The 126,471-nt window shown below is 41.0% G+C and overlaps 1 protein-coding gene across 2 annotated transcripts; it reads right to left on the minus strand.

Moving 5' to 3' along the window:
• Positions 1-2,546: 2,546 nt before the first annotated feature.
• srcin1a (SRC kinase signaling inhibitor 1a) lies at positions 2,547-109,278 on the minus strand. 2 transcript variants are annotated; one of them, XM_085157958.1, is made up of 21 exons: positions 88,913-109,278; positions 45,013-45,042; positions 43,761-44,116; positions 37,404-37,430; positions 29,987-30,182; positions 28,509-28,804; positions 26,081-26,901; positions 25,663-25,764; positions 25,115-25,242; positions 23,513-23,533; positions 22,690-22,850; positions 20,382-20,557; positions 19,324-19,454; positions 18,906-19,053; positions 17,689-17,995; positions 17,287-17,548; positions 16,250-16,389; positions 15,940-16,092; positions 12,759-13,652; positions 9,854-9,991; positions 2,547-3,314 (listed from the first exon to the last, which is right to left on the minus strand). In XM_085157958.1, the coding sequence occupies exons 1-21, from the start codon at positions 89,040-89,042 to the stop codon at positions 2,796-2,798; spliced, it is 5,136 nt and encodes a 1,711-aa protein (XP_085014084.1). In that variant the 5' UTR covers positions 89,043-109,278; the 3' UTR covers positions 2,547-2,795. The 2 variants fall into 2 exon arrangements, with proteins under 2 accessions (XP_085014084.1, XP_085014085.1); XM_085157959.1 differs by lacking the exon at positions 12,759-13,652 and adding an exon at positions 29,227-29,238 and having other exon boundaries at positions 88,913-109,269.
• Between the last annotated feature and the right edge of the window lie 17,193 nt (positions 109,279-126,471).

The following is a 126,471-nucleotide window of genomic DNA, read 5'->3' on the forward strand; positions in this document are numbered from 1 at the left end:
CATTTCAGACTTTACTTGGGGGGAAAGCAGCCAAGCGTGCATGCTTCCTCCCCATTGCTCACCAGACGCAAATGCAGCAAATTTAACTTGGAGAGTTATGGATTTGAGTGTGGAACAGCATGAGTAAGTGAATTTCTTTCATTTGACTTCACTCAATATGAAACCCGGGGCTTGAACCTGCCTGGCAGAGCTACAGAGCACCCAGGGGTGAGACTTAATTCGCTGTGCTGCGAGCTTGCAGTTGTGCACGCTGTTAGAGCTGGGGAGTGTTTAGTCAAATGCCACTGCTGCAACCTGACACACTGCATTTCAAGTGCCGTTTTCTTTTATCTGCGAAAAATGGGAACATACCAGTTCTCGCAGCTTCTTCTTTGGGTAAAAGGGTTATTCTGTCATTGCTGCTGATCTACTACTGTAATACAAGATCATTTGGGGGATTCTGGCAGGAGCAACGTCTTAGAGGCACTGGGAAAAACATGGTTACAGGTCCTTGTAGATAAGCAGGCAGGAGTATGTCAAAGGCAAAGAGCACTGCCTTGGTAAAATTGCAAGAGCGCTAATTTTATATTGCACACATTGTTCATAATTGAGGCTTGTCAAACTTTGTTCTTGGATAACCTCAGCTGAGCACTTTCAGAGCTCCTTCACACCAAAGAATGCAAAGTGAAGAGGGCAGGGAAAGAAGTGCCCTCTGGCTGTCAGACCCTTCCTCTCATCTCTTTGGGTCTTTTATTTCACAAGAGCTCTCAATGGATACAGGACGAGTCAAAGCCGGCCTTATTAAAGTATCCTTCAAACACATGTCCCCAAACTAATCCCCTCTCCTAAAGCTGCCTACTCTTTGACATGAGCCCCTTTTCGCATGTTTTAAACCTCAATGCCACAAAGCATCGATTTCACACAGTCGTGCTGGAGAACCACTGAGAAGAATCACTTTGTCGGTTACGGTCCATTCAGCTACTTCACCTCCCCAGCAGGCTGCCTCGAGGCAAACACGCAGGACAGGCAGCTTCCAAAGAGGTTCCTCGTGCAGGGTTCACACTGACACACCTTTGATGTGCTTGAAAATAATCCCAACTTGAGTTTCTATCATTGAGAAACACTGAAGGCCTTCATTCATAAAAATTTCATGATTCAAAATGCAGGTAATATAACCAAAGCGATACTTGGAATCTAATGTGTAGCATATCAAATGTATATGGGAATGCTTCGACCTTTGTGCTTGTCATAATTAAAAAGAATTACAAAGTTAATTCTTGTTAATTGGGGATTTTGTGTTTGAGAGTCAACTGTGCTTGCTTTAAATTTCAATACTTTCCTCTCGTGTTGCTCTTGGTTTGTAAGACTCACTTTTAGGCTTTTTGTGTCATCTGCTCGTTTACAGAATGTGTTATATTTTACAATAAGGCCTAAACTTTGATGTGAGTAGTTTTGAACTCAAGTATCCCAAAAGAAAGAATCTATCAGTCTGTAGATCTGGTGAGATCAGATTAATATGGCATAATTTACCAGAGTGCTCTTTATAAGTGGTGAAACAGATGTGACCTACGATGATTATTCACATGAGGTTGGCTGAAAGAAAAAAATAAGTGAGTCTGTGCTGTACAGGTTGCTTTTTCAAGTGTGTGTGTGTGTGTGAGAGAGACTGTGTGTTTGTGTGTTGTTCTTCAGTGTGTGTGCTTAAGTCTTTGGGATGGGTTGTGATGTCAGGCTCTGTAATGCCAGAGCATCCTAGAAGATGCTACTGTGGAAACATCCTGATTGTCATAATTAACTAGTTAATACACACATATGAAAACCAACATTTGAATACAATTCATCGTTTGCACTTTTCCCTTCTGTTTGCGTAACCGTGCCTCTTTGTCGTTTCTTTAAAAAGACTTGTGCTATTTCAGGACTGCTGCCTTCTCTGCATTCTTGTGAATGCGCTGCAGTTGCCAGTTTTCCAATTAGACATCTACTTTAAATGTCCCTAATTGCCGATGCAAGTATTTCGCTTGTAGGGTTGTAAATATAGATTAAAATGCAAAATTAAATTAAAGCCGACTCCGAGACAGAAGGGGGAGAACAACTGTGTAAGCTCAGTTTGCACAAACAGAGGGGAAAACATAGCACCGGTTTAGAGTTTAAAACAGGCGATTTAAAAAAAAGCCACAAATGCCCTTTTAACACTAAACAGCTTGAAACCTCGTTCATCACCTTGGCCACCTTCTGATTTTTTGAATTTTTTTGTTTTGTTTTCCGAGTGGAATCACATTCTGTCTGGTGATGCAGGTAAGTCAAAACATTACTATCCTGAACACACACAACTACTGAACTCACTTGGTGATTATTGCAGCTCTTTTTTCTATATGATCAAAGTCACCGTCTAGATATTTCAACTATGCCACTAACAACCCACTGAGAGTATGTATGTGAGAATGGTGCTGTCAGCAAATACAGCCAGACCACATCAGCTTATAGCAGATAGCTGGTGGGAGGGGAGGCCTGTTTGTGCACTCTCTATCTGGGAAGGTGACAGAATGACTTTGTGGGAGAACTGCAGTAGATCTAAGGTACTGGATCAGAGTAGGAAACTTGTCCGTGAAGAAAACTGTGACTCCATTTACACTGTGGTAGACTGTGCAATAAAAGGAAGCAGAAAAAAACAAGAAAAGAAAAATTAAAAAATCTTATAAGAACTGGAATATAAAGAATATTGTTCCATAATGCAGCTAGTTCATCTTTATGGTTCATGATGTGATGGTTGTGGTTGAGAACTGTATCCTTATAAGTCCTTATCCTCCTCCTATTCATCACTTGTTGCCAGGGTAAAGGTCCTTTTTCACACGCTTGTTGCCACCATCCTTGGACCTGTTGAGGCTGGAGCAGTCGAGGCTACGCCTGCTGGGCTTGAGAACTCCAGAGGAGAAGGCAAAGGAACCAAAGGTGGGAGAGGAGGGAGATAGGGATGGAGTCGGGGTGCTTGGCGAGGATGAAGAGGAGGAGGTAGCAGTTGGAGTAGGGGAGGAGGATTGGCTGCTGGGCAGGGGCAGGGAGGAGGCTCGCTGCTCACGTAGGAGGCGGTGATGACGAAGGGCGGAGGAAAGGAGCAAGGCCTCAGCGCTCAGGCCGGAAGCAGATAGGCTTGCCAAGAGGGCCTTTGCTTGGCTTGAGGAGGCTGTAAGTGCAGGCATCGCCCCCTCCTGGGGGTACTTCCTCAGACCAGGAACAAATGCTGCCGCAGGAGAGGCCACTCGGCCTGACAAAATGCCCGTTTTGATACCAGAGAGGTATGGCTCAATGCTGCCACTGGTGCTGTAGGTCCCTTTCGCCTTCAGGTAGAATAGGGACACAGAAGACAGGAGGGAGCAGAGGAGGAATGTAAAGAGATGAGGTTTTCAGGGGTCGAAGGGAAAAATCATGAAAAATGAAAGTCTTAAAATTGGTTGTGGTTGGGTACTGTGCCCTGCAGCACCTTCCCTTACTATTACACTCAAACATTTCTGCGCAAGCATGCTTGCACACGCACACGCACACACAGACTGGGTGTCAGACCATAAATCAGAGTAAACATTGGGGATATGAAAGTAGTTGATAAGGTACAGGGAGCAGATGGTTGTGTGTATCTCTGGAGTCAGGTGAACAGGAGAAGAAGGAAACTGAGGATGCTGGACACGGACAGGTTGCTCACTGCTGCAGGTTTTATAGGTAGGGTAGATGGGCAGGCCAGGAGGTGCAGGGCAGCACAGGTTCACACGGGGTGACGGGGTAGGTGAGGTTGCACCGCAGGAACAAGTGTCAGAAGAAACATGTAGTGAAGGGGAGGGGAGTGAAAACAGAACAGGAAACAAACACAGGAAATTGTTATTCAGGTTGATATCAGATTGTGTGATGCAAGCCACGACACAGGCTGCCATCTACACGTGATAAACAAAGTCACTGATACCACTGAGAAGGTGCAACAGTGAAAGTGGGCAAATGACACTGTTGACCACCTTTATTTTGACACTTGTTTTATTAATGTTGACTCATTAAAAATGTACACATTCACTTTCAGTCCTTTTGTGTAATGCAGAAATGAGACAGTAGATGGCACTGTTTCAACAGTAGATTGAGACTTGTGAGCAATACGTTTACAACATGTATTGGTCTGTCTTTGCTAAGCAGACTACATCTGAGAGAACATTTTCTGTGTTTCATGTGCAAATTCATTTTTAAAAATGAAAATACTCATTTAATATATGGCAAAAAATGTATTTTTGTACTTTTCAGATGAAGCAACAGGTGAAAAGTTGATTTCTGTGGCTATAAAAGTTTTACTCTGTGTTTGTTTTGGGTTTACGGGAATTAGTTCTGCTTGAAAAGACAGCAGGTGTGCTAGTCTAGACTGCACTGCTGGGAGGCTTTCATCTGCTCTGTTGCAGCTCCAGATCCTGGGCTGCCAACCGTTCCCAGAGAGCCGAGCTGTTCCTTCTGCTCAAGGAACTCTTCTCAAGCCTGGTGGACGCATTTTTTCCTGATCTGCGAGTACAGGAGAGCACCCCTTCATCTCACACACACTCAGACCTGCCTGCCAAATGATAACCTCCATGGATAGTCCCCTACTAACCCCAACTCAACACCTTTAACTAGCCTGCTTTACTGCCAAAAGTAATAAGTGCCCAAATGGGAAATGGAAATAGGGTTTTGCAGCGTGAAAGTGATTCACATTGTCATGCCTTCCTTGATCTGTGCCAAAGCAAATGGAGAGAAATTGTGGCTTTGAACTGTCTGTTCTTATCCAACACATTGATTTGAAGGATCCTCATGCCTGAAATGGTCTAAGTATGTCTCAGTATAGCTTTATTGAGCAAGCAGCCCGAGTACAGCGGCATGAGGCGCTATCAGAAAAGCTCTGTTAATTTTAACACCTGCAAATACACATAGATAACGCTAGAATTAAATCTAAAAAAGAAACTAATTCTCCAGGGGGAATAAAGCTACATTTTATACTGTGGTAAGGTGTAGCAAGTCCATTACGAAAATCTGACTGGCCAACTTTATCCCTACCCCATAATTCTAATTTATGGTGATTGAAATGCCGCAATGTTCAATCAGTATTTATTCTTGAAACGGCAGGACCCGCATTTAACGAAAAAGTGGTCTCGTTTTATCTTAAAAATAATAAACTATCCTTCCAGCTGGCTTTCAGTCGTGACGAGTGAATGAACACCAATTGCCTTTCATGCAATCTGGAGGAAAGTGTCATTGTGCGGTAAAGATATTTAAATGTATTCAGATATTTAGGTCTATTTCGTGTAGTAGCTGGAGCAGGGGACAGCAGACCATCAGGAGACTCTGAAGTGCTTTCCTCGTTCCTTGGGTTTGGACCCTATTTAAAATGCCCCAGAAATGTCATTACGGTTTGGCAAGAAGAGACAAAAGAGAACAATCTAAAAACACCAAGGGGAAATGGAAGAAGGGGTAAAAGTTTGGGACCATTTAGGGAGCTATGAACAGCAGATGTTTATGAGAATAGCCTATTTTACCTTGAGTTCGGTGCCAAGGAGAGAGATCACCCAAGCTGGGCACATCTGATTGTTAAAACAACAATATTTTTTAAAGATTAGCAGTTAATTTGGTGGTAAAATGTTGATGGGAAGCACTGTGATTAACTGTAGTCATTGCCACATTTTACACAGTTTTTACTTTAAGGTTTCATAAAATTAAAGAATACAACATATTTTTGTTTTTGCTTAGCAGCTGCAAGTTGAATTTCTCTTCAGAAAGATGACACACCAGATGTCACTGAGGGGTTTAAAAAAAGATACCAGGTAAAGTAAAATGTAGATTAGGCAAAAGTTCTTAATTAGCTCTTAAAGGCAGTATGCAAATCAGCCAGCCGCCTTGATAATTTGATGAGATGAGCAGCAGATAATCAGCATGTTTTTTCCTGCCTAGTCTTTGCTCAGCTGTTTCATTACACTGAATTTAAAATGATTTAGTAGATAGATTTTGCCCCATCCATCTTTAAACTAAATTATCAGGCTCTGCTCCATTTTCATTTGACATAAAAAGATTTCAAAAATATGTATAGAGTTAATGATGCAAGGACATTCAGACAGACAGACAGATAAGTATCACTAGTATAGCTTTAATTCAATTATTCACCAATTTCAACTCTTTTATAGTTTTGTTGCTGTTATATCAGACCTTTTACAGGTACTGTAAATACAAAAACTGTGTTGCACTGTTATCATCCATCTATTTTCTTCTGTATACATAGAATCTATGAAACCAAGGGGAGAACATGCAATCGCTACACAGAACAGGCAGTGGAACCCTAGAACCTTCTTGCTGTGAGGCAACAATGCTAACCACTGCACCACCATGCTGCCTTGTTTACTGATTACATTATTACAATGACAAAAATACAAAAAACCCTTTCAAGTAGCTCTTTTTTAAGCAATGAAATTTGGTTGAGAGTTATTTTGTTATGGTTGCAATCAGATGGCCACAGAGTACTGTACATGTACATGCAAAAAATCCATATGCAATTTATCCACATTGCAGCATGAACTGGTAATGGTAACCTCACTTATAGGGATTGTCGCAGTGCATAACAAGAGCAAGGGGTCACAACAAGTCTGCCTCACAGCAAAATTTATTTCTGAGTTTCTTTTTCCTCCCTCGAGCTACAGCTCTTTGTTTTGTTTTATTAGATAAAAAGATAAAAAGACAATTTTTGTGCTAAATTTCCCCCTGGCAGCTTCCTCCCACGGTCTAAACATGCAGGTTAATTAGTGTTTCTAAATTGGCCAAAGGTGTAAATATTAATGGCTGTCTGTCGCTCTGTGTTAGCTTTCAAGTAGACTGGTGACATTTTCAGGAACTACATCACTTCTCTCCCGATGACAGCTGGGAGAGGCTCCGGCACCCCTGCAACCCAGAACTGCATGAAGAAAATAGACGGAAGAATAGATGGAAATTTTGGCTCTGCTAGGTAGTTGAAGAAGAATGCCTGACAATGTTTATGAAGGAAACTGAGCAGATAGGGAGGTAATAGTGCAGATGTATGCACAACTTTCACGATAGAGCTACTTTGTGACCAGTAGTAGAGGTCCAGATTACACGCAGCCAGTGTTTATTTCCTCAGTGATTGTTAACTGTGCATCAAAACTGTTGTCAAACTGCCAGTTTGCACATTTACGCAAACCCGTTTGTAAATGTTCATCCATGAGGATCGCCACCATTAACCCTCTCCAGGCAGACGTTGCCGATTTGCAACAGTTAAAAACTAACAACCTGATTACCCCACATACATATTTTATGAGTTTTTTTTTACTCAGAAGTATCACTGCAGGACTTGGTTGCGCATTAGCAACAAAAAAACCTAATTTGAGCCTGAGAGGGTTAATGAATGTAACAGGAGCTCAACTAGTGATAGTTAGAAGCATGGATATTTAGGACAAGTATCTGACCAACTAACCTCTTTAGCCTTAAAGCAGCTAACAAACTATGGCCACATTTTTAAAAATGGAGGCCTACCAACATTTTAACATCAATTTAATAAAGTGGCCAATTATTATATCAAGTGCACTTTTGCATTGAATAATTGTTTTTCACTTGTCTTTATACAACACCTGGAAATGTACATGGACTAGTAGTCCCTCATCGTTAAAAATAATACAAAATAGAGTTATTGGCTGTTGTAGCACCTACCACAGCTGACTCTTTATACTCCTACACTAAACCAGCTGGTTATTTGTTCCTCTTTGTTATTCATCACACAGTTGTGGTATGCTGCTACCCTTAACTGCTTGGCACCGACTTCCCACGCCGACAATTAGCTTTGAGTGTCCACCGTCCCTCGGAGGATAGCGCTTTCACTGGTACAGCATCTTTTCACAATGACTGTTTTGAAGTTTGTGGAAAAAGAGACCGTGCTGCCTGTGAGTGTCATACTGAAATAATGGGATTAATTTTGCTTTCATTACACAAGTGTAGGCATCCACTCAGCTTCCAAATCTCGGGGAATGAGCGAGACTGACAGAGGAAGAGTGAAACGGAGAAAGGGCCAGCATGCATAAATTGCAGAGTAGTCAAAGCGGAAAGGGGAAGAAAAAGACATAAAGAAGAGGAAACCTGAAAGACTTTATGGTGGAAAGAGAACTGCCCTCTTCATAATGAATAATCAGTGATTGCCAGTGACTCAAGGGGTGATTATTACATGGCTCTGTAGAGATACTTCTCAATCTTCTCTCAGTATGAGGCAACCAAAGCCCCCCATGTCTCAAGTCTCTGGCTGTCTGCCTAACGCATTCATTTTTCAATCTTTAAGACTGAATTTGTGTCTGAATGCTCTGTCAAATTCTGTGGGTTATGAAGGTTTAGGTGCACTTCACTGCTTCGGTTATTTTTCAAATTACATTGACATTAAGCCTTTTTCCCCTCCTGTGCACCAGCATGCTGTAAAAATCTTCTCTTGGCTTTACTTGACCGACATGCTCCAACAGTTCAATTTCCTTGCCTCTAGAGGCCATCTAGCATCCTTATGTCCAGTCTTTTGCCGTACTTTAAACCTCTAAAATGCCAGCATATTAGAAACGGAAAAAAGAATGAAAAGCCAGCTGTCAGGCATATGCATAACAACAAATACTTAGAGAGAGAGTTTATGAAGTTTTATAAATTAAACTCAAGCGCTTTTAAGAGTTTCTTCATACCCAATTTTCTGTCAGAGTTCAGAAAAAAAACAGAAGTGAAGACCTGTTAAAGATGCAAGCGCGTCCATAATGCTAATACATAAAAACACTTTAATAGGTTTAAATTATATAATTAGAAGCCACTTAAGACTTTCAGACATGAAACACTGCTTAGGTAATTAAAGTGTTAATCCTTCATCACTCTAACCTGTGTGACATGCATCTCTCTGTGTGACAGTGCCTGCAGAAAATCCTTTGATCCAATTGAGTATTCCCGTGATGATGAGCCTGTCACAATAATGTGGCATTAAAAAGTTTATGATTGTTGGCAAAACTGGCTTTGAATTCAATTCATCACTTCTGCTGTCTGTTAAGTTTGCATCTTGAATGTTACACAGACTGTAATACACAGAGGGCGAGGAATGCATCACGCTGAAAGGTGACAGTGGTTCTGCGGGGCACAGAAAGGATCGAGTGGCAGTGAAGAGTGGTAGTTAAGGCCCATTTAATCTTGATCTAGTGCAGAGTGGATTACGGGAATGGATGCACACACACTTGCTTTCGAGAAAATAACTCTGAACGAAGGCTTGCTGAAGTTGTTGGGGAGGTGGCGTAAACATTAACGCAAAATGTGTCTCTATTTGAGGAACAAAGCAATTAAATTGGCTTAAACACAGAACAAAATCAATACTATCCTTTCTATCTTGATTTTTGGCAGGCCCAGATTTTTGCACTCAAAAAAATATTTATGCCCAAAATGCTGATTTTAACTACATAAGTATAATGTAAAAGAGTAAATTTAACAGAATCTGGTCAAATTAAATGTATTTTATTGGTATACATTCAGTATATATGGCATTTTCCCCTAATAATTAAATACTTCAATAAATAAACCTTTGATTTTATATATTTCAGTTGCATTTTACTAAGAATGATAGTTTCATATTTCTCTTTGAACCTCTGACAGTTTCAACTGTAGTGACTCTGTGGGCATAAAGGCAGTACGATTCGATAATAATCATTATTGTAATTTTCACGTTTTTTATATCTCCATTTTGTACAAGCCTTCATTAAGTGCTTACGATGGTTATACCTAAAAGCCACTTGTCCATCTTAGGGATCATGCACAGACACTGCCAGATCAAGTGCGTTTTGGCCTCAACAGCGCAAAACATAAAGGCAAATTGTACCTGTTGCTGGCCCTGGACCTTCATGAAGTCCTCTCTTTTGCCACTTTTAGTCTTTTCTGTGCTGTTTTGTTGCAGGTGCTTCAGTTTGGAGGCAGCCGAGGAGTGGAGAAACTTCCCGCTACCTGAAATAGTTCCTCCCTAAGAATAGAATAAACAAGAGAAGAACAGAGGAGAACCATTAATAACACTTTGTCACACAGCAGATGTCTGTAGATTTCACTTCCCCTCTACAGCGTCTTCGATTTAAGCCTCAGACACACATCTACTTACTACAGAGTTTGAATCCAGCCTTTATCAAGTCTTTCTCTTGAGACTAATAAGGTTTTTAAGACCTCAGCTTATAGTTGGTATAAAATGGAACTATCCACTTCACAGAGTTTCACTATCTATCAGCAGAAGATGACAAAGACCAGAATATAGAAATGCGGCATCAAAACTGACGTTGCGTAGCTTAGCCTCACCACAGGATCCACGAGGCAGCGTGCTTAATGATCTTTCCTGCTGAGTTACTCTATTGACTCTCTCTAATACACAGAAAAACAAATACACATCCAGTCAAATTTCCATCCAACTGTGCCTCATCTGCACACAGAGACATTAGCTGAAAGGAAAACTAACAAAAGATTAACCCTAATATCAAATAGTCAGTTACCCCTACTACATTAAATCAGAGAAGAAAGACTTGTAACCACCTTCCTTCTGCGCCAAATCCTTTTTTAACGAGAAGCAGAATTTAAAAATTTGATCATAAAATTTGCAAGTAAACTTGCTGTTTGATGTGCTAATTAAAAACTAAACTCTAATGGGTTCTGAAAGTAGATTTTGTGTCAGTGTGAATTTGGTAAGTGCGCCAGCAAATGTTGGACACGAGTTGGAAGAAGGGTCATGTTGAAATGATGAACGTGGTTGAAGTTGGAGTGATGAAATAATGTGTGAAGACTCTGTAATCCGCAGCCGTGCCCATGGGAGTGCTTTCTGGCTCTACATCAGAGGGCTAAAACTCACCATGACAGTGTGACTGTCAAGTATTGCAGCCCTGCCCTGAGTGGTAGGCTACAATCAGAGTAACAGGGAGTGCTACGCAAGCTGTCAAGACCTCTCAGACGAGTGGCAGCTGACACAGGAATGCTTTTGATAATTACTAATCTTTTGTTGTGTAGCGGTGAGCTGGAGGTGAGCTAAAGCCAGGCCACTGACAACATCTGGTAATAGAGTTCAACACATAGTCAGTACATATTAATGTGAAGTATATTAGAAGTGATACTAGGCTTTGGTAAGAGATCTTTTGTTTTTTAAACTTATTTGATTGAATTTTCTCTTTGTGGTTTTACCTCGTTATTTGAAAGCAGCTAAACAGTTTAAATGTCTGTTTATGTCCTTATGATTAAACATTTGGGGTCAGCTGTTTACAAGCGTTGTAAATTTATGTGGATGGATGAACATGCACTTAATCAAAACAATGTCGCAAAAGTGCTGCATCTGCATTTGTCAGTGGCTCTTTTATCTGTGACGCATGTCTGAATAGCTCCCCGAGAAAGGATTTCTCACATCTGTTTAGGGCAGAAGTTGCTGTAAATGTGTTACTCTTCATTCCTTGCATTGAAATGATTTGAAAGGGCAGCAATTAAATTGAGCTTATTAAAAAGGTTATGAGCCTCGTCCTGTTTATTGTGCTTGAGGTGTTCATACGTCTACTGTGTTTGGTCTTTTAAAGTGAACATTCACAGAATAGAAATATTAGGCTCCATGTAAGCATAGCCACTGTAATGTGTGCAACAGGTCCTTTTTATAAAAGCCATTCTGACTTGTCACAGGAGGGCATTTAAGTAGGCCAATATGAACAATACCAGGACCTGGCCTATGTATAGATTCTTAGGCTATGTCCACACGTACCCGGGTATTTTTGAAAACGCAGATTTTTCTATGCGTTTGCACCTTTCATCCACACGTAAATGGCGTTTTTGGTCACTGAAAACGGAGATTTTTAAAAACTCCGGCCAGGGTGGATATTTTTGAAAACTCCGTTTTTGCATTTAGGTTCGGTTCTGCTTCTATGCCCCAGTTTTGTTTACTTCTTCCCACCAAGGCTTCTAGACTTCTGATTGGCCAACATTTCTGCACGGTTAGGAATATAGCGCCACCTGCTGCTTTGGCATGTTCCTAGCAGCGTTTTCCTTCATTTCTGCCTTTACGTGTGGGCGGGATTATTTTTTAAAACGAAAACGGAAAATCTCCGTTTTCAAAAATACCCGTGTACGTGTGGACGTAGCCTTAAACTCATTAATAATGTCTCTGTTTAGCTTGCAATGACACGTCAAAACAGCTGCTGCAAAAAGAACATAATTTACAACAAAATGATGCTGGATGATGGAAGATACAGCTTAATGTAAATATGTCCTGGCGCTACCTTTTAATAAAGCACAGCCGCAGTTGTACTGCTTTGTGCTTAAGACGATTAGTGAGGAAAAGAAAGTTGGATTTCAGGGCAGAACTAAGATAAGAAATCAAATTAATTAGATCGTACTAACCAGTAAAGAGCAGAAAAGGAGAAGAGGAAAATGCATTTATTTTTCATTGCCTCTTAGTGTAACAAAAGGCAAAATTAGCTAGACTCAGACAGATAGGAGATACCGGGACAGATCAATAAAAAACAATTAACAACTCTGAGCTCAGCAGGAGAGCAGCCCCAGCACTAATCACAGAACAGACAAGTAGGTAGGAAGTCTGCTGTCTGTCCCCTCTGCACGGTTTCGATTTCAAATACAGTCGCATGCCGATTTAATCAGGGAGCAGACATCAGAAGCTGGAAAGTGAATTTCCAACTGCCATCCACAGAGAAGAAGTGAAGGAAAAAAGAGGATGCTGCTTCAGAGCAGGAATGGACACAGGAGGTGTAAGCAAAAACCTGGATTGATGATGGACTCGAGGCGGACGGCTTGGGTGGGAGTGGCGGCTTCTTCGCCTCAGTTGGCCTACCAGTCGTCGGTACAGGGCTACTGTTGATGATTGTCTGACTGTAGAGCTGCTCTCTAGTAGCATGACCACTGATCTCTATCAGTGTGTTTTCCAGCTCTCGAATAGTCTCCTCCAAGCTGTCCAGCCTCTTGTAGGTGGTGCGTCGGACATCTTCTGTCATTCTCCTCTGAGTGTCCGCAGACCTAGTTGACCCATAAGAGTTAAGAGTACTGCTTACTGAGCTCAGCTGTATCTCAGGCATTAACCTAATTTCAGGTTTGTGGTGAAATGTCAGCATGCTAGCCCCTGTCTCTATGCCGCTTCTGAGAGCCTCAGCTAGAGACATCTGCTGGTCTGGGGCATGGGAGAATTTTAATTCAAATGACGCCACAAGGGAATACAGCAGTTCGTAGGCCTCTTTGACAGTTTTTTGTACCCTGAAGAGCACTAGCAGAGGCCGGTGACTCAGCTGAGTTTCAGACAGTTCCTTAGTCTGCGGTGAGATGATTAGAGTGTGAAGAACATCTCCTTTAGTCTCACTGAGCTCTTGAGCTTCAAGAGGAGACACCACTCTCATGTCCAGGTCTGTCACCAGCAGGGCAACTTCCTGTTCAAATTCACTATCCGAACACTGTTCTCGCTGTGGAGGACTTTCAAATCCCCCTGAATGCTTTCCCCTTGAAATTATAGCCTTGCCGACTGAATGATGACCAGTCCAATCTTGTGATTGAGTCTCCTCCACAAGGTCATTCCCTAAATCTCTGACAGGATCCTCTGAGTTTGTGAGCGAAGCAGGACAGCAATCTGTCAACACGATGTGGGGGACAGGAGACAAGTGCCCTGCCTATAAATGAAGAAAGCACTTGAGTTTTCAATTTAAACACACTCCAAGCACAAACTTCAAGTGAGATTACAAACCATGGCATTAAAAACACCCAAGCACATCAGAAAGCATGAAAGAAATATTATCACATTGTATCTAATACCTTGGTAGATAATGCTACCAGGGTGCTCAGTGTATATTCTTTACATACTGACTCTCACGCACAAAAAAACACAATATTATTAATAAGTGTAAATACCTGTTAAGGTCTGATGACTTTTATAAACATCTCTAAAAAGTTGTGTAACATGTATAAATGGAAAGGATTAGAAAGATTGTTAATGAACATACTCAAACTGAATCAAATTACTCACTGTCAGACAAACCTGACTCTTTCAGTTATTGCTTTGGGTTTGCAGCGCATTATTGGCAGAAACCTCTGTATAGCTCCTGCCCAGAAACACTAGACAAAAGACAGCCTATAACCCCAGTTCCGAAAAAGTGTGGATGCTTTGTAAAATGGAAATAAAACCAGAAAGCAATGATTTGCAAATCACAAAAGCAATGTATTTTTCTCAAAATTATTTAACCTGAAATAAAAAGGTGCAACAAAAGCCAGAAAGAGCATCTTAGAGATGCAGACCTTCTCAGAAACAAAGGAGGGCTGAGGTTTGCCAATCTACATAAAACTGGATCTAAAAAATGTGGAACATTTTCAGAATAATGTTCCTGAAAATAAAATGAAAGTCTTTATATAGCTCAGCCTTTACAGTATATCATCAAAGGATTTAGACAACCTGGAGAAATCTCTGTGCACAAGGCCAAAAATCAATATTGGATGCCCTCAGGTGGCATTCTCTGTGAATACAGTTCGCTGTGCTATCCACAGCAAACAAGCGGAAACTCTATGATGCAAAGAAGAAGCCAAATGTGAACATGATCCAAAAGAAAATGCCACAATCGTTTGGCCTAAGCTAATTTAAAATCGACTGAGGCAAAGTAGAAAACTGTTCTGTGGTCAAACAAATCAAAATTTGAAATTGGATTTGGAAAACATGGTGCCGGATCCTCTGGACTAAAGAAAAGAGAAATCATCTGGCTTGTTATCAGAGTTTTGTTCAAAAGCCTGCATCTCCGATGGTATAATGGTGCATTATTGCCATGGATTCAGCAGTTTGCACATCTGGAAAGTGTAATACTGATTTTTAACGCATCAATACTACTTATTGTGCTCTATTCAGTTTGAGCACTTAAAGCATTTTCTTACTACATGCCTCATTCCACACATATACATGTGCTTTTATCTAAGCCTAAACACTTTTTACCTAATGTTCACACACTCTTACTTTGATACTGCATTTATTTCAACAGTAAGGCTAAAAAACTTGCCTGCTTGCAGTTCAGACATTTTACAAATTGAAAATATTTGGTGCATACCACAAATGAAAATACCACAAAGAAGACCCATGGCTTCAATATTCAAGCAACTAATCTACTCAGTTCCCACATATATAAGCTTACATAGTTGCAAACATTGCCCTGTCCCAACTTCTGCTGCCATCAAATTTCAAATTCCTTTTTATTTTTACCTTAAAGTTTAAGTTTTTATTTCCATTTTATACAGTGTCCCAAGTTTTTGGAACTGGTGTTGTAGTTAATAATTCTCGTGTGTGGTAGCGGGTGTAGAAGTAAAAAGATGGAAACTTAGTAGGTAGATAACTCAGGGTAAGCCAAGGGGTTACCTCACAGCCTGAGGCCTCAGGGGGCCACAGGTCCAGTCTGGATGGGTGTAAACTTTTCATACTGCATGGGCTAACTAGCAGGGAACGGGGAGCTGGCATAGAGAGCCTGTGCGGGGCTCTCTCAAATAGCTGAGGAGGAAAAAAGGAAGTTACAAACTGTCATTATCTGCAAAATAAAAACACAGCAGCAGCTGAATGATCAAACTCAATTACTGTTGAGTCTTTACTCTATTCAGTTTCAGCAGGTCATCTCTAACACAGTCCAAGCAGCTATCAGGATCCATCTGTCTGGCTGTGATCTGTGAGCCCTGGGTGATGATGTGTGTGAGTGAGCAGTATGTGATCTTTGGGCTCTCACAGTGCCAGGGGCTGGGGACATATGGCACCTGCTGCTTGAACATGTGGTAATGAGGGTGAGCATATCTGAACAGACATTGTCTGCCTGTGTGCACACAAAGACTTGCTCCAAATTGTGGACGTAACATGAATACTAAAAACATTCCTTTTGTTTTTTTTTAATGAACAACGGACTATTGGGGATATTATTAACCTTGTGATTTCTTTACCTCCAATTCGGCAGCAATTTTCTCCTCCTCTCTCCCCTCTTTGTTTTCAGAAGCCAGTGTGGGAGGTGTTGATGAAGGACGAGGGTTTTCGGACACGGTCCTCCTCAGTTTTATGTGAGGTTTCTGTCCCTCTGTCTCTTCAGATTCAGCCTTCTAGGGCCACAAGAACAAAAAGGGGTAAGAACTTGTCCAAAGCTGGTGTGAGAAGCTTGCAAATGTGTCTGAAATATATCAATAGGGGAATTTTATGACTTGTAGATTTGAGGATTAAAACACTGGAATTGTTAAATGCACTATTTTTTTCAGTTACCTTTATGCTTTTTCCAGGAATTAGTGGCTCCCCACTGCGAGTGGTCACACCGGGAGATGAGGGGAAACTGCGTCTAGGCGGTGGAGGTGGAGGGGACTTGGAGGGTTTCTCTGTGCGATACCGAGGTACTGTCAGTTCATCTGAAAACACAGTAACATGTCATTAGAAAGAATTATTACATTATTAACACTGAATTTTAAAAACAATACCATGCCAATAAATCCAATTCAGCTTATGTATGGCGGAATAAATGTGAGGCTTTTAAAAATATGATCACTGTATCAACTGTAAAGCTTGGTGGTGGTAGCATCATGCTCTGGAGCTGTTTTGCTTCCAGTGGTACCAGCACATTGCACAAATCCACAGCTAGAGACAACTGGGTGTTCCAACAGGACGATGACCCCAAACATGCATCAAAACTGGTTTTGTAGTGGATAAAACATTAAGCTTCTGGAATGGCTTTCCCAAATCTCTAAACTCAAAGAAATGGAAATTGAAAATTTGTGGACTATGCTTTTAAGCCAGGTCTGTGACAAGAAAAAAAACATTTTAAATAAACTCTATCAGTTCTACCAAGAGGGGTATATCCAGCCAGAATTACACCATATGGTATGCTTTACATACTTGTTGATGGCTACAACAAGCATAAAGTTGAACTGCAACTTTTAACCTTTTAAAGGAAATTTAACCAAGTATTAGTGGAGTGTTTGTATATAACTGAGTATGTATATTTAATTCTGACCCTGTGTGAGGGTCAATATACATTCAAATTAAATTCTTTAAGTCATTAAAGATGTATACCCTTCAATCAATCAACCCTGGAAAAAGAACAGTTTAAAGAAACAATTAAAAGCCCCAAATTACTATAATGTAAGCACAACCGTATGTTTTTAACATGCAGTTTAATAAACTGATTAAATAACAGTGATTGTTATTAGATCCCTGAAAAAAATTAGAATTCATTTAAAAAAAATAATTGGATGCCATGAAACAAAACTCTGATCTATCATACTAATGCAGCCTGAGCCTCATCTCACCAGAGCCACGCCTGGACCCTCCCTCTTTCCCAGAAAGCTTGTGCTGGGGCTTGTTGGCACGGTGGTCTGGGGTCGCTGCCCCACTCTGGGGGGTCTGTGTTGATGGTGTGTTGGAGGAGGGCTTAATCTGCTTGGCAGCAAAATCCAAATCTGGAATAGCCTTCATTAGTTCAGCCTGGGTCTCTTCCAACAAACGGTTGATGTCCTGAGCACTGTACTGGGTTAGACTGGCCCGCTTCTCCTCCCAGTCCCGCTCTGCTGCCTGTGAAGTTGAGAGGTGGATATGAGCAGTGTATGAACACAAAACTCTAGTCATGCCTCACTGGTTTACTGGTTTGCATCACAAAGTATTTACAGCAGATGGTGAAAAACATGTAAATAAACAACAGAAATAATCCCTACCAGTCGGACCTCCATGGACAAAGCTTTGTCAGCAGCAGCACGGCGCTCAAGCTCTTCCAGAGCTTTGCCCTTGTGAGGAACAGGAGGATGATTATCCTTGTGAAGGCCGGATGGGTTGCCATGTCCACGGCTGAGGCAGGTGTGAGGGCTCCAATTGGACAAGCTGTTGCCTCCCCCGAGATCATTGATGGCGAGCGGTGGGCTGGTGGAGATTTCAAAGTCTGCAAACTTTCGCAAGTCCTCGTTGTGCTTGGATGATGAACTAGTGAAGTCTTCTTGCTTCTTCCATACTCCCTCATTTGCTTGTCTAGCAAGGCAGAAAAAGAAATAATTAATCAACATTTTTAAATGTAACACAAACAACAAACATGTACTATACAGATCTCGAAATGAAAAGGAATTGCAAATGCTAAAAAAAGACCCCAAACACTAAACGCTGAAGGATAAAAACTTTCATTTGCCAACTTACTGCTACCCAAAAGATGAAAGAAAAGAGCAACATTAGATGAGCTCTTTTATCACTGAGATTAATTAAGCCTGAGAGTGAGGCGCTTTTTGGACACAGGTCTGATTAGGAGATAGACAATGGCACGCTGAAGGAAAAAGTCCTTCAACGTCCTCTAGTCTATACTAACCGCAAAATCAAAACTGTGACTCATGTGACTGAAAAGGACATTCATCGGTGTGACATTCAATAATGCCAATTAAGTACAACAATACTGGAAGCTTGACTACACACTTAAAGACTGCTTTTCTTCACACTTGATGGATTTAAATCACTTCTATATCTCTTAATGAACTCAGAACTCTGACTTAAAAAAGCAAATGTTTAAGCATGAAAGTTTCTGATCTGGATCAACAACATTATCTAATCAATTTTCTTGGTCAAAGGCCTCTCTCACTGCCTCATTTATGAAAATCCATAATGTTCTGCTGACACACCAGCACATAGGGGTGAAAACATTATGCCTTTGGCAGAGGTGCAAATGGAAAAACTGGGCTGACCGGAATTGATTACAAGTGGATACAGGTCAGTCAGTGTTCGGCATATTTAAACAGCTTTCAGATCATACTTAAGAGCTTAAGAATTTATTGGACAAGTGCTTCCTTACCAGTATTTAAAGGGTTATTAAAATCTCAAACTCAGTATAAAGACAGCTTAATGTTGTTTTTTTAGTGGAATACAAACAACCAAGTATTGTTGTACTAGGTCATACTTGCGCATGGTAGCAAGGGTATCAGTTATAGTCTTGCATCGTTTTAACAGGGCATCAAGTCTGTGTGGCTCTTCCTTCAGGAACTTGACAGCTTCCACCTCCACCCGGAGCACCACCCGCATCTTGCTCTGCAGACCTGGGAATTGATCTTTAGGAGAAAGCAACAGATTAATACAGGGAGCCAAAATGTTTTGTGGTAGACAACCATAACCTTTTTCAATTTAGGTAAATGGTCACTGAGTACATTGAGATAATGAGTAATCTGAGGGTGATTAAGTGCTACAGATTGGCTGTTTATGACTACAAGTTAGTCAGTGCATTGATGAGTAACTAGGGTGTTATAAATTGTCTGCCAGCATGAAGGCCTGTGTTTTCCTTTTGGCGCCAGTGTACAGTGAAATCCACCAGAATGACTCACTTTTCAGCTCCGTGAGTGTTTCTCCCAGCTTTCTCAGAAGAGTGGCCTTCTCCTCCAGCTCCTGCACTGTCACCAGCTTGTGGTTGACAGACGACTCCTTCTGGATCTCCTCCACTGACTTCTCCAGGTCGCTGAGATGGAACAGACAGAAGGCTGAACACCAGGGATTCCTCCGCCACACTTAGATTCGACTGAATATTTATCTCAAAATCGTGATATTCAAGTTTCAGCCATGCTTTTGCCAATAAACTGTCTCTCAATCAACTGGGAACTAGATCAACAGTTTGGGCAAGCTGAACTGGACGAGGTACAGATTAGTTTTCGAAAGTTTCATGCAGCAACTGAGGTAAGAAACTTTTAAAATAGCTATATAATATGATGCCTTCAAGAAAACGTAAACTACGCAAATATAAATTCGTTAAGCGCTAATGTTGAGTTGATCTAGTCTGGTCCTCAAGACATATGATGAATAAAAATTCAGTGTATAATTAATCAAAATAATTGGCTGCCACTAGCCAGGAAAAGTAGCAGACATCGATTAGCAGGGATCATCTAACAGTTCAACTAATTATTCTGAAATCCAAGTGCAGAAACGAGTGACATTCAATAAGTCTTCTTCGACTCACAGAGCGATCCAGCAAATTTCCACATACAAGACTGAAGCAGGTTATCTGATTATTAAATCTCAAGGTAGCTCTTTGCTCTCATTTTGCAGTCAGTTTAATTAGTTGTTGGACAGTCGTGTACCTCAGATCTTAATAAGCATCTTGCTCTGTGCCGGGCTTAATTATAGCGACAGCTTTATCCTATCAGTGTGTCGTAAAAGAGACATGAATTTTGCTATGTCTGATATAATTATAAAATACAAGTTAAAACACATCTTAAACTACACAAATGTCAACCAGTATATTCACCTACAGCACAGATTGCATTCATAGATTCTTCTATATTTGGAAACCCCCTTTTTTAAAAAATTATCACTGGTTTCTATCATCAAGTGTGTACTGCTCAACAACTGTTATACACTGCCAAGAAACAAATCGTGTACTGTAACTGACTGGAGTTGCTGGATGATGAGCTCCTCCTCGTTGAGATATTTGAGTCTTTCTTCCTCCACCAGGAGGCGCTGCCTCTGGAGAGGATCCTCCTGTTTCCTCAGGGCGTCAGTCACGCGCACATTCAGCTCCGCCCCTGTCCGCTTCAGCAGCGTTCGCACTGAATCCTGGTTCTCTAGCTGCATGAAAAAAAGCCACACGTTAAAAAACAACATCACAGAAATACACATACGCTCAGCAAATATTTGGAAATTAGCTGTGGGAATGTTAGCCTTCTTGGTCTTTGGAGCATTGCTTGCTGGCGTTATGAAAGCTGCTATTTCATTTATCACAAAATAATATCACATTAAGGAGGAGAACTGGAGCTGACTAAGGATTTACGATGAAAACTTCAGCGATTTGCAACAACTGCACACCTTTTTCTACCTTGTCCTTGAGGGGTCAGGTTCTCTGGCATCTTTACTCCATGACCTTCCACATGAGAAGAACACTTAACTCTGTCCTTTAATGTATATTAACTTTCCAGTCAATACTAGTGAGTTTTAGCCTTCATGATGTAATGAACAATATGTTCTTGAAACCACTGTGAGATGCAGCCAATACTTCACTTTCTGCTGTCTGTATTTGCATTAGCATGTGCACACAATATTGTTCTAAACACAGAGGGCTGAAATACCCTGAGGAAAATGAAACAGATGCACCAAGCATGAACTCCACTTGCTTTCAGTGTTATGAAAGGAATATTCTACAGAACTATGCATGTAACACAACTCCCCAAGATGAAATCACCTAGTAAGCAAGAAAAAATGAATAATTGATTATTCTTTTGTTCCAGGAAGTGAAGCAAGACAACAATATCGCTAACATTTATAATTACCCAGTATTCCCTGATATACTGCCAGCAGCAGTGATGTAGATACATGAGGCCAAAAGCAAGGAGTACAGTAACACATTAAAGAAAAATGTTTAATGCATCTAGAGAAATAGCATGCTCTGCTGCCTCTGTCTTGCTCAGTTGCCAGTCTCTACTTTACCCTCTTGCATAATTCATTCACATGTAAAATTAAAGCTGTTGGCCATCAGCACGGGCGGCAATATAGGCCCAGGTGCAGAGGTCACACTTGGGCAAACTGACACGCGAACAGCAAACTGTTCTCTCTTCGGTGCATCACAACCATTGATGTTTGGCTCGCCATCTCACTGTTTCGCTAGTTGAAAGCAGCCTTGCAACTGCTCTTACGGAACAAATAAAAGCACTACATGCCTATCATCTCTCACTTCCATTACTCAATTTTTCACTCCTTTTCCTGCAAGAAACTTCACTCCTCTGAAAGTGAGAGCATTTATCTCATCTCTTTCTAATTCCTCCTGCAGTAACCATGGCACCACTTCAAGCGGAGGTAAATGAAACGCAGACAGAAAGGACTTAATTTCCACATTTTGGTTAACTTTTCTTGTGGCTTTCCGTCTAATTCTGCATCTATCTCGACAGGTCTAAGGAGCGAAACAAATGCTACTAGCACATCATTCACGCTGATCAAGATAATGCCAGTTCGCTTCAGTAAAAAATGGGTTTATCTCAACCCAGAAACAGTGTCCTGGTTTCTCTAAATAATCTACTCAGCATGCTGTCAACACTCTTCCTAAGGACTACTTCTTCAGTAGAAACTTGTTAATAACAACTGCTCACAAGACTGTGTAATATGCAGAATCATCAGTAAAGTGTCTCAGGCGAGGCATGCTGCTGATTTTTTTAGAGCGTACATTTGCAAAGCCTTGAGCAACACACACAAATACAAATAACCATTTGTATGTCATTAGGGTAGAGGTGGGGGTGTTAATAATTGTTCACCTTTTACAATTTGTTTTGATGAGTTATACCACTGTCACAGTGAATTTACATTTCAAAATATTGCATTAATATCAGATGTCTGTTTCTTTTTATCCTTATTACATATTTATATGTATTTGTTTTCTGTTGTGCAATAACAACAATATAACTAACAAAACAGATGAAAGAAAACATTATTGTCCTCCATAGGGAGGAGGACTAGATATGTCCAGATAAATTTTATGTAGTTCTTACATAGTGGCATTCAGTACACAACCACAGAGAGCTCGGTTCACAAACACAGAGTGCCATTGGCAGCTACGATAATCTTTTAGATGAGACAGGAAACATTAAATATAAACTCGAATATCAAAGGTATATTTAGGAAAACAAACGGTGTTTGTAGAGCTAGACAATAACCAGTTTTCTAATCTGAAAGGACAAACCAATTAAAAACGTTTAATTGTGGATATTAAATACCTGGATCTTGCGTAGCTGGTTGAGCTGTTTGCGCAGGTCGCTGGCGTTTTGCTGCAGACCGTGAAGATGGAGCTGCATCTGCAAGCGACCAACGCTGTTCACCTGGATTGAGTTAGAAGGTGGCGGCGGCATCAGAGCTAGAGGTGCCGATGGTGTATTTGCTGCCAATCACAGAGCAGGAAATGGGGGTCACCGGGAGGTCGTTGGGAAACAAAGCGGTTAGTTTGTTGGGTTATGCTCCGGTGAGAGTTGCAGCCAGCCAGCATCACACAGTAAAACAATAACACAAATACACACTTGCCATAAAGGCCAAAAAAATTACTTATACAGAAACTCTGGGCGCACACACACACAGAGGATATAGTGTGTGAATACAAAAAAGTCCCATATTCACAAAACTCTAATTGCCCAGTGGGAGAAATATGAGCTCATGCTATTAGTAACCCATAGAGAAGTGCAATTAGTCTATTCAGCAGTGACACACAGAGATAACCATGCTCTTATCTGAACATAGGCCTTTGTGAGTATGGCCATTGACCCACCAGATATTCTACCACATATTCACACACCCTCACAAAGGAGTTTTCCACTGTGTGCCAAAACAAACCTCTAAAATTCGCAAAGGAATAACCAAGCAGAAATTTAAAAAGTAGAGACAGACAGAACGAGGGGAGTCTGGGTTCTGGGAAACCAACCAGGAGATAAATAGGAGAATATACACTGCCAGCTACCCAGCAACACCACACACCCATACAGAGGTCAGGGAGCAATGAGAAATGTCTGGAAGGAGTAAAAGGGTGATAGAGTAGGAGATGGAAACTACCTTTCTTCTTCTGTCGTCCGGCTGGAATATAGAAAGAGTGAGCCAGTTACCAAGAAATTAATGAGTAGCAGAGAGACAAAGAGGGAGAGGAAAGTTTAGATTTACAGAATGGTGATCCCGGAGAACATTTTACTGACTATAGCAGAGACAATGGCTGTGGTGATGGCATAAGTCTTCTGGCAGTGATCCAATGCATGAGGAAGCTTCAAAGACAACAGGGTTATACAATTATGGAAAGAGAGGGATGACTGTACAGTATCAAAGGGATGCATCCAGTATACCTATCGGGGTACAAAAGCTGAAAAGCTCCTGTCAGTATTTAACAAATTCTATGATTAAATATTTGTTTCTTATAGAGAATATCTGATATTTTGAAAAATACCTTTGAACACAAAATTGAATTTACATGCCGCCAGCAGAGACAGTCACAAGTGAAGGAATAAACCTTCCAGAGACTTCAAAGCTGTCTTATTTCCTCTTTCTGGAGGTTATGTTTACAATTTGGCATCTCAGTTTATTTAACACATTTCACGAGCTGTCACCAGGTATATTATTCAATCTCTGACAGATCCGTGCTAGCATTTCGCCTCTGCTTTCCTGTATTTGTACTTTGCAAAAAAAACCAACTTTGCGGTACAATCTCAAAAGAACCAAAGAGTAATTTTCTCATCTGACCGAGCTTTAACAATTCTATTAACCCGAATTGATGCTTGATTTGATGCTTAATTTTGATTATCAAATGATATATTAGACATTTTAAATGAAACTCTTCCACTTAAGAAGCGACAGAAAAGCAAAGACAGTCAAAGAGAAAAAGAAAAAAGAACTATGAATGAGGTGGAAATGTAATGTCTCAGAGAGTGTCCAAAGGGGCTTTAACACTGAACTCACTTGGTTCAGTTAAAATAAATACTGGCAAGTTTTCCTGCGTAATGCAGTTAGTTTTGGATTGCTAGAAGAAAAACTGTCCATGAGAATTATTATGACTTCATATGCTAAATCTGCTGTTAGATTTGCAATGCTTATAATAAAAAATGCACAGCCAGTGTAGGATCGCTATTTATGATACATGGAAGTATTACCATATAACCTATCATACCACTGATTTATTAAAGATATTTCATCTGACTCAATGCATTATGCACTATATTTGGCCCATTAACATGTCAATATACATTCCCACTAGAGCAAAAATGAAATAAAATTCTTTGAATTCTGCTTGGGACAGGACACTATTATGGTGTATGTAGATAAACATGTTTAAGTTCCAGGGTCAGACTGTATAACTACATATTCACATGCAGTTTGATAGCTAACACATTGTTTGAACACTGCTGGAGTAGAACTAAAAGTTCCAAACAAACAATTACCAATGCTACATTTCTTAACTTAACCTCTTATCCGCCCTCTTGTAAGAAAGTTACCAAGTTAGCATATATTAGTCTTAAACCAGGAAGTCACCGCCATTGCTAGTTTGTGTACATTCGGGATGCGTGCACAGGGAGCAGGGAAATCGAGCCATAAAAGTATTCTAAACAGCACAGGAAAGGAAGTGTTAGTAACGGTTGGGTTCACAGGTAACAATTACGCTGCTTTACTCACTTCCAGTGGCGGAGCCATCACTGTTGGTTTCGGTCTTCTCGCTGGAAGAGAAAGGTAATGGCCGTGAAAACTCCGTCCCTTGGTCTGGAGGGCAGCCCGCCATCATGCAGAGACGCAGCAGGCCACATCTGAGGATCAACGGCCACAGGGCAAGGCAATTACAGTGCTAACACTAGAAGCACCACTGCTGGATACTATCAGACTGATTACATTAACAAGTTGTCACCTTTTTAATGAAGTCTACTGCATATCTGAGAGTAAAGTGCCCTGATAACAATGGTCAGTGTAAGGAATCAAAATCTACTGAAAGACTCTAGGAGATGTCTGTATTTATCAGTGCACCGATCAGCATTGTGCCCTGTGGCTAATGTTTAGTGCTCTGAATTTGTGCTGTGCTCACACGAGGTAATGCACCACTTCACAGCTATGGAGCTTATAATGGCTCTCATAATAGATAATAATCCTGTCGATCATCCTGTTTTTGTGTCCAAACTAATGCTGTATCTGTGACTTTCAGAGGGTTAATGGGCTGTAATGGAGAGTCTTACGTGCTGTCACTGTCTGGTGCTCTGGTCAGCACACTCTGGACGAGCCCAGTCAGACTGGCTATCTGCTTCTCCATGGCCTCCATACGCTCCAGGCGATGATCCCTGCGAAAATAACAAACAGCACATCTGTGAAACAAAACCCTGAACTCAACACAAACGAAGAGCTGAAAAAACACTTGGAATTCTTTGCAAACAGAAAAATATTTGTTCTTAGGGGTGTGAAATATGCAAATTTGAATAGGAGATTGTTAAACATGAATTAATAATATCTGTAAAAGTTTATCAGGCAGAGAAAATATGTAACTTTGAGGGTTTTGTTTTTGTTTGTTTGCTTTTTTCCCTGATGCACACTGCATCAGAAGATACAATAAAATACACGAATAAAAACAGGAAAACATTCACACTGATTCTTACTGACCTGCTACTGTCAGAATCTTGCCCGGATAACGAAGACCCAAAACCAGATGTGGTGCGGCTGCCCTCTCCAGGTCCAGCTGTTATACACAGAGGATCAGAACCGGAGCTGGGCCTGGATTTCGGGCTCTCCACAAACACAGAAGAAGAGGCAGAGTCCTTGCGGAAACTCTGTCTGACAGGTGAGGCTCTGGGTGTGCTGGAATAAGAGTCTCTGTCCCTCAGCTGCATGTCAGGGATTTTCTGTGGGGATGACGGTGGCATGCGAAATCCCATGCCCAGAGTGGCAGAAGAGTATGTGTCTGAGTATAGTGAACCTCCAGGCTTGTAGAGCGAGTCTTCCAGGTCTCCCTGGAGAGCAGCAGCTGAGTAGGTGCTGAGGGAGCGCACAGAGCCACGTCGGTACAGGCCAGCGGAAACAGGGAAGCTAAAGGGGTCTCCGATCGCAGCTAATGACTGGGTGGAGGCGATGCTGAGGCGGCCTTCGTGCATCAAGCTGTAGGGATCGGCATATAGCCCCTCATTTTTCATCAGTGCCATGTTTTTAGCAGAAACCTCTTCATCAGGCTTGACATCGCGGCGCTCCAGGATGGCACTAGGTGAAGGGGACAGACCTGCGTTGGCACCATGGCCGGCTGAGGGATGGTGTGGATGTCGGGGTTGATCATGTTGGGGATGGGATCCACCGAAGGATGGAGCACGGCCCCCGCTGTAGGAGAGGCGTGAGCGAGAAGGAGACCCAGAGGATGCTGAGGCGGTGGAGGAAGGAAGGGTATTTAGGCGGCGAGTTGGGGAGGAGTCGCGGGAAGAGTAGACCATTTCCCTCTGAAATGAACAAAGAGGGATGAGAGTTACCATGGAGACCAACAGATGAGTGTGCTGTGATTCCCATGCTTATAATGACTATGGCTATGACGTGGATCTGGCTGACACCAGACAAGGTGTCAGGATCTGCAGATGATGATAAATTTGTTAAATAACGAGACAAATTATTGGTCCGATGGAAGAGATCAGAGATGCTGCCTGTGATTTTGTTTATTAGACTAATGATAAAAGGAATAAAATTGATTGTGTCTGCTCAAAATGGAAATAATCTGCAAGGCAACACAAGACCATGTAGTCTTAAATCTGTATCTTTATCTGCAGCAGGATGATAACATGATGCAAAAGCTCATTCAACCTGAAAAGCTCTGAACGTTTCTTCACTGAGCTCTTCTTCCCTGCCTTTTGTCTAGTATGTTATTGTTAAACATGCCCCAGTGCTATCTTTCACTTCACCTCTGGCTGTGTTCCCCTGCTGCTAATTTAGTCCTGTTGTGATTTTTCTAATTTCTGAACCTTTTAAATGTCAAATAGTCTGCTTTTCCTAGTCGCATATCTACTTTTCTAACTTAAGTCATTCCTGTTTTCATTCATTCTCAGCATCATAGCAAACAGTTTATTGCAGAGAATATATTAGACAAAGACAGAGTAATATATGATGTTTAGCATTTGTAACCAGGGATAAATTCATTTATATACACTGAAAAACCATGGCATTAAAACTAAGCCAAACCCTGTATTCCCTGACCAGTTGACAAGTGGTTTCTGATTTTCAGTGGAAGAAACTGGATGTACCAAGAATCGCAAACACTACCTAACCACTGACAGGTACTGAAACTTTAAAAAGTGCAGTAAAAACTACCTCCAGCCTGCAAGATTGGGGCTTTAGCAATAGATTTCACAGTGACTGTGAACAACCACTGGCAACCACTCAAGGAATACTTATTTTTCCTAATCAACTGTTGGCAACTGGTTGCCAGGTGGTCACCAGCTGGTCTTTAGGCCTGTGTGGCTACTTGTTGATGTTTTTGTGGTGTACACTCGTTGGCCACCCCTTCCCCTCTTTTTCCATGTCAACTTCTTGTATGTTTACGTAAACAAGGACAGCACATGCACTGAAATCATTTTTCATTCTCTGTTTGCATGGTTAACAAGAGTTGTATTCTTAGTATTTTGTGAATATTGCAGATTGTAAGCATAGTTTTGTATAAAAAAAACTAAAAAAGGATCTCCCTCAGGCTCCCTTGATCTTTACTGAAGCAGAAATAGCTTTGAATGTTAAAATATGCTCATTTCACACAGGAACATTGTTCTCTGGTGTCTGCACAGCAACAGATGGCCTACTTGAAGATAAGAAAATACATTTCCAGGAGGAATACCTGTTAAATTACTAACCTGAATATACTGTAATAGCCTGTAATAGTCAAAGTAACCACTGAAATAATAAAAATAATAAAAGAAGGCACTATTACCTTACCAAAAAGGCACCCTATTATGGTTTTCATTGACAGTTCAGTTGTCAAACTTGCCAGAGATCAGACAAGAATTTTGTTCTGTGAAATAGCAGAAAACAGGCTGGCCTTTTCACCTCCCATCTCCATTCTGCTTACCCTCAAGTCCCCGTTGGCCAGGTGTGCGGCAGCGGGATAAGAAGCATAGATGGGTTCTTTGCGGTAAATCTTGATGATGCTGCGATCCTGAATGTCTCTGACATCCTCCAGCTCGTAGAAGACATTACGGGCCTCGTCCTTGATCAGGATGGCTGTGTTGGGTGACTTCAGCATACCTGCTGTCAACTTCTGAGGGAACATGTGCACGATGAGAGCATGCAGCGTATCCAGGCTGGTGAGCTCATGGGTGATGTGCACCCGACGCGTCTCATCTCCATATTGCAGAAACAGCACGCCTAAAAGAAAGCGATGAAGGAGAAGGTGGCTGAGTCAGAAGATGCTGGCTTTAGTGGATGGAGAGAACTAGCAGAGACATTTTGTTGGCTGCAGCTGAAATGATACAAATGTTCTGACTCTTTTTTATACGAAATCTTGATAACTTCTCTCATCAGATATCAGCATGACTAATGGCTAAATGAGTACCAAACCCACTCTTATTTTCTTAATGTTAGATTAGGATTGTGAGAGCTAGTTGAGAATTCACAAATAATGCACAAAGATGCATGCACAGGCTGATTTTTTTGCAAGGTTTTCTTTTTGAGTATTAGTTGCCCCACCTATGAATAATTAAACTCCAAAACATCCCAACTTCATAAAAAGCTTTCAGCAGATTCTGCAACGATCATATAAATAAAGATGTGTTTGATGCCTGACTAACCTGAAAATTCATCTTCATACACCATGGGACAAACAAAAAGTCATACACCATGGGACAAACAAAAAAGAACAAACAAAGCAAAGAAAGACCAAGAGTTAAAAGTCAGGCAAAATTAAGTGTCAGTTAATACTGCAGACAAGTTGGGAAGAGAAGAAAACAAAGACAGTAGTTAGTGTAGAGACAGGGGAGACAGGCAAGCCTGGTGTGCCACTTCTGCTTGAACTTCTTATTCAGGAATGCCCTAATCAGGTATAGCTCTTTAATTTTACACCCACTTCTTTTACCTGCACAAGGTAACTCCACACCTTGCTCTTCATGAATCTGCACCACCTTCACATTAATCCTCTCTACACTCCCAAGGCCCTTTTGTTGTATAACTGTCCTTGAATGTTCTGCTTGCACACAAGGATATACTTAATCCAGTACAGTATGAACTCTGTTACGGTTAAATGAAATGTCACTAAAATACCTATCCTAAGAAAAAAAAATCTATGTTTTTTATTCCATTCTAAAAACTACAAGACATTTTTGAACTCACAGGGAGCGTACTGCATCGACACTGAAAAACAAAGTCATACTTTATCAGGTTTGAGTGTTCTGTACATTTTTATAGCAGGTCAATTAGACTAAAGACTGTAAATTCGGGTGTGAATAAAACACAATTCCTTCAATTCCTTGTAAGCACAGTGGTTCCCTTCACCAGCTACATGAGGTAAAGAGAAAGCTGCCTTGAGTCCAGCTGGTATGCGGTGATTTTAACCTGGAGATCGTAGCTTATTCTGGCTGGCTGAGCGGGACAGCGGCAGACTCTGGCGAAATCGGTTCATCCGGTTAAACCCAATGGGGATGTCGGCTTCTGACATAGTCTCCAAGGATTCAGCGGAGGCAAAAGAGAGCTTGGCAGCCTGGTCGGCGAGACCAGACTGGGTAGACTGGGAGTGGCGTGGACTGCGGCTCTACAGAGAGAAAAGGGACAGATTAATTGACTGTGAAGTGAAACTGAAGTGGAAAGAATGGATTGGACGGGGCTAGTGGTGTAAGAACAACTTGAAAACAGAAAGCAGGCACACAGTGAGACACCACACAATGAAACACCTAACAAGATTATTGAAGCCCTGACAATGGTTAAGCTAGCAGCCATTTACAAAGAATTACTGGCGTCACAGTCTCTGACATTAGTTGAATGGTGCAGCAACAAAACATCATATAGCTGTACTCAGTTGGCACAGAATGCCAGGACATCAGCCTTTATGAATCACTTGTAAGGAGACGCATTAAGCAGAAACTCAGAAAAAGTTAGTGAGACTTTGCACACCTCCCACACGCTTTCATCCAAACTTGTCCGTTTGCAGCTACGAACTTTAAATGAATGCTTGTGGGATGGGAGGAGAAGCTCATGCAAATCCCAGGCTGTCACTGTGGGTTTATCCTGCTGGCCTATGCCCAGGCGTCTCTCACTGAAAGACTGTTAGCGCAGCTGGGGCTGAGCTCACTGAACTGTCTCTCTGATCCCCCACCGCTGCAGAGTCTCCTCCAGCTCAGAGGCTGCTGTAATGAGCTCCCAGAATGCTGTCTGCTCATTGTTTGGACGGCAGAAGCAAATGCATCTTTGGCCACAGCACAGGAGCCATTCCTGTCTCATCCTCCTTGAACCACGAGCACAACAGTCGTTGTGCTCGTTTAGAACAGTCCTTTCTAAGAATTTCCCTGTCTTCCTTTCGCTGCCTAAGTCAAGCAGCAGCATGGATCTACTGCTCCTTCCATTAATGTGGTATTTAATTAATGGGATACTGACAGAAGCAATATGGAGGGCCATATCTGCGCTCATTAAGTCTCAGCAGTGGGCTGTTTGAATTCATTCATAAACACACAACACTGCACAGAATACACAACCACTGTACATCCATTTATGGTTTTGTTAATTGGGTAATAAGACAGGAAAGCATGCTGAACAAGAAATGAAAGATGCAAACAGAGAATACTTTCGATATGGATTTTTTTTTTTTCAAAATAATCAATTAACTACTTAATCAGTAAAATGAAAAAATAGCAGGGAAGAAATCCATCTCAATATCCCAGACAGAGAATTTCAAAAGGGTGGGTTTTGTTTTTACCAAAAGGCAGCGTGTGACAGTATACTGTCACAGTGGGCAAAATGAATGTAGCACAAGATTAATTTTTTTTAGCCTTGCAGGTGGCACAGTTCAATGGATGGCAATGTCACCCTGTCAGATAGTCGATCGACCACCTTGGTGCATACTCAGCTTTTAGATCGATTGCTACAGAATCTTGCACCGACGATCATAGTTCAATTTGTCCAACACTTCCAAGTGAACACCAGCCTAGCTTTAGCTTTAGTAGATATCCTTAATATGTAGATGCAAATGATAATAAACGTTGCAGTACTCATGCAACTCAATGAGATAAATCTTTTTTACTTATTAAACTTCTGGGAATTGAGTAATTATTCCAGTAGGAAATGGAATAACCAAACAGCAATATTTGGGACCTTATATCATGTTAGGTACTGCAGTCATTGGTAATTTGGTCTTTTAATTAGCTGCTGCATGCATTCACGTGTATGTTTACAAGACAAGTTACAAACCTGCAGCAAGACTAAAAATCCCAACAACCATTTTTTATAATGTAACCTTACATCCCTTTTGCCGCCATCATACATAATTCAATCACGGAATCATACACAGTGAACCAAACCAGTGATGGTAGCGGCAGACAGTGTCTGAGCGCACTGAGAAACTGCGATGCTGACAGATAACCCACACCATGTTTTCTAATAGGGTCATTTATCTAAGCTGTGACCACACCGAGAAACACAGCCAACAGCATCACAGAGGAGGAGCCCACACTGTAGCTTGCCTCATTCTGGCCAGACCATCCTACATAGGGACATTAAGGGGTGAGGAGGGTTGGGGGATCAAAATAAACCCTGGAGATTTTATTTACGTTTCCACTGTTTTAGGAAGCAAAAGTTATGATTGAAATGTTGAAACGTGCTTTCGGTGTTATACAAGCTGTTTGATGTGAGTCTAAGAAGCTATGATTAGCAGACTGGCAACACTGGTGAACAGTCATCCCAGCTCTGAGGTAACAGCAGTATAATTCTTGGGCTTCGTGCATTTGCCAGACTACTATGTAGGCTGGAGTTATTTATACATGACCTTACGTCAAAATGACCAGTTGTAATTTTTACACTTTACAGGCTAAACAGTAAAAAGGTTACTTACTGAGCTAAAAGAAGCATTTGATGATACATCTATGAGATATGTGTATTAATACTCAAGACCTTTTGGCCAAAGACAAAGCAATAGTGAATATTCTCTACAGAATAAAAACACTTTAATCTGAGCCTGTTAAGACAGTTTACATTTAAGGCACAAAAAGAGAACACCTAATTTGACACTGATGGTGAAGGAAAGTTCATAACTGGGACCCAAAAACCAAAAGACTGATTTGTAGATTTTCGTTACTTTTTAGAATGAACCAGCGTAGTGAGGTGTGCTACTGATAGTGCTAGACTATTTGTAGACTACACTTGACGTTCTAAATGCCAATAAAGAAGGAGGATGATAAAAAGCAGTTTTTGGACAAATTCAGGTGTTTAGCCAACACAGAACAGGTGCTGAACCAGCCGTCTAAATGAAATATTACTCAGTAAAAGTAACACCCGGGAGCTGATTTGGCAAAGAAATGCAGCTTTATCTATGAACAGGAATATGAGCAACTCTGAACTACAGCTTGACTCATTCTAGCTGTCCTTGTTAGAAATTTATTTTAAAGCGAAATAACCCACTGAGCTTTCTAGGAAATGGAAATGGGAGAGTATGATCCTATATGTCTGAACTAGCTTTCCTGTCATCTTTTTAAACCCAAATTTACCTCCTTATTCACGCTGCATTCTCTCCGCAACTCCTTTCAACATGCTGCAAAAACAAGACAATGAAATCCCCATGTATGACTGGGTGTAAGATTACTGCAGCTGTTGTTACATGTGGTTTTACTCAGATCGTCTTATTACAACAGTCCCCAAACATTGACTTCCATATTGGTGGTTTATGTGATATGTAAACTGAAAATGTCTCACTGCGGTAATTTTGCATTGTAAATAATATATGTGAATGCACCATCTGGTCATGCATCTGGTGCTGCTAGAAATGCCAGCGTTACATCACGGTGTTCACAGCCTTTGAGGAAAACTGGTTTTACCTCCTCATTTTTCCTCCACACCCTCCCACCTTCCACCCCCTTCCCTACACCTCAACCTTTTCTTTTAGACTTTTTCCAACAGCACTCAATTACTGTTGCAATCTCCACACTGCTATAAGGGCATGGCAGAAGAGAGGAACAAGAGGAGAACAGGATGATCTTACATGTGAATAGAGTGGAAAGTGGGACAGGGCAACCTAAGGCTACAAACTGCATTAAACTCATTGCAACCTCCCACCATGTCTTTTCTTGTTTCTTGCTTGTAGACACTAGCATGAGTGCATACACACAGACACACACACACACAATGGTCTACTCTGCTTTAAGGTCAAAAGCCTTGTAGCCTTGGTATATGGCTTTCTATGTTTGGGGGAGCATTTCTCATCAAACTCCATCTTGTACTTCAGGGTCGTCTTATTTAGACTGCAAACTAGTTGTCAGATTTTTTATCTCTTCTTCGATAAAAATGGTGAACTTCACTTCAGCCACAGAATGTTTTAATCAGGCATACTGTAATTATACTTCTGGGGCGATCAAAAAATGAATGCATCTGCAAAGTGTTAAGTTATCTCTCCGTGAAGATTACATTTAATTTAAATCCCGAACTTGTTTTCTGATATTGTGCTCAGTTTGAGGTGGTTGATGCCTGATTAACTAACTGCCTGAAGGTTCAGTGATCTGGCCATAAAAGGGAAGTGAGCTTGTTTTAAAAATTCTGGAGTATATTTTGAACTTGAAACCCCCTCTGTGTCCTTATATATTCCTATTTTCCTCTTGCTCATAACATAACATGTAGAATGTGAATAAATATGAACCGTGTGATGCACAAGCTTAAGTTAAGAGGAGTTCATGTGCGAGGTGTCGGCATTGGCTACGATACAGCTGAGCCTCCAACAAGACAAGAAAATGGCTGAACTACACTGCTGTAACAGTCTAAAACCAGAGGCTGGCTTATTACATGACGGTTGCTGCCAGCCTCTTTCTAATCTTTTCTGCAAGAGCAGTAATTCTCCTCTTAAGTGACATTAAATTCTGTTGGATTTGAAAATTACTATATATAAAAATGCCAAACACAGCTTGATGCGAGTGAAGCCTTTAGTTCCCGAGGTGTAAAATCTTTAAATTGCAAACCTCACACCTTGTCCACATCTCGTACTTTTTTCTCCCCACCAGCTTATTTTGTTCGCCCCTCCTAATAATATCTTTATCTTCCCTGGATGCTTCTCTGTGTCTTAGCCTCCAGTGATACGTCCTCCTTTCCCACCTTTTATCCCCTGTCACTCATGTGTCCTCCTTTAATTCTTACTCGAATGCTTTGTGTGAACATATCTGCTTCCCCCCCAGTCTCTGGCAGCAGAGGCCAAAGCCACATCCAGGTACATCTCTCGTGTTGTTTCTGTCTACATCTTGAGCATTTTTAATGTTTTTCCTCCACCCACAACCTGGCTCTTTTCCCACACAAAAAAGTTCACAGCTCTCACTTTTAGAAAATAGAGAGAAAACAGCCCCCTAAATCGATCCATCTCTCACATCCATTTGGCTCTACTTGCTTTTTTCCGTTATTATAGCTTTTCATCTTTGTAGCCAATCTCCTGGACACAAAGTCCCCCAATACTCTCAGAGTCCTTTCTCTTTAGAATACCAGGAATCATCAATGCATGGAACAAAATGCTTTGTAAAACTGCTATAAATTGTAAGTTGTTGCAATAGGTTTGCTTATAAAAGAGAGTGAGAATAACGCAGTGTTCCTCAAGACACCATTCTATAAGTGTGTTAGGTGGGTTTTTGGCTGAGAGAAACAGCAGTTTTGAAACTTTGACAGTTTCATTTTCAGGAATATGTTCAGTCATGCATCACCCACAACTTGTTAATTAGACTTAAAATGTGTCTATATTTAGCATGCTACAATCCAATAAGATCCCTGGAAAACATATTTATGCCAAAGATGAAACCATGAGTGTATGCAGTCCTTATACTACTTCCATTTGGGGGTTTAATTTGAGCAGGGAGGGTAATTCAGGGAGAATTAGGCTTAGATTAGAGATGATAGCATGAGGGAGCAGGACATGGCTTTCAGAAGCTCTAATGCAAAATGAAGAAAATTGAACAAGATGAGGCGTCGACATACAGTAAAAGATGTCAACAACAGCCTCTGTGTTAAAAGCATATAATATATGATATCTTTAGATTTCTGATCACTTGGAGTATTTTGCTTATTTCATTTGACACTATATTAATGCTGCTGCACCTCTGTCAATAAATTCTCTCTTTCTCACTACTGCGTTATTAAAACAACCTAATTTAGTGCATTGTGAAGCAAAGCTGCAAAACAACAATAAGTGAATAACAGAAAAGCAACTTGCACTAATAAATGCAAAGAAATGAAAACAATCTCTAGTAAATCACTGATAAAGAAAATGTTAATCATGAACTACTTTGACTAAAGAAGAGTTAATTAATTTTTGGTTTTTTCTAAAGCTTTTCTTCTAAACACTTGTAGTTTGTATAACGCAGCTTTCAGTTTCTCATTAACGGTTGGAAAAAAACTAAACATCCCTAAAGGTCAACTTGACTTTGGGGAATACTGATGAGCATGTCATGATCTTCATTGCTAATCAAGAACCCACATTTTCAAATGCAAATATAATTATTCGTTTCAATTATTATTATTTTGACATCATTTTAACATTTTCATTGGGAATGAGCAGGATGGATGAGATTAGAAATGAGTATATTAGAGGGCTAGCTCAGGTTGACATGATTTGAACATGTGCAGAGGAGGGATAGTGGATATGTGGGGTAACAAATGGGTAAAGGATGTTGAATGTGGAGCTACCAAGCAGGAAAAGAGGAAGATTCATGGATATAGTGAAGGAGGACAAAGGGTTGGAGGTAGATGAATAGCATTCTCAGTATTTCTGCAGAAAATCTTTCAGTCTTGTTATTTCATTTCTGAAAAGTCACAACTGGTTCAATTGATTGTTTCAAATGCTATTTTTCTTCCTCAAACACCCCCGAGCTTTGGCAGCCCACTTGTATGTCCTGCAGGGTTCAAAATCGTTTACTTGTGTGGCACATTTATGTGACAGACAGAACTCTAAATTCATGCTATTCAGAATAAATTAGTCGTGGGAATAGGGGATAAATTGCTTACCCTTCCTCAAGGGTCAGGGCATTTAGCCATTGATATTTAGTGACATTTCCACCTGGTCCAAATGATGCTGAGAGCACAGACTGAGGTCAGACTACAACTCAGACAAGCCCTGGGCTCTTCCCTCACACATATCAATACCTTCTCCCTGCCTACCACTATGATCTATAAAGTCAGAAAGTGATACACACAACCTTGCATGCAAGCCAGCAATTCAGCGTAAGTGATTTATACAGTCGATATCACTGCCTGTTCTCCAGTGTATATAACCCATGTTTTTCCTTTATAAACCTGTGGATAAAATACATTTAGCATCTTTAGCCATGACTAAAGCTTCTGTGCTAATGCCAAAGCATTATTTCAGTAATGCTTGAGTAGCACATCTGAAATGCATTCTTAATGTCTCACTCAGTAATACGTCAGCAGTGTCACATGGCTGCTATCCATTAATGCCAGCCGACTGAGGTATCATAAATCCAGAGAGATTCATCTTCTGCAGATTAAATGGAGCAGGAGAAGTTTAAGCTGTTGCCACCCCCTGACACCTCTGCCACCACACAGACACACACACACACACACACTCATAAAGAGACAAAACTCTCACACACATGCACACACACAGCGCACAGAGAGCCAAGAGATGTCAAGCGAGTTGGATACTGAAGCCAAAGTAGCATGGAGATAGGCTAGTGATGCCTGAGGGTCGAAAGTGATGCCACAGCACAAAGCACACATAGACACATTCAAATGGACACACTAACAATGACAAACACACAGGGACACTTGAACTAGCAACACTGACCTTAAAGCTCCAGTAGTTGGGCTGTTGCTGTGAAGTTTCAGGAAGGGAGACAGAGGAGAATAGTTAGATATTTATGTCTCTGCTTATAGCTTAAGTTAAATATAAACAGAATATTGCACAGAGCAAAGTAAACTAGTTACAAGACAGAGTCACGCTGCAGGCCACAAAAAGTTTTGCATCTTCCTCCAGAAAGCATCATTTGAACTCATTAATATTACTGACAGCCTCATCTAATAGGGCTCTCTGAAGTATTAAATGATTGGTGTTAATGCAAGTGGTCTCTGTGTTTTGCAAGCACTGGGTTCCAGCGTACCTAAAACAAGATTGCGTTGTTGGCTGTAACTGGTGAAGGTGAGGAAATGAAAAGAGTGAAATCGAATCAAGCAAGCAACCCACTCTGTAGCGGGAACGCTGGCCTCTCTCCCAGACTTCACCACCACAGGCAAGCAAGCACTCTGCCTCCCGCTTGCCGTCTCCTGTCTCATCCATTCCCAATCCACCAGCTGCGCTCTTTTCATCAGAACCTCGAAATCTCACCTGCTTATTTTCGCCACTGCATGCTGTATTTCTCATCTGTCCATTTGCCCTTCCTGCTGCTCTGCCACATACTAAAAGGCGCTCGCATTTTGGCAGAGGTCTCTGGCTTTCTATAAAGCCATAATTACCCCACAGTCAAATCCAGGCCAATCCACTGATGGCTCCAAAATACTTTAAACTGACATGGAAATTAAAAAAAAAAAGATTGCAAAAGTCCATGAATTTTAATTCTAATCCAAACTGTTATTCTTGTTCTTATTCTTATCTGCAGGCAATTTTCAGTCCATTCAGTCGCCGTTCTCCAGAACCCACATTAGTCTCTTGGCAGATGAATTTTTTTCTTTTTCTTTTTTTTTAAGCGACAAGTTTTGATTTATGATAGTTGGTGGTTTTTCATTACCCGCCTCCCATTCTAATACAGTCTCAACAAAAGCCAGATTATTTCTGTAAACATGAGAATCAGGGCCAGTGATTACTAACTTATTGCAACCCAAGCTTTCATTTAATGTTCCCTCACTCTTTTTCAGCTCAGGTATTTCTGTCACTCTATTTCCTTCTGTCTTCTCTTTTTATATCGAGATGCTACTGTTTGCTAGGCCTTGACACAGAATGAAGTGCTATAATTAAATTAATACAAAGCAGTAAAGTTTCCTGGGCAAGAAGGTAGCAGTAGTAAACTACTGTGTGCTGAAAACCCCTTTGCAGGTGTTTTCAGTCAGTTTACAAGGCGTTTTATGGCTCTGATGAAAACAGGAGAGGAAAACTTTAAATGTTTTGTAGCTACTTTACATGAATGAACAGATAATTATTTTATATTATCAGTTTTGAATTAAAGTGTGAATCTTGAACGCCACACCAACAAAAAGAATTAAAAACAAAATCACAAATGCACTAAAAAGACATTAAATGCTTCTAGAGCTATTCTACTAAAATTTTATTATTCTAATGATGAATTATTATTGGGTTTTTTTAAACTTTTTGCATCAATAGCACACATGGTGGTTCGATGGTGTAGCGGTTCACGCCATCTAACAAGCAAAAGATCCCATCCCAGGAGGAGACAAATCCTTTTGAGGGTGTGTCAGGAAGTGCATCCAAAAATGCGTAAAAAAAAATCTGCCAAAACAAATGTGCCGAGTGGGTCCCTTGTGAATAAAGGAGCAGCTGGAAGCAGCCACATCTACAGCACTCACGAATATCATGTCTATATGGTTACCTAAAAATAAAAAGTTGCCAGAATAGCAAAATTTAATTGATTTTTTTTAGACATAAGATACTGTATATACCACAAACAGGCTGGAGAGGGGGGAGCTAAATATCAAAATACGTTTCCATGTTTCCCTGATATCACTGATTGTACACTTCTCTTGAATAATAAAAGTCCATTTAATATGTTTTGGAAGTATTTTGAGACTTTTGCAACATATTTTAAATCTTGCTTTTCCTGACGTCTGGCAGGAAAGGTTCAGGCTGCTGAGGACCCGATAAATAGACTCAAGGACAGCTTTTACAACAGGGCAATAGCCCTAATCAGTGCAAACAGCTGACCTGATTGACTACCTCCCTGGACTTTTTTGGGGGGTAACAACAATAACAATAATAATATTTACAACAATATTTAATGTGCAATAATAACAGTGTGCAATACACAAAGACTTATTCTTCATTTTATTACTAAGTTAAGTTACTGTGAAGTGTTGTGTTGCATATAGTGCCGACGTGCGACAGTTTTCCAAGTTCATCGTTCATTGTACTATGTATGACTGTACAATGACAATAAAGAGTTATCTTATCTTATCTTTAAATCAGCATGTAGTTTGGACTCAGCATTAGTCTTGGGAATGACTGCACCAACCTACCAGAACATCCCAAAAAGGGAAAAATATTCATAGCTCAGAATATCTGCGCCATTCATTACAAATCTGTGTTTTGCTATAAATGATAGACAACAGCTTTAGAAGGACGCTCTAAAATTATTCATGTTTCGTGAAGTGGCTGCTGTCTTTGAGTTCATCTGTGCTTGTCTCTTCTTTTTTTGATACTGCATCTCCACTATATAAACAAAACCTGCTTGGAGCTTACACAGTATACAATACAAAAATGGTTTAATAATCCTGTGATATGGGCCGAACAACAGTAACAAACTAACCACCTAAAAAATGAAACACTGACACCTTTAAATCTCACTTAAAGCATTGTGTGCAATTTTGTTATTTTATTCTCCAAGTAATGTTTTGCTAGTGTAGAGTGGAGTTGTTCTAAGTATAATTTTAAATGGGTATGACTGTGCTTAGGCTCACTGGCTCTGAGACAAGTGGGACGCAAATTTATATGGCGCTTAATCTCTACCCACGCTTCTTTTTCCCCGTGGTATATAAATTTCTACCAACACGTCAAAGCAGTTGCTAGAGAAAATGACTCTTTGGTGTGATGTCCCCTACCAAACTCTAATGCCTTATATTGTTGCTGTCCATAGAAAACCACTTATCTTCAAAGTCCACAGGATTAAATTACCCAACATTGGTGATAATAAAGAGAAAACTCTTTGTGGATGATTTTAAAAAGTTCTCGTTGTTCACAGGAACACACTGGATTTGTAAATCATCTGGTCAAAAAGCAGATTCTCAGTTAGAGATTGAAGGTCAGTGATAAAGTGGGTCGCTTTTGGGGATATGCCAATACACAATCCTTCAGGACTGGACTCAAACTGACCTTAAATACCTGATCATGAGTCCATCATTTATTAACTGTAGCCACTGAGTTTTGTCCTTGACAATTTGTCGAACTGACAGGAGCTCAGGGGCAGCACCGGTGCATCATAAATAATTGCTGTTCATTTGTTCTGACAACCTTAATGATTTTATTTTCCCACAAAGCTGAATGACTCAGAGGCTTGGCTTTAATGGTGCAGAAGTGATTTGTGGTCTTGTGTGTATGTCTCTTCCCAGTGTTTCTGTGTTTGTTGCTTTAATGAGGCTAACTCACACTAAAGTAAACACATTTTTATTGTTCTTTAACCGTTTCTCTGCTCTGACAGCTGCAGATACACTTCACTTGGACTTTGATTTGCAAATATTCCAATGTGAAGGTGAGAGAGAGCAAACTGGAGAGGGCTTATTTCAATGTAGATTATTTCTCTTTAGCAGTTCTCCATGCAGGCAATAATCACTGCCATTAAAGAACATCTTCTGGGAAGAAATCACATTCAACACCTTAGCCTGTAGTGCCAGTCGTTATCACTCTAATCCCAGATGAACAGATGACAGAGTAACTCTTGACTGTAGCTCTGCTACTTAGCTCAAATCTACACATTGTCATTTTTTAACTTCCACTTGAATTAAATAGGCTGCAAGCCCCACTTAGACGAAATTACTGATAGATGTTTGCACTTAGGGCTCGGGGGTTAAATGCATTTCTCACTGCAAAGTTAAGACGTCTATATATTTACGCATAAGCTTGTGTTTGTGCACTTACTGGGGTTAACCACAGAAATCTAACAGAAGGACTTAGTCTCGCAGAGTGGAGCGCTGCATTACCTGACCTGCATGTAAAACAGGCTGCACTCGCTCCACCCCTCCTCCACCTCTGTCTCTTTCTCATGTCGTCATCCTCTCTGCACCCCCGCCCCCCTCAAATCAACCCTTCTTACTCTTTCTCCCTCGATCCTCCTCCAGTCCGGTGTTGTGTCTAAACATCACAGCAGCTTCTCCCTCTCTCTCTCTCTTAAAAACGCACACATTAATCAGCAAATTAGTGCTCGCTCAAACAGAGACACAAAGGACGCTGTGAACAGCTTATACATCAGCCCCCGTGTAGCTTGCCTTGTGAGCATATGCACGCCGTCTATACAACCACAACAAGCACAACAGGTATGCACTCTAATCCCAACGACCACATGCCCTCCCAGAAACACACAAACTCTCTACGGCAGTCTCCAGTTTCCAGTCTCATCTCACCTGCAGTGCACCTGTGCCTGTCCACCACTCCAGTCATCCTAGGCTGTTCGTCAGGTACAGTGAATCCTCATCGTGCTTTCGCCTGTCTCTCCCTCCCTGAGCTTCTCTTACCCACCTCCCTCTCTTTCACTCAATCTCCCTCTCTCGCTGTCTCGCTCTACAATTGCACATGCGGCAGAAAGTCTTTATTTAATTCATTACAACACCAGCCGATTAACTCCTTCGCAAATGGGTGGCTGGGTCCTGCTGGTGCTGGCTAATTGAGCAGTGGGCTGCTTCACAGGCTGCTGTGCTCCTCTCCAGCTCCTCCTCCCACCCTCCCTCCTTCCTTGCCGTCCATGCTCTGCAAAACCACAAGATGACAAGAAATCCTGGGCTCTGCTGCTTCCTTCCCTGAGTGAAAATGCCCTGTCACCTATGGATCTGTCCACTCCACAGGCTGACGCTTAATTTGAGAAAAACACCTACCTTGAGCTTATTATTCCCCTGTCTCTTCTGGATTCATTGTACAATTCATCCCTCTCTACACAACCTGACCTTTGCAATGCGATATCCCCACCTACCATACATGGGAGAGGTTACCAAGGCAACTACGGACTCCACCTGCCGTTCAACCACCCTCCCGCTCGCTCGCTCACTCCGTCACTCTCTTTGATTCTTTCCCTTCACCCCTGATGTGCTTTTCTTGTCACATCATTACACTAAATCTACCCGGTTTTAACACAGCAGCTGCACTGGAACACAGAGAGCATGTTTCTGCGTAGTGTGTGTGAGACAGAGAGCCATGAAACTGGTCAAAGCATGAAGCACATTTGGAAAGGGGAAAACAACTGATAAAAAAGCGAGGAGAGTAGAGGAGAAAGATTACTTCGATGTGTCCGCATTAGCATATGCGCATTAAGTACCTTTTACTACGTTTTCCTACACCTTAGCAAAACCCCTGCTCTGGTCTGAACCCTTGCTCTGATCTGAACCCCTCTTCTGAAGGCGGCACCATGCTGAGTAGCATCCTGTTGCAGCACCTCCAGCTCGGTTCTTTGATCTTTGTATTTTTTTTAATCAGGGTTTCAAAATTTTGTGCTAATTTGAGAGGACATCTCTCATCTTTAACTCTATGTAAAGTTTTGCTACTTCTTCAAGAAGTAAAACAAAACAAAGCATTTTATAATGACACCTGTTACACCTACAAAAATACCTGACGCACCTCTTTCACGTCTTTTCTATCTAGGTCGGTGTCAAACTGCGTGCTTGTTTCACTGTTGACATCACCAGCAAGATGCCTGTTTTTGACCATTTAATAATCCATTTAACTCCACCTAAGTAATGGGGCATTCTGTGTGTACAGACAGCATGTTTTTTGGATTTTTTGGTGATGTCACCCACTGAGAAAACAGTAGTATGTCCTGAATTACAAGCAGCACCTGCCAAAAAAGCACCATAAATGGAGTAAAACTGCAAGTAGAACCAGCTTATAGTAAAACCCTGCAAGCTGGTTCAAGGCAAGCAACTTGAGCTGCGCTACGTCATACAAACGTAACATGACTCACGTCCTGCTGTCGTATATCAATAACACTGTCCCCATTTGATGGTGTATTTATACTTTTCTCTCCCTATAACAAATCAGTGCTGCTGGAGCCCTGCACCCACCTATTGGCTCCCCTATTGCTCCCAAATTTCTGCGCGTGTGATATTTGTGGGGGAAGAGATGTTCTCTGGGCTAAGATACCAAATTCTAGCTCTGCTGCTGTAATAAATTAGTCATTTCAAGCTTGAGTTGTCTTTTGGAAGTATCTCTGGAAATGGCAACAAAGTGAAAAATAGAAACAGTCGCAAGTACATTAACTAATAAATTAGTATTAATTACTTGTTCTCTTGCAGATCGCTCTGATGTACCCCTCATGCTGGCGTGGGAGGGCGAGGGCGACGGTGGGTTGTGGTGAGGGCTGTGGTGTGGATGCTGAAGCTGCTGCTGCTGCTGCTGTTGTTGGTACTTGCTCTTCAGGTGATCCATGAAGGCGTCCCTCTTGCGTTCCATGTCAGCTTTGTGCAGGTTGGTCAGGGCCTCCAGGCTCTGCGCCGCACTGACCGTGTGCCGGTGCTCAGACGTATGCACCAGACCAACATTGGAGAAGCGCCGAGCATTGTTGCCCAGCGTCCGGTATTCCCGTGGATATTCCAGGTCATCTCTTGAGATCATGTGACCGCCAACACGCTCGGGATCTAAGAGACGAGGAAAGGGAGGACAAAGGAAAGGGAGAAAGGGAGGAAAGAAGGGTGGGAAGTATGCAGGAGAGAGGTGAATCCTTACCCACGCAAGCATGCAGAAAGATTTTAAGGTGGAGACGTACACACACACAGCAGGCACACATAGGTGGAAACAAATGAAGCAGAGAAGGAGAGTGGAAATATAAGGTACAGAGGGGACAGGAGAGAGAGCGAGAGTGAGAGAGAAAGAGAGAGAGAAATGGGATGGGATGTTAGACTATTTGCCACCAGGACAGAGCAGTTCCTTGCAGAATTATTGATTTCAAATGCTGAGGGAAGAAAAATGAGAAAAGTAAAATGCTTCTGCGGTACATCAAAGGAAGAAGCTCAAACTGAATTTGTTTTGCTGGATATTCCATTGTGATATGCCTGCTTGTCATCTTAAGTGGCTTTCATTGTTTTCTTGGGGAAACAGTGAAAAACAAACTACTGAAAATTGAGGTGATTGAAAGTCACATGGGAACATGAAGAGAACAGCATTTTCATTTCTCTCACTGTTCTTGTCCTTCCTCACCAACTCCTGTCGATCTGCCCTCCATCCCATAACCCCGTGAGACATTTTCTCTATATATTCTTACTGTCTCTGCTGAAAGGTACTGATCCGGCTGTCCATTTTTAAGGAGGTGCTTCAAACTGACAGCCCTTGGCCTTTTGTCAGCTCTCTAACTGACAGACAACTCAGCCCAAGGTGGAAGGAAAGAAAAGGACAGAAAAGGAGACAGTTGGAAGGAGACAGTGCGATTACACACATACACACACACACACACACACACACAAATAATTGTGTGACTTGAATCATGAATGAATGATGGTGCGATAAAGAGCAGAGAACCTTTCAACCAGTAAGTTACCTTGCTTAGGAAAACAGGCCCCAGCGTTGGCTAGAAGAGAAACATGCCAAGGGTTAATATATGTGTTTGTGCACAGATGTGCAACCAAACACACCAGAACACATGACCATCAGAAAAGGGCTATCAAGAAATGATAGCACTTCGTCTGAATTACAATAAGTTAATGCATTATATATGCATTGTGATGTATTCATAAGGGTTCACATATGGTGAAATGGCTTTCTATGAATGCTAATAGTGTCTGACGGTAACCTGCAGAATGGTGAATGACTACAATCATGAATTTGACACAGAAATAATGTTTCCTAAAACTCCAACACATTTAACTCTAACAAAATATTAAACGTCAGCAGGTAGACAAGCATTTTTCTTTTCAACTCGATAATAAAAACTAATATTATTTAAAGTAAAAGCATGAAAAGTGCTGAGGCTTAATAGGGCTGAATGAAGTGCACCATATGTACATTAAATTCACATCAGCAACATTAGCACGAGCTGAGCAAGTGAGCAGCGGAGGGAGGCTCCTCGGGGCAGAAGCAACAAATGGACTGTTAATGAACGCAGAAGTGACGAGGAAGCCGGCCAGATGGAGGCTCCGACGCTCTCTGGTGGAGAAACCTTAACACAGAAGGAGTCTGTTAAGAGCCGAAGGTCTGTGATCACTCCATGGCAGCTGCAATCAAACCGTGCACTCATTGTGAACCCGTTTCCCACTCTCTTCGTTCGCCGAAAGATGGTGCACTTAAGTGTGAACTGCTGTCTCAACACCCCGCACGTTATGAAGTGCTGATAAACTGAACAGGCAAAAGGCAAAATGGACTGACCTCCGAGCTAATAGCATTAGCATTGAGCTCTCCACTGCACACCAAGGCTGACGGCCATACTCATTTGGCCCCCTCTCAGTTTCCCAGATCTCTGGTTTACACCTCATTAGGCTGGAGCTTATTGTGCATCAGCTAACAAGGACCTGACTCAAGGGCCCCATTACAATGGCTGGCAAAGCTGTGCCTATGTAGTGTGGCTTATTATGCAACTGAGTAGCAGCATTGACAGTGAAAAGCTGAGTACACGAGGCTGCCTATAGACAGGCATATAACTAAGAAGAGAACGAAACATCAGCAAACATTTATAGTACAGCCAAGAGTTTTATAGAGTCCTATAGACTGACTGTGAAACTTTTCACAGTGAATACCCCCTCAAAAAACATTTGGCTCTTCAAGTGCCATCATTACAGCCGGCATTAAAATACAGTAGATATATAGTATATCTACTATAATTAGATATATAGTAATAGTATTTTTACTTGAAGTTAAGACAACACATGGGGAAATGTCTTAAGGGTAACGAGGGCTAAATCTACAGCAAAATACAAGCACTGGTAGCAAGCCCTTATTAACTGTTAGCTAAATAATTCAAACCTCTTAACAACAATAATGCATCAGTGCTGGTTAATGCCTGGGAAAAAACATTTAGGACATTATCACTACACGGTTGTTCTCTAGAATGACTGGCCTGTATACGATTTTGTTTCTTTCTCCTGGAAATTAAGTTTAAAAAGTGGGGATAATTTTATGATACTCCTTTGCTAGGCATGTTTTCACGTCTGATTATCAAGAATCTGTCAACTACAGAGGAGTTTCCTTAGGCTTATGTATCTCAGGGAAACAAGATGAGTGTAGAAATGTTTCCTATCTTCAAAATGAGTTCAACAGATGTCAGATAATTGGAAATTCTTTAATATCAGGTGTGTATTCAGGCCAATATACTATGTGGCTGTGCATTTGTTTTAGTAAGATTTTATGTCATAGCAGAAGTCAAATGGCTTGCAAACGTCAGCCAAAATGAATGACTCAGTATTTCTTTGCAACACTCGTTTCAAATCCAACCCAAAAACTTTCCAAACTGCAGTTTGTGGATATTCTTTGCAAAGCTGTACACAAAGCCCTCCATCTTAAAAACAGCGGGAGTAAAAGTTGTGTGGGCAGGAGCGTAAGAATAGAAAATGGAAACAGGTTATTCATCTTTACTTTTGTCATTCTCAGCCAATATATTTCCACATAAGCTGGCAGACAATAACCCTGACAGCCAAAACAATCTGTAAAAGCCCACGCAATGGCAGCATCATTTAAACACACATAAAAAGACGGGTTGGGGGAGCATTTCTAGTGTACACTATATAACAAGAAAACACTTTCTGTCACAAAGTCTGGGTCTGCAGCGCACCAAATTGCAACTACAAAGCGCCTCCGGGAAAAGTTGCAGGATGTTGGTCAGCTAAAAAACAGAGGACTTGAATGACAACAGGAGCCTGCAATGAGAACTGATAAGATCTGTGAGCCCAATGAGGCCTGAGCTGCATTGCCAAGATAGAGGCCACAGTCAAGTGCATTAACCTGTCTAAATAAAAAGAGCCTGCTGCGGCAAGCTCAGAGAGATAACACAAGACAAACAGAGGAGAAGAAATTACAATCCTGGAAAAATAGATACTATAAGACAGTCCAAAAAATCCCAACAAAAAAAAACAACTAACAACAAATGCAGCCTGATTGCACAGTCCAACTCCAGTGATGTTTCTCCCGGTTTATGCAAAATGCATGAAGCCTGAAACCATCTTCCATCAGTGAAGATTTTTCTACAAATGAAAGATTATGCATAAAAAGATAGAAGTTGCTTAAAAAAAACAGGGCTCATACTAGTCATTTCCCCCCCCCATAATCACCTCATCCTTCTTAACGTTTCTCATCTATCTTTAAATGTAGGCAATTTCAGTTTCTGACGAGGTATTTGCCAAACCACCCACAAAAACTATTAAGAGACATACATGCATAATATTAATCTCTATCACTACAACCAAATTCTGGACTGTAAACGAAAACGTGTTCTTGCAGCCACCCACTGAGCTGGAGTTTCAGCTCAGGAAGAGAACTTGCTACTCATCATATGCAAAGACATATGGTATGGAGAATCAGGAGAAGGGGTTTGGATTTGCTTTTTGCTGGATTTGGAAGAGGCAGCCTGTGCAGCTTTATATTTTAGGGATGTTAAACATGTGGGTCAGAGAGAGCAGGGGGTGTATGAGAAGTTTTAAGTCACACAGCATGATAAGAGAGCTGCAAGGTGCAAATAATCAGAGCTCTGGATTCCTTAATAGCTAAATCTAATTTCACAGGCACTTCAAAACACTTGAGTCTGTACATATTGTGCCATATGCAGGTGCAATTTAAGGCTTCTGAATAAGCATTGTTTGAGAGGATACAAATATGAATAAACATGATGCTTGAGGTTAAACAGTATTTTGGAGATGCAATTATTGATAAATGTGGAGCATTTCTACTTTAATCAATAATCGTTTGGTCTGCACAATGTCAGAAAAAAATGAATATTTCTGTTATCATTTCCAACAGTTAAAGGTGTTAGCTTTAGTTTTCGAGACTACTCTGGTGAAACACTAAAAAAGCTGAAATGCTATCATCTAGCTAAACAAGTTAATCAGTAACTAACTGATGGATTGCTTGTCTACTTATTTAGGTGGCAGTAAGAAACAGGAGGACAGAAAGCTTTTTTTCCTAGCTGTGAAATGTGAAATAGTTAAAGTATGAAGTATTTTCTAAGTTACTTTGTGTCTGAAAACTCTGGCACATACAGTACATGCTTTTTTTCTAGTGTTTTTCAATAGTCTCGACTGTGCAATGTCAGACAGCAAGAAGCAGAAGTGGCAAGAGGGAATAAATTAACGAGTAAGTGTAGCAATAGCTAAGAAAAACTCAATCATCTCTTCTAATTGGCCCTCTGGCCCTGTTGTTGCTATCAAAAATATTTTTTATAAGTGAAACTTCTTTTGATTGCTTTCTTTTTAGATTTTTAAAGTAAGTATTTATTTTTATAACTCAATGTCCTCCCTATGCAGACGGTTGGGAAAACAAGGCGAGCTCTTCCCTGTAAATGCAATCTAATTTACTGCTACCAAAGCTCTTTGTGGAATGCCGGCTGCGGCAGGACAAACTAGTTCATTATTAAACCTGTGAAAAAGTGGGGAAGATGTAAAATTAAGCAGAAGTAGGTAAAAAACTGCAAATTGCAAATCCGGCTCGTCTGTTGAGGCTAAAGGCAAAAGGAAATTTGCAAAGCCTAAAGCTGTTAGCAATTTTAACTCGGTGCACTCCAGTGGGAACACTTAAAACAAACAACCAGAAGGAAAGAAGGGCATGTCAGGATTAACTATAACCTCATGAAAACCCAACAATCAGGACATTATAAACCCTGCAGGTCACAACTCAAGAAAGAGGCTATATCTCCATAATGAATAAGCTGTACTGAATAAGTACTGTGAGCTGCATTATCAAAGATAAAACAAGGGTGGTTAAAAGTCAGGTAAGGTTAAGATGAGGTAAAATGCAGTCGCTACTGATTTTCCAACTGCAACAAGCGACTTGTGTCACAGGGATTGCAAGCTGTCACACATCTTGAAATCTACAGTAGCTGATATGAAGGCAACCATTTGAGTTTCATTGAATACAGCGCCAAAAAATGACTATGAACTTGTAAAATTAACCTCCCTTCTCTCTTCTCTTGCTCTCTCTCTGCTTGCGTCTGCTATACACTTAGAGCGATCAGGCTCCAGGTTAAAACACACACACACATATAACCCAGCAGGCATGTGCTATTCAGTTTTTTCTCTCCATTAAGGTAATCTCTAAAAGCTCGGAGGCACTGCTGTGCCAGGAGAGGAGAGTTAAAAGGGGTGAAAGTGACGGCTGGGCAGAGAGAGCAAGCCATCAGGAGAAGGTCAGCCTGCCTGTCTGAGCTGCTGGATGGAATAACAGGCCAAGGCAATCATAAGGCTCCAGACAGCCTCACATATAACTGACAGAGACAACTGTAATCTGTTGCGCCACACAAGGCGATGGGGGGTACACCTACTTGATCATTAAAACATGTACAACACAAAGCAACACGCCCATCTTTTCACCTTTTGCCCTCCACTGTCTATCTATTATCTGTGCCTCTCTCCCACCCACAAACCCAGCAGCCTCTAACTTTGTTTCCGTGGCAAACTTGGGAATACTACAGAGGCAGCCAAGTTAAAATTGCAGCAGTAATGTGGATCCAGCAAAACACCTGTTAATACACAAAGGCACACAATCGAGCAATTAGAGCACGCTACGGCTCCTCTGAAACATCTCCGGGGCCGTCTGTAGCTGCAAACGACAAATGTGTGTGTACTCAACTGGAGGATGAATGCGAGAAATGGAATACAAGTGTGACAAAGACATTCTGGAAGGGGAGGAGAGTCCTGGGGAGAAACAGGTGGTGGTAGCTAGCGTATTGCATCTCTTTGTTTCACTTATCGTTCTGGTAAAAGCTGGCTGTCTTTTTTTTTTCTTTTGAAAATAACAGCAGTCCAGCAGCAGGTGAGAAAGCCTCTTAATTACAGCCTGTTGTCGAACCCGGTCAGGCAGCATGGTATTGCCACTGGGTGTGAGGAAGACACTCCAAACACACTACATTACATCAGTGCTGCTACATTTACCTCACTGGGGAGCTCTACAATAGGTTGCCAGATGGAGACAGGCAGGCGTGTTAGAGTTAAGAGAGAGCTGATGAAAAATACGTTCGGCGAGAGATACTTCAAAGAGCTGCAACCTAACCTCGAATCTCAACAGTGTTTTAGCTCATTTACAACAGCCAAACAACAATTTTAAGTAAATCCACCACACAGTATGTCTGGTTGCAATTACAAAGTTTGATTTAAAGTGTGTACATCACCAAAATGATCCTTAAACTTATCCTTATAGGCCATAAAGAGACGCTTTGGGAAAAGATTTTCTAATTCTTATCAAACCAGAGTGCGATTAGAAAATTATATATTTTAATTCCAGTGAATCCAATCTGTAAATTAAGGAGTAAATAGCAACCCTATACAAATGGGTCCAGTCAACACGGACTGTGATTGAACTTGTTATAAAAATCCCCAGCTGCACTGCTGCCAAATGAAGCAAATGAAATCCTACAACCATTTTAGTCACAGCAGTATGAGGCCGCCTCTTCACTGAATGTGCCACGCTCAGTAACCTTCGAAGGGTCCAAACCACCGGAGAGGAAATAGAGATACATATTAAAACTAACAGTGAAATGAAATTGATAATATTATGGTGACAACTGATACTCAGGGTTTAGAGACACATTACATCTCGAGTAGAACGCTAGAAAAAACAACAACAATAAAAAACCAAAGAGGACATTGTACACTCTCAGTATGAATGACAGAGATGCCCGAGTCATCATAACATCTCAAACAAGCTGCTGCTGACAATACAACCTCTGGCAGGGCGATGTAATGAGATTGGCCCGTTGCCACATCTACAGTGTATAAACACTGGGCACAATCAGCCGCACACACATAGCACAGCTTGGCACAAACTGGTAGATGGTGTAGAAATCTGCAGACCACCTTTTAAAGTATCTGCATGGGTCCATGCTGTAAATGATGATGCATTATTATAGCTAATAAGATTCCTCATTGATCGCTGTTGCAAATGTGTCTTCCTGACTGATCCTGCCCACATGGAGATCAGAGTACAGTTTCAGTAACAGAGGTAAATGGTGCAGGTAAGTTTCTTCAGACATCAGGAATGTGGACTCCAGTTGAAACGCTAAAATCCAGGTCTATTTTTTTTCTACTGATTTAAGGAGGAGTGTTAATGTATAACCACAATGACCTGATTCTACTGTATGCAGACAGCAAACAACAGGAATCGTGTGGACCACATGTGGTTTGGTAGAAAAGGTCCTGTATACACTTTTCTCTCGCTTACTACACTCTCTAAGTGGCACCTGAACAGTTAAATACCAAATGGAGTTTTTGCCTTGTCCCTCTAAAATAGCATGATGCAATAAACTGCTGAGCCTTTGAGTCAAGTGATGAAAGGAGCAACAAAACAAAGCATAAAAAAACAGCATCGCCTGTGGCATTATCCAACTGTTTTTTTCTTGTTTTCATTAGACGAATGCAGCACACTGAACTTTGAAACAATGGACATCACTGCATGCAGAATACTGAATTTCCTTTTAAGGATTTAAAACAATCAGTTATTTTCCACAGCTCCATTTCCCTTTTCTTAAATTGATAACTGGGTGCCAATTTAGTTTACCGACTAGTAGCAGGTGACCCAAATGCTAAAAGGCTATAATGCAGTTGCCTGGGTGTGAATCGGCCTCAAAGACAGTCACTGCAAGTCTTCCCCTGGTCTTTCTCACATTCTTCTCTTTGCTGTTCTATCACAATAAAAGCCCAAATGTCTCAACTTTAAGAAACCAGGTTCTAGGTTTGAACCCACTGGTCCCCTCAGGCCTTTTTTTCTTATTGCATGCACTGATTCAAGTGGAGTCCAAAGAAAGGTCCTCACATTAGGTCCACTCCGTGTGCCTAAGTTGGCTTCAGGTGCAGCAGCCAGCATGAAATGTTGTCTGTCTCTTTACATTAGCCCTGTGATGGACTGGTGATCTCTCACCCTATGGCATCTGGGACAGGCTCCACTCCTGCTGCGACCCTGAACTGGATAAGCAGCTAAGAACATGGAAGGAAATAAAGATGGAAATGAAAAACCTCGACATATAGTGGCATAATAAATCACGCCTTGAAAAAAGTAAAACTGAACAGTCCCCTTTTTAGATGTGAACAACCACCAAACAAAAACATAAAGGATGGAGCTTTTTACAAGTTAATGTGATTGTAGAGAAACAAACTATTTCAGGAGAGAGAAAGGGGACAGAGGCAAAATCCAAAGTTTTCCTGAGGGTTTCAACATGACTGTTTATCTTGCAAACAGGCCAACTCTGGCAAAGGCAAATGGATGACAACACTCATTCAATCAGGATCTGCCAGCTGTCCTCTTATCTTGCTCTCATATCAATAAATAAATCTCTCTAAGAACACACATGAACCACTTGGAAAAAAAGAGGCGCTCCCACTAAAAGCATTCAAGCTGCTGCATTGCACAACCATGTCTGAAGGACAGGGGGAGCCACAGTTAAAAATTAGAAAGCGGGAAGCGAAGCGTTGCTAGAGGTCGCAGATAACAAAGGAAGCACCATAATGGCTGACAATAACTCTATCTTAAATTGCTTAGGTCTAATGGGTCATTATCTGCCCCACAGGCCCTGTTTTATTAACAGCAGGACACACCTGCACACACACAGTCACACAGTCACATATCCACATATCCACATATCCAGATGCTTGCTAGAGTTTATAATGCAGCACACCCCAACTATAACATGACTGATGATGTGAAATCTGGTCGAGCAGCTGAGGCAGCAATGAAAATCTGAGGATATAAAAGGAAGATTTAAGAAGCCTTCGCTATCTGTGTTGATAACCTGAATGTTTACATATTCATAAGAGGAGCAGGGTTATAATGACAGAGGGGGCAAGACGGGATGAGAGCAGTACTAAGCTATAAAGCTTTTTACAGCTGTGCTTCTATGTGTTCCCGTATTATGCTCCTACTTTAGACAATGCCGACTTTAAAAAGCTATTAAAACGTACACTAAAAACCACTATAATCATGGTATATATAATCATGAAGCAAATAACTGGTGTAATAACTAAGAATGACCACCCAACCCTGCTGCTCTACAGAGCTCCTATTTTATATTGAACATCATTTTCCTCTGATCTCAACGTTCATATTCTCCTGGCATCCTGGATGTAAAAATAATGTAATGTCTGAGTGGTAGTTCTGTCAGCTTCTCTCCCTGCTGCCAGCGGCCTAAAAAATCTATTATCCCAGCGTTAAAGGAGAGCGCCACCCATATTACTCGTAAAAGTCTTTTCAAATGTTTGTGGGAGTACCACTGAAAAACACAGAGGGGTCTAAACCCTATAACTTAAAAAAAGAAAAAGAAGCTAGAAAGGTTATGTAAGCTGTTGGTGGTGTAGTTGCACGATAGGTAGCGTTCCGCTGCATCAATTTTGATGTATTTTTTCCCCTCCTTCGTGGCAATATAGGAGGGGAATGCTGGATTCACTGGTGTGCACTCTTATGTAAATACACCTTTGTAATCTCTGAGGGCCACCCACAAGCACAATTATAGGAAGTAGTGTTAGAAGCACATACATTTTTAGAAATAGATTCAAGCAGAAGAAGGGAATTTCTTGTTATAGTACAGACTGATGGTTCATTAAGTTTGCTTTGGACAGGTCAGCAGGCTTTCCTGTTTCTTTGCTCCACAGGCTGGCAGCATCAGGCTGATTTCAAAACATCCATCTGCAGGTATGTCAACAGTCTCGGTAAGACACCCGAGGTGTCAAACTGAATCTCGGTAAAAGTGAGAGATGTGGAATGGCTCTTCAAAGATACCGCAAGAACCAGCTTTCAACTTCTAAAATGCTCCTTTGGGTAAAACCAGCAGGTACACAATGAAAAGAGTTGTGAAATAAAAGACGACTAACATAAAAATGCTTGTACATGATGGAAGTGTTGAGGGTATTCTTTCCTCGGGCGAGAAATCGTTCTTCTCCTCTGCAGTGATCAGACAGGATGAATAATATTAAATTAAATAAATTACCAGATTGTTGAAAGCTCTTAAAAGGTAACAAAGAAAATGCATGCTGAGGTGACAAAGGCAAAGCAATTTATACCACGATATTGTTTGAATAGAGCTAAAATACCTTCTCCAGTAACAATGAGTGTGATCTTTTAATGACTTACAGTTGACTACAACCCTTATTAATTTATTTACACTGAATAAACGCTAACAAATGACGCATTCCACTGCTAAAGAAACACAGCACCGCATAGGCAAGCAGGGTAACTGCAAACACTTACTACTGTTTCTTCTTGTTATTGTATCTAATTAAACAGCCGGCCCCAAAATAACATCATTAATAAGATTATGCCTATTCTAATATCAATTTACTGGAATGAAAGCCAAAACCTAATTTGCGACGCTGAGGCTGTGTGTCTAAGTTTTCCAAATGATCATGTAATGATGTGTAATTTACACTAAATCTTGTCACCACAGCTCTGGTAAGGTTACTTATTTTTATAGGGCAGGATTACTGAGCCGGTTCTGACATGTAGTTGCCGTCACCCCTCTCAGCAGACCTGCTGCCAAGCCTCTTGTAGTATTAGCATTTTCATTCCAGACAGAGCCAACAGGCTAACCTAACGAGCAATCTCCCACAGGAACACATCTGTTGTCAGATTAGTTAGGCTCTGACCACGGGTCATCAATCAAAGTGGTGGATTACATTATGTACTGGGATTCATTCATTACTTACATCAGCTGATTAAATGGCATGAAGAGATGTAGAAAGAGCAATAGAGAGATGCCCAAAAATTGAGGGGGGGAAAGTTAAAGCATTCAGCTCCACAAATCAAACAGGATTAAATGTGAGTACAGTGAAACTGAGAAAAATGTGAATTGGCACCGAAACAAACGCATGCCTTGCTGCCTTTCAATCAGCAACATTATCATTTGTAAATGTCAATGTGCTCAATTTGATAACAAATCTATTTGCTATTCTTAATTTTTCTCAAACGGCACACATGAAAACGTAGGGTACTTTCTGATACAGTGGCGTTTTTTAATGCAGATTTGCTCAAATAAGTCCTTTGTCTTAAATTTGGTTGTAAAAACATTAATATTTTGTTACTGCCTAATAAATAACAGTGTATAACAGGTTTTGTTATTTCTTGTTTATTTAAGACAGGTGGTCTAATTAAATTGTTAGGCACTCTTATGGGAACAAGAAGCTGTAGGGCATCGTGTTGGCACCAAGTGAAGCCAAAAGGATCAATGATGAGGCCCTAACAGCCTAAGGATAAGCTAGACCTTTACTACAGTCATCTTTGTCTCTGCTAAAGTGTTTTCTGGCTCCTACATAGAAGCTACAATTAGCTTTTCATGTCTTCTACCTGGAGGGGCAGGCATGCAGTCACAGTCACAGAATTGCTGATTTCCTTCAAATGGTGACAATAAACAGAAGCAATTTTCCTCTTTGATGGGAATTATCCTGACAGTTTAATTGGAATGCCGCTGCCAGAATTTTTGTTAATTGGAGGAACAAAACACACACAAAACTTACCTACAAGAAACTGGAAAATCAATCAAAGCAACCAGTCATTAGCCACGATGAGTTTGACAGCGACTGTCACTGCAGATCGGTTACCTTGGCAACAGGTCAGCTGTTCTGCAAAGCTGTCAGCAGTTAGCTAACCCCCAAACACACGCGCGCGCACACACACATTTGTCCAACAAGCATATGGTTAAAGGTTGCACAAGCATTATGGTGTGAGACGTAGCTAGCGACAGATGTGGCACAAGCAGGGTAGCGGAGATTACAAGTTGCTGAGACAACACAGCACATGAATCTGTGTTATGATACGGATCATCATGTGTCACAGTACAAACTGCTCTCTGTCAACTGGATCAGAGAGAAGACAAATAGAAAATCAGAAGATAGGAGGTAGGAGGTGGGTTTTGCTTCAGATGTCTGGTAGGAAACGGCTTTTACTTTTAAAGGGCTAAGTTAAAGAAAAAGAAAAAAATTAAACACGCCTCTTTCATCTTCAAATCATGTTTTCAAGTCGCCTGCTTTTGTGTTAACAAAACCCCTCATCTATTAGGACAGTCAGATCAGAAAACGCGCATGCTGAAAGAGTGTCACAAACACAAAGACGCCATGTTCATTTGAAGTCAAGCGAAAACTGTGACACAGATCAGAAAGGAATTCCCATATCTAGGATTTCAGCTTATTTAGCGGGGCTTTGTCATGAATGCTGTGATCCCAGTAGTAGAGGGGGGAGATGAACGGCACACAGCAGTCCCTAGTGGGGTGTCAGAGTAATTGCTTATTTTTAACCAGTCCCCAGAGGGCATCACGACGTGGGTAGCGGAGAAGCTCGACTCAACACTCCAAAACAGCAGCTCCACCTGCTCCTCCATATCTCCGTTGTCTGTCTCTTTGTCTTCATCACAAAGGTCAAAACAACAAATTCAACCTGGCAGGCTGAACTTTACCATTTACTTCGGTATGTGTCCCTCGGTAGTGTCAAAAGCCAAGCACAGAAAATATAAAGTATATTAGAGACACTGTCACAGTATAACTGGGAATTATGGTCAATAAAATGTTTGCCATTTTGTGTTTATGGCAGGGTTTGTCGATGTAATGAAATGACTTCACTGTACAGTGTACGTGAAGGAGAAACTAGAACTCAAAGATCCCCGGGCGTACATTTATTTTTAAGTTCACTACCTAAAAAAACAGTGTGCCCAAGCACTGTGCAGGCTTTTACACAGGTGAGGATAAAATCAATTTTTATATGTTACTGTTCTTTATATTATATGGTATGATCATACCGTCTGTCAGTACTGATGATGCTTCTGTTTAGGGAATTATAAAAACTTTAAAAAGCATGGTTTTAGTGAATTTTATCTTTATTTTTTTGCTGTACAGAAGAGACTATTTTCCAGAATTTCTTTTTTTTTTCTTGAGAAAAAAAGGCATGACCTGATTTCAAGTGTTTTTTGCTCCAATGATCCACAGAGAAGCAGAGCAGCTTGCTTAGAGGGCATCTGAAAGACATTTCATCTAGTAAATAAGTGGATCCTCTGTAGCTGGTATTGCTTCTGTTCAATGTAACTTACAGTATTATGATTTAATAGTGGGATGCTGCATTCTCTAGATAATGCACCATTATTTCATGTCGCTGTGCTTTCCAATCGCTTTTGAAGTACTCAATTTGAAGATTGAGTTACCTTGTCTTAACTAAATAAAATTTTGCATCTTTCTCATTTATCTTCTCTTGCGCTTGAACAATTGTCCTTCTAGGCATCACATTAGTGGAGACAAACCTCTGCAACAATCTATGCTACTTGTCTGTTTTCCCTATTCATTTATCATGTGCCCTGTGATCGTCATGCCTCTTAAAGATGTCTCTTTCCTCCTTTATCTCGCGTTTCTACTGCATGTCTCTATGTCTTTCATTTGGGTTGGCGTGCAAAAAGATGAATGGGGTGGGGCAGCCTTACAGATGGATGCGTGGGGTTCTGTTGTGATGTACTGTAGGTGAGCGGGGAAGAGCAGCCAGTTGGCACGAAAGAGGAGGAGGAGATGACGGGTTAGACATTAACAAGCTGTCGCTGCCAACACAACACAGCGCCCAATGCAACAACAAAAACAACAGAGACAACCCCCCGACAAGCCCGGTGCTATAAACAGCAATCAATATGAATCCAACACCGTTCCACCCACAGAGAAGAGGTACCCACTTTAGGTCAAGCTTGGACCAATTGAAACAAAATTAATGTGCGAAATCAAGCAGAAGCCTCCGGGTATGCAGAAATGCCAAGACCGGCAGTTCCTCAAATGGACACTTGAGGGTGGATCCAAACGAGAGTCAATCCCAACAGACTCTCATGTTAAAATGACCATTAAAAACACGTTTATGGTCTGGCACAAAAACCCTGAAGAGTTCTGATTTGAGATCGTTGCTCCCTTTCACAACAACTGCAGGTGTGATTCTCTTTCTTTATCTCACTAGTTTAGATTTTATTTTTAGCATTTAAGTGGCATTACCTGACAAATAATATGAATTATTATGTGGTACAGCACATTCAGATGCATGTGCTATGGTTTTGGTTTGTAAAATGTTAGTGTTTTAATAACTTAGTTAGCATTCAGCAGTCAACTGTGTGTTGTATCCATACGAGTCTAAGAGGAAACATTTAATAAAATGTTTTCATAATTAAGCAAATATTTCTTAACTTTTTCAAAGGCTTTTTATGGCTTATAGCTCATGCAAATTAGAACTCAAGTGTCTCAGATTATTTGAATGTTTCCTAAGATCTACCAAGAAATACAATATAGAATAATCCAACTTCTTAAAAGTACATGCATTTATAAACTCAATATTTTGTTGGGGTTCCTTTACCACAAATGGCAGCTTTCAGGTCGTCTGCACTTTTGGGTCAGGTGTTCCTCATCTTCTTCTGATGACAGACCATAGATTCTTTCCTGATTCATGTCAGGTGAGTTAGCTAGCCAATCAAACACACCAATAACATAGTGAGCAAACTAGTAGTTTTGGCACTGTGGAAAGTTCGAAGATGTAGGCAAATAGAAAGATGAAGCATGCTCCTGGTAGACTGTATATTCCAACCACTGTAGGATTCTAAAATCAATATTTGGTGAATATTAGATTTAAAAATCCAACATTCTGCAGCTGATATTTGTTTCTTTAGGCACACAAAATATTAAACAGATTTCCCCTAGTATTTACATATTTACTTAATTAGGCTCTGCCAGATTATACTTGTGTTTCTGGCGTTCCCAAACATCTGTGTTGCCAACAAGGAAATTATGGAGTGCCCTCTGGTGGACAATTTATTTAATATCAGCAATAATAACATGGTTGAAGGGTTTCTCCCACTCTCTTTTACCCTTTTAAATTTCATTTATCAGGATTGCAAATGCAGATACTGATAGATAAGTACATAGCCAATATTGGTTATAATGTCTAAAATCAATCGGACATTAGTAGACAGCTGCATTGACTTTGAGTGGACCAACCAGCTCGAACGCCAATAGATGACATGGCACCCCAAATCATCACAGACTGTTGAAAATTCACTCTGGACTTCAAACACCTTGGTTTCTGTGCCTCTCCACTCTTCATCCAGACTCTAGGACCTTGACTTCAAAATGTAATGTAAAATGTACTTTCATCTGAAAAGAGGACTTTGAACAACAGAGCAACAGTCCAGTCCCTTTTCTCCTTAGCACAGTGAAGATGCTTCTGATGTTGTCTCTGATTAAGGAGGGACTTAATACAGAATGCAACAGTTATAGCACCTTTCCTGAAGACGTCTGCATGCTGGCTCTTGATGCACAGACACCAGCCTCAGTCCACTCCTTGCAAAGGTCTCTCAAGTTCTTAAATCAACATCTGTTGACAAGACTCTCAAGGCTGCAGTAATTTCTGTTGATTATGCACCTTTTCCTACCACACTTTTCATTCTACTAAACTTTCCCTTAATATGCTTCAATACAGCGCTCTGCGAACATCCAGCTTTTTCAGCAATGACCTTCTGTGGCTTACAGTGATAATGGAGCGTGTCAATGGTTGTTATCTGGACAACTGTCAAGTCAGCAGTCTTCTGCATGATTATAGCTTTATGTGCTGAACTAGACTGTGAAATACGCACTATTTATACTGTAGAATATTTTATTGGAGTAAATTACTATTGAAAGAATGAGATACTGGATTTCCATTTTTTCATGAGTATAAGTCAAAATCATCAAAATCACACCTTTAACACATTCTTGTTTTAAAGGTCTTAAAGGTCACAGCGGTAAAGATGAACCTCAAAAACCAATAAATGATGTCACTTTCTGAGTTTGAGTTTTCTTTCTTTTTTTATTGTGGTGAATAGCAATTTTAGTTGATGAAACTTAGAAATAGAGCAGTAAAGTTTACTGTGTCCTTCCAGACTAACCTCAGTGTCTCAGCTCACTCCCAAATGGCTTACTGCAGCAAGACGAGGATTAGCCAATGTTGCTGCCACCACTTCAAAACACTTTAACTGCAGCAGTCAAAATCAATCAAACCAAAGGAGAGAGAACATCAAATGTGTTCTGTTGCTTTTTGGTTAGTTTGCTTTTTTTGACTTTAGATAGCTTATCGGGATGTACATTTAACATTCAGTTTCCACTGATTTAAATTTTAAATTTACAGGAAACTTTTTGATTCCATATTATACCATGTAAAAGTTCTGAATGCTAAAGTGCTCCCTATAGTATACTTTTACTCACTTATTGTATTATATCATGGGACTAATAGCTGCAGGGCTTGGTACAGGCATGCCAAAAACACCTACTCCCTAAAACTCAAGAGCACCAAGTAACATTTACTCAAGTTAAATGTCAGTTATGATGAGTCCCAAGGCCAATCTGACTGAATGTTTTTCCTTCAATCTTAAGGCCTCATGCTGCCAATCACACCCACAGAGAAGCTGCCTCTCTGGACACACATAAATAGACGGGGTATCACAGTTTTAAAACTAAAGCAGGCCTCTTTTGGGATCCTAGGTCTTTAAGGGAGAATACAGAAGTATTTAATATTTAAAAAAGACATCAAAAATGTCTCTATTTTAGCGATTGTTCCAATCTTCTCTTCCTGCCACCTGCTAGCTGAATGAAGCTTGAATCTGACAATTGTTAAATGTTCTGCCCCACAGCACCAGAGCACTTGGCAGAGCCGCCCATGGCTGATCCAGTAAGAACTAGCACTGACTCACAACGAGCTGGGAGACAGAGAAAAGGAGATGGAGATTGACAGAGAGACAATGGTTGCTACAGATAGACAGGAAGAGAACCTAAGTTTTGAGGTAGATGAAACTTAGAGAGCAAAAAAAGAAAAATGGGAATATAGAGGCCGGCAATAAGAGGGCAGTTAAGAGAGGAGTAATTGACGGTTTTCAGGTAAGCTGAAAAGTGAAGAAAGAGAACGGAGAAGTGGGCTGAAATGAGGTGTGCACCGAACAAGACAGAAAAAAAAGAAACAAAAAAAAAAATCGGAGTCGGGGGCCAGAAAGGCAGTGGGAAAAGAGCAGAGAGCAGAATCCAGGTTGTGAAACGTCCAAATCCATTTGTTACCCAGAGACTCATTAGCATTTTTGAGTGAGTGTCTGGTTATAAATAGGATTGGGAGTGTGTGTTTGACAGGAGGGAGTCTACAATTTGACAAGAAGACATTCATCTCACCAGAGAACTCCCAGAAGATGGACAGAGAGACAAACAGACAGATCTCCCACAACAAAGCACAGTATTTCATCAGTCAGCAACTCACATGAAAAGTCTTTCCTACCCAAGCCATACCCTCATCACCCCATCTTATAGTACAACAGTGAGTACAACACTGAAACGAGTGCAAATAAATGAAAACTGCATTTTTCCCCCCTTTTATTTATTGTGAAAGTATTAGCAACACTTTATAGGACAGCCCATGACTAGGGGTGTAATTCCCCTGTAATTAAATGGAATTTCAGTAGATTTTAATTTGATTATATTGATTATATTACATATTACCACAAATATTTAAAGGTAGAACAACTAGAATATGGCAGCAACAAGTCAGGTTTTTACAGGAAACAAAGAAATTACTAAACAGTACATTAATTTAAGCACTACATAACTAAGTAGTTTTTTTAAGTAGTGTGCACTTTTATGATAATCTGATGATGATCTGATAATATTTTCCCATCTTACATTGTAACTACGCTGTACTTTTTTGGGGGGGAGGCCATATTATGATTGACTGAATGAAGTTAATTAAAGTTACTCATGCATTAGTTTTTAATTATTACTTACTTACTTACCAATGACTTACATAGTCTTCTGTAAAAGCCTGACTTGTTACAGCCTATTATAGCGTATCTAAGATTAAGTATTTGTGGGTAAACACAATTGCATTGTAATTTAAAAGAAAATCACAGGTGATTTATGCACTTGGGCATGGGCTATATTATAAAGTGTTACAGACTTGTTGCATTTTACTTTACAAAGTTAGGAAAAAAATCTTTACACCAACCCTAACGTTGTATTAAATCTAAGAATCATCCCCATTATCTCCCTTAGAAGGAGGAATACAGCTTAACAGCAGCTAAATGTAAGGTATTGATATCATTGGCTCCCTAGTTTCTTCAGACCCATGTTATACCATAGCTGCAAAGACAGAAAAAAGAACTTAATGTTCAAAAAACACCTGAAATATCTTGCTTCCACCTTACCATCCAGCAAATATCAACTCGGTGAATAACCAGTTGAACTTAATGTTATCTGAAGGCAAAATCGATGCACTGACACAAGTTTTTACTTTTAAATGATGGACTGTGGATAAATATTTAAGTGAAGAGCCATCGTTGCTCCTGCAAATACTGCATTTTGCAATCGATTTGTTGACTTCAGTGAAGTGTATTCACAAATTGGTACATCTAAGTAGAGGCTGTCATCTTCAGTTAGTCCTACATGTCAATGAATTAGAGTTTGTATACACCACCTGCATATTTCCTTAGCAAAAATGTGGAAGATAAACACATGAAGAGAGCGTGAATGAAAGATTTAGTGTGGGATTTATTGGTCACTGAATTTAACAAATCAGGGGATTTTACCAACTTGTAATCTGATCCAAAACTGAAAGGCTTCACAGTCTCCTGCTCATATGGTTTTGGCAAACACACCAAAAAGACCCTGATTCGTTTGATGTCATAAAGAGCACTTTTGTTTTTGATGTGGCAAGTTTTAACTTCAGTTTTTCAAACATAGAGCCTTCCTCCATTCTCTCTTGCTATCCCTCCTTCTTTTTGGCCATATTTTGTCTTTTTCCTCCAACTTGAGACTGTGGAGCTCTTTATGCTTCACTAGATGCTTTTGAGATATTTCTAGTTCCAGCTTAAAAGCTTGTCAGTCACTCATGGCATGTTCTCCAACTTCTTTGTCTCTTTCGGCCTCGCTCTGCTCTTATATGCACATCTTCCCTACAGTCAAAAAAATGCAACACTGGCTTTAATTATATGAAGAAAGAAAACTATGCACTCTCATCTCCATCCGACATCTAGTTATATTCTGCTTTTGACCTGCTGTTACTCTCACCCTGAAGCCATTTGAAGCATGTGTGTACAAATGTTCCATTTTTTTCCCGTCTGTAGATGGCGCCTCTGGCTACAGCACTGCTTTCATGGTCTCCCCCACCCCCCCAACACTGAAACCATCTCCTGCCCATGACACAAATAGTTTCAACCTCCAAAAATCTAGTCTTCTTGATTCTCAGCCCAGATCCACCATTGGCATTGCTACGCTGTGGCTGGTCAACAGGACATAAAGCTGCGGCAGAGCCCAGGGAATGAATGAAGAAGGCTCAGAGCCATGCTTCAATCATGACCTGGAACCATTAGAAAACAAACTGCTTTCTAAGTCATCGAAAAAATAGATTAAAACTGTTTTCACACGTGCAGTGCAATCCTGAATAAGTATAGGATTTATGGAACAGTAGATGGTCAAAAAAAGACCTTTGTGCCAAGGCCAAAGGTCACTTTGCATATATGCTGACATTCACTGAAGATTTCATCATACTCTCAGAGATAATAGGATAATAGAAAATTATGATTTCTTTCTTATTGCAACACTTTCAGTGGTCCAGCGCCACAAACTGTGTTTTCTCAAAAAAGGGTCCCAAGGGTCAATATAACAAGTTAACTTAGAGACGAAAAGCAATGCTGACATATGACCATGTCAGCATGTTTTTCACAGCTTTGCATTAAATTTTGATTGGATTTGATGGAAAGAAATAATCTATGTAATAACTTTTGAGTGTTTTTATTTTTAATGGATATTAAAAATTCATGTCATAGGGTCATTTTGTCTCCTAGCTGGAGCAAAGCAATCCACCAGTATCTCAGGTCTGAAAATGGTTAAAAATGTACATCCATCATGTGACCATTGGTGGTGGTATAGCATTTAAGATGCAGCTAACGGGATGTTCACGGGCTTGGAAAACTAATGGGTTCTTCCTCTGCCGATGCTGTACCTTTCTGCAAACTTTCTAACGTTCCTGCTGGCAGACAAACAGAGAGAGATGGCAATTTTTCTTTGTGGAGTAAATGAAAAATAATCTTGTTTGACAAATACTGGATTTATAAATGAGTGCAAGCGCAATATTTTTAAGAAGGTTATTTTTGGTTAAATTTACATGTTACTTCAGATCAACTGGTCTAGAAGTACAGGGTGGGCCATTTATATGGATACACCGTAATAACATGGGAATGGTTGGTGATATTAAAGTCCTGTTTGTGGCACATTAGTATATGTGAGGGGGCAAACTCCTCAAGATGGGTGGTGACCATGGTGGCCATTTAGAAGTCGGCCATCTTGGATACAACTTTTGTTTTTTCAATAGGAAGAGGGCCATGTGACACATCAAACTTATTGGTAATGTCACAAGAAAAACAATGGTGTGCTTGATTTCAACGTAACTTTATTCTTTCAGGAGTTATTTACACGTTTCTGACCACTTATAAAATGTGTTCAATGTGCTGCCCATTGTGTTGGATTGTTAATTATGTAATGTAGTCAGAGTATGTTGTTGTTACTTTGAGAACATTTAGGGATTGGTGTGATTTGCTATCATTTCAAGGATGAAAGTCCTTCCTAGTTTTCATTATGCAGACTATCATATTAGGATTAACAATTAATCTTGATTGTCATAATTCCCTGTTAAAGAGAGGCTGGTCTGGCTTTGAAGTGTCTCATATACAAGGCAGTAAGATTTAGACATTTGTCCTTGTATGTGGTATAATTGTGTTATAATGCTTAACAGCTTATAGCGAAAATCCTTGATTGTATGGGTTCATGGACACAAGGTTTTCCAAATAGAAAAAGATAGAACTGTAAATGTTTTGACTCACTCTTAGTTTCTTTTTGGCCATAAGCAAACACACCAAATAACTAAAATTGCCCTGTGACCAACCGTAACTCCACACTTCACTGTAGGTTTGTGATGTTACATCATAATTTAGCCATGGCAATGGTCTTTATGTGATTTTGCAGTGTGACAACTAATGCCTAGAAATTCTTGCATTATCATGCATATGTTTCCAAGCGTGGAAAGAGGAGATTAAACGCTTTTATATTTCAGAAAATCTGCCATTGCTGATATTCTAAATATAACCTGGACACTTGTGGTGAGAACACATCTCCACAGAGAGCTGCTGCCAGAGGTCGACTGGTCATGTCGTGTCAATGTGACTGAAAAGGAGGAAGAAAATATATCAAAAAGAAATATCACTTTGAGGGGAAGATGGGGCTCTCAGAAATGCTGCCGCAGCCCTTCATCTTCTCCTTTCTCCTGTCTCTTCACAAACAATTTTACCCTTACATCTCTCTCCTCTTTTCCATGGTGGTGACAAACAGTGCGCTTCCGGAGTTTCAAGTGCTGTTTCAACTGTGCCTGGAGAATAAAGGCAAAGCAAAGCTGCATTTTTTAAAGTGAATCCTAACTAACAGGAGCAATAGTAGTGAAATACTAGTTGTAGCCTAAAAAAGAAAAAAAAACAAAACAAATGAAAAAAAACTGTCAAAATGCATCGAATGATTAACTGTCAATGCCCTTCATCCAGGACAATTTTTGCCGGTCCCTGGTGCTGCAATGTGAGGATTTGCTGCTTTCCACCACTAAAACCCCCACAAACACTTTGTTAAGCAATTTTTTGCCATCAAAGAGCATCATATCTTGCTTCTCAGAGAGTCAAATGCATGAAAAAGATTTAGAAAAGACTTGTGCTGTAATCAATATTCACACATGTTAACACACTATAAATGGGAACTCTGTCTCACAGTCTGTCTTTTGGAAAGAGATCAGGTTGGTTCTAAAACAAATTCCACTGTAGCCAAAAAGCCGATTCGACAAGGTTTATACCCAGAGAGTATATTTACAATAAAAATGAACAAACATTAATCAACCCGGCTTTTTAAAATGCAAAAACACTGTAAGGAAAATAACTCAGAGAATAAGTGTTACATAGTGTATAATAGAAAACAAACCAGAATGACATTTTGTTGTAAACCATACAATTTACAAGAAACAGTACCTTTGTGATATTTTTGAAATTACAAAAATAAAAAAGTGCAAGGTAGCTGTATTTTTGTACTTTTGTACTAAAAACAAAACAAAAAAAAAACATTTCGGATTATCATGTGTCGAATGTCAGGACAAGTTGTCATTTGATTTACGATGAGTATTAATAGCACATAACAGATTAAATAAAACATTTTAAAATGCCAAACAAGCTTACTCTTTCCCTTGCTCACACACACACACCTACATACTATCTATGATCCTTCACATAACATAGATGTATCTTCCACACAGAAATCCCAGCACCCCTAAATGTCAGCTGCCCACTTTTAATCTCCCACCGCCTATTGTCTAGCTGTCTCGAATCCTTTAAACTCATTTTATGAAGACGACAGACTGTAGGCGTTTTTAGAAGACGTAGAAGAAGGAAGTCGCTTATTCAGGAAGAGTTTGCTGCGTTTTAATCTCTGCAAAGATGTGTGTATGTGTTTGTGTGTTTGACTCTGTGAACCCTGCATCCTTCTGGCATTGATCCTAAATGCACGCATAAGCACGCGTACAGACACACATTAACTCGCTATTAAGTGATGAGATTGAACTAAGGGCATGATGAATAAATAATGGTTTAAACTCTTGGGGTTTAGCTGACTAATTAACAGGGAGAAGGAGCCTTCTGGTAAAGTAACAATAAAAAAAAAAGGGAAACACAAGGCCATCTTGTAAATCGGGGATTACTGACCAGGTTGCATACACACCAGCACACGCACACCTGAAAGATATACACACTGCAAACATATCCCAATTTGTGCTATAGTGTGCTATCAGGAAGAGACAAAAAAAGGGAGGAGAGGAGCTGGCCTCTACTGACTAAAACCCAGTGGGCTAATGAGAACTCCAATACACGGCCACACACAAAAACATACACAGACCCCACACCCTCATTACTGTCATATCCCTGCTTTGGAGGGCGAAGGTGCCATGTTAGCATCTCACCACCATCAAGGAATATCTAAAGAGAAGTTGTAGTTGCTTCACGGTATCATTGATGCTCTCGCCCGACAAATTCTCGCACATGCTGTCACTAAGGTCATTAGAGTGGTATAATTGTGAAGAATAACTGGTCTTGCTGGCCCAGCTGTCCCACTGCATCATCCAACTAGTTTTCCCTGGATCATATTAAGTACTAAATATGTGCAGACAGCAGAGGGACAGAGAAAGGAATATGAGAAAAATGAAAATGAAAAGGGAGTGGCAACAGTGACTGAGGGCTTTTATTTTGGCAAGCTGACATCTCCTTGGAAACAGACAAGTTCACTATTTAAGGGATTGTAGGAGCCCTCGTAGAGTCAGTAAATACAAATCAGCATCAACAGCAGCAAAAGCAAAGTTTTTGCAAAAAAAAACAAAACACAAATATAAACCAGCATGGCAGCAGAAGACGCAAGAATAGAAATCAAATGAACTACAACTGACTGGCTACAAATGACTTAAAAACTCCCAAAGGGCACATGGGACGCAAAAGCAGAGTTTATGAAGAAGCTTCTCATGAATGAGGCAGCAGTGGCAGCAACAGCAGCAAGTCCTAAAGGGGCAACCAAGCTCAACAGCCTTTGAACATACAGGAGGCAAGCAAAGGCAGACAGCAGAGCTACGTGACTCTCATGACAACCAACCACAATCAAACAGATGCACAAACACACTGTCAAACACATCCGCAAAGTCCCTCAGTGCTGCAAGTTATCAAGATTAAATGCCACAAGCATCCAAGCAAATCCAACAATGCTCAAAGAAAACTCTGAAGAGAAAGAGGGAAGAAAGGAAGGAGATGGACAATAGACAAAAACGAGCAGAGACCAGGACACACAAACGGAGGAGAGGAGTGAGGGGACCACTCCGACTGCCCACCTGAGGGTTTCCCAGCATTCTCCATCCGTGCTCCTTTCAGCTCTCTATCCCTGACTCTCTGTTTTCTTCTAGGTCACTCCATCCCTCCATCCATCTCCTCATTCATCCCCTGCTGCTGCCACCTTACTGGGACACTGGCTTGGGCGGACATTTGCGTACAAAAAAAAAATTCAAAGCGAGGGAAGGTGGGGAGGGACAAGAGGATTGTGAAAGAGTTGGGAGAGAGTAGGAGTATTGGAAGAAATGCAGCGAGTGAGAAAGAGACACACAAAGAAAGCAAGAGGGCGAGAGAGAGAAAAGTGAGGCTGCCAGTTCCAAACATTGTCTCTTTTCTCTCTGTCTGATTGTGTGTCCCTAGCTGTCTGTCTTATTTGCTGCTCTCTCTCTCTTCATCTTCCACATTATGTCCATCTGAGTGGCCGTGCCAGGGTAGGAGGAGAAAACAGGGCTCGCCCTGGCCCTAAAACACCTTGAAGACAGGCCACCGACTGCAGACCTGTGTGCACTGGTTGTGCGCTTCAGGCCATAGATTGAGTAAGGGTATGTGTGCAAGTGTGTGTATGACTGTACTGTCAGCCAGCCAGAGCCCCAGATTACCGACGCTCCACTGGCATGTCCCACTTCATCCTTCTCTTCTTGTCACCCCGGCAACACCTCCGCTCCCCGCCTGCTTCCCCCGTCCTCAACTCCTCATCTTCCCCTCCTCCTCCTCTTCACCTCCATCTGCCTCCACTTTTTCCTCCCTTTTTTTTCCTTTGCATAAACTGAGGGAGAGTGTATATATTTATTTTCCTCCATCTCGCAAATCCTTACCAGCAGAGCCCACGGGAGAAGAAAAGATCGTCAATCTTTGCATCTTTATGTGCTCTGATAAAAAGAGACCCATCAGAGGGGTGTATATATATATATATATATATATATATATATACATATATATATGTACACACACACACACACACAGATACACACAGTCCCCACGGTGCATCCTTGCTCAAATAAAGATAGCCAATCACAGGCGGGGGAGGCGAGAGGTGTGGTAATTAACAACACTGGGCCTGGGATTAGCTCAACAGCTCTCAAGAATCATACAGAGCAATAATCAATCCAAATCTTAGATGAATGAAAGCAAAGCCGTTGCTTTCTTCCCCTCTGAAACAGCAATAATGTTTGATTAACATGTTAGATTTAGTCAAGAATGGCACCTGACAGACCTTCATAAAAAGCAAGAAAAGGTCAAGGCAGCCCTCAGGATGAAGATCGCCCTCGAAAAGCAATGCAAGTAGCCAATCTGTGCAATGACATACAAGCTGCTTTTTTTCTTTTGAGTGCATCTGAGTCTTTTGTTAGGGTTACTGTCTTCCATGATGTACAATACGATTACTTCATGTCTCCCATAATAAAAAATCATAAAATCATACCAGATCTGACAACTGCTGCATCAAAATAATGTGCAGCAACAGACTGTCGCCATAGCGCCTGCACTATGCTGCACAGAGCAGTGTCGTCATCGAAAAATGACAGCTGAAATTAAATAACATAGTTGTCAGTTTTAATATTATTTTAGCATATTATTTAATATATATTTAAAATAAAGTTTATCATTGCAAAATCATATAAAAAATACTCATGTATGACATGTAAGTACAAATGTATAAATAAAAATTAACGTATGTTATGTTTAGACTGTCAAATGACAAAGATCCAACAAAATGTTAATACAAATGGGTAAAGCTTAATCTAAACATTTTTAGAAATCTTTTTGTTTCCTTTAAGTTCTGTATTCTGTAATGGACTGACTCCAAAACATTGTAACTTTTGTAAATCACCCGTAGAACTAACCACATCCCTGGGGCTTCCAATCATGCACTGTTTTCCCCCCACGTAGTAACTCTGGCTCTTTGTGTTTCAAAACCAGATGTAACAAGCGATGAGCGATATCTGACAGAGAAATGAAGAGACACTGCACATCTTCACAGGTTATCCACTTGTCAATCACGAATTAGACAGTGTGTGCCTTTTCTCTTGTTTTGCATGTATTCCATGACTTAACTTTTTAAACCTGAAAGCTACACACATTTTTATCGAGCCATCTTTTGCACTAAAAAAAAAAAAGCACCCCCGAAATGGTTATGCAAATCTCGCTAAAGTAAGTTGCCACACTTCAGGCTTTAAGTTTTTTAAAGCACATGAAGTGGTCCTCTGTGCTAACCACATTGGCATACCTCCACACTTTTCAATTAAGTGTTTGGGATGGTTAGACAAAGGGCAACCCCCCATTATCACTGTACTGAACACCCGCAGATAATTTACCCTGTGCAGCAGGACACCTGCTGAGCGATGCAAGGTTAACAATGGCCACATAGGGATTGACAACTGCTGAACACGCAGCTTTGCTCCCTGGAGTTCACAGACTAAAACACTTGCACACACATTAAAGTATTCACTGCATTTCCATTGTGCACGTGTATGCATTGTATGGGACATGAGTACTAGCGTTCAAGCTCTGTGTTTTTGCCAATGTTTTTAAGTGACAGGAAAGAAAAGTGTGTTGTTAACCTAACGCAGAGAGCTAATGTCTTGCAAGGACAAGTAAACAACAAGCAACAAAAAAGCGTATCCTCTACCTTTGAAAAACAACCCTCTATCCACCAAGCAATTTAGCACCAACAAATACATACAGATGAGATATTAATGGCTTACTGCGTCCTCTTTGACCTTTTAATTATTCTGATTTGTGTACAGAGCAAGCGTGCCGTAATTGCATTAGCATCTCTGCAGGTTTACTTAATGTTCCAGTAGAGCGGGAATTGTGATTCAGCAAGCAGATAGGATAACACTCCCTTCTTTTCGTGTACACTAAATGATCAGTGTGTGTGCATGCTCGTGTGACTGCAGTAAATCATCTGAGATTTATTAGCTCAGTTACCACTAGTCAAACCCTTTGACGTGCAATTATGCTCTATCAGCAAATAAATGATTTGGCCATTACAGACCATAATTGGTTATGGAACAAAGGGCCCAATATATTGTCCGTCTCTTTTCCTGATGCTTAACATCTTGTCCTACTTTTTTCTACTTGTATTACCGGAAAACTCTACTTGCCCCCTGTTTGCTCCCCTCTTCCTATTCCCCATTTCCTCTTCTCCTTCCTCTGAGCATTTCCCTAGAGAGGACCCTGGCTCCTTACTTTCTCTTTATCTTCTGGCAAGGCATCTGGAAACCAGCTCTGTCTCCACCTCTCTCGATCACATTCAATCATCCTGATGCTTATTCAGTTCTCTGCCCTATCCACCAACCCTCTTCCTCCCCATCTCCCACCTCCTGTCCCACCCACCCTCCTCTTGGCTTGTCACCAAAGGATTGCTTATAACAATCCTGCATCCTTGTCTTTCTGTCATCTCTCTCCAATTGTTTCCTTCCTCACCATCTTGCCTGTACACGATTCCTTTTCCTTTTAAATTTCCCCTCTGTCTTAACGAACTTCTGTTCTAGACTTTGCTGCATCCTTCGTGATATCTGAGTGTACTGCTGAAACTTTTGCAAGCTCTCCTCTGAAGCTGTACTTCCATCATACATTTTGTAGTCAAGTTTGAAGGTGGCAGTCTTCGGGTTCTCACTCTAGTTAAAGCTAAACCATACACACTTTTAATCGCTTACGGGCTCAGCTTCTGCACCCAAAGATGAACGAATCCCGTCCTTCTAAATGCTTTTATGTTTGAATGATTTGATGCAGAGAAAGTTCACTGATGCTTTCCTTATAAAATTGTTTATGTACTACCAGAAAAATCCTAATTTCAATGTAGTCAGAAAATGATGACATAATCCATGGGCCACTAACTTTTACAGTTCATGAAAACATCTGCTCAGAGTCTGTATGACATTATGAGCATTGTTACATGCTTACTATCAACCTCACAAGTTAACTGCCTTAACTTGCTTATGTCCTTGGCCAAGAGGACGTGCTTCCAGCCTATTGCACTGCACACACCTATAACACAGAACAGCATGCCTAACTGCAATAGCATCACCTTGTTAGACCAGAACACTAAACATACAGTGGGGCAAAAAAGTATTTAGTCAGCCACCGATTGTGCAAGTTCCCCCACTTAAAATGATGACAGAGGTCAGTAATTTGCACCAGAGGTACACTTCAACTGTGAGAGACAGAATGTGAAAAAAAAATCCATGAATTCACATGGTAGGATTTGTAAAGAATTTATTCGTAAATCAGGGTGGAAAATAAGTATTTGGTCAATAACAAAAATACAACTCAATACTTTGTAACATAACCTTTGTTGGCAATAACAGAGGTCAAACGTTTACTATAGGTCTTACCAGGTTTGCACACACAGTAGCTGCTATTTTGGCCCATTCCTCCATGCAGATCTTCTCAAGAGCAGTGATGTTTTGGGGCTGTCGCTGAGCAACACGGACTTTCAACTCCCCGCCACAGATTTTCTATGGGGTTGAGGTCTGGAGACTGGCTAGGCCACTCCAGGACTTTCAAATGCTTCTTACGGAGCCACTCCTTTGTTGCCCGGAGCGGTGTGTTTTGGATCATTGTCATGTTGGAAGACCCAGCCTCGTTTCATCTTCAAAGTTCTCACTGATGGAAGAAGGTTTTTGGCTCAAAATCTCACGATACTTGGCCCCATTTCATTCTGTCCTTAACACAGATCAGTCGTCCTGTCCCCTTGGCAGAAAAACAGCCCCATAGCATGATGTTTCCACCCCATGCTTCACAGTAGGTATGGTGTTCTTGGGATGCAACTCAGTATTCTTCTTCCTCCAAACACGACGAGTTGAGTTTATACCAAAAAGTTCTACTTTGGTTTCATCTGACCACATGACATTCTCCCAATCCTCTGCTGTATCATCCATGTGCTCTCTGGCAAACTTCAGACGGGCCTGGACATGCACTGGCTCAGCAGCGGAACACGTCTGGCACTGCGGGATTTGATTCCCTGCCGTTGTAGTGTGTTACTGATGGTGACCTTTGTTACTTTGGTCCCAGCTCTCTGCAGGTCATTCACCAGGTCCCCCCGTGGGTTCTGGGATCTTTGCTCACCGTTCTCATGATCATTTTGACCCCACGGGATGAGATCTTGCGTGGAGCCCCAGATCGAGGGAGATTATCAGTGGTCTTGTATGTCTTCCATTTTCTGATGATTGCTCCCACAGTTGATTTTTTCACACCAAGCTGCTTGCCTATTGTAGATTCACTCTTCCCAGTCTGGTGCAGGTCTACAATTCTTTTCCTGGTGTCCTTCGAAAGCTCTTTGGTCTTGGCCATGGCGGAGTTTGGAGTCTGACTGGTTGAGGCTGTGGACAGGTGTCTTTTATACAGATGATGAGGTCAAACAGGTGCCATTCATACAGGTAACGAGTGGGGGACAGAAAAGCTTCTTACAGAAGACGTTACAGGTCTGTGAGAGCCAGGGATTTTCCTTGTTTGAGGTGACCAAATACTTATTTTCCACCCTGATTTACGAATAAATTCTTTACAAATCCTACCATGTGAATTCATGGATTTTTTTTTCACATTCTGTCTCTCACAGTTGAAGTGTACCTCTGGTGCAAATTACTGACCTCTGTCATCATTTTAAGTGGGGGAACTTGCACAATCGGTGGCTGACTAAATACTTTTTTGCCCCACTGTATGTTTTGGAAATATACCCAGCAAAAGTATATGCAACGCTTTCCCCTTGGTTTCTCAGACCTTTATATAAGATTACTGCTGCCAAATACAGGCAAAGACAGAAAACACTCAAGATCCATTCAAAAGTAATTCAGATCTGCGATAACAATTTTGTGAAAACACTTAGAGGCTGTTTTGAGCTCACTGACTAGGAGATATTCTGCCAGAGAAGGGAGCGAGACCTGAACTCAATAACTCCTTCTGCCTGTAAATGTCATTCTGCGGTAACGATGCTATTTCAACTAAACAGGTCAGATCGTATCCTAATAACAACCCCAGAGAGCTGAAAAACAGTGTGAGATCAGAGGGAAAAAATATGCCAATGAACTGAAAAGGCAGCTGAAGCATAAAACAAAGCCAAGGTCTGATTTAAAAGTAAAACGGAAGAGAGATTTACCCAAAGACAAGGGATGTGAGGCAGGGCCCCGACACCAGACTTCAGTAACCAAAGCTGTTCGGAAGCCGGCACCTTGATAGAGGTCAACATGCTCAAAAGGAATGAACCCATGACATACTCTACTCTTTTGCCTAAATCCATTTTGAGGACCAGAAGGATACCCAAAAAAATGAATTTCAAACTGAATATGAATGCAAAGAATTGGTGGTGATTGTGGAGTTTGCCACAGCAGCATCACTGTCTAACTTTTCAAGATACGGTGACTAGAAGCTTCACTCTTGAAACTCAAATCACCTCATGTTGCACATGTGACAGATGAGGGCTCCTGTTCACACATACAGGAAGAATGTGGATGCCAAGTTTGTAAAATGAACATTAGAAAGTTTAAAGAGCATTGTCACAGGGTCACCTCATACGCTGCCTTTGGACATAAGGCACTATTATGGAAAGGCAGGTGATGAACTCTCACTCGCACTCTCACAATCCACTCTGCATCCTGGTAAAACATCTCTAAAGTGGAAAAACAAGAAAAATCTCCCAAGCATTGACACAACTCTCAAGACCCTCACAGTCACAGAGTAAAAAATAAAGCCGACTTCATCAGAGAGGACCCTCCACAACCACTTCACCATTCCTTTCAGCTACTCTCATCAGGCAGCGCCTCTGGCCAACAGAATTCAAAAAACTCTTCACCCATCAACAAGTGCACTCTTCCTTTGTTTACTTGTGCGTGCGTTTATTTCATTTCATTTTGCATCACTTTTAGACATTTGGAATCAAATGGACATGTACTCAGCCTTCATTGCACCTGCACAGTAAGGTAACAAATAGTCAAAAACTTCAGCAACATTTGTTACATGAGGTGAAAATTAAACACAAGAATTTGCATGTGCATCATTTGCACATGTTCAAATGTAAAGCAGAAAAGGTGTTCTGTACACAAGCTAGAACTACTCTCTTTAGGTACACTCCATAGCTTGATGCTTTTAGACAAACCACAGGCTAAGAGGATCTGTGATATGAGTGAAAACCCGCATCACCAAGACATAATTGCTGTGCACAAGCTTCGTATAGGCCAAATAAGTGGAGCTCACCCTGATGCCTACAACTTCTCCCACACTGCAGTTTATTAATTCTATCCTCTCTCTTCCTCTCTGAGAGGGAAAAAGAAAGTAAATATAATGACAGCACAGCAAAAACAAGTGTAACCTTTTGGGTCAGATCTTATTTTGACAGGGCATGTAAACAGTCTGCTCCACAGAAATATAGAAAGAGGTAGTATAAGGGAGATGAAACTTGTATCTCTGAGTGAGAGGGTAGCTGAGGAGGAAGTACCTGTGTCATTATACCCCAGCTTGGCCACACAGGACATCTCTGCCCCGCAGGGCCAAGCCATGGCACTGATAAGAGGAAGTCCGGGCGGGTTGAGCCGATAAGAACCGGCTTTAAAAATCGCAGACATTGACAAAATTGAAGAAAATCGCAACAGAAGTGGAAGTGCAAAGAGTGCTAAGAGAGCCAGAGATGGATTTGCTGAGTAAATGGCTGCAAGCTAATCAAGACGCTAACAGTAATGGATAGGCAGGGCTGTGCAGATTGCCTCATTTAAGGACACTTGAGTATCGTTTAGGTAATCTTTCCGACGTCCTTGCAATGCATGGATGGAAGTCACTGACAGAATGGTCAGCAACATGACAAAAGCAAAGACATTTCACTTCTTTCCCATAAAACGACAAGAACAAACAAAGAAACAAACAATCGCCTTTGTATCTTACTGTTTCCTGCAATGGTAGCCAAAACAATTACCCTTGGGTCAGCATTCAGGTAACTGACAATGTTTGTAGAGTAGAAATACTGTAGCTTCTTCCATCTCTCACTGAGCCGACATGGAGTCAAGGAAGTAAACTAAATCAGAAAAAACTGAAAGTGTTTCCCCTTCCTTTGATCCTCAGCTGGAGGCACAATCATCAGCGACCCTGAACAACCTCTATTGGGATTCTTGCTTTCTTCTACACTTAAAGCTGCAGACTCTTGTATAGCTGCACTTACTTTTTACCTAGTTTTTAGGTATTCTATCCCTTCAGTGACTTTGCCATTCAATATATTTTCACGCATCTATTTTCTATCTTTTCTCATCCCTGACAGCATCTAGTTTTTGTACCTACCCTCCTTCCCTCAATACCACTCAGAGGATCTCTCAGTGGTGTTGTTGACGGTACTATGGCCCACGCTGCAGTAATCCAATGTTATTGGGGCGCTATAACTCAGTTTTATGTGATCAGGAACCACACAGACCTGGCTTCTGCACCTAATGACAAATGATCCAAGTCAGACATATCACCAATGAGTCAGTCAAACTGAGAGGCACTGGTAAAACCAGCTTTTGAAGCCATTTGTATTTCTGCTTTTTCCAGGCTTGACTGTATGTTGAATGTGTGTCAGCCAGCGTTCATCACTGTGTGGGTGAGTTTCTCCATCAGCGAAGAGTCAGCTCTGCAGAGCAGCATTAACATTAGATGTGATCAGACCGCAAGGAATTCAAAACAGACAGCGGAGACGTGTCGGGATGTTTTCTTTTTAAAATGCCACAGTGTAAGAGCATGAGAGAATCATGGCGGTGTGTGTTTAATTTGCTCTCTCAGAGGGAAATGTCTGTCAAAATTCCCTTCCATTTGTCTAAGTGCTTCCTCAACAGTACACTGCAAGCAAATGAAGACAGGCATTCGAATGCTGCTTGTTGGATCGTGTACTAAACCGAGTAAGAAGACCTCGGTTTTTGTTTATGATCATTTCTTATCAAACCGTTCTATGACAGGAAAGCAAATAGCATTGGTTAGATTTTATAAAATAAAACCCGCTAATACCCTTTTACAAACAACAACCATGTCATTTGACCTTATATGCATCTGTCTCTGAGAGAAAATAAAGAGCAGTCATAGATTTGTGCTTCAGTTTGTTATTTGAAAGGAAATCTGTACCTTTTAAAGTCTTTAGAAGACACTATAAAAAGCTGTCAGAGACATTAACTTACTCTAGTTCACACTGAAACACACGACAATGTAACCTACATATCATACCTCTGCAACTGACCCCAAATAAATCTAAACAGTCTTGTTTCCTCTGCAAGAGGGCTCGCAGCCGCAAAAAAACGAGGTCCTTCTGTATGTAAAAAAATCTCAGAGAACACTGCGATAAGAGAAAGTGAAAAAAAGTGGGGAAAAATACAAATGAGCTGCTAATTATGCACCAGAGTCCCTCTAAGTATGTGGAAAAACTAACTGTTAAAATAAAGAGTCTTTTCTCAGCAAATGGTACTTTCAAAAACCAATTTGCTCATGGATTTTCGTATGATTTTTTTTAAACATCAATACATTCTTGAATAAAAAAAATAACAATAAATCAAATACACCACTATCACAAAGGCTTCCAAATATAGGCAGGGCTTTACATTAATCCCGTTGCTGTACTACATCAGCAGTTCTGCGAAGGTGCCCTCTCAAGGTCTATCCATCAATCCTCCGTCCCTGATGACCGCCTAGTTCTATGACGAGAAAGAGCGCAGTCTTCATTCTTCAAAAACACGGTAAAGGCTGTGATTGGATAAGAGTCTAAAGAGAGCAGTCACTGTGTTTTCGTCTGTGTGTGAGACAGCTTCTCTTTGTCCACGTTTTTCGAAAAATCTTCCACAAAATCCCAAATAGGCATTAAAGTTTATTAAATATGCAGAAGTTAGACTAAAAACACATTCACTTCAGCATCAATGGGAAAAAAATGGAGCCCAGTGTCCTGTGACGTCTTAAGCAGCTTTTAATGACTGTAAGAGAGTGCACATGGGACCTCTGGCACAGTGGATAAATTAGCATTCAGCACTGGAGGACACAAAGGCTCAGTCAGGTCTGAAGGAGATCTAAAGGGAGCAGGCCAGCCGTTTCAACGGTAAGCTGGACAACTATGTGACATATTGATCGGATATTGGCTACGCAGTACTGCACTTGAGCTCCATCACCATCAAGGCTGCACTCTGTCACTCCCCCTTTTCAGCTGTTAATTTGTTGCACCCTGAATTTTAACATTTTGCCCTACACTCTGGCAGCCATCACATTCAGGAGAAGACCACTACATCAAACTGCAGCTATGACGACAGGAATTTTAACTACACCGGAGAGGGGAAATTAGAAGTGCTCAAACACACGCTAATGTTTTTGGGCATCAGTGTGTGCGTACCTGGGCTTACATTCGCTGACTCCATACAGTATTATTAAAATCTCTCCTTGTGTTATTACCCTCAACCCACCTTTCCTGCTCTGTTTTAATGTCCAACTTAAACACATTCATCAATCATTTAGCCCATGCTTTGATACTGATGTGCTGAATTATATTATTAATATTTCCAGAGAGGCAAATTATGAGCACTTTGTATTTAAGAGGCTTTACGGCTTCAGCAAGCAGTCTTTTAACTACCCAGCCTTATCAGTGGAAATCCAGACGTCCTTGGAAGAAAGAAAACAAGGTTCTGCTGACAGTGAGATGAGAGTTTCACCAGTCTATTCAGCTCTTATCAGGTGCAGAAACTTCACTTTTACAATGTAAAAGTGAAGTTTCTGTAAAGTTTTGATTCGTGGATAATCTGTGTGCAGAAGAAGAGACAGTATCACTAATGAATCCACTAATTGGCTGTTTAATTGGCTGCAATTAGAGGAATCTGTATCAAATAGCAAGTTAAAATAGCAGTAATAAGCTGCCATATCTGTCAAATCCTGCTGCAAAATTGTAGAATACTGTATGAATGAGCTTCACGGTTTGGGTGAGGAGGAGTTGCAGTAATAGAGGGGGGAAAAGTGGCTGTGCAACAGGAAAAACACAGCAACAGAATACTAAACCACTACTTGTACTTTATACGAATGCACCTCTCCTCCGATTTTGGCCACGAGGGATTGAAATTTGTGTTTTATGGAGGTATTCAAGGATTTATGCTTGGTCTCTCAACTCAACAGGGCAGCTCTGGGTCTTCTGGGGGCCTTTCATGAAATTTAATTTGGGCTCTTCATTCCTGGCTCTGTGTCAACCAGCAGCACACACCCACATCGGTACATCTGCAAAGCATGAGTCAGATTCAGGCAACATATGCTTGGGTATCAAGGCGAGATAAATAACACTGTATACTACAATCGCAAAGAGATTATAGTTCAAAAATGTTTGATTGTGAAATGAAACATGTCTTAAATAGATTTAATCTTGTACGCTCGATTTATTAACTTAATCAAATCAGCCTAATATATGATTAAAATAGCTGTAAAATATTTGTCTGTTAATCGCATTTATCAATCACTGGTTTAATGATAACTGTCAACACAACTATGATAAAATTGTAATTAAAATGTTGTGTATGAGTACCGCTGTTATATTTATTGCAAAACTATTGGTAAGGTAGTATAAATAGTGGGGGCAGATTCAATCAAAATCCCATTTTTAAGTCATGCTGCAACCAGTCTCATCCTAAAGAAATATGAAATTCATTTTTAAAACTAATGCCAAAACAGGTGTTTTCTAACTTTATTATAACGGAGTCAAGAACTCTCTAAATTAGGACTTCTTAAGAGTTTTAAGAGTCTGTTGTGATAATGGAGAGGAAGCCATAGAGACTGCTGTAATGCTTCATGAGCCATACAAGTCTCTCTTATTATAGAGAGCCAAGCTGATAGACAACGTTTGGATAAATATTACTCTGAAAACTAGGCATAATTAGATATTACAGCTCAGTTTCCCCAGACATGGATTAAGCGTAGAGTTGGACTAAAAAAGCTTTTCCAGTAGCAATCTCCATCAAAGTTTTCTAGACTAGGTTTAATCCAGGTCTGGGAAACTGGCTGAAAATGGTTTATTATAGTAGCTTAATCACAGCTGATGGCAAAGTAGCTCCAGCTGCTCACACTCATCAAAAACTTCCCACAACCCTGGACCCACATCACACACCGGTTAATAAAAGGGATAGAAACAGAAAAGATTATCACTTTTGTAGATATTACCTCATCTCATGAGGTAACCGTGAGCACAGTTCATGCTGTTATGCAAGTAAACAAATGCTTGACTTCATGAGTCTTTGTTTTATTGATTTATCTTTGCTGTCACTTTGATGCGTTACTACTTCAGCTTTCAGGAGGCAGTCCTATATAAAACTGTGTATTTTTCATAAATATACTGATCACTAATAGCACTTTATGACCAAAAACAAATAAGGATTCCAGATGTTTTCTGGTTTGTTTGTTTTTTCTAAAAACCAAGACAATTCAATTAAAAAAAATCAAGTCTGGCGGATAAACTATAAAATACTGACACACTTTATGAATTTCTTCCGGCTTGTTCCACCAGAGTTTATTAGACTGTTCAAAAGAATACACTTACAATACATATGCTTACATCGGCTGATATTACCTCAAACTACAGAGTGAGAAATTAGCAGCTACAATACATGCAGCTGCATGTTCTAAAGGCAGATGCGCCGACATCATTAATGCAGGAACACTGACTCCTACAGGGAGTCTGTACGCTGTGTGTGAGGAGGTCAGGGCTGCTGTTGCAGAAAGCATCAGTATGGGCAGAGCCTTTCTCCTGAGCTACTAGCTGTCTGCATCTACCAGCTACTGTGAGAAGAGCTCTATAGCTTCACATCATAAGACTTGAGCTTGCAACTAACAGAAAGAAAACTCACATTTTAATGCCAAGGTCAACAGCTTGACTTTATCCGATGCTGTCCGAGTGTTTTTCTTTTTACAAAAAATAAATAAATCATTTTGCAGCACGAATCAGTCCACATTCAACACCCTGATATATTAAGTATCTTGCATATGCTTTCATTGGAGCATTAAAACTGTACGGGAATGGAACAGTTCTAAACTTACTCAGTTATATTTGCAAATGGATAAACACACACAAACACGCACGAACATGAACACTGATCCAAGCAAGCATTCATCAAAGATCAAACTACGGTTTCGTTTTTCCTGAGATACTGTTTTAAGCTCTCGGATATGTTGGGTCCCAGGGGATTTTTAGAGCTGCCTTCTCAGCTAGTAATAAGTTCACGCACATGTCAGTGATGATTATTTTGATCTTTTTTTCCTTTTCCTATTTTCATGACACTATTTATTTTATAAAAAGACACATAACTGAAGATTTTACTATTATTCCAAAACAGCGAAGAGAATCAAAGGAAACTCCCCTGCTAACAGGTGGGTAAGGAACAAGTAATCCTGACCTCTGTCAAGGGAGACGTGTGGATTTACTGCTTTAAGCCTGACTGATCCACGAGGTACTCCTAGCCTTTATCTAAAACCCTACTTTTAGTTGTAGCCTAGCCCTAAATAGATGGAATCATTTGCACTCCTTAAGCCTAGCTTGCTAAAGTCCAAAGTCCAAGCAATTTAAGGAAGGAACTGCTGTTGTAATATATATAATGCCAGATTTGAAAAGTAATCAGTCAAATATACCCCACAAGCTTTTGCCAGTGACTTGGAATATTTGGAAGTTTTGTTTCCATTTTTTTTCCTTTCAGATAATTCATACACAGAATTAAAGACACCTCATTGTCACCCATGGCAGTGGATTCAGCATTTTTAGAACTTCAGTGTAAGGATTTTGGCTTCTGCCATGTTGGCTTTTTTGGAGCTTTTTTAGAGCCCTCCACAACAGTCCCACTTTCTCATCTGGCCCCTTGAGAAAATTAATCGCCCATCCCTGCCTTACATGGATGAAAGGATGGAGTGCAAATTCATCAGCTAATACAAATAAGCTTGGTTAGCAATAAACCATATGGGACGAAACATGGATGTAATATCAGCTAAATAGTAAAGTACTAATAACATACTAGAATTTCACTCACGAAAACTGAAGCACAAACTTCTTCTACCCTGTACGACAGAGCAAGCCTTAACATTAGTCAGGTAATCCATTAAGACAGGCAACAAATGCATACACACACGCTCAGTGAAGAAGCTGAGTTTAGTGGATGAGGTCTAGCAGACTCTGAGGCTCCAGTTACCTGTTACGACACGTGTCAATCACTTGGCCACACCCCTAACTTAATTATGCATCAACCCCACTCGGTTCCTGAAACCATTTCCCTATTGGTTGAACACATCACTTTCTGCCAGCCGTGCACCCGACTCGTCTCACAGTCAGTCTCCACAACATCTTAACATCTTTGCTACTACTTCGCATCTCTTTCACAACACTGCTTCACTGAAACCATTCGCAAAGCTGTAAATCACAATTAACAGCACAACATAACTGATAAGTGCTGTGGTGTCAGTGGTCTCTCACTCAATTAGACTGTTATGTAACTGAGTTGTTTTTATTACTGGACTGGAGAGAAGCAGTCTGTTGTATATCCAACGCCATATTCATGGCTGTTATTTTTGTCCTTGAGACCACGGTGAAAGAAAAGAAACTGGTAGACTGGTGGAACAGATCCTTGGAAAAAGTTCCTGATAATAAAATTCCATGTAGATTAATTTAATTTAATTGCGCTGTACCGACACAGCAGCCGACACCTAGAACAGATCTGTGATGCTTTATTTGAAACAGATGACAACAGTGTAAAAGTGTAACTCCAACATACAACTGCACAAAAAACAAAACTAATGTTGAAACAATGGTCATATTTGTGTAACTCACCACCACCAAGACACCTTAATATGAACAAATTTCCGCCAGTGTCCAACATTCATCATCCTTTGGCCATCTACGCTGTTTGTAAGACATATTTAATGGTCTCCAATCAGAAGCAGCCATCTATTCTGTTTAATCCCGCTTTCAGGTGCTGCGATTCCTCATCTGTCTTCATTCAGTCTACTGATCCCTGTGGGACCCTGATGAACCCTGATAGGGTGGTTCACCTGACAGAATAACAAACAGGACATGTGATTCCTAGGATATTGCAGAGAAGCTATTGTCCTGGAGCTGACACGTTACAGATCCACACATGTGATTCAAAACAGCATTCATGTGTTCCTGTATTTTTTATTTTTTTAACCTGGAACACCAATGCAGGTATAATCAAATCCAAATTCTTCAGGTCAGTTGAAAGACTTGCTATTTGCTTTATTTGTCTCTTCTACGTGACTACACATCAATGTCACTAGCAGAACAAATTAGGGAGCGTGCAGTGTGTGCTGAATGAAAACAATGACCGTGAGAGTGAAATGGAGGCAGGAGTAAAAGGCAAGACATTTAACATGGTTGAAAAGACATGGAGCACACATCAAAAGAAAGATTTGTACAAATGAGGGATAAATGAAAAGTTGAAGGGAAAACAAAAGTATCATGTAAGCTGTGAGGGAAAGAATAGAGGGAAACAGGGAGTCTAGGTCCGGGTGTGACCCCTGTCAACTGGTGACAGTTTAGAAAAAGAGTCGGGGCATGTTCCCCTACTACCTTAACATCACATGACGACAGCTTGTGCAGTGACTATAGTTCAAGGTTAATACAGTGAGAATCACACAAATGAGCCCCCGAACTTAAAACCTGTTCACAACAGTTTAGTGCAAAAGAAAGCCAAGACATCATACTCTCATTGCCATACTGACTTTCTTGGCTCCGTCTTCTACGTATGTGCATGTCTGATTTTTTTTCCTCTTTCAGGGATGATGGCAGAGTGTGAATGTGTCAAAGGGACACAGGACCAGACACCCATGGGAGAAACATTCAATCCTGTCGCACTGCCAGAGGGAGACAACAGGAAAGCACTCTCTACCCTCAATCAACCCCTCCCCTCCACCATCCCAGCACTTTCCAGCTCTTGGCCTTTCCCTTTTGTGCATCTGAGTGGTAGTGATAATGGCGGGCTGTCTGTCACGCAAAGTCTGACCCAGATTCACTCTCTGAGAAGAACAGCGAGTGGAATGATGGGATATCGTAGTCCTGTACCCATAGGATTGATCCTCCCTAGTCAGAACTGTTGGCCTGGAAGACAAGAATGAGCAGGAGAATGCAAAGCCAAGGGCGTACGCTAACCGGCATCTACTACTGGATTCCAATACAAACCCACAGCAGCCAACTCATTAGGCCAGTAACCAGCAGCAGGGTGTCAAGTTCCTCATAGACAGCTCCAAGAAATAAAGGCCACTGAAACATACTGGGCTGTGGAGGGCAAAACGAACAGAAAAAAAATAATAAAACTGAACTTTAAAGCATACTTTTAAATGTGATTCATGATAATGGGAAAAAAAGTCAACATTTGTGCCAATCAGAGACAATCCCCTGTGGCTGTGCACACACTGTTGCATGGATACAGCTACACAGGGCGGTAAGAGAAATCACAGAGAGCTGGATGGGTGGGGGCCGAGCACACAAAATGGCTGAAAGGGAATCTTAAGAAATTAAGGCTACTTTTTTTAGATTTAGATTTTTTCCGCTGGCTAATTGTTCAAATTCAAAATGTAATTGTGATGTTTGTAAGGAGATAGTGACCGGGGAAAGATCACAATGTTTACTGATTAATCAGCCTTGTTCAAGTGGTTATTTTTAATGTTATTTTTAAAACAAATTTGTCAGACTTACATTATCTGTCATCATCTTAAACTGCAAAAAGAACTAGATTAATCTAAATACACTGTTTAAATATTGGGTTCAAACTCACAGCATGAAGTGTATGGAGATGTCTAACTGATGCTTTGGAAAGTTTAAGAAATGCCTGTACACAGATACCCAATTTCATGTCATTATGTCACAATAATCCAGATGTCCTGATTGAGTATACTGGCAGCATTAAGCTCAGCGGGGCTTGTTTGTTAATTAACACGTGACATGGACAACGTCAACTTTGTTATCACCCTCTCAACGCTGAAATCTGCGGGAGTGGCTTATTAAGATCAAACAGGTGAAAATGAAAATGTAAAAAGCCAATCAAAATCTCGATGAGTGTTTCCCGTCTTACAGTCTCATAAATATCCCGTTCAGGAATCAACCACAACAAGCTACTCGAGGCCGCAGTCACACAGTCCAGCTGATGAACTCCTGGCAGCCACTGGCTGTTAGGGAAAAATAAGTATTCTTTGGCAAGTTGTGAATATTTGCTGAAAGTCGCTGTGAACAAGATTGCTAAGATTCAGAGCAGGGTTAAAGACCGGTCAATTTTTCCTTGGTAACCACCTGTCACTAGGGAAAAATTCATATTCTTCAGCCAGTTGGTGAGCGGTTGCTGGCACTTGCTAGGTCACACTGGTTGCAAAGAGGCATATGTATGTGCACCTAGCAGAATGATGCAATCAAGAGAATACCTCCGGTTTTGTAAAGTTAATTATACAATCCAAATAAGCATGAAATAATAGCTTTCTAAACAGAGACATTCACTACTGCAAATTTCAGTGTAATAGTGAGTTTGTATGCTCCCTATAACCTGCATTGTCGATGATGTGAACTACTTTTTTTTTTCAAAGTGAGAGAATTCTTTATCTCTAGTATGTGTTGTCCTACTAGTTTCACTACCGCTCGTTTGGAATAAGGCGATGCCAACGGGTGATTACGGCAATTTGCTAGTGACTAAACCAATAACACACCCTCTTTGTTACTGATTTCACCTGGCACCAGCACACAACCTCCACAACCACTGCCAGCCAAGAATACACATTTCTAATTGGTCTCCAGGCCCGTGTGACTGAGGTCTAACATGGCAACTTGACAGGGACATGAGGAAGAAGACTGTAGCTCCAAAAGCAGGAAGAATCCCAAGAAAAATGAATGCTAATAAGGCTGCAGTTCTTATCTGAGTCAATGTGTTTTGATTCAGCTGGACCTCATTTTTTTCAAGAACACCTGAACCTCCATTCATCCATTCTCTTCCACTTATCTATTTCACAGTCGTTGTAGCCTATTCTTGCTATCATAGGGCAAGAGGCAAACAACCATCCACACTCACATTCACACAGACACAGGAAGAACAAACTCTACACAGCAAGTGTGGATTCGAACCCAGGACCTTCTTGCTGTGAGGCAACAGTGCTTAAGCTCAATCGCTTAATTCACCTCTTAGAAAAAGTATCCCTGAATAGTACTTAGCATAACATTTAGACTGCCAAAAGTCAAGAACATGTTTGAGCATTCAGCCTCTTCTCTTTTTTACATGACATTCATATCATAGTCGTAGTTTCCTTTATTTGTCAATTCCCTTTTTACCAAGTAGTGTGGCAAATAAAACTGTACGCATAAGTCATTAACAACCACAAAATCCATTCACTAAGGTTTAATTTATTTAAAAGCTAAAAGTGAAGTGCCCTTGCTCGCTTCTTCTGAAAAAGGATGGTATTACTTTTCAATATATCCTTTCAAATTGGCCAATAATACGTTTTTACGATGGAGAGCATGAGCTACATTACTATTATTCACTAAAGGAAAAGGTCTGACGTTTTCGCTCGCTCGCTCAGTTTCAGTGCTCTCTGCTTCTCTCCCTCTCCCTGCGTCCTTCATGTGTCCTTGCGTGACAGTGCAACCGCAGTGTGCTTCACCGTTTCTGTGGGAGGCATCTCTGGGATCCCAGTGTGTGGGAGAGGACTTGTGCCTGGCTCCCCATCTTTCTGTCGCTTATCTCAATCATGCACGCTCCTGCCATCCCTCCTACTGCCTCCCAATCTCTCTCTCAGCTGTCACACAAAGCCCTGCTTCACTTTGTTTCTCACACAAAGGTGCATTTCTCAGTCTGTCACCAGGATAATGACTGGTGGGGAAGTGAGGCATTTGTTTTCTTAATTCCTCCAAAATCTTTCTGAAAACCGCTTTGACAGCTCTGTCATCAGTGTGACAGGCAGGTTGTTTAGGTTAACATAGGGTAACCTGTTCCTCCTCACGGGGTATCCTCTCGCCACAACCTTTTCAGCTGCATTAATTATAATGAAATAAATAATTTAACATAAAAATATCTCAAGCTGTCAATACAAGCTGCCAAAAATGCAGGACAAAATCCTGCTACTCAAATCATCAAGGGTAATAATCGTGATTAATAATTGTCATAATTATCATCCAACAAAATAAGCAGGACTATCGAGCAAACACACGTACATACACACACTTGGATTTTCTCTATCCCGGCTCGTAGCTGCAGAGAATTTCTCCTGATTGAGAGTGCTACAGTGCCAGAACTAATTAACAGCATTTGATTGTCTTGCCGCAGAGGTGGAAGTCATTACCATCATATTTCCCTGTGTATGCAGAATATAGTGCTTAAAAACTCCAGCAGATGTTCACAATGTGGACGCACTGTGGGTGAGCTTAATATCCATCTATAGTCCATCATCATACTGAATCATACTGGGAAAAAAAACATGACATCAGTGCTGGTCCAGTTAATCATCTGGAGTGTGTACATGCACAGGAAGACATCGGCTCAATCTCTCCTTTCTACCTGCGTTTTGACGCTTTATTATCATCATGATAATAGTGGAAGGAATGTGCCTTGCGATCTTTTTTTTCTACCACTCTTTGCATTAGTCTGTGGTTTTCTATTGCTTCAAAATCTTTTGAACATTTTGAATGGGATGGAGCAGCCTAATTAGCCTTCCTGCCTATACAACCCTGGCCTCTGGAACAGAGGGAGGCAGACAGGGACTCTAAAAGGGAAGGACGGCAAACAGGAAGTTTTGCCTTCTTTTTCCATTCTTTCTTCACTGATCAATCACAGCTTGGATTTTTACAGCATATCCCCTGTTCACCCCCACTCAAGCCTCAAATTATTCTAGCGGACATCAAATGAGCTCCGTAGCTCACACAGAAAGCTGCCAGAGCATAAAAGACCACACCGAATCCAGACACACAGACAGTAATGGTAGAAGCACAGAGGACTATGAATACAGGAGCAAAGAGAATCCAAAAGCAAAAACTGTTTCGCACGACACACTGCTGTGTGAAATGGTATCCCGGGCTCCACTTGGCAGACAAAGTAGGTCTGAATGATTTATGAGCGACAACAAAGCTCGCCAGTTGTTTGTTTTAGATAAATGCTACACAAAGCAAAAACTAACAAACGTGATGATGGCAAACAAAGAAAGACGAAAGTTTCCTGGCCAAAGAAAAAAATGCAACTAGATTTCCTGAGTTTCAGAGTACTCTTGATGAAGTGGTACAAAGTTCAAACCCGCAGGCTGTTTAAGCCTTGGCGCAGGTAGGGCTTTCTGCAGCAGTGCAACAGATCCAAAAAAATAAATAAATAAAACTTTTCAAAAGCAAGAGCTGAATTTCTGAGAGGATTTCATCTCTGAAGCTGAACCCGCTTACCTCCTCCAACAGCATCCATGGGTCCCAGCACTAACACCTGGCCAACTGCCCGCCCATCAGGTGTGAACACCTGGTAGTCCTCACCAAACATTCCCTCCCCCTGGTCTGCCAGCAAACAGCCTCTATCCATCCACTAAAGCTGCTCAGCTTTACTCAGCTCAGCGGAAAACCTGTAAGATCAACTGAGTGATGCATCACAGTACTGTACTGTACTTTAATGTAATCTTCTGTATTCAAAGTGTACAACACCACTTCCCTCCCGCAGTAACATTACGCCTCAATGATTACGACTTTAAAGGACACTGAAGTTAGAGTATGACAAAGGCCTAAATAGGGTAGCTGACTGATAACATAGTGAACGTGCATAATAGGGACTAACAGCACCTCTTGCTCTCTTTTACTACTATACAGTCTTTCAACATCTGTGCTCTTCGTCAGCAACATGCTTATTCACAATCAGGATCGGAGACAAGCGCTCGGGGCTGCAGAAGCACTTCCCCTTTCCTCTGCACTTTCTCTCTGCCTTGATCTACCCTCTTTCCATCTCTGCCTTTCTCTGTCTGAAAGGTTTCTGTGAAAGGCCCAAGATGAAAGGCTGCCCTCAATGGGAGCGTGATTGCAGAGACAGTGCTGCCGGCACAAGGTGCTACCAGAATTGCTCACTCAGAATTGCTCCGCCCTGCAAAGATGCACACCGCCACTGTCCAAAGTTTGTGCATGTGCAACAGCAGAAAGATGTTCCCCTTAACAGCCTCTTACTCAAAAAGATTGATCCCAGCAGTGTTCAGACAACATGTGTGTTGCGTCACATGGAGAGGATGTAATGTGCAATGACACGCGCACACACAGAGGGGAAGCGCTAGTGGAGAAATACTAGCTACACCTTGTAACATGTAGATAGATCTACTGCATTATATCTGCTGCTTTCTGTGACAATGCGATTTGTTTCAGAATATTTACACAGCATGCACATGCACAAAAATAGACACTTTTTTGTGATCTGCTGGCTTTCTAATCTGATAATCTAAGAGCAAAAGGCCTAGAGACTTGTGCGGGGAACAGCCAAATGTCTGCTCATGTAAAGATGAATTCTTGGAGAGAAAGCGGGGCACATTAAACCATGAGTGCTAAAAAGGTAAAACTGTACAAAAATGAGACATGAACAAAACTCTAGACAGGAAAAATCTATATTTACATCATTCTGTGTTGACAGGAAATGTTCCAGGATATTAAAATCTATTGAGACTTTGAACACCAATTTAAAACATACATGTTTATGTGTATATGCAAACGTGATTCACTTGGAATAACTTCAGTTCTAACCCTCAATCTCAGAATATGAAGGGAAAGATACTCAGGAATGCTAAATCACACATTGACAGTAACAATTTAAAGACAACCTACATGTAAATACAAATACATCACTAAACAACAAACAAAAACCACATAGAAGAAGCGAGAGTCCTCCTGTAAATGCCTTGGATACAGCAATAGTGCACCGTTGTCTGTTCTATAATAAGCAGGACTGCAGATCGATAATGCAGAGTGATGGTGCTGTAATGTGACCAGAAGCCTACTTTTCCTCTCATATCAAGATAAATAGAAAAAGATGTGAAATCTGATATTACGCTGCACGTGTACAAAATGGATTCACCAAAGGCCTCGTACCAAATTTAAGAGAGACGATTGACCCTCTTAATCCCAAAGATAATATTAAAACACACACACACACACACAAATGTAACCTCTAAACCTATTTTATATATACCCACAAGAGAAAACAGAGGATTTTTAGTTCAGTTCTACCAGAAGCTCCTCTCATGTCCCCTCCACCACACAATTACCAGTTTTATGGCTACAGTCCAATTAAAGTGATTATGTGTCAGAGAAGAACGAGTAATATGATGATTATGATAATGACAGATGCGACACTTTGTGAATGAGCCACAGGTGCAAAGCTAGACCCAGGGACAGCCATCCCAAATAGGAGATTTTGTGGAGCCAGTAACCGTACAGGGTAAAGAGGTGAGAGATAAAAAACCAACCCTTCAACTTGCAGAGACGGTAATTTATGTGGAAAGAATTTACAGGTGTCACAGCCCAATATCTCTTAACGGCTCTTTGGCTGATTTAAACAGAAGCATTGGGGCTGATACTAGTCCCTTCAAATTAAGTGGTCTACAGGGATTGAGCAGTGAATGGAATTCATTATGTTGGTTGACGGCTGTGATGTTCATTTAAGCAAAGATAAGAGAAAAATAACAGGATATAGGGAGAAATGTCCTACGACCAGACCACTGTTTTTCCCTTTCACCTAATCCCCTCACCTGGTCACAGCAGATGGCTACCCTTTATTGATTGTTGGTGTGGACTGGTGCAGACCAATCCCCCTTCCTACCTTGTCTTTCTCCCCATTGCCAGCAGCATGTTGTTGTTACTAATCAGTATAATTGAAGCTATGGTTTACTAAATCTACAGTAAGTGAATATCCGACCTGGAGAATTTAGGGCTAACATTTTCAGTCATCAAAATTACAAAGATACAAAAATGACAGTCTAAATAACTTAAGATTAGCTGTACAATTAAGAACTTAATTGAGTTTAAGCATCATGAAAACTGTGAAAAATCCTAGGTAATCGTTTTAGGATAAACCAAGAAAATCTGAAATTTTCTTGGTTTTCTTGGATTGTATTTAATACTTGGATAAAAACAATTTGCAGTCAATGACTGCCTGAAGTCTAGAACCCATGAACATCACCACGGGCTGTGGTTTCTCCCTTGAGACATTGTGCCCAACCTTTACACTACAGGCACTTTCAGTTGCAGCTCGTGTATGAGTCTCTCTGGATTCTGTTTCAAAGCAGGCTATACTGTGTTGAATCAGGTTACTGACTTAGCTATTACTTGGCTTGAAGAATATCCAATTTCTTCACCTTGAAAACCCATAGGTTGCTTTTGCAGTATGCTTTGGGTCATTATACATTTGCGCTGAAGTACTGTCTAATCAGGTTTGCAGCATTTACATGAATCTCATAGTGTATTTCACAATTCACCCTGCAGTCGCACTACCAATAAACACTAGTGGCTTAGTTTCACTGACAGTCATACATGTCAATGCTATAATGCTAATATCATTTAAAAGTTAATGCATTATGCTTTGATTTATGAGTTTTTATGTGTTTCTTTCCTTTTCTATACTTTCCTGCTCAAGTTCATCTGATTTTGTCTGTCCAAGGATTTTTTTCAGACCACTGCATGCTCTTTTAGACTTTTCTAGCAAAGTTGAATCTGACCTTCATGTAAGAGTGTAAACAGTTGTTTGCACTTTGTTGTAAGCCCTTCGTATTTCCATCCGTGAAAGTGTCTCTTAATTTTAGTCTTTAACAATGACACATATGCCTACTCAAGAATGTTCTTGACTTGGTGAGATGTTGTGAAGTTTTTCTCAACCAGGGAATGCTGTCATTATCCACTTTTGCCATCTTTGTTTTGCTCTTTTTTGAACCTGACTGCTGATTCGGCCACTCCTAAAGTTCCTCCTGTCTCTCTGAGAGCTTTGTTTTGGTTTTCCAGCTTAATGTTGGCCTCCATCACTTGCACTGACATCCAAAACTACTATGAAAAGTTACAAAATTCAATTCAACAATTTGAATCAGCTTCAGATATTGTGTCTGCTTCATTTTTCATGACATAACAAGGGGAAATGCCTCATCTGGCTCTCTGGTCTCTCAACTGTCCCATTAATTCTGAGTATTTGAATAGTTTTGTAAAAATCCTTGAATTAAAGTTGAACATCTGCACTTCAAACATATATCGATTCTCTGATTTAAAATCCACTCTAGTGGTGTACAGAGACAAAACTAGAAAAACGATGTGTTCGTCTAACAAATTATGAACTTAACTGTACATGATATAGTTAGTGGCCTTTATTCAGCCAACCTTTAATACCACTTTTGTACACCTAGATTGAATAGTGAGTATTTGTAGCAGGGTCTGCCCTCCATCCAACATGGGGAAGAGTATTTCTGCCTAGAGAGCACAGTCTATGATTCTGTGTCAAAAAATGAAAACACAACAGTGGCTGAAGCTGTTGGCAAGCATCCTGAAGCGCAGGGCGAATAGGAGACCTGACCATCTAGGGCACAGGTGTCGAACTCCAGGCCTCGAGGGCATCCGGTATCCTGCAGGTTTTAGATGTGTCCTTGATCCAACACAGCTGATTTAAATGACTAAATTACCCCCTCAACATGTCTTGAAGTTCTCCAGAAGCCTGGTAATGAACTGATCATTTGATTCAGGTGTGTTGACCCAGGGTTACATCTAAAACCTGCAGGACACCGGCCCTCGAGGCCTGGAGTTCGACACCCCTGATCTAGGGTTTGTTTATGTCTCTACATGCTATTGTCTTGCAATGCTCAGAATGCGATGTTTACTTATCCTAACTCAGAGCAGTGAATAACACCTTATAGGTACTCTTGGCTCTAATCTGAATTCAAGTAACTATATCGACAGCCATTTTAAACTCTATTACTCTATGTCTGAATTTTCAAACTGTTTAATATACATGGATTTCTAAGGGGCTCTAAAATAAATCACTACGATATTTTCTCACCTTATAAAGACTGCTGTGAGCGTCCTGCTGCTCCAGTGAAAGTCATACCACTGCTGTGGGGTTCCAGACTGCTACCAGTACAGACAGTGTTCATGGGGCATCCTGACAGCGAAAACAATAGGACATTTTTGTGATGTATGGATAGGATGGATGGACTGAGGTCATTGAAAAGGATCAAAGGGCCACAACAAAGCCCTGCGCGTCACTGAACTCCTGCGTCAAACACCCAACAAGAGAGCAGAGGGAAGAGAAATCAATAGTGACTCATGCTATGCTCAGGCTGCATCAGGTATATTCGACCGTGAAGATGAAACAAGAAAAGAAGGGAGAGAGTACAAAAAGGAGGAGATGAGGAGAAGAAGAGAGCGATGAGGCACATTTTGAAGGCCAACTCTGCTCCCTATTGTTATTAGACAGCTCCCTATAGCCTCCCCTCCACTGCACAACTCTGATGTGCTTCCTCCCCGTGACCTTCGTCTGCTAGATCACATTGTGCTCTTTCCCATCTATTGTAAAACATCTGAGGGAAACGATCTATTTCAGTGTGATCATCATTTTGCCTTCAATCATGTTCTCATTGTGCGAGTGTCTTAAATTACCATAACAACGCAAAGTTGTAAAGGTTAAATTAAGCCTGGAACAAACAGGAAATTAAGAACTCGATGGATCGGTTCCGATTTTTCATGAAGTTGTGAGAGCGAGTCGTGCAGGTGACCAGCATCCCAGAGCGCTGAGTGACACCTAAAGGGCACAGCTTGACTTTTCCAAGACATCTGCAGCAGGTCTCATTAGTATTCAGCTATGAATCATTCATACAGCCGGCTGTCATTACCACAAACAGCATCGGGGGGACTTACAAAGACACACATACACACTCTTGTTCACAGTTAGGGGTCCGTACAAAAAATATGCACACAACCAAAAATGCTCAAAATGTAGAAAAGTGTGAAGGAACTGTGTTAAAAAGAACTAGTTAGATGATCTGATTAGTTCATCTGCAGAAAACTGATATGTGAATAAAGGCATGTCTCAATTACAAACTGACAGGAACCGACTCAAGTTTCTCCACTAAGGATTTGCTGCTTTTCTGTCTCCTTTACTTCTTTTATTTTTAATTTTTCACAAAGTGATGATCTAAAACTACTGGCTGGACAACTTAGAAGACATTAACTCTACTACAGATTCACGGAAGATGAAAAAAAAAATTAATTTTTGTACATTTTAAAACACTAAATTCCATAATTTTAGGGATTTTTGCTTATTAAATAATCAAAGAAACAGTTGTCACTTAGCTTGCTGTTTAAAATAAACTAATTAAATTATTACCTAATCATTGCAGCTCTAGTGGCAGCCCCTGAATATTATAAATGATACGCTGATTACCAACACTCTATGTAAACAATACCACAAGGGAGTGCAGTAACAGAAACATGCAAATCACAAACAATAAGCCCTTTGTTTGCCTCCACAAGGTGAGACCTCTTTCCAACAAAAACTCCATTTGCATGCTGTGTGCAACAACTGTTTGTGGTTAACAGGCTTACACACCAAACCAGAACAGACTACTAATGCAGAGAGGATCAACTTCAAAGATACTCCTCTCCCTCTCTCTCCTTCTCTCCGTGTGAGGGAGCAACGGTGCTCGGAGATGATGCACGACTCCGGGAGCACAACAACTTTGTGTCCTCGACATTCCGTCTCCATATTTGACATCGATTATCTATACGTTTGCATTACAACACGCACTGTACTGTAACAAACAACAGGACAGTCAATGATAACCCAGTGAGCCACAACGGAGTTGTCATTAGGTACGAAGCCAGGAATCAGTATTTATTAACCACATCACATTTAATGTGTGCCAAGGGCTCTATTCGCTTTAAAACACTACTGTAGCAAATGTGTTTTCATGCCAGTGTTTGCAGTGTGAGTATTACTGTTTTGTTTTTTCTCGTATATATCCATTCATTCATCTGCCCATTTCCTTAATCGCTTACATTAGGTGAGAGGCAGCCATTCACGGATAAACACATCCTAAACTACAGCCAATGCACGCTCACAGATTAACCTAACACGCACGTCTCGACTGAGGGAGAGACCTCTTGGCGCACCCGGCAAACCCAAAGCCTTCTTGCTGTGAGGCAACAGCGCAAACCAGTGCATTTACAGTATACAGTTTAACGCAGATACACAGATTCACTTTATGTATTGATGCAATCATAAGCACACTTTAATCTTTTCTTCCAGCAATGATCCAAATTGAATCCAAGGGTTGTGATCTTTCCTTCAAATGTAGCTTCTCTGCTCTCGAGTCGCACTCAACACATCGCAGAAGGTGAGAAAAAAGACAAAGCAAGCAGTTGTGTAATTTCAAAAACAACACCGGGGAAGACACAAAGCAATAAGGGAAAGTCCACAGTGTCTTCAACAACCTTTTTCTGGCATTTTCCATCGCTGAGAAACAGAATGTCTTTTAATGAAACCAGTAAAATAAAACTCCCCCCAGAGCACACAACGCATTAATAATTCTATGAAGGTATGAATATTTGAAGCTCAGTTTCAGGGTAAGTGTCAATGTTACTTGTGAGGGCAAGAAAAGAGCGCTTTATATTGATAAAAATGAACCGATGCCGAGACACTGCTTGCATAATTTGAAAGGGCATTATAAGCGGCAAGCAATCGTATGAAAAATAAGTGTAAAATAAGTGGTTAATAAGCATCTTACATAACATACCTTTTCCTAAACCCTATAACTTATGTCTGAGACTACTGAGTGAGCACCATCCTTCAGGTTTTAGAAATGACATTTCATCTCAATGAACAAATATCACAGTGGTCTGAATGACAGGCAGCAACCCATCTGTGTATACGCCACCATCTCCAGAGCATCTGCTTGGCAGTGGGTGGAAGTGGGCTGGACTGGATGAGCTCTGCTGCAAAGCCCTGGAGCTTCTCTCTGCAGCCACTGGTGCAAAATTCCTGCTGTTATCTAGAAGGTGGAGCTAATATTTTATCATGATGGCCTCTTGGCGCTCCAGTATGCCAAAAGGCAGAAGGCTGCAATACAAGACAAATGACAAGCTCCAAATTCCCTGGCCAACAAAACCCACATCTGCCAAACCTGTATGAAACACACTATCACAGCCACCTCTGCAGAATGAATGAATAGTGCTGAAGAACATTAACCAAACCGAAAACAAAACAAACACGAGCAGATGCACAAATACACATTTGTACCAGTAATACACCTGTATGCGTGCCAACACAGCGGCAGAGATTATAAGTTCAAGACTGCTGCACTCTGTTTCCAAACACGTACTGGAAGATCAGCGGGTTGATCTATGGGTGGGTGATCCAGCATGCATGCACAATGAGCCTAATACATTGTTTATCAGTGTGAAAGAACTGGTAAGCAGGGTCATTAGAAATGTGGACACATTTATCACAGCAGAGATAGCATGAATTAAATCTTGGACTCAGAGGAAACAAAACAAAAGGTTCTTAAAGGATGCAGAGATAATCCGTGAGCTTATGTGTTTATTCAGTAAAATCTATTGATTGTCACCGAAAGAAACTAACAGCCAAAACAGAAAATGCAGAACGGGTGCAGGTGTCACTGAAGCAACGCCAATAAACTGGATGACATGGTAATCTTTCAATGTATACAAAATTTGGAATTTGTGCAGCATTTAACCCCAGAGCTTCACTTCTTATAATCACGTTAACACTTGCTGCCAGTCTGCTGCTTCGCTGCACCTCCACAGCCTCAACAGCCGGCTCTGCGAGCCTCCTGTTTCCTAGTAACTGTGGCAGGGACACAGGGCTTGGTGAACGGAGGAGCTTCTCTTTTTTGTCATCTTTCTGACAGTTGGGTGCATGCATGCACTGATTTTTAAATAATTTCAGGACTCATTGCATACATATAGGATTTTTCACTGTAGAGGTAACTATGTCTGTCGGTCCGACAGCTGGTGCACGTTTTGGTCCAAACTAAAATACTCCAACCAGTGAAAACAATTAGTAAAGAAATGACAATTACCAGATGAGAAAATATAGCTTTTCAACATCGTGATATTTAGTAAAGGCTTTAGTGGTTTAAAAGCAACTTCTGGTTGGATTACCATTAAACCTAACACAAACAATCAAGATTCCCTCAGGATAAATTATAATAACTGCTGCCCCATTACCTTTTCATCTAACAGCATCTGCTTGTAAAAATGCAAATAATCTTATAATTTGGTTTATGACCCGAAACATGTAAAGCTAATCAACATTTCCATGCTGTCCCATCACTTAATAAGCCTCAGCTTTTTTTGTTTTGTTTTTTTGTTTGTTTTTTCTCTATTTGACTGGAAAAAAATAACTTGCTGAAATGTATTCAGATACAGCTACACTAAAATGAGCAACCTCAGGCTTCCTGTATAAGAGACACCTGGGAGAAATATGAAATATAGTGAATGTCTATCCTCATTACCAGGCTACAGTAAAGGAAAAAGCAGGAAAAAATAATGCAAAAAAAAAAAACATTTTACCTACACCGGATTATAAATGTAAATTACAAAATAAATAACAGCCTTATAATAATGAGTCAGTAAACACTGACATTAACAAAGCTGTTCTAAAAATTATCATTTGCAGCTCTGCCAGGTTTGATGCAACTGAAATTAAGCACATCAAATCCTACACCAGTTTTAGTCATAGAAATACGAGCCAGTCTGTTCAGGAAACGTGTCATGTTATGCAGCCTTAAAAAATTGAGAATTTCTGTAAAAGATATGGGATGATTCTGGTACAGACTTCCAGGGTGGAAGACGCCGAGTCTTCATACTGAAAAAGGATATCAATTAATTTGAAGAGCCTACTGAGAGAAAATTAAGCTGCAGCTCATTACCTGTTATCAAATGAATATATAGCATATCACATATTCACTGGGGGATAGAATTCCACATGTGTGAATTACACTGGAAACTAAGAGGTGGACAAGGAGTCTAACACCTTGGGAATACTGCTTGCAATTTGACTGAAGCAACACAAGCTCTTTAGTTAAAAAAAACCCTTATGCTTTTGGTAGCATCTTAATAAACATGTTGTGTCCCAAGACACTGAACTCTGAATCAGGCCATTCCAGTTCCCTGCTGTTAACTGAGCACTGCCAGTGGCAAAACATAAAACAACAAAAATGTTAATTAACAACATTTAGTCATTATGTTGATAATGAAAGAGCAATGCAGCAGGCATTGCATTTCCTTCGAAATGCATTTGCAGTTGCAAACGAGTTGCATATAAACAGTTAAAAGCGTCAAAAGAAGGAACACCATGACAACCTTCAAACACCCTTGTTACAGGCTGAGCTCGGGATTCAGCTGCGATTACCTCTGTGTGCGGTCCTCAACAGACCTATTGTTATTGAACAAGGTCGGACATTAGAAGGCAACTCCTGGCTTCGGAAATCATGACCCATAAGTGACTCAGTACCACCAGAAATAATAACTAGCCTCCGCACAATCACTGACCATTCATGACACGCAGTCATATTAAAAGCAGCCATTTTCCTCTCTCAGTCCCACTCTCTCTCTGTTACCACTCATAACACTTCATAAAACATCTGTCCTCCTCATATTGAAAAAAAACCAACAATCTCAGCACATCCTAGACATCTCTTCTGCCATTTTTTTTATATTAAGCTGCAGAGTGCACACTATAGACTGTGTTGCAGAAAAAGCCAGTGAAATTTGCAATATGAAAACCCACTGGTTTCCAATTTAAACCTCCAGCTGAGGAGATGGATGCTGCCCAGTTAATCGATCAAGAGACACAAAACACAGGAAGGAGCGCTGGAAGAACCAGAGGGATACCGATCTGTCTTAGGGTAAAACACATCTGACCTTTTCAAACTCACTGCTCTAATAGTTTATGGCGGCGAGTTTGGGCTCATCCGCGAATTTCACATGCAATGTTTGTGACTGCACTGATCCCCGTTACAGAAAATCCATTTTTTAAGCTTGGCTGGACTTCTCAATAATGCAAGTCCGTATCAGCTTCTCAGCCGGTTACAACTCATTACATGTATATTAGTGGGCGATAACGCAGGAATTGGTTTCCTTGTGAGAAGGGTAGCTCCTAGTGGGGAAAATGAGGAAGGAAATGAAAAGTGATCTACAAAGTTGCAGCAGAGCGCAGCCTTTCTGACAGCACAGACTTACAATCACATGAAGAACTGCAGCATGGATCACACAAATTATACTAAACTGAACGAGCGACTTAAGAAACTGGTTCACAACTGACAGTAAATATGATGGAGGTTTAAATTTTGACTGGAGCAGAATCACGATGGCAATCTAAAATCGCAGCCAAGCCCCAAGGCAATGCAGACATATTTGATGGTTCAGTTCGCAAAGTGATACCCCAACGAACTCTCGTTACAGTTTGATAAATCAACATTTAGTCTGAACATGGGGACAGTGAAGCAGTATATTGAGACCAGGGCATTAATGAGATGAGGGATATTTGGATCCAGTCATAAGCAGAAGAACGATAATCTGCCCATAATCACTAGAGCCTGCACTCCCTGCTTTGTATTCCTGCCTGAACATCTTTAGAAGGAAAATCAGATGTGCACGTAGGAGGAAATAGTCTGAGAATAAAGAACACCATAACCACTTCTGCTAGCGCCTCGCTAACACCACCACGTTCATTTCCTCTAACTGCCTCGCTTTCTTTGGGGGGAAAGTTTTTGGAGTTTAGCAGTTTCCATAATTTAGTCTTCTCGTGCTTCACAGTTCAGCGCACTCTGTGAAGTAACACAGATTCCAGAAATGAATCTTTAGCCCACAGGTATCTGAAATGTAAGTTAGATCAGTCTCACCCTACACTCAGGAGCTGACTTATTCGTAAGTGATTCAGCTCAAAACGCTTTGAGCCCTTTTAAGCATTCACCTGGTCATAAATGTTTAATAACGACCACAAAAATATGTCTACATAACAAGACACAACCTTGTGCAATATGATCTGCATCTCATAAGTTTAGGCTATTGCTCTCCCATGCAGGGGAGAAGTAGATGTACTTAAACCTGACACAATGTTTCCACTGAATATTAAAAACAGAGCATATGCATGCTGCTATTTCAGGGACTGCAAAACACCAGGTGAGGCTCGTGCGGTTATCAGATTTCTTTGTTCCACAGGCAGAGAGGACGTTTGGTTTTTGCAGGTGTGGAGAAACGAGAAGGTGCAGATGCATGCACGAAATAACCTCCTGGTAAACACAGCTTATCAGTAGTTTCTTGTTTATTTGTTGCTGCATTAAAGAGAAAAATGGCAAAAAACCTACACAACAAAATCAGGTTTGTGGTGATGTTTTCAGACAAAAAGATTTAAGATAAGCAATATTTTAACAGGTAAACAAGTCCAAACTTTTACAATAGAACATTTACAATTTATTAGGTATATCTCGCTGATACAGAATTGAACCCCCTTTTGCCATCAAAACTGCTTTAATTTTTCATGGCACAGATTCAGCAGGGTGCTGGATACATTGCTCAGAGATTTTGGTTTATATTGATAGCATCGCACAGTTGCTGCAGATTTTCCTGCACATCCATGATGGGTGTTTCCTGTTCCACTACATCCCAAATGTGGCTGACTGGACTGAGATCTGTGGAGGATATCTGAGTACGGTAAACTCATTGTCATGTTCTCAGGGAGGCTGTGGTCTTTAAACGACGCTCAGTTGGTTTTAAGGGGCTCAAAGTGTGCCAAGAAAATATCCCTCATAGAATTAAACCACCATCAGCAGCCTGAGCCATTGATGCAAGGCAGACTGCATCAACTTTTCATGATGTTTATGGTAAATTCTGAAACTACCCAAGCAGAAAAATTGGAGACTAATCAGACCAGGCAATGTTTTTCCAATCTACTGTCCAATTTTAAGCAGCCTGTGCAGGTTTTAGTGTGAACTTCAGTGGGTCATCTTAACCATGTCTACATGCCTAAATGCACTGGCTGTCATGAAATAGACTAATTAGATATTTCCATTAATGAGCAGTTTAACAGGTGTATTTAACAAAGTGGCAGATGGGTGTATATATACTCAGTGTCAAATTAAATATGAATATAATTGATGTGGCAGTCTCCAGTGCTGTTGCATAACTTGGAGGTGTTTGGGATGTTTTATTAAAATTACAGGGGAAAAATATTCATTTCATTAATGAGATCAGTGCAATATCACCACTAAACCTACAACCTCAGTAACAGCTGAATTAGTACCTCGGATGTTGTCAATAAAGCTAACAGAATTTGATTCACACACCTTGCACTAGTTGCATTTTCTGTCCAATAATGGACCGAAAAAGAAACCTGGCTCTGATAGACACGTCTTAAATCAAAGGCTAAATTGTAAATGATAGCTGTAACGTGGTGGAGGTAAAAAAAATTGAAAAAACCCAGCAGAAATGTTAAAGCCTCTCTGCTCAGTCATTTCACGCTCGAATTTTGTTTTCATAGATCAAACAAAAATTGCATCTGAAGCATCAGAGCTTATCTAATTAAAAGCTAAAATCAAAATTTACATGCAGACACGCAACTGTTCGCTACAGACAGCTGTTATAAGTTGATATCTTCATCCAGTGAAAATGCATGGGGTGAAAATAAATAAGTAAGATGTAACTACCACACTGAAAATACCGACAGCAGGATTAGTGTGCTTTGCTGTCAGTCATAAAAGTGCTGATCACCAGAGTCTGAGTGAATCTGGGAATCAGATGAGGGGAGAAACTCTGCAGCCTCACATTGGGTGAATATTTCAGTATAAGATCTGACCATCAATGATGGAACTGGTGACCTTTTATATCTAATGTCTGCACAACTGAAGATCCCAAAACCAAAAAAAATGTGACTATTAATCATTGCAAAAAAATTCTGACATAAAACAGGTCCTTTTCTCCCCTGACAAATTTGAATATTTACCTCATTATCTCCTACTTTTTCACACATTGATCTCCACAGTACCAACTTTCACTGCTGCAAAAAACAGATGTTACTTTCAAATGCTGTTGAGACGTATTGTAATTACCAGGATTGCACATTTTAAATCGACCGATATATTGTTAAATAGCCAACAAACCTCCCTCTTTTTTTTGCTTGCATTGCTAATATGCCAAGATCTTGTATTCTCATTACCCTACCATCACAACACCACTGCTTTCTCCTGCCGCAGCACAAAGTAGCTCTGTACCACTCTGTCTCCAAAAGAGTCAGCAGAAAGCTACTTTTGATTTAGAGACCATATTGTTATGTCTCACTACAGAACACCTTAATATACGACAAGTTGTTTTTATGACTCACAGGCTGTAGCTTTTAAGGGCACATTAGGGCAGTACAACTTTTTCAACAGATCACTGTGGACCAACTAGAGCTCTGTGACGGGGGAAGGAGGGGGAGCATCTCGAGAATAATGAAGTAAATATTGCCCTCTTGGACCCACAGTGCAATCGCTTCAGGATCATGTTGTACAAGCTGCTCTGGAGGAATTTTACTCAGTTTCTGCTCTTTTTGGAATTACAAGAAAGTAGCTGCAAGCACATTTGCAGCTAGAGAGAAGGCTGAGTAGGAGTAGCACCATTCAACTTGATTAGTGTACAGACTTTACCAGCTGACAGGAGGTGATTATACCCTGCAACTGACAGCAGCTGGAGGACAATTATAGAGCTGTATTCATTTTAAAGTAAGAGGAAAGTGTTGGAAAGTTTAATATAGATTTTCAAATAGGTGCTTTGAGTATGTTTTTTTGTTTGTTTGTTTTTTAAAGAGAACAACTCAAAATCTATGGGGGTTTTTTTTCCCTTTGATCACAAACTCATTCAAGATCAAGCAATCAAACTTGGTTCATGGTTGGTTGCTTGAAACCCTGTTGTTTCCAAAGTGCCATTTTAAAAGCGTTAAGTTAAGCGTTGCTATCTTAGTTGTAAAAACAAAACAAAAACATAAAAAAAGAGCTCTGACTGTGAAACCAGACCCTCATTGGCTGATGAAGTATTAACCTGTTAACTAAAGAGTTATCTGTATACCACAGATAATCCTCAATTTCAAAACATGGTATGACCAAGATTTACAAAACAGATGCTAGGTACACCGATGGAAGCTACATCCATGCTATATACAGTCTGTAATCTATAGACAGTATTGTATGACATCATCATGTTGACTAGTAACAGTCTAAAATGATTTTGTGTTAGCATCTATGCACCTATAAAACCTTAAAAATGTTGTTTCGCTTTTCTTTCACAACAGTGAAACTTCACTTTACACAAATGCTGTATTATGCATGATGATCATGCAATATGACGCCACCATGTTGCCTGGCAACCACTCAGAAATGGGCTAAAATGGTCTGTTTTTAGCCTTTATACACCTACAAAAAATGTATAAAAGCATCATATCATTTTTATTTCACATTAATAACATTTATATCCACAAAACCCGAAATATACATGATTAGTAATCACATAGCAACTGAAATCATCCAGGCCTAACAATAGCATGGGCATGTACTAGTCATTACTTTGACTTATAATGGTAATGCAAGTCATTGACAACCGCCGTCTTCATGCTGAGAAAATATGTGATCAGACTTATGTTCCCATCGTAAAAGCTGTATCCTACTGCATAGGTCTCTGAGAAATCATTTCTAATATAAGACAAGACGAGACAAAGAATTTCTGTGGTGCAGTATGGCTTAATTAATGTGACTGACAGCAGAAACAAAGACCTTCACGACACAGAGAAAATAAAACAACAAGAAAGAAAATGTATTTTAATTTCGGACCTGTTACATCACTTGCAACAAGCATTTCATATTTAACTCCACACCCAGCGGTGGTGGTTAAATAGCTTCACTTTTTAAAACCTGACGTCAATTTAAAAAACTAAAATCATAAATGAAATACAATTTTTTGATTGAGTTGTATTTGAGTTTACCATTTGCTGAGAATTTCATTCACACATGGTAAGTTTAACCTGCTTTAATTACTTATTTATTGTACTGGTGTGCTTTCAGAAAACTAAACATCCAACACTTCATAGCAAGAATAAATGTTTAACATCTTTCTTCTCTTCTTTTAGTTAAAATTCTCCTTGAAAAGCTCATTATTAAAGGAACCTACAATCAGATTTTTTTATACTTATAGTTAACCTTGAATAAAGCAATAAGTATTACCCCCATTTTATTGTGTCCATTCTCATGCACAGATATCAAACTCTACCACGCACACAGTTGTGGCACGGAAACAAGGACCTTTGATAAATGCATGTAATATTTAAACCCTTGAATCATTAATGACCTTGAGAGCTTACTAGTGTGCTTACCACTGCAGCTGTGAGAGACTCATCATATACCATCAACAACAGACCCCCTGGAGTAACAGCACAAAGATTCGCAAAGATCTCTGGCAATTCTTGACAAGGGTGAGAAACCTGAGCAAAGATTCCGAAATTCGATGTGAACGATTTTTTTTGTTGTTTTTCTCTTTATATAGTGATCAACTAGAGAACAAATGTCATCGCTTGAGCGCGATCAGTTGCCTCATATAAAAACTAAATGCTGCATGTGTCATCATGATCCTTCATCCATCCCAAAGTACATATTTGAACATATGCATGTGGGTGCACATATGTGCTGAGGACACGGCGTGAAGCAAATCTAAACAGCTTGCAGATTTGGGCAGAGAAGCCTGGGATTTTATCATTGCACGATCATTAAGTGCTCAACCCATTTTATCAGCTCGAGGTTGTGCCCCAGAATGTGGGGAGTGTGTATATCATATAAATATTTTGTTTAGCACATTTGCGTTAACATCAGAACAACTCTGGTTACGCTATTCCCAGCAGGGTCAATTACTTCAGAAATCCCCTCCAAACATGCAGCTCCTCTGCCATAAAACATTGCATCATCGTCAGCCAATCACAAGGCAGGAATCATGGGGCTTTGTGTGGCACAGACCTAGGGAATAAGCAGGTGCCCAAGTACACTAACACAGTGACATCCACACTGTGCTGCTGTCAATAGCTTAGAGCAATGCTTTGGTAAAAGAAAAAGAAAAATCGTGTTACTTGTGATCTGATCCGTGCTCAAATAGAATTTAACAGGGGCCAGGATATAATGTGGTTCAATGTAGATTGTGCCCTTGCATGCAAGATAAATATCTGGCAGGTGCATAATGACATGACCTCGTACAGTCCACCTGTCTTTGCTTTCAGTATTGAAATGAAAAAATGGTAAACAGAGCAGCTCAGTGACTTGTTCCAAAACAAAACCTGTTCCATCAAATGCAAATCTTTACTGGAACTGGCCTGAATTTTCCTAGCTGTCGTTAGGATTGCGCAATGATCTAAATATGAATTCATCAGTTTCATGTCAATGCATGACATACATTTACTGTCTTTTTACAGGTTTATCTTTTCAGATAAATCCTCCTGCAGTTTATCTACCACGACGCCCAGAGTATGTCGTAATGTCGCCAACGTGTCTGCGCCAATGTCAAGACAAAGCCTCTATATATCAAAGAAAATCCACCGGGCTAATGTGGCCAAAGAGGTCATCACACTACCTCACACCTAACCCGTTACTGTTCCGAAGAGAACTGGCCTGAATTTATGCCTAGCAAATCACAACACGTAACATCCAGGCAGCAGGTTACTTATGTCTCTTTTGATGAACTATAGAATTACTTCAGCAGTAAAACAGCATCTCAGGCACTGCGGGCCCTGCTCTGGCTTTGCCTCTCTTACAGAGGATCATAAGACAGACAGGCATGCGTGTTGACATAACCCTCAGCTGAACATACCAGGGTAGCATGGAGATAAAAAGCTACCAGGATCTACAGTCTCTGTACAATGGCAACATTACGATAAGTGTTAGCTCTCCGGCAGGCTAACACTGGCTTAACGCTCGACTCTGCTAATCTATTCTTTATGGTTTAGCCTTGTGAGCTGGAAAAACTCTGAAATAGGCTTATGAAGATGTTTCCATTTGCAGTTACAGGAAGTGTGACTACCAAGTGTAAGAGCCATACTTCTTCACTGGTTGAGTTGGGAAAGTTAAGCCTGGTTTAGGAAATTGTTTTCCAGCTGGTGACTTGAATGTCTTGAATTGGTTCGGTCTTGCCAGCTTTTTAATAAAATAGTGCTGTTAATTACCACCAGCAGTAATGACAATCCTGAATACTGCAGGTGTAATGTAAGTGATTGGAGATCTTTTGTTTCAGCAAATTATCCAAAATTGCTGATGGTGTAAAATAAAAGAAAAAGAAACCCTAATAGCTCAAGTTTCAGTCAAATGTAATGTCTGCTTTTAGAAATAATACACCCAGGGGTTTGTATTCAGCCTGATACATCTCTCCAAGACAGACACTGACTATACAGAGCTCCGAGGCCAAGCTTTATAGCGATAAAGCACAAAAATCCAATATACACACACAGACCTCTGGCCAGTGCAAAAGGTCGTATGCCATTGTAGCTTGCGTCTGCCTTCACCTAAGCTGCAAACTTATCTCCCTCCATCTGAAGAGCCAGATGAACGTGTCTTACAAAGAATTCAGCCTGAAAAAATGAAACTATTCAAAGGTCATCTGTAAGCAAAAAGCAAAAACAGACAAACTGAAGGTATCAGTATTCAACACCAAACACAGAATAAGCTCACAAGCCAACAAGTTGGTTTACTATTCCACTGTTGAGCTCTCACAATCACTGCAGCTAATGACCGATTAAAGGTACTCAGCACTTTTAAAAAGAATTATGTTGCCTCTGCCCAAGCAAGACTTACCTGTCCACCAACGAGCAAACCCCTTTTTTGTCTTTTCTTTTGAGTTTCCTTTCATTCTCTCCCCGTCTTTCATATCTTCTGTCACTTGTCTCCCTGCTCTTCTCACCACTAGCTACCAGACTGTCCCTTGGTGAGAGGCAAGTGAGGACGAAGAGGAGGGGAGAAAGAAAGGAGGGAGAAAAAGTGAGGGAGAATGAGGACTTAGAAAGGGAAATGAATGTGGATAAAGTCCCGGAGCTGTGTCATGTTGCCCATCTCTCTGAGAAGTGAGCATTTATCCTGTCCTTTCTTTCTCTCTTTGGATCTTAAGAGTGGATCTTCTGCTGCCTGTCAGACAGCCTTGCCATCCCAGGAGTGTTTCAACATGCCTCGAGTACATTCTTCCTACTTTAATCCCACACCCTTTTTATACTCTCTCTTTATCATGTATTTTTACCTCGTTTATTTGGGGGTGTAAAATCTGCAAACAAATGAGGCGCGCTGTATTTTGCTTGAGGAAATCTGGTGCAAACTGTAGATACATTTGCCTGGTTCTCAAAAGAAGACTTTAAGATCATTTTCAACGATTGCTTTTATAATAATGCAAAAAAAGAAGAAGAAATAACGAAAAAAGAACGATAAGGGGCTGAAGGAAATAGCAAGAGGAGCTGACCCACCCGATCATCCGTTTACAATACCATCCCCCATTCACTGATAGCAGAGCTGCCTAGTCCCTTCATTAAGCTATCATTACGTTCACCATTTTTTCTAATTTGTCTTTTTTATCTTTGTTTTTTTATGCATTTCATCATCTTTCAAATACACACACACCCACCAGCATGCACACACCCCTACACTTTGGAGTGCTTCACTTCCCAGAGGTTGTCCATGTGGCTGACAGCAACAGCTGCAACCAACACACCAACGCAATCACACTTTCCAATCAACTACACACAAACATCTCTCGAGTCCTTCTCTCTCTCTTATGTGCACATACACATACACAGACTCACACCCACCAGCACCACCTGCTTCACTAATGGTACTTCTGCTCTACACCGGTCCCCTCCCATATCTTGCGCTCACACATGGTGCCACCACCCTGTATTTCCAGCACCCTATCCACATTCAACAGCCTCCCACCCCAAGCCTTTTCCCAGGGCACCTCACTCCTGACCTACTGCCCATTAACTGATGCTACCTCACGGCATCACTCTCCTCAAGCAGCGCCGCTCTCCACAAGCCCTCAGCCCAACCCCCCATCCCTGCTTTCACAGAGTGTGACAGGAGGACAGCCAGCTAGTTGGGTAGCACAACATACAGAATCAAAAAATACCTGCCACACAAGTATGCATAGAATTAGGGTTGACATGCCTTGGGATGGTGCATTGCCCATGCTGCGACACGGACCGCTGCAGCTGAAAGTGATCGCGTTTCCTGTTCCCCCTCCTCTTTTTTCCTCTCTCCTCCTCCCCTCCTCCTGTTCTTCGCTTTCTGTTCTTCACAAATCGCTGGGTCTCTCCTTCCTTGTGCCGGTCCCCGTGCTCCTATTCGCTCCTCGCCTTCTACCGTCCTCCTTCCCTTTGTCTCACTCTGGCTTTCTCTTCCCTCCACTGGAACCTCCTTGGCGAGATGGCTTTGGTCCAGCAGCGGCGCTCCTGACAGCACTGCGCGTGTGTGATTGCGAGCACGTGTGTGTGTGTATGCGAGTGTGTGAGGGAGAGGCTGGGTGGGAGCGCCTGGGTGTGTTTGCGTGAGGGAGAGAGACGGAAGAGATGGGCGTAATCTTCAGCAGCTTTGGGAGAATGTGCATGCCGGTGCAGGGATGCTCAGCACACAGCTAGGAGTGAAGCACAAATTTTGCCCATGATAAATTCACACTCCCTCACCCACTCTCTCTCACTTCCTCTCTCCATGCCTTATTTCCTACTGAATACACATTATACTCTCGCTCTCCTCTTAAAGACACAGGCGGCACGCTGCATTGCTACATGCCTAAGGCGCATCTCATGATATCGTAATAAAGGGGAGCCCAGGGAGATGATCCTGCATGGGGCTCCTGAGCTGAGCCAGCGGGGAGGGGGGGGTGTAGATTTGCTTGAAGCATCTATTGTACCAGGAAAGGTGGGGAGGGACTGAGGTGGGTGAAAATAAAAAAAAAAAGAAAGAAACAGTGGAGGTGAGAGAGACAGAGAGAGAGTGAACACTTCAAATATCCTTGTGACAACATCAGCTAATGATAAAGCTGTGTAAGGCCAGAGGGGAGGTTATAGTGGGATTGCTATGACAACCGGAGCTCGGCGGCAGGTGAGAATGACGAAAAGGACGCCACAGGAGGGCAACCTCAGCATCGCTCTTCCCTGCTGGATGTTTGTATAAATTATTACTATTTTTAGTCCTGATAAGTATCAGCCAAGTCCAACATTATCTCAGCTATTTAAGAGCACCCTTGAATGTGTGTGTGTGGGGGGGGGGGGGGGGGGACAAATCCAAACTGAAATGAATCTTGTGTATTCCTGATGGAGGACAAAATGAGTTAAAAGAAGCTGAGAGAAGAAGGCATAGGGTGTGAAATCGGGGACAAATATTGTATAAGCCATGGATGATTGAAATCCCGAATACTGCTGTCAGGCAGAGTGAAGCAGCCTCTGCTGTAGTACCTAATGGGTGCTGATGAATTAAGAAGTTAAGAGCGGGGGAAAGAGAGACGGAGAGAAAGTAAAATGCCAGGAGATGGAGAGATAAAAGAGGATGGAGGGCCTCTTCATGATGAGAGTGATGAATAATATATGATCAGCCTGCTCATGACTTACACAGCACACTGGAACGTCCGTCATGTCCAGCTGGTTTACAGGCTCAGAGAAGGGATACATCAGCCTGCCTTGTGTAGCCTGTCCACCTCAGCTAGAAGCCTAACCCTGTCACAGTGAATATTTATCAGGTTTTGTATGTTTCTGTGTGTGTTAGTGTGTGTGTGTGTTTTCTTAGGTGAGAGTTTTTACAGTGCAAGTGTTTAAGAGCTAAGACAGAAAAAATGTTTTATTTTCAGTGATCAAAATGTCATCATAACACTTCTATTGTGTTTGTGTGTGTGTGTGTGTGTGTGTGTGTGTGTGTGTGTGTGTGTGTGTGTTTTAAGATATATAAATATAATATAAAATGTTCTTCAGAGAAGTAAAACATGGGAAGGGGAAAAAGTAAATGCTGTTTTCGGCAGTCATGCTGTCGATAACGGTGCAGATGGTAAGAATTATGTTCCCCAGTAGACACTAAATCCAGCACAGAACATTTTTAATTATCTACTTTTAGCTTTATAGAGCCACTTCGCAAGATTTAACTTCCAACTTGACATGACTAGCGACAGGCGATCCTTTAAAGGAGATTTTTTACAGATATTTGATTTCTTACTTTATATCTGAAGCAAGATATCGGTCTATAAATATTCAACATGAGAAGGCCGTATGGAAGGACCTCAAACTCACTGTGAAATTTGTTGGTGGAATATTAAAGGAGAACTAGGGTTACTAGGAGAAGGAGAGCAGAAGTGTTTGGCTCATTTCCAACTCCATTTTTATTTTTCGCTACAAGTTCAGCTTCTGCATGATAAACATTTCAAAATAATCTTCATTCATCTTGTACTGGGAATTTGTGCAGCTGACTAGAAAGCACAGAAACCGTCTGAAACAAGCGGCTTTAAGCTCCTTTACCTTGTCTTTAAAGTTGTTTTCTTCTGATTAGCTGCACCTTGCAAATAGATGTAAACAGCTGTTGGGCGGGGCTCTTCTGTTCACAGCTAGTGCTGCCAAAGACACCTGCTTTCACTGACATGGGGAAAAAATAGCTTGAAACTGAGCATTTAGAGCAGTCTGAACTTTTGGGTTTTAGGGATTCTTTGCTGATCAGCTTAAATGAAACTTAGTTTATATAAACTCCTTCGTTTACATAGTTTTCACCTTGGACAGATATTTATTTTTATTGACCTATTATTCCACTTAAAGAAGCTTTTTTTTCCCACAAAAATAATTCAGGAACCAAGCCGGTCCTAGCCTAGTTTTAAGCCTATCAGAGGCCTTTAAGTACTGCCATCATCATGAACCCTACAGAATAACTATGAACTTAAACTAAGCGAATTCCAAACTTAAATGTAGCTATAACCACAGCAGTTACAAAAATATAACATTTTAAAAATGAAATTAATATGTAGAATATTCTCAGTGTCATGTTTTCCTCTTCAGAATAGGTGATCCAAACACAGCAACAACATAAACAGCTTAATGTGCCAGAATGAAATCTCCCTTCTGCTTCACCCTTCCACCAGCACACTCAAAATGCTGCCACGTTTTAAAAAACAATTATAAATAAATATTCTGGTACAATATATTCAAAAAACTGCTTTGATGATGACTTTTTTCCTGCTTTCCCGCAGAGCACTGCCTCTCTTTCACACCCACATCTGCAAATCTCTGTACAGGAGGAAGGCAACCCTGTTTAATTTAGTCAGCAGCAGGCTGTCAGAGTTTGAGAGTCAACAAATATGAGAAAATAACTCAGCTCTGTAATTTGCTCTACAGCATCATGGACCGCAGGTGTTAGAACCTGTGAAGGACGGTCAGATTAGGGATTGGCTTTTCACACAGGATTGTGGCTGCTTTTCTTTATCTCATATTGTAGGTAATTTTCATATATATTTTAATATATATATTTTCATATATAATTTTCATAATATTTTAAATTTCATATAAAATCAGAATGTGTCTTTTATTTCATTAGTGGCAGTTTTCAGGTGGAAACATCAGTGTTTTGCTGTGTGACTATATTTTTCAATAGGTCTAATTGAGCAAAAAGATACTGCACTTGACATAATGAGATAATTGCTGTCATGTGCATAATAACTATGCATAATAACTTTCTATCTACAACATTTAAGAAAAATAATGCTAAAGATTGGGTCAAGCTGGTGTTTTGCCTCAGGGCTTATATATTTCACTGAGCAGGAAGCTGTTCATATGCAGAGATGGAACTTGCTGAGCAAGTAGCTCCGAGGAGACAATGACCACCCTGTGCCACTGTTTTCTAATAAAGCGACAGCTGCGGTTTTAGTGTTGGCTCTGCAGCTGACCATATTGTAGAAAGAATTATCAAGGCGCTTAGTCTAAAAATGATGCGCACTTTCATTTTCCAAGTTTCACACTCATGTTCTTAGAAGAAATTGTCAGTTGTCCCGAAGGAGTTTAAGGAAACCCAGTTTGCCTTGGCTGTCCTCTTTCCTTCTCTCCATCTCAGCTGTGCGAGCTCATCGACCCAGAAACCCTTCAGCACATTCTGTGGCACAATAGATCTGCCCTCGCTTCAGTGGAAACTGGCCATCTGAGGTTATTAGAGGAGGGGCTGGGGAGGAATGTCAATGACAGCGTGACTTGGATGCAGAAATATAAGACAACCTTAGAAGGCAGTGAACACAGGTTTTCTTACTGTACAAGAAAGACAAAAACATGTCACTGCGATCATGTAAATGCTTCATTTGCATTTACAGTATGTGTACTAATGCAGAAAGCTACATATGCCTCATTGCAACCTTCAAAGCAATACCCAAAGGCACTATACATTCAGAGCTATTAGAGCAGAAAGTTGGAACCTCGAGGTCCAAGGATAACAGGTAAGAGGTAAGGTCTAGAGAATAATGTCTGCAGTAATGAATATCACTTTTCTTCATCTGCCATGAACCTCCAATACATAGTGAACCAATTCTACAATAAGCATTTATCATTAAACCATTTTAAACATTGCACAAATCCATCCAAATGGTGCTAAAAGACTCTTCCTGAGGGAACAATAAAGAACAATGCCCGCTGGAGAAAATGAGCCACATTTAGTGAGGCAAGTCACAAAGAACGATAATAAATGCCTGCCAAAATCTTGCACTGGACACAGAGCCTGAGAACACAGATCATTCCACTAAGAAGCATCGCATACCACACTGTAAGTGATCACTGCCTTTCATCTCCCTTTAGTTTGTCAGCAAGAATATCCAAAAACTACCAGGTCAAATTTATGACACTTGGCAGAAAGGTCGAGCATGACCAAGGAAAGAGCTCATTAAAATTTGGTTTAGATCTGGGCAACATTTTATATATTCATCAAGATCAAGATAATTAGAAATATCCTGTCTCAGAGTGACGCTGAAAAACTAGTTCATGCATTTATTACTTCCAGGCTGGACTACTGCAATTCATTATTATCAGGATGTCCAAAAAACTCACTGAAAAGCCTTCAGTTAATCCAAAATGCTGCAGCAAGAGTACTGACAGGGACTAGAAAGAGAGAGCATATTTCTCCTGTTTTGGCTTCCCTTCATTGGCTTCCTGTTAAATCCAGAATTGAATTCAAAATCCTGCTCCTCACATACAAGGTCTTAAATAATCAGGCCCCATCTTATCTTAATGACCTTGTAGTACCATATCACCCTATTAGAGCACTTCGCTCTCGCTCTGCAGGGCTACTTGTTGTTCCTAGAGTATTTAAAAGTAGAATGGGAGGGAGAGCCTTCAGTTTTCAGGCCCCTCTTCTGTGGAACCAGCTTCCAGTTTGGATTCGGGAGACAGACACTATCTCTACTTTTAAGATTAGGCTTAAAACTTTCCTTTTTGCTAAAGCATATAGTTAGGGCTGGACCAGGTGACCCTGAATCCTCCCTTAGTTATGCTGCAATAGATGTAGGCTGCCGGGGGATTCCCATGATGCATTGAGTTTTTCCTTTCCAGTCACCTTTCTCACTCACTATGTGTTAACAGACCTCTCTGTATTGAATCGTATCTGTTATTAATCTCTGTCTCTCTTCCACAGCATGTCTTTTATCCTGTCTTCCTTCTCTCACCCCAACCGGTCGCAGCAGATGGCCGCCCCTCCCTGAGCCTGGTTCTGCCGGAGGTTTCTTCCTGTTAAAAGGGAGTTTTTCCTTCCCACTGTCGCCAAAGTGCTTGCTCATAGGGGGTCATATGATTGTTGGGCTTTTCTCTGTATCTATGAAGCGCCTTGAGGCGACATTTGTTGTGATTTGGCGCTATATAAATAAAATTGAATTGAATTGAATTGAAATGAATTGAAGATCGTCTAGTCAGAGACATAATATGCCAACATGCAGAAGAAACTGATTTAAAAACCAATTTGTCCCAACTGACGGTGGCCTGTTAAGTAACTCAGTGTGAGTGTAATGCTGCATGGTGAACTTCTGGTTAGCAGAGTTACCTCATAGCAAGAAGATCCAAGAGCAAAGTCTGTGTGAGGTTTGCATATTATCCAGGTCCTTTGTTTTCCTCGCACGGTCCAAAGATGTGCATGGGAGGTTCACTGGTGATTCTAAATTGGCTGTCAGTGAATGGTTGTCTGCTTCTCTGTGTTAGCCCCGTGATAAACTGGCGACCTGTTAGAGATATGCCTGGAAGAAAATGGGTGGATTTTAATGTTTGTTTCATACTGACCTTTTCAATCTCACTGTGCTTTTTATAACTGCTTGCTTGATGGTTGTGTGATTTCTGCTGTGCAAAAATGCCACCAAAGGCCAGGGATCAACCTTTACTATGAAAAGACTCATTTTTGAGATATTTTTGCCCAGAAAAACAAAACAAAACATCAGTATGGATTTGCAAAACATATTTGGCCTTTTTAATTATTTTCACACACCTGGTTAATTGCAATTTATAATCTATCGGCATTTGCAGTGGGCTTTATGTTATTGTTATTTAACTACTACTCAGATCCTGATCTTGTGGTCAACCTTGCAGAAGTGGCACCATGGGAGGATGTAGTGGGGGAAGCATACAAACACAAAAGGCTAAAATAGACAGACCAAGGCAAGGCAGAAAAACGTGGCTGGTGTACTGAGGTGTTCCCTGTACAGTAGATGTGGAATGCAGAGCATTTTTGGCCACATTAACAACAAGGCTCCCGAAGAGAATCAGGGTTTTTGAATAGCCCTTCTGAAAAGCCATTAAGTCACTATGGGAGGCTGCTGAGCAAAGCAGCAATCTGCTTTAGAAAAAGAGGAAAAGCTCCAACTGGACTGGAAGATATCTGACACGCAGGGATAAAAGCCTAGGGGGACACACCTGGGACACCAGATATTGTTGCTGAAACACCTTCCACAATTTGTAACACAAGACATCGATGCCAATTATCCTCAGAGATTCTGATATCAACTCCTATGAGCTTAATTAAAAAGGCTTTCTCTGAAATAGAGTAAAGCTATGCAGGGCACCTTGAGTCCCAACTGTGGTTGTGCAAATAATTCAAATCATTTAAAATTTAACAAAAAAATGATTTTCATCAACCGAATTGTGTGAAAGACCACAGATAATTATGTCTCTAAGGTGGCACACACTGTCACTCTACAGTACAAATCAAGGGTTGAAGAATTTAGGGAAGAAAACTTTTAGGGAAACATTCGGCTAAATATATAAATCACAAAAACTATAAACAGTAGCAAAATACTAAGTCTTGTGTTTGTCAGGATTTGCATGATAAGGTCCCAATTGCAGACTCAGGAGACAAGCAGGATTAAACAAAAACTGATCCACAAAGGAAAAGATTAAGTCCAAAAAGCAAAGACACAGAAAATCCTCAAGGACACAGAGAGAATCGCACAAGTGACCAAAGAGACAAAGCAATGACAGGACTACATATAGACATAGAAACACCTGTACACACAAAACCCGGGCTAACCAGGGGAATGAGTCACTGCTGTGGAACAGGTGAAACTAATTAGAATAATGCACAGGGGAAATAAAAACACATGCAGAACACAGGAGAAAAATGAGTACCAAAATAATGGAAGTAGAGGAACTCAGAGACTAGAACTTAACAGAATGAATTACACTAAAGGACCACATAGAGGGAACAGATAAGCTAATAACAGAGAATAAACACAGTGGCTCTGAATAGAACTCTAGAGAAAAATCATGAAACCAAACTTTCACAAGAAACAACAACAATAAACCAAAAACCCGGAAGAAAGGATAGAAATCAAAAACCAAGCCCTAAATTTCAAAAGCCAATAAAACACTCGGATCACAAAAGCCATTAAGTACATGGAGACAATATTTTTGGAGATCGTGAAATATTGGTTCACAGTAAGAGACTCATATTACATTCATAGCTAGCTAGATAGCAAGATAGATTTTATCGGGCTTACTGATACATCTCAGTTCACTTGGAGCAAAAACAAACATTAAATAAAAGTAACTTTATTTTATTTTGACAAGTGTATTGTCTTTATTGTCAACTCGAGGTGTTGTGTTTTTGAAATTAATTTATTAACCTCACAGTTATCCAGCTAGCTTTGCTAACCCATCACTGTGCAATATGCTTGAGCAAAACACTTACCTTCGTCCACAAATACTCGGTTAGGCATTAAAGCTGGGAGCTGAAGCCAGGGATAATCTGGGAACTGAGACAAGGAGCCCAGCAGTGCGGTAACAAGTGTTACTTAATGTGTTAAACAACACAGTTGCTCAAACCAGGGGTGTCAAGCATAAGGCTCGCGGGCGACAATCGTCCGCTGGATGGTTTTGCAAAATGTGAAAGAGAGCATAAAGTTTTAGAATTTTGAACTGTATTTTAACAGGTTTTCGGACCCATACAAACCTCCCTTGTTGCCATTCACAATACACCAAAGTAATTCAGTTACAGATTTCTGTAATTTTATACATCACTTCTTACAATCTAAGCCTAAAGAGTCATGTGGACATATACTACAGCAGCATTTCTTTACCATGTAGAAAAACTAAGACACAAAGTTGAAATTGCTCTTATTTTATGTTGTATTAAGATATCTCATTACATGTGCAGTTAAATATTTTACACTGACAGAAATTGAAGTTTCATCAGTGCATTAGATTAAAGTGGGCTGTATGTGGCCCATGACATAAAATGAGTAAGCTGAACATCTAATCTAAAGGGGTGCGTTGAATTTATGTTATGCTGTGTAGGACAATAACTGTTATAGCCTACATTTACCTAAGTCCCAGAGTTACAGAGGTACCTTAGCGCTTTAAGCTGAAGCATCAAATCACGCTTAATATTATGATTTACTTTACTGCACCCTTAAACGTATTTTTGGAGTGGTACACTGAATAATTTAACTGGACTGTGATGTAAACAACATTATTAAATAGTAAACCAGTGGTTCCCAAACTTTCATGTGACCACTTAGAATCAGCAGTATCCTAGTACATCTCATTGCGCTCTAAGTTCAAATAGAGATTCGATTTCTCTCAAAAGATGTTTTTCAAAAATCTTTTCTAAGCTATATTAAATAACTACTTCAGTTTCAAGCAAAAGATTAGAGAATTTTTTAAAAAGAAAGAAAAGCGGTTGCTTGATATTCATTCTTTCCTACCACATGAGTCATCTGAAAACCCCTTTGATCATCTATGACCCTTTTAAGACAGCCAGATCTCCACACTTTACTGGCTATATTTTTGGACTTTTACCAAAATGTGATTATAATCAAGGACTTTTATAATAACAGAGTGTTTTTTTTCTCTTTTATTGTTGACACCTCCACATTTGGCAGAAAGAGCCTCTTGAGCTGGATCAGCATGACTGCTCATATATGAAAACCTCAACGAGAGGAATGAAAACAAAGAAATATTATGAACATGTGTCAGAAATCTATCTGTTTATTCTAATTCCGTTTGCCTATATGAAATACTTTGTTCACGTTAAATAAGCTTCATCTTGCTCTTTACCAATGTGAAAATGTTCTTGCCCTCAGTGTTAATCCACTGCCAATCAAGTGGACCAGCTCTGTGTTTCCTTTTTTTTTTTTTTTTTTTATATTTTTTTTTTTTTTTGCCTGTCCCGTTTGGTTCTTTTGCCATCAGAATTATTGTCTAAAGGCGAAGAAAGATGCCCAACGGATTTTCTTTACCAAATTGACCATCCCAGCTTTGCCGTAATGGTCCATTTGATTCACCTTTTATTCTTTATTTTATTTTCACTTGCTGAATACGGGACAGACTTGACTGGGGGAAAGAAAAGGGAGAAAGAAAGAGGGGAAGAAAAACAGTTGAGAAGAGGGACGGGGGAGAAGGGCAAAAAACAAAAACCAACAGAATAAGCAGAAGAAAAAAAAAAAAAAAAAAAAAAAAAAAAAAATACATATATCGATCACCTGGATCACCTGTTGAGAAAGAAAAAAGAAAACAAGCAGAAGAAAACGAGAGTAATACAATAAACCACATCACAATGATATATGGGAATATGACAGTAAATACTAAATATTAAACATTATTGTGCAGCACGTAAGATCGACAGCACAGTGTGCATTGAGGTAGGAGCCAAAAAGGGTGTAGTTTGTGTGTGTGATCACCCGTGTGTACACCTGTGAGCATGGACGCGCTTGTTTTCTTAAAAGGTTCCCTCATGTAATGATCTGCTAGAGGGTGTGGGGGGCCACTGCCCCGTCCTCCAGGGCATGAAGCAGGTATGGAGGAGATCAAAACCCCAGACATCCAGAGGCCCCCAGAACACAAGAGACCAAGGAAGACCAACAGAGGGGCAGCCGCGCCACTGTCCCAGAAAGAGCTGAGGAGAGTCCCAGATGAGGGGTCACCCAGCAGCCACGGAGCAGAAGCCAGGGGGGGCTGCAGTGACGTGCCCGTGAGCTCCGCCGGCAGCCAGCTGTGCCTGAGTGACCGAGCCCCAGGCCGAGAGGCCGGGGGCACCCCACCTCCAAAGTGGCCCAAGCGAGCCCCAGGCTCCAGGCCCCGATAAGCAGCCGCCAAGGAGTGAGCCGGTGTGTACCCGGACGCCCACCCCCGGACACAAAGAACCACCAACGCACCGACGTCTGAGGGAGTCCGCCCCCGGCAGGGGAAGTGGTGGGGGGAGATAGGCCTCCAAACCTTGGAGGGCCTGAGCTGTCCTCAGAGAGGTGGCATCTGATACCCAACCTGACATACAGACACAGACATACAGGCACACACAGATACAAACATCCATTCCCACCCTCATGCTCTCATATGCACTTACTCCACACTCAACCAACGTGGAGACAGACATAAAGAGACGCTGTACACACAATCACACTCCCCAAGCGTACTCTACGAACCGGGTCTAGGTACCCTTGCCCCTGGAGGGGGGAACTGCACCCAGACCCAGGTTGTGTTACCCTTTTCCCTGCAGTGGGGAGAAGCAGACCGCCCCGACTCCGCAGCAGCAGGGAGGCCCCACACTCCGGACCCCAGTCGGACGGCCAACTCCTCCTCCTAGCCCCCCTGCTCCAGCAGAAAGCAGAGAACGAGGGTGAGAGAAGACTCCTAACCTCCCTCCACCCGCTCATTGTAGTGTTGATGTATGTGTGTTCTAAGGTGCGTTTAAAACCCAGGAGGGCATGGAGCTACCTGCCAGAGAGCAGCAGGTAAGCGCATAGTCCCTCCTGCTAGCCCTCAATGTCTACGTGTATTTAAAATTGAGAGGTGGGCAACGACGCCGGGGGTGAGGTGTACACCCTGATGTTAATTGGGATTCCGTGTAGCGTGCCCACCCCCAAGATCCTATATTTATGTGTAATGAGAATGTGAGTAATGTGAATGTCTAAGTTGCGGGATAAAATTGAGGCAGAGGCAGCCAGAAGGGGACAGAGGGGGGGGGGTTACCTCCTCTGCACCCTGGTGACACACCCCCACTCCAAGGCCCTGCATGTGTGGGTGGTTGTGGTGGAGCGGGAAGAGGGAGGCAGCTGGAGATGGGGAGGGAAGGAAGGGAGGAGCAAGTGACCCCTCCCTGGGGCCAGCTCCCCCGCTGACCCCAGTAGGCACCCCCATACTCCGCGACCCACCAGGGAAGGGGGGCCCAGGCCCATCCGAACCGGGGCCCAGCGCAGCGGCGCCGCCCGGCCCCACAGAGCCCGGGGCAGTCCACTCAACCCCACAACAGAGAAAACTGCACCCACCCCATCATCCACTCATCTTCCAGACTACATAAGACAATAGACGCCCAGGCTGAGATCTTCCTCCACCTCTCCTGTATCTCCCCCTCTTGCAGAGAGAGTTCCTGAGAGAGGAAAGCCCCTGCAAGATGTGACAACCCCCCCCCCACCAGTTGAAGAGCCCCCCAGCTGGCTCGGCGCACCGGCGGCACCCTGCGCCAGTGGCGGGCCCCCATATACCCACCGGCCCACAACCCCGGCAACACACCAACCAGGACCCAGGCCCCCGAGGCCCGGCCAGGGCCCCAGGCCAGAGCCGGAGCGCCCCCAGAACCTCACGCCCGTCCCGGACCCACCCAGGGGCAGCCAGGCTACCAGGTCAGTAACCCCCGTCCGTCAGCACAGACCCTCCCCTAGCCCCGCTGCACGTAGTCACGAGGAAGCCGTCACCTAAGAGCCAACAGAGCCCCTAATTGGCCATGACCGCTACCCCGGGTTGAGCCCCCCAAGGAAGATGCTCCTGGGGAACCCCCCGACGCCCCAAGCCTGACCCTACCCCCACACCAATCACAACAGTGAAGGCGAGACCAAAATATGACCCCCCACCCCCACTAGGTGATGGAGCTGATCAGAGGAGCCCAGAGCGATTGATCTGATGTGGTGGCAGAGGCTGTATCAAGACTAATGTAATCTAATAGATAATTTCTATATTGGTTAGAATTAAGATTGTTTTTATTTTTCCAGTTCATGAGGACTGTTTTCTTGGCTATGCATAGAGCAGTGAAAACCATATGGGCTATATTCTTTTCTGAAGTGACATTATCTAAGCTGCCCAACAAACACACTAAGGGGGAAGTTGGAATGTTACATTTCAGACACTTTGATAAGTCTTCACATATCTCGCGCCAAAACTTCTGAACTGGTGGACAGAACCAAAGAGCGTGGATATAATTGTCCGGTGAATTGGTTTGGCAGTGTGAGCAGTTGTTGGTAGATGCAAAGCCCATCTTGAACATCCGATGACCTGTATAGTGCACTCTATGTAGTATTTTGTATTGAATTAATTGAAGACTGGGATTTCTGATTAGATGAAAGGTTTTTAAGCAAATCTGAGACCAGAAGTTTTGGTCTAAGTTAACTGATAAATCCGCTTCCCATTTTGCAATAGGAAGTGATATTGATTCATCTGTTTTAGAAAGCATTCTGTATATTTTGGATAGTAATTTGGGGGTTTTAAGAGTAAAAAATTGAACCACACTTGGTGGTGTTTGTAGTTCAACTTGACCCAGTTTAAATTTCTTTTTTATTATGGATTTAATTTGTTGATATTCTAAAAATCTTTTCTTGTTGATCCCATATTGTGTAACTAGTCTGTCAAATGAAATAAATTCTGTTCCTTCTAGTATATGTTCTACATATTTGATTCCTTTACCATTCCAATCTGAAAAGTTTATCATATTATTGTTTTGTAATATGTCAGGGTTGTTCCAGATAGGTGTACGTTTGCATGGGATTAATGAAGACTCTGTCAACTTCAGAAACTCCCACCATGCTGTCAGAGAAGAGCTGATGTTGATGCTTTTGAAGCATTCATGTCGTTGGATGTTTGAGCTGATAAATGGTAGATCTGAAATCTCTAGATTATTGCAAAGTGCTTGTTCTACATCTAGCCAAGGTTCATCTAAGAGGGTATGTTTTAGCCATCCTGAGATAAACTGAAGCCTGTTGGCTAAGAAGTAGTGCTGAAAGTTAGGTAGTTCTAATCCTCCTTTATCCTTGGTCTTTTGTAGTGTTTTTAAGCTTATACGTGGGGGCTTATTTTTCCAAAGGAATTTGGACATATATGAATCTAGAGATCTGAACCAATCTTGCGGCGGTTTAGTTGGGATCATTGAGAATAAATAATTTATTTTTGGTAATACCATCATTTTTATAGCAGCAACCCTTCCCATGAGTGATATGGGTAGACATTTCCATCTAGCCAGATCACCTTCTACTTTCTTTAAAAGTGGGGTATGGTTTAATTTAGTTAGATCTGCAAGCTTGGGAGAAATATTAATACCTAAATATTTTATATTTCCCGATTGCAGTGGAGTAGAAGAGGAATTATGGAAGCAGCAATTAATAGGAAGGACTGTAGATTTTGACCAGTTAATTGAGTAATCTGATATTCTTGCAAAAGAGTTTATCAATTCAATCACCCCAGTGATATTGGTTTGTGAATTTTGGAGAAAGAGTAACACATCATCAGCATAAAGGCTGATTTTATGTTCTACGTCCTTGCATTTTATGCCCTTAATTGCTGAATTCTGTCTAATTGCTGCTGCTAGTGGTTCGATAAAAATTGCAAACAGTGAAGGGGAGAGTGGGCATCCCTGCCTGGTGCCCCTCAGGAGACATAAGCTGGAGGATGTCTGGTCATTTGTTCTGACACAAGCTGTTGGGGAATTATATAATATTTTTAACCAGTTGATGAAAGAAGATCCAAAACCAAATTTGTGTAAAGTTGCAAATAGAAATTTCCAGTTAACTCTGTCAAACGCTTTTTCTGCATCTAAGGAAAATATTGTAGTTTCAAGGTTTTTACTGTATGAGTAGTCTATCAAATTAAGTAATCTACGTGTATTTGTTGATGAGTGCCTACCTTTTATGAAACCAGTTTGGTCAGGATGAATTAAGAGGGGGGTTATTTTCTCTAGTCTCTTCGAGAGAGCTTTGCAGATTATTTTGAGGTCTACATTAATAAGGGATATTGGACGATAGCTTGAGGGATATACAGGGTCTTTGCCTGGTTTTAGCAGGAGATTAATGTTTGCAGAATTCATATTTGATGGAAGTCTGCCCTTTTCTTTGATTTCTAACAACGTTCTGTAAAAAACTGGTGCTAGAATCGTCCAGAATTCTTTGTAGAATTCTGCAGGAAAGCCGTCTGGACCTGGAGCCAGCTCTGTGTTTCCATGGCGATATGAAAGGCTAGAGATGACTAGTCTTTTAGAAAGGTGTAGTCGCTGGTGAACTCTGTTTTCTTTGGCGAGTGTGACTGTGTGGGTGGATGGTCAGGATTCGAAATACCAGCCTTATGTGCAGGCACACTGCTGAGCACCTTCTGTGACTTCTGCACACCAGCAAAACGCAAGGGACCCTTAACGTTACACATGCATACGTCTATGGTGGAAAAGACTATATAGAAATGCAAGTTCACGTATTATATGTACTGGAAGCATACAACCTTTTTAACCTTAAACAGACACGTACTTTTCCTTGCCTTTGTGATTCATTATCAGGTGTCTCTCAATTGATCCTCATTTGTGCAGCTGATCGATGAAAAATAATGGTGCAGTGCCTCTCTCCCTTGGGATGGAGGTCATCAGTGGTCAAAGAAGTAGATCTTGTACTTGGGTGTATGGATGATTACAGTGTAAATTTACTTGATTGAACATGATGCCCTTTAACATTTAAGAGAAAAAAAAACAAAACAACGAAATGCACTGAAAACTCTGAATCTGCAGAGAAATAAACTGTGACGGATCCATTATGAGATTGTTAATATTGATGCATCTTCCCTTATTCAGCACTTTGCTGCTTTTTTTTTGCTTCTTTTTTTTTTTTTTTTTTTTTTTTTTTTTTATAGATGTAGCAGTTTCTAACTCCCATGCGTCAGAGGATAAAACAGAGGAGCAGCAAGATGATTAATGTGATGGGAAAGAAGGAAAAACAAAGTCCTCCCGTACAAATGTGTAAGCAGCATTATTTGGACTTATCTCAAGTATTTACATTTTTTATGAAATAAGAAAGAGGTTAGCCCTGCATCAGACTGGCAGCTAGTCCAGGGTGTACCCCACCTCTCGCCCTGTGGCAGCTGAGATAGGCTCCAGCACCCCTAATAAGCATCGATAAAAGAGAATGTTGGATGGAAGAAACAGATTCTCGTCTGAATCTTGGTTTGAGAAGGTTGGAGGAACCTGTTTTTTTGGTTGGTCATTTCATTAAAAAAATGTCAGTGCCTCCCACCTGACGCCCTTAGAATAAGCTGTTTTGTTAAAAAATAACAATAGGTAAACTCGATATAACATTCATACCATTCCTTGTTTCTGTTACTCTACTTTAAATCAATGGGGGTTTGCTTTTGAGATTATGACATAATACATGATATTGAGCTTCAAAGTTAGTTATACTTAAACAAAATAGTACTAAGAAAACGTATGTGTGTTAAATGGTTTTTGTTGTCAGTTTAACAGAGCTTAAATCGATTTTTCATCTAGCCAAATGTCATGTGGCTATCTCCTGTACGTATGAAGTTATGATGGGTCAAAAATGCTGGAAGATATACATTAAATTTGTGTACTTTGTGTGGAAGAAAACTGACGAATGGATGGAATGACAACAATGACAAATAATTCAATAAAGAGTTTTCGATTTTTCTCCATAATGAGACGCAAAAATACAAAATAGCGTTAAAATGGAAACATGTGTGAAGTATAAAATCCTGCTTCTGTGCAGTTCTTGATTAGATACACTTTTTTACAGCAGGAGGTCAGAGAGAAGTAACAATGTTAGCGCAAAGAGGCACAATGAAAAGTGGACGTCATGCTGGGGGGAACCAAGAGTTAATGTGCTGTGAAACTACAGAGTGTGATGTCAGACTTCAAGGTGAGATTTAGTGGATCCACAGTGAGTGCCTACCAAAGGTCAAGTGCAGCTCGATGTGAGTGAGAGGGGCAGAGTGTGAATCTACATATCTTGTAGAAATTACTTCAGGTCATTTCAGCTTTATTTGATAGTCAGAGTGTGGGAGAGACTCTGATAGACTATGGCAGGCGAGATGATAATGATCTCAGCTCAGTCTCAGTCTCAGTTACAGAGAAGGACCTCAGAATATAAAAATAACCAGATCTAGTCATTGAACATCTTGCAATTCTAAGATAAAGAGCAACAGCAGTTAATACGAGTTGACAAATAGTGCCTCTATGAAGCCGTGATCATGGATCGCCCTTTATGTTCAAAATGAAAACCTGGATCACAGTCCGTGTCTGGTCTCCTGCGCTCCTTTTCCCGTGTTTCTCAGTTGCTCTCTATAAGGTGCTGTTTCCAAGGTAACAACTCTATGGAGAATTGGCCACCTGAATTTCAGATGGAGTGGAAAACGAGGGTGAACAGTGGTCTGCTGGCTCTCCGACTGTAAGGAATACATCCTCGTCTTCACTGGTGCTGTCTGTCCTGCAGTGAACATTGGTCTTCATTATGCCATACTCAGCAAGCTGAAATTAAGCCTGTGACAGTTTGGCGTGTTTAAAAATAATTTCTGTTATTGTCAGAATATGTGACTAATGGCTGATCTGGGTAGGTCTGGGTAGGTGGGTCATTAGTTTCCCTCATATGCATGTAATTGACATGTGTCAATTACATGCATTAGTGTGGTTAGTTAGGTTTTAGTGTGTTTTTTACACTCGTATTTGTATTCATAAAAAATAGAAATATTAAAAAAAAATAATTAAATAACAAAGGTCTAATTTCCATACCATAAAGATATTTATATCATTCCAGCAGGAGCATGAATCATACTGCCCTGAATACTTTTTCCTCCTTTGTTTTTGAAGTAACTAACAGGAGCTTTAACAGGTTAGTGATATGGTGTTGTGATATGGTAAGTGTGCCCTCCAGCGTTGATATCAAGGAACTGCAAGACTACGTTTCAATTAAATTTTGAAAATTGTGCACTAACCAGTTTATTAGGTACTCCTTGCTAGTCCAAGGATGGACCCCTGTTTATTAAATTCTTCAGAACTATCTTAATTCTTCATGGCATAGATTCAACACGTCTCCTGAAATGTTTCTAAGAGATTTTTGTCCATACTGACACGAGAGCATCTGGGATGCAAATGTGCCTTTTTCACCACGCCCCAAAGATTTGGTTGGATTGAGATCTGGTGACTGTGGAGGCCATCTGCGGACAGTGGCATCATCATGGCCAAGGAGCCAGTTTGATATGATAGGACAGTGTGGTCAACACAATTTTCATCATACACTGCTGCGCCACCAGTAGTCTAAACCATTGATTCAAGGCAGCATGGATCATTGCTTTCATGTTGTTTACACCAAATTCTGACCCTACCATCTGAACGTTGGTAGAGTGAGGCTACTTAGCATTTGTATTAATGAGCAGTTGAACCCGTAACAAAGCAGTTTGAGAGACGAGTGACACACACAGATCCCTGGCCTGTTAA

The sequence above is a fragment of the Neolamprologus multifasciatus genome, chromosome 4 (genome assembly GCF_963576455.1).
Source record: "Neolamprologus multifasciatus chromosome 4, fNeoMul1.2, whole genome shotgun sequence".
Taxonomy (NCBI): Eukaryota; Metazoa; Chordata; class Actinopteri; order Cichliformes; family Cichlidae; genus Neolamprologus; species Neolamprologus multifasciatus.

Bases quoted from the DNA above. Each gene is read 5' to 3' on its own strand.
- srcin1a (XM_085157958.1), bottom strand. From the start codon at position 89,042: ATGGATAGAGGCTGTTTGCTGGCAGACCAGGGGGAGGGAATGTTTGGT. The intron at 16,390-17,286 runs GTGAGATGAGGC...CTGTGTTTTCAG, and splicing joins AGGGTCCAGGCGTGGCTCTG to ATGAACTGACAGTACCTCGG. The intron at 16,093-16,249 runs GTAACTGAAAAA...TTGTGGCCCTAG, and splicing joins TTCCTGGAAAAAGCATAAAG to AAGGCTGAATCTGAAGAGAC.